General features: G+C 38.5%; 2 protein-coding genes across 2 annotated transcripts; both read right to left on the bottom strand.

The window, feature by feature from the left end:
* Positions 1–15,244: 15,244 nt before the first annotated feature.
* On the bottom strand, positions 15,245–85,990 carry ITGA1 (integrin subunit alpha 1; the record flags this gene model as incomplete). Its single annotated transcript, XM_082013459.1, has 30 exons — positions 85,870–85,990; positions 59,007–59,127; positions 56,050–56,162; positions 54,989–55,077; positions 54,788–54,902; positions 53,996–54,123; positions 47,879–48,027; positions 46,016–46,166; positions 44,254–44,419; positions 40,296–40,369; positions 38,308–38,452; positions 36,986–37,128; positions 35,573–35,716; positions 34,052–34,306; positions 33,488–33,618; positions 31,902–32,065; positions 31,580–31,716; positions 30,496–30,606; positions 29,857–29,942; positions 29,518–29,653; positions 28,472–28,552; positions 26,564–26,640; positions 25,775–25,864; positions 24,636–24,738; positions 23,133–23,246; positions 21,364–21,468; positions 20,120–20,224; positions 17,654–17,746; positions 16,040–16,156; positions 15,245–15,289 (listed from the first exon to the last, which is right to left on the bottom strand). The coding sequence occupies exons 1-30, from the start codon at positions 85,895–85,897 to the stop codon at positions 15,245–15,247; spliced, it is 3,516 nt and encodes a 1,171-aa protein (XP_081869585.1). The 5' UTR covers positions 85,898–85,990.
* PELO (pelota mRNA surveillance and ribosome rescue factor) lies at positions 78,370–80,411 on the bottom strand (the record flags this gene model as incomplete). The annotated part of the gene is made up of 2 exons (XM_082013243.1): positions 78,370–78,801; positions 79,686–80,411. The coding sequence occupies 2 exons, from the start codon at positions 80,409–80,411 to the stop codon at positions 78,370–78,372; spliced, it is 1,158 nt and encodes a 385-aa protein (XP_081869369.1).
* Positions 85,991–135,772: the final 49,782 nt, after the last annotated feature.

Genomic DNA, 135,772 nt, shown 5'->3' with positions numbered 1-135,772 from the left:
CCCCGGCTGGCGCTGCCCGGGGGCTGCGTGCCCGGCTCCGGAGCGAGCGGGTACCCTGAGACACTGCTGTGGAGGAGTGGGGGTGCCTCTTTCCGAGTTTTGGAGTCAGAAAAATATAGAATCGTGGTAAAACCTGGATTTATGTAACAGCGCAGAGTGGCTGTCTTCCTCGAGCATTACATTGCGCATTTAATGACATTGAGTCTCTACCTTCTTCCTTAAGTGAAGTTCCTGCAGAACAGGCCCCCAGCTATGCAGGAGTGCAACAGGATCCAGGAGCCTTGCCACACCACTGATCCAAAGTTGGCAATGACAGTGAGGATGTATCGCCTATGCAAATTACTGCCTGCGCTGGCTTAGCTGTCAGGCCGACATCCAGGGAGACAATCTGAATCAAAGCCTGTAAAAATAGGGAGGTGAAGATTTCAACTTACTAAGAAATCAGAAAGAAGTACAAAGTGCAGGGTACCTGTGTGCTGGGCAGCTTTCAGCCTGTCTAGCCTCGTCTGTTCCACTGCTGTATATTGTATTGGATCTGCGTGGCAAGGTTTTGGTATTGGGGGGGCCACAAGGGTGGCTTCTGTGAGAAGCTGCCAGAAGCTTCCCCTGTGTCCAGTAGAGCCAGTGCCAACAGGCTCCAAGATGGACCTGCCTCTGGCCAAGGCTGAGCCCATCAGCAATGGTGGTAATGTCTCTGTGGTAACTGGTTTAAGAAGGGACAAAAAAGGGCACAGCAATTGCAGCCAGTGAGAGGAGTGAGAACACGTGGGAGAAACAGCCCTGCAGACCCCCAGGCCAGTGCAGCAGGAGGGGCAGGAGGGGATCCAGGCACCGGAGCAGAGATTCCCCGGCAGCCCCTGGGGAAGCCCACGGGGAGGCCGGCTGTGCCCCTGCGGCCATGGAGCTCCACGGGGGAGCAGATCTCCACCCGCACCCGGGGAGGGACCCACGCTGGAGCAGGGGGATGCCCGAAGGAGGCTGTGACCCCGTGGGCAGCCCACGCTGGGGCCGGCTCCTGGCAGGGCCTGTGGCCCCATGGAGAGAGGAGCCCTGGCTGGAGCAGGTTTGCTGCAGGACTTGTGACCCCACGGGGGACCCAGGCTGGAGCAGCCTGTTCCTGAAGGACAGCACCCATGGGGGACCCAGGCTGGAGCAGTTCGTGAAGAACTGCAGCCCATGGGAAGGACTTACGCTGGAGAAGTCCATGGAGGACTGTCTGCCGTGGGAGGGACCCCAGGCTGGAGCAGGGCAGAGGGTGAGGAGTCCTGTCCCTGAGGGGGAAGGAGCGGCAGAGACAATGTGTGATGAACTGATCACAACCCCCATTCCCCATCCCCCTGTGCTGCTTAGGGGGAGGAGGGAGAGAAAATCAGGAGGGAAGTTGAGCCCAGGAAGAAGGGAGGGGTGGGGGAAGGTGTTTTAATGTTTGGGTTTATTCTCATTATCCCACTCAGATTTGATTCATAATAAATAAAATTAATCTTGCCGTAAGTCGAGTCTGTTTTGCCTTTGACAGTAGTTGGTGAATGATCTCTCCCTGTCCTTACCTCAACCCACAAGCTTCTCACTACGTTTTCTGTCCCCTGCCCAGTTGAAAAGGAGAAGCAGGGATGCTGCCTGGTTGTGGGGCAGGAGTGGGGCCAGGAAGGCCAAGGCGTGGCTGGAGCTGAACTTGGCAAGGGATGCAAAGAACAATAAGAAGGGCTTTTACACATATGTCAGCCAGGAAAGGAAGGTCAAAGAAAGTGTACCCTCCCAATGAGCAAGACAGGCAGGCTATTAACCATGGAGGAGAAGGCAGCTGAGGTACTCAAGGACTTCTTTGCCTCAGTCTTCACTGGCAGTCTCTCTTCCCACAGCTCTTGAGGGAATGGGCTGCAAGATGATGACTGGAGCAGCAAAGTTCCTCCCACTGTAAGAGAAGATCAAGTTCAGGGCCACCTGGGGAACCTGAATATACACAAGTCTATGGGACCTGGTGAGATGCATCCAAAGAGTCCTGAGGGAATTGGCTGATGTAGTTGCCAAGCCACTCTCTGTGATATTTGAAAAGTCATGGCAGTCACGTGAAGTCCCTGGTGACTAGAAAAAGGGAAACATTGCACCCATTTTTAAAAAGGGTAGCAAGGAGGACCCTGGGAACTACCGCTCTGTCAGCCTCCCCTCTGTGCCTGGGAAGATCATGGAGCAGATCCTCCTAGAAGCTATGCTAAGACATATGGAGGTCAAGGAGGCAATTCAAGACAGCCAGCATGGCTTCACCAAGGGCAAGTCCTGCCTGACCAATGTAGTGGCCCTCTATGACGGAGTGACTACATCAATGGCCAAGGGAAGAGCTATGGATGTTGTCTACGTGGATTTCTGTGGGGCTTATGACACACGCCCCCACAACATCCTTCTCTCTGCATTGGAAAGAGATGGATTTGATGGGTGGACTGTAGGGTGGATGAGAAATTGGTTGGATGGTTGCATACAGACCATAGTGGTCAATGGATCAATGTCCAGATGGAGATCAGTGACAAGTGGTGTCCCTCAGGGCTCTGTACTGGGACCAGTACTCTTTAATGTCTTCACCAATGACATAGACAGCGGGATTGAGTGCACCCTTAGCAAGTTTGCAGAGGACACCAAGCTGAGTTCACACACCTGAGGGACAGAATACCATCCAGAGGGACCTGGACAAGGTCAGGAAATGGGCCCATGTGAACCTCATGAGGTTCAACAAGGCCAAGGGCAGGGTCCTGCACCTGGATTGGGGAAACCCCCAGTACCAGTACAGGTTGGGAGATGAAGGGATTGAGAGCAGCCTTGGCCAGAAGGACTTGGGGGTACTGGTGGGTGAAAAGCTGGACGTGAGCCAGCAATGTGCTGAAGTTGAAGTTGTCCTTTCTGATTGCAGGGGAGTTGAACTGGATGACCTTTAAAGGTCCCTTCCAACCCAAACTATTCTATGATTCTATGATTCCAAAGACATCATCAGTTCTGAACTCTGAAGCCCTTGGTCAATCATTTACCAGAAATTACTCTCTCGTCTTTCACATCACTCCCTTGGGTTCCTCTTCATGGTGTCACAGAAGCTCTCCAAACAGACACTTCAAGGTGCAGCTACCTCAGTCAGAAACATCGGTTTCAGTACCAAATGCAATCCCATGACCAGTGTGCAAATTATGATCAGGAGACCACCTCTGGCTGCTTCTTATACACTGTGTTGAGTGTATAAGTATGTGTGCAGCTCTGGGATGAGGAGGAAAATCGTACTTCCACAAGGAAGAAGAATAACACTAATAACTGGATGCTGATGAAATGACAGTAACAACAACAACAAAAAAATCCACAACATTGAGAAAAATAGTTTCTTAATATAAATAAGAATAAATGGTTTCTTAATAAATCTAGAATCCCCCTCTGCCCCACCCTAAAGTAACCTCTGCTGACTAAGATGTCTCAGTTCCCTAAGAAACAATGTCTTTGATTTAGTTACATCATTCTAATTATAAATATACCCTGAGGATACGAAACTTTCTTCCTCATCCAGACACAATGTTGAAAAATAGTTTCTCACACACAAAGGCTGTCTCCCAGGGTGTTGCTTCTCACACCAACATTTGTCTGTATCTAGAGAGAATAGCACGGAGAATAAATACTGTGAGAATTATTGTATTCTTTAACATTATTCCCTTATATTGATACCTCTGCTTTAAATAGAGTATAAGGCAATTGATAACCACCCTCTTGTACAATCCTGAAGTGTATATTGCATATTACTAAAAACAAGTTTTTCTATATTGTGCAGTGTTTCAACTTTTTGACACTTTTCAGCTATTTATACATATTACACTCATTCGGAAAAATTATTTTCTATTATAGTTCACCTACACTGATTTAAAAAATCATTCAGAGAACAGTTTGGTTAGTGCTTTTTATCTTTGCAATTTAAAATGGGGCGTGATACCCAGCCCTTGCTCTTCATGTCTTTGTTGTTTAATGATGTGTTTTACAGCACCCCGTAGTGTCTGCTCCTCAGTGATCACAGGGACATTTGCCAAAAACACCATATCTGCCTGAGCTGGTTTGCAAAGTTTCAGTCTTGGTTCTATGTAAATATGGATTACTTGCACATTAGAAGAAACTGTTTTGTTGGCAAGGGCCAAACAAACTTTCTTCTTCATGGTAAGGATTGTGGGAAGCAAGCAGCTACATCAGTTCCGATAGAAAAAGGTCACTGTAATTTTTGCACTTTCAAGGAAAATTAAAAGTTGCAGAGGGAAGATACTGAGCAAATGTTTGATTAAAAAAAGATATTCTGGTGAACACATACTTAATAATCAATTTTATTGTAGGATTTTGCGACTAATGTATGTTATCCTAGCTTCTTAATGTGTTGACAAAATGTACAATTAATGCCAACCTTCTTGGAAAAACGTCTGGGTATTTCCATTTTTGTCATCTGTGAGGGGTGGCCACAGACTCAGAGTTTCTGTGGTATGCAAAACTGAGGAGGTTTTTGTTAACGTATTTCTGGGAGGGTCTCTTGCAAAGGTGATGTAATGTGCACACAGGAGGCCAAGGCTCCAGGTCACTCCTTTGATGTGATTTGTCTGAAGATGTTAGAGGGAAGGGCTACCAAGTATCAGTTATTATTTTTGGCAGACACATGATGTCTGTAACACAAATGTTATGTTAAGGGCTGCACTGAAGGGAAAAAAGAATAGGCTACTACAAAAATCAACTATAAAAAGGAAATGTTAAAATTAGCTGTGAGGATGTAGTTTAGACATTAGTAATAATTCAATCTTGATATTAAACTGGAAAAGGTAAAAAATATGCAAATGAGATTTTAGGAATTATTTAGGGAATGAGTAGAGAATAAAACAGCACTTCACTATGCTACTGTTCAAAACACACATTTTTAACACTTTGTGCAATTTTGGTTCCATCTCAAAAATGCTACAGTACAACTATAAAAAGTTGAGACAGTAAGGAAGGTGAGAAATGGCCTCAATACAAAGGCTAGTTAAGTAGATTAGGACTCTTTGCTCTGGAAAAGATATGCCTTTGAAAGGACGTAGTATATGTATACTAGAAGGGCCATGGATCAGGCTGATGGGGTCAGTTGTACTCTGTCTTTTACAATACATGAGGGAGACATGTCTACTGAAGATGCCACATAGCAAGATCATAGAATCATAGAATGGTCTGGGTTGGAACGGACCTTTAAAGGCCATCTAGTCCAACCACTCTGCAATCAGCAGGAACATCTTCAATTACATCAGGTTGCTCAGAACCCCATCCAACCTCACCTTGAATGTTTCCAGGGGTGGAGCATCTACCACCTCCCCGGGCAACCTGAGCCAGTGTTTCACTACCCTCAACATGAAAAATTTTTTCCTTACGTCTAGTTTAAATCTGCCCTCTTTTAGTTTAAAAACATTACCCCTTGTCCTGTTGCTACAGGCCCTGCTAAAAAGTCTGTCCTCACCTTTCTTAGAAACCTCCTTTAAGCACTGGAAAGCGGCAAGAAGGTCTCCCCGGAGCCTTCTCTTCTCCAGGCTGAACAACCTCAACTCTCTCAGCCTGTCCTCATAGGCGAGGTGTTTCATCCCTCTGATCATTTTGGTGGCCCTCCTCTGGACCTGTTCCAAGAGGTCCATGTCTTTCCTGTGCTGAGGGCTCCAGAGCTCGTTGCAGGACTCCAGGTGGGGTCTCACCAGAGCAGAGTAGAGGGACAGAGACCCCTCCCTCGACCTGCTGGCCATGTTGCTTTGGATGCAGCCCAGGATGTGGTTGTCCTTCTGGGCTGCGAGTGCACATTGCTGGCTCATGTCCAGCTTTTCATCCAACGGTACCCGCAAATCCTTCTGGGCAGGGCTGCTCTTGATCCCTTCTGTACTGATACTGCAGGTTGCCCCGACCCAGGTGCAGGACCCTGCACTTGGCCTTGTTGAACCTCATGACATTCACATGGGCCCATTCCTCAAGTTTCTCCAGGTCCCTCTGGGTGCCATCCCATCCCTCAGGTGTGTCAAACACACCACTCATCTTGGTGTCATCTGCAAACTTGCTGAGGGTGCACTCAATCACGCTGCCTATGTCATTGATGAAGATACTAAAGAATACTGGCCCCAGTATGGAGCCCTGAGGGACGCCACTCGTCACCAGTCTCTGTCTGGACATTGAGCCGTTGACCACTACCCTCTGTATGCAACCATCCAACCAATTCCTCATCCATCCAACAGTCCACCCGTCAAATCCATCTCTCTCCAATGTAGAGAGAAGGATGTTGTGAGGGACCATGTCAAAGGCCTTACGATTAGCACAAACAGAAGACGACGATTCTTCTAACATGGAGCATGCAGGTGCAGTTTGCAGTACTGTAGGATGTTTAAAGTTAACCTGGGCACCCAGCCAAGGCCAGGGATGAGAAATATGCCAGGGCTTGCTAAACACATTGAATCCTTCCCAGCCTATAAAGACCTTGAGCTGCAAAAAGGCTGGAGGCTGGAAGAGTGCTTCTGAGGAGCTGGTCACATGCATGCCTTGGTCTTACGCTTTTCCCATGGTATCTGCTTTGGCTGACATGAGACAGGACTTGGTACTGCATAGACCTTTGTCTGACATAATATTGGTTCTTTTATGTGCTTCTGCTATAAGACCAATTTATATTTTTCTATTCAATTGATTTAATTATAACAAATAATTAGGAAGACAGGTGTCTTAGCATGTGTAAGGATTGGTTATTTTTAGTATTTAGCTCATGCTATGATCTAATTCCAAGCCATATTGAGAATATCATGGCTTATTTGACTTTAATAGGTATATTTCTCTGTTCTTAATATTGTATTATTAACTAGACGGTCGCTTTCCCCTACTGGGAATCTGCATAGAGGACAGAAGATTAGTGACGTTTAAAAATATCCTGTAGTCTCTTCCCTTTGAAAGCTTCTGCATGCAAAGTATGAACAGCTAGTTCAGGCAGCAAGACTCCCTCCAGGTAGTTTTCAGAAATACTTATGCTGCTGACTTGAAGGGAAAAGGAGTCATATAGCTCAGGAGGACTGGTGTGTCAGACACCTGAAGTAGTACATAATACGCAGGGTAACATGTAAAGTGGTACGTCGAGCCCCCTCCCCAGGCTCATGCGCATACGCACCCCATGTGAGGCAAACTGAGACCCACGTTCAATGCCTGTTCCCGAGCTTAGTGTTCACAGGTGAAAAGTCACAAGGCACAGGAGTTAATGCATCACATCTGCCATAGGTGATGTATTCTTTCTCTCTCATTCTTTGGCTGTGCTTTTAAACCAAACTAGGTCTGGATTCATCTCCTCTTCTCTTGGGCATGCATTCCCAAGTCCACCTCTCGTGGTGGCACTAGCACTTGTACAAGGGTGTAAGGAGGCAGTCAGGGGGTTGGTGTGGTTGAAAACTAATATACACGCACAGACATCCACAAAGGAAATTGCAGATGGGTTACAAAAGCAGACAAAAACCAGATTGGTTTAAAATCCACGGAGTTGCCTCCTTTATATCCATGCCTCTCAAACCCTCTGAGAATCATCCAAATCCGCTTTAGGAAGCTGATTTTCTTACATGGTGATCAAGAGTAACCTACCTTGTTACACAAGCCACACCAGAGTAAAAATTTTGAACCAAGTAACCTGTTTTCCACAAAAACTGTTAAAATGAACAGAAAAGGGCCAGCAGAGATGACAAAGACTCAACATAGGCCACAGCAAAATGTTTGAAAGTCTGTCTGGGTTAGCATGCTCTTGATTTCTTAACCAGGTAATATGAACCTTTGAGGGACTAAATGGGATTGAATATTGAAGAAGCCAGGATTTTAGGGAGAAGACACAGCAGCCATCAGTAGTTTAATGCTCTTTTTCACTACAGGCAAAGACAAGTATGCCAATGTTCTGATCTGAAGCGCCATCCTGCAGGAATAATATTAATGTCCTTTAAAGTGAGGCTGTCCTCTGAAAAATAAAATTAAACTGATATTCAAGACAGGGTTCAAAAGTCATACCGTGCAGGTATTATATCCTCAGCAATTGCTGTATCACTCTCCAGTCCTGCTCTTGATGCACAGCACTGCTTCCTACTCTAGACAAACCAGCATACATTTACCTATTTCAGGCTGTTTTGACTGAACTATGTCCTATCTAGCACAGTCCTGCCTACCTGCATATTTTTACCAATTCTTTTTCCAGGTGAGCAAAGATTGTGCCTGTTGTGGGGAAATGATACTAATGGGAAAGAAGGTAGCCAGTAAAGAAGTGTTCCCATTCACCTGTGATCCCCAAAAATGGGGCCCTATATGGGAGGCTGTTAATGCAGCCTACATGATTTCTTGCTCACTTGAGCAGCTGGTGTGCTACTCCAGCAACTTCAGCCCATTTCCCAAAGCATTAACCTTGATAAAGCTCCAATAACCACTTCAACTCATTAAAATAGTAGGTATCTTGAGAATATTTCTCCAACAGGAGTTACAAGTACATGATGAGAAGATGAGAACCTCTATCTCCTTAGAAGATGCCTTTATTTACATTTTTGAACATTTCTATTTTGAATACATAGTAGTTGTTTTCTGGTTTGTAGAATTGACCTATCCACTTTTCTTTTTTATTTGACTGTCACAAAAAGTTCCTCAGTCATTTGGTAGGCATTATTTAGCAAACCTGACTCCTTTAAGAATTCCCACTGAAACACAGTGATTTTTTCAATTAATTAGGTGAGATGAATTAAGTCTTAATGCACTGCTTTGTTGTTGTTTTTTTTCCTTTTTTCTTTCTTACATTGTTTGCATCTTAAACGTGTTAAGCTAATAAAAATAATAATACTGAATATTAAAAAATACCTTTTGGTATATACATAACTGCTGAATTGGACCTATCCTCAGCTGTTTATTTGCTGCTTTATCTGCTATTAGCTACTAAACCTTGAGTTAAAGATGAAATATCAGACAGGTGAGTGGGGGATAAAATGTGGTTACAGGAACAAGTGTCATCTAGTTGACTGGACATAGAAAAGTGTTCCTTACCGGACTGCATAAATCTTACTCAACCTGTAAGAAAAATTCTCTTGGGTGGGTAAACAGGCTAGCCCTCAGTAACTGGAATGAAACCTGAAGGTGCTTTGCATGAAGGGACAAACTATGTTGCAGCGGTATCTTGTAAGACACATATTGCTCTCTAAATATATCTGCTAATGGCTGTTTGCTGAGAGCTATAGGCATCCTTCCAAATACTGGAAATTCGTGATATAAAGGAGGTCAGAGGCTGTGAATTAGTTATGGCAGATCCCTCAAATAAGCAACAAGTAATTCAGTATTTTTTAAGGTTCCTGAGAGTCTCAAAACCTACAACCCCAATGACACCAGAACTCTTTTTTCCTTGTTAACAGGGTAGTGGGAAGTTTCAGCTGAACTCTAGAGGTTTTGAGATGTAATAGCATCTGTTGTGGAATAGTGTAAAATGACTGAGGCCAGAGTAATAGGCTCTTGTCAGTGAGAGTTTATGAGCTGGAAAACAAGAAAGTGAGCTATGAATGGCTGTTAATTTGGGCCATGAGATGACAATACTCAGCAAGGTTTGTGTATACAATTGCCCAAAAGGAAACAAAATTAATTACTTTTCTCAGACTATGTCTACTGTCACAAAGTTGAAAAACTTCAAATGCTTTTTAGGGAAAACTGAGGAGATCCTTTGTTTTGCATTTTATCCTCTCAGATAAGATGAAAATGCCCTGTAATGGAAGTCGATAAGAAGAAACTTTCACTAGAGAGAGAACCCATTCCATTATCCCAGGAGGAAGAACAATAGCACCCTTGAGATAAATATACCTTAAGGACCATATGTAATCCTGAACCAGATATGTGAAGCTTTGCAGTAAATATTAACTTTCAGTACCAAATCAAGCTGAACTGTAACTGAGAGGTGGAATTTCACCATGGCCACCACTGAAAGTGAACAGAGTATGTTAAGGGGATGGACAAAGCATGCCAAGACAACTGGCCTGCTAGATCTAAATGTGCAGTCCACTCGGAATACTTCTGCTCCCTCTTCCCTTTCCGTGAAAATCCCCAGGAGGTGCAACATTCAGTGAGGCCTTGAGGAATGTCTGTCCTTTCTGAGAAGACTTACAACACTAAGAAAAAAAGGGCAGAAGGGTAAGTGCATGAGAGGGGAAAAGCGGTAAAGGAACACTATGCTCCACTGTACTAGAGTCAGAAGAAAAATCTGCCTGAGGGTCTTTTACTCACCCTTTTTTTGACTGAATGACTGAAGTCCAGTATCTCTGGGGTGTCAGCCCTCAGTCTTTGTAATTAAAACATGACTGTATTGAGGATAGCTCACTTTATCTTCCACTTCTTTAAACAGAATCCAGTTGTGCTGTCTAAACTGTGGTATCGGCCAGTTGTTACTAAAACTTCATCAGTGCTTTAGTCTGTATGACTCTTCATTCTTGCAGGACTCAAAACCACACTCGGTGCATGAACTGCTGTTGCCTTTGAACTGTGAAGCGTTAGGGCTGCTTCTGCTACACACAATGCATTATAATCCAGTTCTGCACAAATGATCCCTAATATTACGCTTACTTGCTGTGAGAAAGTGATTCTAGTTCTTTTTTAATTCCATTGAAAAGCCATTTAAAAACAAACAAACAAAATCAGAAGAGGCTTTTTTTCTGATTTTCATTGGAATACTGCCATGGAAAATGTCCAGCAAACTCCAATGATCAGGCATATACAGAGTGGGACATTTGTAAGCACTCCTCTATGACTAGACAGGATGTTGCTCTTAGAGAATTGTGATTCACTATCAAAGTAGTCTCAGATGAGATAACAGTTAAGTAATTACACGGTTTGTAATATTTATAAAAGTTAACTGTGATATCAAAGGTGTAATCTTTGTCTTCTAGGAAGTTTTGACACAAATGTTTACTAAGCTTTAAGGAAGATGATGTGAATCATTTACAACATGCAATTCAAGACTATTTGAGTCACAGGAGTAGGTTGTACAGAAAAATCACTGGATAGGAAGAATGGTTAGGTGAATTAATGTGTCTTCAACTTTTATGTATGTAATGTCATGAAAACAAGTCCGTGTCAGGAAGTTGTATGGTCCTCTGAGGAGCTTTCAAATGTGGCTGTAAGTACAGAATCCATACAATTAATGGCAATGTATTTCTGACAGCTTGACCACATTCGAGCTTTCCTTAATGTTATGCTGTGCAAGAATGCTTGTTTTCACAATAGCTTTCTATTGACAGGTAGATGGATTTGATTTTAGGTACTGAGATGACTTTATATTATTATATCAATGAAAAGCAAACAAACTACAAAGGAGGCTCAGTAGACTTTATTTTTTTCTTTAATGAATAAAACACATGGAATAATTTTACAGGAAAATGCTGTGCAGAATATAGTGCTTTTCTTAAAAAGAATGCAAATTCCCTCTTACTCCTGTTAAGTGGTATAATTAACAACAGTACATTTTGATTCTCTTGCTCTGCTTTTATTTTTGAATGGAATCATCATCTATACAATAATCAAAGAAATTAAAACAATTAGACTGTGGAATTCATTAGGTGAGTGTGACCCTAACTCCAGCCTCTCCGTGCCACATGAGATGAAAACCCTTGGCTCCAGTTGAAGGTGGATTCCCCTGACACATGCTCTGCACAGGAGGAACATCATGCTCACAATGACTCAGCACAGGACAGGTACTAAAGGGCTCAGGTGAGGGGTCAGGATAGGTGTGTTGTGTCTGTAGCACAGGCTCGTAATACAGACCTAGAGTAACACCAGACAAGCAAAGGAACATAAGAAGCAGCCCAGGGAGACTGCTCTAATGTAAATGCTGTCTTCTAAGTCTTCTAAAATTGCATATGGGATCAACAACCTCTAGAACAGCCTCAGATTGAAGCAGGAGCGATGGTTTAAAGCTCTTGCTCCTTTCCAGAGAAGTTCTGCGCTATAGAGATGTAGCTTGTCCATTCCCACTAGAATTAGCTACTTCAGTGCTGAAGTTAGGAACTAGGCTGGGCCAGACTCCCTCTGTTGCTTAAGCTCTGGTTATATATCCAAATTTTTTTTTTTAACAGACTTATTTGAATGAAAAAATGTTTAGCTTGTTAGTTATTAGAATCGTATTACAACTCTAATGTGTCTTTTTATAGGAACAGATTACATGCTGTTCTGATACTTTTTGTGCCTGCCAAATTTCGGTGAGATGTCCCTGATGTTTGCAATATTGCTTTCAGTAGGCTTTTCTGTTTTATATAGTGAAAAGCAGTAAAATACTGCTCTTGCAGTCCTGTATGGAAAGGCTCTTATGGATAAAAATAGTGATTTTACTAATTTAGCCTGTGTAAGAATAATGTGCTATAGTGCTATCCCCTTTACATACTTATGTCTTAAATAGATATTATAATAGAAAATCTGATAATAGGACAAATGTGAAAAGGGAGAAAGCATCATGACAAAGAGGAAAGCAGTGTGGTTATATGAAGCTTATTACTGGTTTTACAGTGCAAAGCGAGTCTAAACAGAATGGAACACTGATCTCAAACATACTTTGCATTGATAAAATATTTACGTATTTTTGCGTAGTCTTTATCTAGGGACATAGACTATTCTATTGACATATTTTTTCAGTTAGGCTGATGTTTTAAAAGAAGGCGTGAAATGTCATTAGAAAAGTAAAAAGCTCTGGTTAACAGCTTATCATAACTAAAAAGTAAAACACTTAAAATAAAAGTATGCTGCATAAAGATGATGTGTGGCTTGCACAACTTGTGAGTAATTTTATGAAGCCAGGAAAAATGACCTCATGGCTAACAAACTGGCTGAATAACAATAAATATAAGTATTTCCTCTGCTACCACGGACTTTCTATGTGTGCATAGGTGAGTCACAATTCCTTCATAATTCTGTTCCTTTACAAAACCATAATAGGATAACAGCACTTCTGTGCCTTTAGAGAGATACTATAAGGAAAAAATATTTACAGTTCTGAGACATTCAGATGCTACGGCGACAAGTGCCATTTAAACCTTTAAAACAAATTGGCAAAATCATGTGTTTTCTTAAAAAACCCCCGCATCTCACGTGGGACTGGAAACACCTCTGCAAATACTAATTTATCTTCGCTGTTCAACAAACGGAGTTTTGCCTTCCTTCGAGGACCATTTAACTCGCACGATGAATGAAGCGGGAGTCCTACCCACAACTCCTCTACGTCATTTTTTGGCATCCGCTGCAGTTTTCCCTCCGTGCCCAGAACCAGGGAAAGGCAGCTCGCTCCCCGCCGGCTCGGGTGCGCTTTCGGGCGTGCAGACGAGCACGGTAAGCAAGTCCGCCGGCTCGGTGGCTCTCCCAGGCTCGGCGAAGCACAGCCACCCACAGTGTTCCCAGGCAGGGCTTTGCCCTCTCCTCTGAGTCATGCTGCTACCTTCAGCAGGCTGTTGTGAAATAACCACCTTTCCCACAGACGCAAGGGGAAATCTCACACGCTTTCAAACTTAATCCTAACTGGCTGCATTCACACAAGCCTCAGCCTTTTCCAATAACTACTCTCTTTAATTTAGGAACTAAACAGAAGGGACTTAAGAGTGACGGCATCTTTCAAACAACAAAGCACCTTCTGGCACACTTCCAGAGCTGTACTTGCCAGCATGTTCAATGCAATCTACGGTCTCTTCTCAAAGAGAAAAAAGTCTTTATAAAATATATTCCTGCTTTTTAAGCTATTACTATAATGTCCATGCTAAATAAAACGTTTGGAAAACTGCAATGATTTTTTTTTCATTTCGGTGACATTTGTACCAAGAGGAGGAACAAATTTTCCTGGCTTCCTTGGCAGAACTTAGTACATCTCCTCAACATTTGCTGACCTATTGGCAATCAATACCGAGTTGCTTCACGCTGAGGCAACATCGCACTTTGCCAGCACGCCTCCATTTTCTTCTGTTAATTTTGTGTGGCTGCGAGTAACGTCAGAAGCTCTCAAGGACAAGGCACAGCCCAGGAGCCCTGGGGAGAGATCCTCATGGAAGGAAAACAAGTGCGTGAAGGAAAGGAGGAAACTGAATAGTCTAAATAGGTTTAAAGCAATCTTTTGCTATCTAGATTTCAGTGTATTCTCATATAAACTTTTAATCTTTGACACAAAATAAACATCATTTGTTAAGTGCTTATTTAGTATGCAATTTCTTTATAACTTCTTAAAACTCGTAAGTAACAAAGATGAGGTGTGACTTACAATACTAGAAGAAGCTTGCCAGTGCTGAGTTTCCTATCTGTGCTCTTTTGTTAATTATAATTTTTTACACTTTAAACTCATTGGATTAAATAGCTACACAATAATTTTACAGTGACAGTTTATGAAGCACCCTCCTGGCTACTCCAAGATATACAGCAAGAGTCAAACTTTCAGGGTACCTCTAAACATTTTCTGCATAAATATGGACATTTCAATTTGCAGATACAATTGTGCCCCTGCTTATTTGAGTACAGTGTGCAATCAGATGGGCTTGAATGTTTTGTGCATACATTTTTAGGCCTGCCAAAAATCTGTTTCAAGTTCAAACAGTTAAGTAATTTAATGGATCAATCCTTTGTGGTCTGATATAAAAAAATCTTTCTTGGAGTATCCTGGGCTCAGCTGGACACTATAAAATCAGCAGAAAGAGAAGTCCAAGGTATTGCAGGTGCTTCTATCTTCTGAATTGTCATTACATCAGTGACAATACAGTATCTGGTGCATTCTTGAAGTTTGCATGTTCTACTTCATGAACTGACAGTGTGCTCTCACAGAACTGACATAAGGAGGAAATGCTGAAAATGATGCTTTTTCCTTTTGAAAATTGTCAGGTGATTAAAAAACTGGGATTGCTACACACAAGCTGACTTGTTGCGTAATTTGGAATGAAAAATTATTCCATATACATAGGTATATAAAAATACGATTACACATTTTCCATATTAAAAAACATTAGAATCTTTGGACTCTCCAAAAATGAGTAATACTTGGAAGTATGTCCTTGAGTATCACAAAGTGTCATAAGGCTGTTTATTCTTCCTTTGCATGTGTGCTTGATTTGCTGCTTCTTGTTCTGCTTCTTGTTTTATTGATACACCAGAGTTTAGAAAATATTTTGACCACTGTAAGTATAGCTAAGTTTATAATTTTACAGTAACATTTTTGAGGCAGACCTGAGAAAAGATTTCTGCATTTTTTTCTTCATTTCTCCATTTTCTTCTTTAGTGGTCTCTTGAAAAATCCAGCCTACAGAAAAGAAAAAAAATTACTAAGAACTGATCAAAGAATACAAGCTGTATTGGTAGCATTCATGTGGTGGTTCTTACTACTATTTTAATACTTTCAGTACAGTAAAATATCATTTAATATTTTATCACTTAAGTACAACGTTGTTCTTCCTGCAATGGAAAAACTAAATGGACATGTCATGAAAGCAGACAAAAGGAGTACAGCTAATATATAGTGAGCGAGTGCTCAATCATTATTATGCTCACATAATGTCAAAGGCTAAAATGCTTAATAATATTTGATAATAATACTTTATTTTATACTTGTCAAATTTTTCAAGAGATTATGCATGTTGAAATTTTTAAACTGCAACCTTCTAACACAAGTACGAACTAAATATTTAGCTTGGCGAAGACTGCCCACTTGTGGCAATACTTACACTAGCATCCCTTGCACGAGAAGAAAACCTGGTTGTCAAAGGCCATACTCAAAGTTAATTAAAAAAACCCTTAATAAACCCGTAACAGTACTAAAATGTGTTTTTATTTTTCTTTTCAAAACATACTGGCAATACAGGCTTCACTTGGTTAGCGTTCCATATTACACATCAGAATAATTTAGTGTTACTAGTTATTTTGTAATTTCTGCAAGATTTCATGCTACTTATTAGATAATATTAGTGTCTATGAGGTTCTAGTTATCAGAAGGACAGAGCCGAGAATTTAAGCTTATTTATTTATTTTCTGAAGACAAGAACATGCAGCTTACCTTCCACAAAGCAAATATAAGCAATGCAAGAATCAAGAGTCCAGCGAAGATACTCAGGAGGATAACCCATAAGGGGACTGTACCCGGTGGGAGTTCTTTGGAAATCTTAATCATGGTCTGCAAAGTGTTCAGAATGTAAGCAATAAATAACTTGTCCTTCTAAAATACCAACACAGCAGCACGACTTTTATCAGTGTGCAGTGATTTTACAGGCTACCACTTCATTCATACAGCAGTTTGTAGGAGTGAATTGAGAAAATGATCTCCGACATGAAACCCTATACTTACATAATATCTTGCACTTTGTAAGCGCATTCATTTCATGAGAGCTGGCCCTGCTATAAGTCAGTAGTCATTGTTATAAAGGATATAGGACCAAAATCATGAGTAGTTGGAGTGTGTGTTAGGGAGTTTCTTTAGTATATCCATCACTCAATGCCTGCCTCCCTGAAAGGTAGCAGTGATTAACAAGCTTCTAAACAAATTAAATAAAATAAGTGTAAAAGGCTGTGCAGATACTAATTTGCTTTTAAATCAGGCATATCTTGTGTAAACTAAACTGAAATAAGGAATATTCACATTTAAATAAACATGACCATATAGGAGTTTGAATTATTTTAACTTAAGAATTCATTAAAGACACAACTTTATAGTTCAAAAAAGCATTGAAGAGCTGAACACTAAACATTCCACTTGAAATTACGTCTTTAAAAAAGTTCATTCTGAGATTCCTTGGTTGGTAAAGGCAGCTCTGGCTATCTGTAAACATCTCAGCTGTGTTTTCACTCCTGGAATTAATATTCATCTATCACTTGAAAGAAATTCCTGGATACAGTACCAGCTAATAGTTGACCTGTGATGTTTGTACTTCCAAAAATTATTTGCGCAAGATGGAATTTACACTGAATATTACTTTGCTCTAAATTTTGAGGGTATTAACAATAACAACATACAATAAGGCTTCTGCTTAAAAATGTACTTTATAGTAAATAAGCTCCAGAATGTACATGTTATCACAGAATGGATTAACCACTGTAAACATCTTAGAATAAAGAATATTAAAGGATAAATAACAAATCTAACAAAATTAAAGACATGTCTCTTTATACCTGACACGACTACGATAATTTTATATGCTTTCTTAGCTGAGAAAATGACAGAGAACTTCTGAAAAATAAAAGATCCTGTTTCAAATATATATCCTGGGTAATGAAGTGGAAAGAAACAATAAATAAAGAAATAATAAAGAAAATATAATGTGTGAAGTAAGATCACTTCTAAATGACCCAGGACAATTTGTAAAATACTATTGATTCCTTAAAAGGATTTTAATTATACTTTTAATTTACACAGATGCCCACAACATTTATACTGCAGCTGGCAGAAATACTTCAGAGAGTACTTGTTCTCATCCAGGTACATTGCTGGGTAATGGGATTTTGGTCTCATCATGTGACTAATTCTGACATTTCTACTGTAAAATGAAATCACTTTTATTTAGAGTAGGATAATACATTACAACATGTAACAATCACTAGTAATGAATGAGAAAGAATGATTCAGTAGCACAATAAATACTATGAAGAGTAAATTCATGAACTATCATGTTCTTACCTCCAGTTTTTGATGGTCATTTCTCAAAATCAGTGATGAGTTCTCACTCCTAAGTAATGCTTTCACAACAAGGGTTAAGCTGTGAATACTTGCCTGGAAGAAGAGAGAAATGGCTATGATTTACAATTAGGTATGTTGAAGTAGAAAGCTTTGTAGAAATGAGAAGGGTGAAAGAATCCTGAAGTTTTGGGAAATACTGAAAAATGTGAAAGTCAGTGAAGCTGCTCATGTGTGTCACCTTCAGTACACACATCACTGTTTGCAAGACAGCAATACAGCTTTGAAAGACTAAAGAGCAGATATTTCAAAGAAATACTAATTAACCCTGGAATACTACTGTGGCCACAGGGACAGATTCAGGCTTTCTAAAATTCTGCTGTATCTCCTGTCCTGTCCTGTTATTTCCAGGAACAACAAAGTCAGAAAACAGGGACTCAGTATCAGAAACTTATCAACTGAGCAAAATGGACCACAGCCTGGTCATTGTTGTAACCTTCAGACAATAGAGGTGTGCTCTGAGGTAGTCTCTCTCTCCTCTGCTTTTTTTGATCAAAAAATCCTTTCTGAACTCTAAAAATTAATCTAAAGATTAAAACTTATTTAAAAATTATATACTTATATGTATGCCTCCTTACATCTGCTGAATTAGAATTTGTGTATTCATAAGTAACTATTAAAAAAAGGATCATCAATACAAAATAAGTAAGGGGTGTCTTCTCACCATGCTTTGAAATCATAGAACAGTTTGGGTTGAAAGGGACTTTTAAAGGTCATCTAGTCCAACCCCCTTGCAATCAGCAGGGACGTCTTCAACTACATCAGATTGCTCAGAGCCCCGTCCAACCTGACCTTCAATGTTTCCAGGGATGGGGCATCTACCACCTCTATGGGCAACCTGCGACAGTGTTTCAACACCCTCAACCTGAAAAATTTCTTCCTTATGTCTAGTCTAAATCTACCTTCTTTTAGTTTAAAACCATTACCCCTTGTCCTGTTGCTACAGGCTCTGCTAAAAAGTCTGTCCCCATCTTTCCTATAGGCCCCTTTTAAGTACTGGAAGGCTCCAGCAAGGTGTCCCCGGAGCCTTCTTTTCTCCAGGCTGAACAACCCCAACTCTCTCAGCGTGTCCTCACAGCAGAGGTGTTCCATCCCTCTGATCATTTTGGTGGCCCTCCTCTGGACCTGCTCCAAGAGGTCCATGTATTTCCTGCGCTGAGGGCTCCAGAGCCGGACACAGGACTCCAGGTGGAGTCTCAGCAGGGCGGAGTAGAGGGGCAGAATCACCTCCCTTGACATGCTGGCCACGCTTCTTTAGATGCGGCCCAGGATGTGGTTGTCCTTCTGGGCTGCGAGCGCACATTGCTGCCTCAGGTCCAGATTTTCATACACCAGTACCCCCAAGTCCTTCTGGGCAGGGCTGCTCTCAATCACTTCATCCCCCAGCCTGTACTGATACTGCAGGTTGCCCCAATCCAGGTGCAGGACCCTGCCCTTGGCCTTGTTGAACCTCATCAGGTTCACATGGGCCCATTCCTCAAGCTTGTCCAGGTCCCTCTGGATGGCATTCTGTCCCTCAGGCATGTCAACCGCATCACTTAGCTTGTTGTCCTCCGCAAACTTGCTGAGGGTGCACTCGATCCCACTGTCTATGTCATTGATGAAGATATTAAAGAGTCCTGGTCCCAGTACGGAGCCCTGAGGGACACCACTTGTCACCGATCTCCATCTGAACATTGATCTGTTGATCACTACCCTCTGTATGTGACCATCCAACAGTTCCTCATCCACCCAACAGTCCACCCATCAAATCCATTTCTCTCCAATGTAGAGAGAACTATGTTGTGGGGCACTGTGTCAAAGGCCTTACAGAAGCCCAGACAGATGACATCCATAGCTCTTCCCTTGTCTACTGTGATCTTCCCAGGCACAAAGGTAAGGCTGACAGGTCAGTAGTTCCTAGGGCCCTCCTTTCTACCCTTTTTAAAAATGGGTGCAATGTTTCCATTTTTCCAGTCACTGGGGACTTCACCTGACTGCCATGACTTTTCAAATATCACAGAGAGGGGCTTGGCAAGTACATCAGCCAATTTCCTCAGGACTCTTTGGATGCGTCTTTTCCCATGCATCAGGTCCCATAGTCTTGTGTATGTTCAGGTTCCTCAGGTGGTCTTGAACTTGATCTTCTCTTACAGTGGGACGGACTTTGCTCCTGCAGTCCTCATCTTGCAGTCCCTCCTGCAAGTTCTGCAGGATTCCTCCTAAGTTCCAAGTACTTAATTTAAGGATAGTAAAATGCATGTAACTTAGTTCTAAAGAAATTTTCAAATAGCAAGAGAAATTATTTCAAATAATAGGGGACTGTTGAGAGTTAAGAAAATGCAATGTGTAATTTTAATAGGCATTAGAAACATTGGCTTAAGTTTCTAAAACACAAGAGTATTCTGAATACAAATGGGATTTACTTACTTTTATGATGGTAGGTTTCCATACTCTTAATGAAACATTCACTTGATATATGTCAGATGGGACCAGGGCACAATTAATAGATGCACAGCTGTATGTATCACAGTCCTGTTTAAAAGTCACCAGCATGAATTAATAGGAAGAGACTTTTCACATTACTAAAATAAAAACATGTAAACTACTATATATACAGATCATCAGACTTGCTATGACACCAATACTAAACTGATATTAATTACCAGGGCTTTTTGTGCAGAAATGACACTGCAGTATATAAAACAATTTGAGATATTAATGCTGTGGTAGAATAGACTCCAGTTTTGCAGGCTTGCTTAGCCTTGAGGAAGCTCCGTTACTGTAGGTACGCAGCAAAAGCATCAGCAGAATGCCTAAAGGAGACACAGCCTGTAACAGCAAATGCTTTTCTGCCAACACAGCTATGGCTTCTCTGCAGTGTTTCTTGATTCTTTCAAATCCTGGGATGCATGAATCTTTCAAGCAGGGCAGCATGTGTGTATGAAAGTTTAAGTATCTTTACACCCCAGTAGCACTTGCTAGCTAGGAGGGCAGCAGAATTATGTTCAACATTTTGGAATCATTTGCGTAGCCTAGACCTTTATTACCTCTGTGAAGGACTAAGATAAGCATGGCAAAATACTCTTCTCATGGCATAGTTTCATTTGCTCCAGAAATTCAACTTGTACCTCTATGCTGAGAAGGTTTTCTCCCCAACATGCCAACATAACTACAGCAGCAAAATTACATTGCAACTCTTCCATCTAAATGTGAGATGCTAACCCTTTCCAAATGGGGTCATCAATTACTTTTCTGCCAGTTGCATGGAAAATCTGTCAGATCAGAGTGCTAGTGTTTCAAAGTATTTTCAACTGGATGTCTAAAAAAGTTGCAAGGGAGATGACCAGCTTTTAAAATATTACTATTTATTAATTACAATGGGAATAGATTCTGAAGATTTACTCAGCTGCCAAATGTGCTACTGTTACTGACATATTTGCTAAATTAAAAAAAAAAATAACCAACCCCAAATTCAGTTCCATATACAGTTTTGTAGCCAAATAAAAATTATAGCTACTCTACATAAAGACAGTTTTTCAGGCTATTAAGACAAACTGAGTTTCCAAAGGATACAGTCTGAGAGAAGCTTTTATATATTTATTGCACAAGTACTCAGCTCAAAGATCTGGGTTAATAACTGGGATGAATATATATACTATATGTAGGCTTACCATAATTGTATCCTTTGTAGGTTCTTTTATTTTTGGCAACACAAATGGTTTCCCAGTGCTGATCTTTAAGGGATCTACAGGGTAACTAGTTTGGCAGATGGCATTCTGTTAGCAGAAATACAAAGATTATTCTTGTTGCCTGAATATCCAATCTATTACCAAAAAATGTTCTGGAAACAAGCCAACATTAATAATACTTAACAATATTAATAATACTTACTAATTGCTAAATGCAATAAAATGGCATATTGCAAAAGTGAAGAACAGGAAATTCAGATGGTGTAGGTATTGAAGTATCATTATTCAAACAATAAATGAGCTTTTTATGAGAGAATTTAACCGAAACTCTATCCAGCTACTTAAACATCTGTAGAAGCAAACACGGCTATCCTGCAAGATGACCACTACATGAACCAACAAGTGTTGGTTCATGCAAATAGCTTTTGCACGGGAATACACAGAGGTTCTGCCTTAGCAAGCAGACAGGCAGATTAAGTCCAGGATTCAGGAGCCTCCATTGCGCGCCCAGGGAGGGGAAGTGGGTGCTGGAGCAATGCTAGACCTCCACGGCTCCTTCAAAGGCAGCTGGGAAATCCTTTGGTGTCTTCAGTGTGGGGGAATTTGTTTTTTCAGTCGGGTCATTCACTTTCAGATTGCCAGAATGATTGCAAGTCCCCTGCAGTGCACTTCGGCACACTACTATTATCACGAGGGTGTAGGTGGCAATAGGTGAGTTATGCCCACAGTAAAAGCACAGACTTGTTCAGTTTCCACATAAACTTGGGTCAAATGTGGTGATTGCCGGGGAATGAAAGTAATGGGGGAAGGAGTTTAAAAACAGACACATTTTTTTTGTATTCTACACGTGAAATACTTTGGGTTTTTTGGATTTTTTTTTTGTTTGTTTTAAAGTGAACCCTGAACTTTCAGTTAGGCCATTTGGTTTATTTTTCAGTGGTGCAACATCTCAAAAAGAAGTGAAATATTTGGAGAGAGGTCTACACGTCTGTGTGTATCTGAGGGAAAGATTTAAAAAAAAAAAAAAAGAGGTTTAGGTCACCAATTAGTGATATTTGGAGTTTTCAGACATCCAGTTATTGATATAGCCCTAATTTTTAATATCTACAGATCTGGAATCATGGGACTTGCCGGAATTGTGATCTCCTCCAGCTGCTCTGGAGAATTAAAATGGAAAAACTCAAATGAGGGCTGCAGTGAAAAGCATTTGAAAGTTATGACCTACCATACCCTTCAAGATGTCTCAGTGCCGCAGAAAAGGAAGAAGCCAGAGGACTGCTAGTGCTGGAGAGCAGACGTGCAGGAAGGCTAATTTCAGTAACAGAAAGAAGAGGACTGAACAGGAGATTGAGCTCTAGATGTACACAGCAGGACTAGAGTATTTGCAATATGCACTGCTGACAATGGAGATAACCTGAGGCTCAGTAGGGAAAACTAAGAAAGAAACTCCTGTCACTCATGTCTCAGTCTGCACCTCTCATCACTTGGCAATATATCGAATTCACCTTGTTATAGTCCAGATATTGTTCAACACCATTTTAAATTTATTTGTTTCCTTTTAACAAAATTTAGGTCTCTGTCTCCTTATGCACATCTGTACATACTCTTAACATGCCAGCATCTTGTCTTTTAGACTAAAAGCAATATCTACCTCAAAGCAAGACATAATCCCAAATGTTTGCATTTTGTGGTTCCTTACAACAAAAAATTCAAATTTAAATTAATCATAAAAATACAAATTCCTAGCTTACTTGGGAATGTGACAATGCAGTAAGGTAAAGAAGAGTGTTCTTGGTTGCTGTTACATTGGGAAATAAAATCTGCAGTGTGAGGTTTGGCATTGGAAAGTGTTCACCTTTTTCAATCTATAAAAAAAAAGAAAAAAATGTTTTGATAAGTACTTTGCTTATTTTCTTGGTATTTGATTGTGATTTTTTTCTTTCCTGTGTTTTTCATTTCTTCACAGTCAGTTATGCAAAAGTGGTGCGATGAACCCTTACTTTTTCCCCCCCGAGAACAGCCCGTTGTGAATTAGGAGACACATTCTTCTGTGGTTTTTGGTAATACAGTGGTCTGTTGAAGGAAATCAAATGAACAGGACGAAGGGGGCCATTTTGACATAAATTCCTTCTTGTCAGATTGTTTACTGCATTCTGTTATCATCTGGGACTTCTACCTAAGGTCATTTCATTTCACTTTATAATAAATCCCCCAAAATGCTTTAACATGGGAAAGGAGCCACCGTACCAGCGGTGGCTCCTGCCGGTCCCTCCTCAGGTGTGCTAAGGCAACAGCCCTCCTGCTCACATGCTCCCTTCCCCTGTTCTCCCTCCCTGAGAAGATCACAGGACATATCTGTAAGCTGCTGCTCCTTCTGAAAGGGGCTGCTGTGGCCAAAGATGGAGAAAACGCCTAGGTGGAATTGCTGGCAGGGGAACTGGCGATCCCGTCTCTGAAGTGGATGAGCTTAATAAATACTCAAGAACCTGTTTGACTTTCATCTTCTGACTACTCATTTGGGATAAGCTGCTTGCAGAGATGAGTTTTGCTTACAAGATCATAAATGGTACTCTCTGCATTACATTCAGAAAGCAAAGGTTTTGAAAGGAGATGAATAATGTCTTAAATATCCACAAAAATCTTCAAGATTACTGGATTTGAACTTTTAGACTAAAAAAGTAGCTGAGTAAAAAAAAACTTTGCCATTGCTATTTAGTGAGAATAAGAATTTTCCTGTGGCCCATTTTTTACAGACAGAAGTTGATTCAGAGACTTTTATCCTTTGTATATGGGACCCTTGTTCAGCTTTGGATTTGATACTGGGAAACAAGGGTGCTCTCAAAATAGGTAAATTCAGTCCTACTGCAAGTTGAACTGGGCTTCAAGGAAGGAAGACATGGCATTTGCCTTTTTCAAAGCTGACTGGATTTTGCAAATATCTGTTCTAAACTGCAGGGAATGTAGGTGAAGTTCTCATTTACCGGGGCATGCTCTCCTTCCCCTGCTGAGGGTAGAGCCGTGAACCTCACCAGAACTACTCTGCAGGGATAGGCCACTCTGGGAACTTCTGACTCAACTTATTCTGAAGCAATCAAGCAAGAAAAAGGTATTAAAAATAAAATACCCATGTAGAAGGTTTAACATATTGCATAGCTGCTGTTTAAGTAAAAGGCTACCACATTAAGTGACTCAAACCAAATGAAAAAAAAAGATGAAGCCAGTACATATATCATATGGTTTTAATTTTTTCTTACCTTATAATGTAGAGTAACTTCATCCCCAATCTGTTCAGTTGTGTTAATAGCAGTAGGGACGGTATCATTTGCTGCAATTATAACATGGTGCTCTTTGAAAACACTGTGAATTAGAAAAAGAAACAAAAATCCCCAATAAGCACACAAACTTCATTAAAACACTAGCAGTTAATAATATAGGTCTTTTCATTACTTCATGAATCCTCCAGGACTAGTCTTGCAATTAACAGTGCAATGCCACTTCCACTGAAGTTTAAGTCTCCATTTTCTGAGTCGTACTCACTTTTTATTATGTACATTTTAGATGTTTTGTTCAGATAAAACTACAAAATAAGCAATTATTTTTCCCAAAAATAATATATCAGGGCCTGATTTTGCTGTTCTTCTTCTAGCTGTGCAGTCCCTTATTCTGTGTATCGCTGTGTGAAACACACAGGGTCTATAAAAGACAGAACCAAGTAAAAAGAGAAAAAAACCAGCAAGTTCTAGATTCAACCTTATTCCCTATGGGACAACAAAAGGCTGGATTTGAACAATGAAATGTATCCAGAAGGAATTTGACTTAATTATTTACACTTGCACACCACGCAATGTAGTCTACTGATAAAGTTTATGATGTTTGTCAGGGATGGAATTTAACTATTAGCTATTTCTGAAAATAAAGTGTACTCCAAGACCTGCATTAAAGTTATATCTGAATTGATAAACTTCCCCCGCCCACGAATCTAAAATTAAGGCTAATTTTTGAAGCTGGAAGTCAAACACCGCACCATGCAATATTATAGCGATACAAACTCATGAACACCAGGAAGCTGGAAGTGTTTGCTTTCTTATGTACCTGAAACACCTTTGAATGAATAGAGCAAAGTACAAGAATCAACAAAAGCTGCCGTTGTACTTGTAAACTGCAGATCAAATTTAAATAGATAAAATGGAAATAGAGCAAGATAGGGACAATAACGGCTCCATTATTTCAGGTAACTGCTTGTTTCAATGAAGCCTGTGCTTCCTGTTCATGAGCCCTGAAGCTGAAATCTGTAGATACCGAGTACAACTCAACAACCAAACAATACTATATTCTCTTTGAACACCTGCTATTTACTGTGCTAGCAAATAAAAGTACAGAGAAGCATCAATACCTTAGAAATATTAATCCTACTTCATATTTTACTGGAATTGTAACGTGTCCTCTGTTGTCACTCAAGGTCTCAGGTGGTTCTTCACTGTCACTGAAATAAAACAATATATGTCACTCAGATCAGATTGTGCAGATGCAATATGACCACTAGGTGGGAAGGGATCTCAAGAAACTAAAATGCCTACAGCTCTGGGTATGAAAACACACTACTCATTTCCAGTTAATTACTATCTCCCAAAAATAAATGCAAAAGGCTATTGCCAGTAATTAAAGGTTAAGTCCTGCACCAGTCCCAGCTCACAGATGCATCTTTGTTAAAATTACAGACTGACATTGGCCAAACGAAAATGGACCAAGCAGGGGCCACTACTCATACCACCCCTGGATTTTGCAAGGACAGTAAACACTGAGGGCAAGTGCGTTCCTTTATCACAGATAACTTCTGCAATGCTCTTACTCTTTGAAGGCCAGACCTTTTTGTTTATCATGAACTGTGATACATGCTAAAGTATGCAGTAATTTTGTAAGAGAATAAACCTTTTCCAAAGGTAAAACTACTGGAAATTATGACTCATTTGTGACTCTCAGGCTCTAGAGACAAACAGCTATTTATTTAGCTCACTCAGTCCACTACTGGACTGAGTACATCTGTAACGCTGCCAGCTCTACAGATTGTTTAACCACTTCTCAGTTCAGAAAAGTCATCCTTGTTTTACTACAAAACACAAAGCTGTTTCCTTTTCTAAAGAAAAAAAAATCAGAAGGTAAACAAGTAATGATTGCAACTAACCTTGTTGCATATACATGAACAGTAGCATTTTCCAGGAGATATGATGCATTGAATTGGAATGATATTTTGAAGGAAATCTGTTTGGAGAAATACATTACAAGTTTAAAAAAAAAAAAGAAATAAAAGCACACTAATAAAGTTTGATCTGATGAAACATTGAGCAAATTTTTGCTACTTCTATCTAAGGAATCCTTATTCACTTTTTAGCACTTTCCTATGAATGAATCCACTTTTTTGAATTTGTCCCAACCAAGAAGGAAATCTAATAGTTATCGCTTATTAAACAGAAGCCTCAAATTTTCAGAGCTGAGAAGCCTCAGTAAAACTTACTATATAGTATATTAGAAATACATAGCTAAGTCATTCTTAATAGAAACCACTGGTCTTGCCAGCAATTTAGCAAAACCATTTTTTTTTCTCTAATGACGAAGAAACAAAGCTTCAAAGCCTGGCAATTACAGTGGAGACGAGCTGTCTATAGAAAGCTGCTGGAATCTCACTTCATATATAGTAAACCACCTAGAATACTGAACAGAAATGTTGCAATGTAAATAAATGACTACTAGGTCTCACAAAAATTCCTCATTATATCTATGGTATTATATATAGGGCAAATCTGTCACAATTTGGCACTACACAAGTTTTGGGAACACCGTCCCAAACACATCCCTCTTCATATCCTGACACTTAAGGGTAATTTTATAAGCAGCAAAAGTTTTACTATTCGTTACTGTACAGGATTTTTCAGCCCAGACTTCTGTTTTTCCTTTAATGTGTACAAATCTTTATTACAAAGTGACCCAGAGAAAGTTGTCTTCATATTAAAAAAAAAGGAAAAAAAGCCAGGAAGATGCTTTAAAAAGGAACGTATTAGAGATGCTTATCAGTGAATTGCAGATTAATTGATTTCTGAATGCAAAGAAGAGAATGAAATGTCTAAATTTAGGCATCTATAGCTACAGACAAACTAGCAATCAATGCATGAAGGGAAAATGTGAAAAACCCAGTAAAGCTGGGAAGGGAGCACTGGCATTGGGTAGTATGCTTATCTGGCTGCAAGAAAGTAACAGCTGACTTAATTCCTACAAGGCCAAGACACAAGCTGTAGCGTGTATGTGGGAGACAGCATAAGAGGACATCTCTCCTCTGTTATGCATCTGCATCACACGCCTGATATGACGGGACAACAGACAAGAAACTGCCAGGAAAGACAGTTGGTCTTATTTGCATGCAATTTGATATTTCCCAATTCAGTATCAGAACTATTTAAGTCAGGCTTAGATGCATATTTTCCAAGGCTTAGTTTAGCTAAAGCTCCCTCTCTATTCCAGCAGGAGATACAGACTTATCACTGGAGCTGTTCAAGCTGGAGCTTAATTTTAAGTGGACTGCTTGCTGGAAAGGCCTCTCACTCCCCACTGAGCAGATCTGAAGTCTTGATGCTTGGCTTTGGCAGATCTAGGTTGGCATTTCCACGTACCAGCTTATCCTCTTCTCAACCAACTGACTAACTTTTATATACAAAATAGGTATATGACTTTAGTGAGTCCTAAGCTCCAATCTGTGTAAAGCCACAGTATCTAATTTCTTACCAGCATATCCTAACCAGTATCCTATACACCTAGAGACAGACCCTTCTGGCCAGGCATGCCACTTGCCTTCTGATAGAGTCAAGGATGGCAATATACACTGTTACCTCCTCACATACTACACTGACTGCCCCGGTACTGAAGATCTGATGTTTTCCTACCTGGCTCAGTGCAGTTCATATCAAAGACAGTTTGGGAAACACATGTGGACAGGTTTTGGGGTGAACACGAGAGAAAATAAATCCAGAGGTGATAGGGACTGCCCTGTCCTTAAAGCAACATGCAGCAAGGAGAACTGGCATGCAGGGGGACTTTTTACCTCTTCTGCAGGTTTTAGAAATGGATAACCCACTTTACAGGTGATGTTGTGATTAGATTCACAGCTATCTTTCTGTATATCCTAAAGGAAAAAGAAAATGAAATCATGACCTTGTGCAATCTCTTTTTAAATTGTGACTAAGCATCAAGGACCTGGTGAACCACTGCCACTTTTCATCATCAAAACATTGTAAGAGTCAAAATCTTCATTGAATTGGAACAAAAATAGGAAGCCACAACTTCTGCAAAACAATTTCCACCTATGGATATCTAAATCAGTTAGTAGCCATTATTCCCTTCCAGTGAAAGCCTTTGGAATATTAGCAGTTGCTTACAAACTGGACATCATGTAAATTGATCATGGGGTCTAGCAGATGAACATATCTACACATTTTTCACATGTAACTTTGTAAATGTGTTCCTAACTTGGCAATAAAAGTGACATTCATACTCCATAAATTATTGCCACAGGGTCAGCAAGGGTGCTATGGATCCCTGACTTCTCCTAATGTGCAGCATCAGGACCGTTGATAGAAAACGAACTTCTCCTTGCCACCTGAACTGAATTTGTAGCACAGCTGCTGAGGCAAGCAGAAACACAGCTACTTGTGAAATGTTGTCTGAGGTAGGGATGAGGCAGGCACTGACCTGTGCTGCCCTACCAAAACAGTGCTTTTTCTATACACGTGCAAAAGGAGAATTCTATAGAGTCTCAGGTGCTGTAATGATGATTAATGAGGCATTTCTGGCTTTACAGATGTACAGATGATTCATGGTGCTGACATGCATCTAAGATGCAGGCACTTACTGTCTAAGTGTCGTTGTGAAACTTGTGTCTGTGGCTAACAGAGGCTAGGGAAGGGTCCACTCAGGTCAAAATAAATACACTCTTTTAGAGGGATAAGCGAGGACAGCACTCCCAGGGAATCTCTTCCAATCAACAGAGATGATTCCAGAGCAGTGAAATTCAGGCTTAATAAAAAGGCTTATTCAGATTTCTCTGGCAATATAGGCTACGATAAATGTGATAATGTGAAAAATTCCTACCTCAATGCCAGCAAAAATAATATTTGGAGAATACTGAACCAAAACTCTGGTATTATAGGCACTGTCTTTTTTGTTCTTCACAGAAAGCTGGATGGTGAACTTATCATTGCGCGACTTTACAACGAATGGAGAAGAGCTGTAAGACAAAGAAAGAAAGTTGTACATCTTAACCTTTGAATCTGTTTTTAACATAAAGAGGAACTTCTTTTAGTGTCCAGGCTATATAGTTTCTGATTTGGAAATTATGCCACAGCATTATCTTATTAGACTACAGAATTTATAATTGACATAGAAATTTTGTACAGATATCAAGTCATACAATAAACCCAGTGTAGTTACCTGTCTCCAGCTATGCTTGCTTTTACATTCAGAACAAGATCTGAAATGCATTTATTTTTGGCTCCACAATCTTTTGTGAAAGGAATCTGCAACAATAGTATTTTTATTCTCAATTTTATTACATTTATTATTTAGATTAAATATTTGCATCTTAATTCATTATCTAATTTTACATAAGGTCTTCTGTTTGACAGTCAAAGAAGTCTTCTCTAATATTAATCTATATTAATCAGTTAAACGTGCCACTATCCTGTAAAATGCACAGGTGAAACTTTCTACTCATTCCCTTCTAAGTGATTCATCTAGATTAGAAAAAGAGGCAATCATAGAAGTATGAATGATGCTAAGCACCATCAAAGTATATGACTAACATTCCCCTGCTCTATCTACATAAAAAACTACAATAAAATTGCTTCTAGTCTCTTCTATCTTCAGTTAACTCTAGACAGCTTTAAAACCCCAGGCTGGTTCCCAAGCACACTGAATCAAGCTTTTCAATCCTGAAGACTCATTTAGAGCAAACATCTTCTGGACAGGCTCAGTGACCCTCCCTCTTCAGCCAGTTTATTCAGCTTTTGTGTGGGCTATTAATTTTACCTTAAATACTTTAGTTATTAACACAGAATCTTTCTGACTTACATATTCAGATATAGAATTTGGCAGGTTGCTATCCAGAACAGGTCCACTTTCTGGATCAGAAAAATTGAACTCCAGTAAAACCTTTACAGAGTCCTGAAAATCAGGCTTATCCTAGAATATAAAGAAAACAAAATTGATGCTACGGACATTCACTGTAATATCTAAGGACATTAAAAAAACCCAAACAATGCTGAGGTAAAATATTTTTCAGTCACACTGTTACCAGTCTCGCTAGAGAAGCATTTGAATGCTTGCAATTGATGATAAAGCATTTAATGTGCAAGCCAATCCTTATAAATATCTACTAATGTTTTTGTGTATCTCATCTTTTGTGTATCTCATCATAAAGATGTCACATAGTCTGAGCATATCCAACAGTTTCATTTAAGAATGTCTCAGAACAGTCAACTCAAACTTTCCTCTTTTAGTTGTGCTTAACGGATCAGTAAGATCGGTATCACCTTATGTGAAGTCAAACTGAGGCCTGCTGTTAGGAGATATATTGCATATTCAAGCAAATTCTGGGCATCACTTACCATTAGTTTTGAATTATGATGCAACTGTGAAGTCAGTAAGCATTTTAAATATGGGTAGCTTGTACTATACACCTCCATTCACTCTGCACATTAGTTTGAATCCGGGCAATTACATACTCACAGTTGCTAATTACATTTTTGTTTTGCAGTGAATAAGTATTCTCTAACCTGAACCTAATTTGCGAGTTTTTTTACTATATTTTAACAGGAGCAATTGCACCAATATGCAAACTAGACTTCCAGCTCATATACTCCCGCTGAGGGTTGAATGCACCTAAACTACTAACCACACTAGCTGCTCGGTTCCACTGTGTTATGCATTTTTTTAAGACAGATACAAACAGAGACAAAGTTAAATAGACTGCACATATAAGTAAATAGTTTATATCTATATACATATACAAATCTATAAATCCTAAGTCGTAAACAAATTTTATGTACACTTGTTAAGATTAATTATGGATGCAGATTTTGTTGTCCAACTAACAGAATACATTTGGGTTATTATAATGTCAACATGTGAAAAACACTTTAAATGATTTACTTGCCAACATGTAGAAGCTATGTTTAATACATTCCGACCCTTTGATAGTTATATTTTTTTGCATTTTCCTCTCATGGCTTTCTGTGAACAAGCTTCGAGATATTTGTCGTTGTGAGTCGAGAGTAATCCAATACTGCAGACCTGCAAAGGAAGTTGAGATCAATATTATGAACCAATTTGCCTCTAAACATTCTTTTTTCCCCCAGTATCTTAAACGCGCTTTGAATAATGGATTTAGAAGAAAAAGATTTGTGGAGAAATAAACAAATGCAAGCATAGCAGTTTCAGAGTGTAGAGATTCCATAGCTTAGTGCTGATCTACTTACTGGATTCAAATGTATCTTCCTTCGACTTTAGTCTTGTCTTAAAACAAATTGTGGCATTTATGCATATTGTTTTTCTTTTATTTATCTGACAATTCTGTTGTTGGATATTGATGCTTTTGGGTGCAAATTGCATGGAAACATTTACTTCAGCCACATCACGAGACCTTAAAAAAAACCACAAAGAAAATAGTATTCTTGAAAAGAATAGCAGCAACTTTTTTTAACTTAAGAATGAATTTACAAAATGTGCAACATTCAACATGAAAATAGACATATGCGATGGTCTAGACAAGTATTTAATTATACACTCTATACAAAGTACTAGTATACAACAAATTACTGAAATGGTCACAGGGTTTCTCTGCAATGCTGTACTGGTTTCAGAACAGATACGAGATGAAAGGAAATATTTCCAAAAGCACTTCAGCAACACTATAGAGCCAGTGCCATTTTAAAAGAGATTGAAGGCCCAGACCCATCCTTGAGGGTATCCACAGATGAACATATTATTATAAACCATCTGGAGCATAGTGTGCTGTCTTTTAGGCTGTGGGTAGATAAACAGGCTGAAATTCACTACTGAATTGTTTCACTTTAACTCCTCTTCACCTCTATCGCTGCAATGCATTCCTGGTTTTGTTTTTTTTGCTCTGGTTGAGTTCACTTTTGGCCTCAAGATGGAGTATGCCGGTGTACTAAACCAGCAGAAAATTTAGCTGGCAAAATACCTTTCTTCAGGTTTGTGATCTAAACAATGCAGTGAAGAGGCATCTCGTGTTCACACGGAGTACTTTTAGAAAGACAAACTACCAGATGAAAGCGAGGAGAAGCTGGCAGCTTGAGGATGGTAGCAAGACCTGACAAACTTGCTCACCTAGCAGGTGAGTTACGTGGATCACCAGGACAGGGAAAGGAAGGAGATGGCTTATCAATTGCCTTACCAGAGAGAGAAAGTTTTAGTTGTGCTTTAGAAATGAGAGATTATATGTTACCTTGTTTATTTCTCTTACTGGTATTTTTCTCTTCTCCCTTAAAAAAATATATTGCTCATTATGCCAGCTGAATCATGCTCTTTTGTAAAGAAAATGAATTCAATGTTAACCAGAAAGTTTAGTTACATTTTTCTGAGATTTTCTGTAGGGACTCAAACTAGAGTTTTCTCATTAGGAAGTCAAATGAGTTTTCTTAATGACCCCTTTATATTTGAACCTGTCCTTGATATTGCTAATAAGATAATATGCAATATAACATGAAAGAGAGAACACTTAGGGGTAGTGTTTGGTTTTTTTTTTTTTTTAACATAGTGCCACAAGTGGAATCAGTTTCTATTTTGAATGTAGTCTAGAAGGACAAGGTCTTCATACTAGGCTAACAAGGTTTATAAAACATTCCTATATTTATGTTATCTATGAAGCTTTATACTCATTCCTCCAGAGAGACACGAAAATATGAAGATTCACAGCCAGTGTCAAAGCATGAGATGAAACCAGTATCCTCACAACAGTCCAAGCAGTAACGCAAGTTATATCAGTACCCTAAGAAAAATGGTTATTTTGCGGCCCAACAGCTGCTGTGAGTATCCGTACCAGAAGAGGGCAGCCCCACCAAGGCCTCCAATGGTGACATCAATCAGCCCGTCATCGTTTAAATCCATTTCTCCATGCACAGATTGGCCAAAAAATTTCACTTTTTCACCATCTCCACCTGATGCAATACGCTGTGAAAAGCATTAAGAGTTTTATGCAGTGCATATTGAAGGATTTTATAAGAACATTTAAGATGCATTTGTTGGCAGTTAGATGGCTTTTAGATTCTTTGAATACATTAAATTTTCATTACAATACTCCTAAAATGGTTACTATGATGATGAACACACTATAAATTTTCAGAATTGCAAAATATCTGCCCTTCTGGCTGTACAGAATATTTGAGAAGGTTTCTAATAAAAACATGCATATATATTTTCTAACATTATTAGAGTCAAATTCAGTTAAAACACACTGAGTTCCAAAGTACAGAGCATTCTAAAAAAGAAGCTGTCATGACAGGTGAAGTCACAGCTTGATTCTATGTTGGGAAGACACAGGAAAACAGGATTTGTTCCACATACACTTACAGAGGCTGCCAATCTGTAAAGTTTTACTTCATACCTGCGAATATTTTTTACTGATTGTGTTGCCATGGCCATGATAAATATAAACAGCTCCCCGATGATCATCCTCTAAGGGAGAGCCTATTACAATGTCATTATACCCATCAAGGTTGAGATCCTTCACTGCAGCAATCGCAGTCCCAAAGCGTGCGCCGCAAGGCTCATTCTTAAGAACTTTGCAGGTGTCCTGTTTTAGCGGCGAACAGCATGTTTGCTTTACAGGTTCGAGACTCATCCAATATTCAAACTTTGTCTGTGAAAGAACAGACTTAGAGTTTGTGGATTTCCATCAACATTTTAGCAACGCAGGCTTTTAAGAGCTCCTGTCCAGAAGACAAACTGATGGATTCAATGAAACAATTACATCCTATTCCTAGTGATTGAGTGCACTGTAAAAACTGTGATTCTGTTACTATAATTCAAATGTTCTTTCTGAGCAGCGGGTGGGAAAGACATTCTCACTCCCTCTCTTTCTGCCACTAGATGCTTCTGCATATTTCTTGAAGTCAAGAGGTTCACAGGGAAGTGTAGTATCATAACAATATCTGGATGTTATTATAAGTAAACCAATTCATTCTTAAGGTAGTGTAAAGAGTCCTTCTAAAGGCATTCTCTTAATTTGAGAAGCAAGCCAAGTTTCTAATGAAACACAGATGGCAATGCTGTTATTCCAGAACAAAGGACAGAATATCTCTTACATAGACTAAATTTTGTCCTCAGTAGTCACATACTCCATGGCCTAACATATATATTCTTCTGGACAGTGTGCATCCTAGACCAAAAACACACATACAGTATGGTATGTAACCAATCTTTCCAAGAGATTGGCCCCATGAATTCCTTGTTAGAGATTAGCAGCAGTATGCAGTTGCTGCATCTCTTTTACCTGGAAATGGCTAAAAGGAAGCACAGGAAAAACAAATTTCAAATCCTCACACTACTGGAGGACATGGAATTCTTGTTTTCTCGCCAACCCTATTCATTAGCAATTTGTTGTTAGCAACATGAATGTAGAAACTCAAAGAGTTCTTTGTCAAATAGATCCAGTCTCGTCAGGTCCTTTTCTTGCAATAATATTTTAGGAGACTATCATTGCTAGGACATATTTTGACAACTCTTATAACAATACACATTGGTACTGGACTAAAAGAAGAAAAAAAGAAGAAAAAGTATGCACAGACATTGGAAGAAGAAACTTATTAAATTAAGAAGGTGAGGCGTAGCTGGTATATTCCTCAATCTAGTTGTGACATGTTTAAAAGCTGTTGGATATATGGGGTTTAGCTTTAGGTTGGTAAGCAAGTCACAAGGACTCCATTAGGAAAAAAGGTGATAAAACAAGAGTTTGAAAAGAAAGTTGTCCAAAATTAACCTGTATTATACTCTCAACTGTCAAAATCATGTTTCTCTGTTTTTCACAGGTCATCTTCCCAGCTCAAATTATCATATTTCTTAAAAATAAGGATATGAAGACAGTAAGGAACGTGTTCTGTTCCTGGTCAATAAAAATCATCCTTACCTTGTTCAGAGCATAAACATATACTTTGCCTTGCTCCTCCTTCTCAGTTCCCATATACATGGGAGCTCCAACAAGAAGAAGGTCTGTAAATGAGTCCCTATCAATGTCAATTGTGGTAATAACACCCCCAAAGTATGACCCAATCTGCAGGAAAAGATAAGGTATAAATCAGAGACAGAGTCAGCAAAATCATGGAACATTTCCTATTCAATTATGGTTGCTTACAACAATGCCAAATATTAACCATTAGGCAGAAATTTTTTCTGCTACCTAGCAGATCTTTTTGGTCTGTTTGCCTTTGGAGCTCTTTTTCTGTTTTAGGGTTTGTTGTCAGATTTTTTTTTATTTAAGAATGGTCCATTCAGCTTTCAAGCTAAGTCTGAAAGGTACAAATGGTGCCTTCTACTGCCTTCTACCTGCTAGGGGCAGTAGGACTTCTTAAGACAGCAGTAGAATACAACTGTCTTGGGGAAGCTAGTTTTCTCTTCAGTCCCAACAATAATACATAGAAGGAGCAAAATCAATGGTCTTAGGCCTGTCAGGGTAAAAAGGTAGGAATGGTGGACAAAAGCTCTGAGACAACACAGTGCAGGCAGTCTCCAAAACTTCCAAGTTGCCACTAAGTGCAGAGGAACAAGATCTACACAAAGAGCTAGATACATTCATAGACTGGGTACAAGGTGTGGTATTTATCTGATTACATTCAGTTCACAGCTAAGCTAGACACCCTGCATTGCCTTTACACTCAACATGAGAAACAGTCCCTTCTAGTGTAAGATGCATCTCATCTCACAGGAGATGCTTCCAGTAGGCCAGATCCCTCAAACCTTAAAAATACCTCCTTTCCTTCATTGACTCTAAAAGAATTGATTGATTAGCTGAGTTGCAGACATCTGCTATAAATGAAAATTAAATAACCTGAATTCTCCTGAAAGAAGCTTATACTGCAGCCTGCAGAGACCCAAGTAGGCAGGTCTTTCAACCATCATGTGCATAATATTGTAACACCATATTTAATGATGTGATTACATGTTGTTTTTTTCATGCAGGAACAGCTTTCAGTAAGCTGCCACTCAATATAACAAGCAGAGATTCAATATTTCGTGCTATCCCAGCTGATCCTCTTGCACAGAACCTTGCTTGTCACACCCGTTTCCTGCCAGTGACATATGCCTTCCACTCAGCAGACAGAGAAAATTGCAACTGCAGAGATGGCTACAACCACTTTGACACTGGTGAAGGTTTAACCTTCAAAGAGAAAATTTCCAAGGGTCTCTGAACAAGAGCATCTACCTAATCTTTCCTAAGATCTTGCTTCATTTGCTCTTCTGATGCAGAGATCTCATTTGAAATCATTATTTCTATTTCTCATGCCATATTCCTCTCATACGTTAATTATGAAAATATACTTACTTGTTCTCCATTTAACCTCTGAAGGACTTGTACCTCTCTTCCCTCCATTTTATAAATGATAACTTGTCCAGTGTGATTGTATCGTGGCTCTCCTGCTATGTACAGTATGCCTCCAGGTGTCAATGCTGAATTCACAGTATATCCTAGGAAGTGGAGAAGAAGTCAAGATGCAGTACGCATAGAATGCATCAGAAATGCTTGCTGTGATTCAGAGCCATTTTAAGGCTTATCCTACAACTAGATGTTTAGCCCTACTTATGCTAGAGAATAATAGCAGAATTAATTAAAAGGGAAGGATGTATATCAGAGTCATGAGCACCACTGTGTAATTAAACCTGTTCACAGGCTGGTGAGTCAAGTTCACTTTGCCATTCTCACACAGTGTAAGAATATGATGGTACTGATGAACAACTTGTGAATAGCTGGTTGAAAAGAACAGTTGTCACTGTCTCACTGTCAAACTGATGGAGTCTTCCAAATGTGATTCTGGGGGCATTCTGAACCTAGCTTTGTTGTATTAATGACAATTTAACCATTTGGGTAAAGGAAGACTTAAACAATTTGCAGATGAATCAAAACTGTGACATGGTTGCAAGTATTATGGAGGATAGGATCTAAATTTAAAAATACTTTACAAAATTTGAGATATAAAAAAAATAGCTAATGGCATTCTGCAAAGACAAACAGTGTGCTTAGGGGAAAAAATGGAATTATTCTAGTGTTGACTCTTCCATCAGTGAAAATGTGGCTTAAATGACATAAAATTGCAAACAGAACCATGAGGTGTAGAAATCAAGACCTAGAGGAGAGAGCAAGGCTGATGCTTTTTGGTAGAAAAGGCTGAGAGGAAAACAATAGCTTGCCAATATGCAAAACATTATTATAAAAATATAAATATAAAAAGATGGTGGTAAATTATTGTTCTTGTCCATTGGGTGACAGAAACCAGCTTAATTTTAAGTAAAGATTTAGACTGAATATTGTATAAAACTTTTTAACTATCAAGGCATAGAAAAACTTGTTAAGAATACTAGAAGAATCTGTGAAATCTTCTCTGAACAGATTAGACATCTCTGTTGGGGAAAGTCTAGCTATACTTAGGTCTGTAAGTGTTTGGACTATTTTTTTGACTGTAGAAGTAGTATTTCTTTTTTTTTGAAAGAACAAGAAAATCATACAGTAGACATGTCTATACTTTATAAATTTTGCTAGGCTCCTACAATATAAAATAATAATCTGTAAGATAATCTTTGTGAATGAGATTTGAAAGAGGTCTTGTAGCATTTATTGAAAAGTGTTATAAGAAGGGCTATTCCTCTTACCTAGATAGGCTGCAAGGGGTTCGTTTTTTTCTGAAAGCCTGTCACGAAAAGTGTCATTAGTTGGTGTTGAAATACCACTGTCCTTCACCATGAGCACTGTACCATTCCAGTCATATGCTCCAACAGCTCCAAGCATGATCCAATCCTTATGCAGAGAAAACCAAAAAGCCTGTTCTCTATGTGAACCATCTTTAGATGTTCATTCATAATGATGCTCACATTTGGGTGATGCTTCGTGTATACTTAGATATTTAGTTCTGCTTTTGCTATTATAATATGACCCCTACAATCATAGTGTATCTCCCACTTTTTGTTAAAAATGCACCCAACTTAAAAAAAACCTGCACCCAACTTAAAAAAAAAGGGGGGGGGGGCATTCAGAAAAAGCAGCAGAATGAACCACAGGTCCTACAACTTCAGCCCACCATAACAGGCCAAATAAAAAGACAAAAGGGATTTAGCAAAGCTAATCAGAGAACACAACACTTAAAAGCATTTCCCTGAAAAACTTTCAGAAGCTTGAACCTTTCTCTGCTGAATCTGTGAGTCTTGTATATTGTGCAAGAGCCTTTGGTCAACGAGAAATGGTTTGCTGATGTTTCTTATGTAAAGGCATGAACGTAGCCTTCTAGGTAAGACAGACACCAGAGACCCTGTGTCTGTCAATGCACCAAGGACTCAAGACCCACTTCTGAAGTGAAGTTGTTTGTGAACTTCAAGAATATGCTCCACCAAATAGGTAATCTTATAAATAATCCTCACACTCCCTATCAGGATGATACTTGTTTCTAAGGTATGACACATCACCTGAAATATCATGTTTAATGTAATGCAGAGAGTACTTCTGCAACGAAGTATTTATGATAAATCATACTGAAGGTCTTTTATTCTCTTTTTTACCAGTGATGTGCTGAGCTGTATACAAAACCATGTTGAAGGTTTTCCTATGTATGTCAGTTTGTCTTGGATTGCTCGGTGTTTGTTCAGTTCAGTTACTCTCCTGTTGTGCTCTTTTCCACTGTCGCTACTTTTTCGTACCTTTAAATCTTAACTCTTCCCAGTTCTTTTGATCTCACATTAAATTTTAATTCCATTTGTATACACTGAGCAGATCATCACAATGGATACTTTTTGATTTTTGAAGAATAAATAAAATACATGGGGAGTGATTTTCTGCTAATACAAACCCCAGGGATTTTTGTATCCCAGTTTAATAAATACTTACCCCTCCAGGACTGAGGTATTCAATGTGTAAACAGATCTAAGAATATGTTGTGTTACTAATAATGCAGATCATATCCATGACAGAAATACCCTTTTTATATATCTTCTGTCACAGTTTCACAAATACAATGCAATACCAACTTATACGTTAATATTTGGAGTGAAGAGTTTTATAGTTCATGGAATCATAGAATGGTTTGGGTTGGAAAAGACCTTTAAAGATCATTTAGTCCAACGCCCCTGCCACGGGCAGGGATACCTTGCACTAGAACAGATTGCTCAAAGTCCCGTCCAACCTGACTTTTGAATACTTCCAGGAATAAGGCATCCACTACTTCTCTGGGCAACCTGTTCCAGTGTCTCATCACCCTCATTGCAAAAAATTTCTTCCTTATATCCAATCTAAATCTACCCTCTTTCAGTTTAAAACCATGCTCCTTGTCCTGTCACTACAGGCCCTGGATAAAGCCCTTCTCTGTCTTTCTTAACATATTATGGACTATTCTCCTGATAGAAAGTGCTATGGGAGCATATACATTCAGAGTTCATGTGAAGAAGGTACTTAGCCTCTTAAGATTTCATTGTTTATAATCATTCTTTACATACAGTTTACAAAAAAAGCACCTGGATTACAGGAAACTCCAAAACTTCCAACAGCAAACAGGACTGTACAAAGAATTCTGAAATACTCATTCCAAATTCATGCCACCACCAACAAAAATCTACTTTGTAAAAGAACTTCTATTTTCAAACGGTTTGTTTACCTGTGAATAATGAGCACTGAAACCAGCTTGAGACATTTCCATTTCAAATGAGGCTGCCTGCTGGTCTGTTGTTGCTGTTAAACAGAAAAAATTAAGTTTCAAATATAAATTAGTTTCAACCTAAAAAAAAGAGTGTGAATCGTGTAATGAAAATGCTCATCTGATAGTAAAGGACAGCATAATTAGCTAGAATATGCAGTGAATATAGTTTGCCAAAGATTTTTACAATAAATACATAAATTAAGATCCGTGATAAATGCTACCATTAAGTAGGAGAGTTTCCATTTTAAGATCATGTCTCAGAACTTGTCCAAGAAATATTTCTGGGCTAAAACTGACCTCAGGCTGATGGTAAATATGTTTGGAATGTTTGATTAATATGGTTAAGCCATCTTCCACTTGAGCTAAACGAACAATAAAACACCAGCCATGTAACCCTGGCCTTGTATTCAAGCAACTAAAAATTCATAGGCAGCTGGTAGAACTTTAAATGAAAAACACTTGGTGTTTGTATGAACCTTTGTAAAAAACAACACAGGAAAATCTCGGCTGTCCAAGATTCATAAGCCTCAGGGAAGGGCTTGGGAACTATAATCCTGCCCAGAAAGTTACATGAAAATCTTCCCGTTTCTCTTAAGTGTCTTTGAATAAAAAAAGGTATCAGGTCATTTAATGCTAGTTTCAGTATCTTGTCAGGTAATCATATGCTAATTATTAAACTCTGATGGGCTGCTTTGCTCCTAGGTACATTTGAAATATCATCAGGGAAGAGAAAGGTCTGCCTCTTCCTCTACTTAAAAGCAATACTCAAGGACTATTTTGCCACATTAAGCACCACAAGGAAGGTAACTAGATTCTACATATTGATTCCTACTTGAGAGCAATATATGGTAACAGGCAGTACAGGGGAGCTATGAAATCTGCTCTGATGCTTGTCCAGGAAGATTTCACAATTTGCTACCAGCTGAGCGCTGAGGCAAACCTCCAGCTATATGAATGAAACAGCCATGGCTGTGTGAATTTCAGGCATCTGGACTATTAAATAATACTAAACTTTTGATACTCAGCAACTAAACCACAGAGGTTGCTCCCTGGGGCATGATGTCTTTGCTAATTGTTGGGATTTATAACCAGTCATAGGAAGTAGCTGTGATCTCAAATGCAAAACGTTTGACATGCGAACATAGTGGCCATCATGTTTCGCAAGATGTAGCTGCTTTGCTAAGTCTGAAAAAGTAATTTTTAAGCATAAAAGTCTTAAGCTGCACATTTCCTGATAAACAACATTTTCATGCAGTAAAAGATGCTTCTTAATGAGCTGAGAAAGACAGGACTCTCACAGTCTGAGGCAGAGGACAATGCCAGTACTGTTGGTGCGTGCAGCTCTGAATACTGCTTAGATAACAGCCCCCAGTCTAACTTTCCATTGAGTTTCAAACTGCCAAGCATCCTACAAAAGGTATTTTGTGAAAAAACATTTGTGCCTGCCTACGTGTTGGATAAGACATAAAATTGCTGTTAAAACCGGAAGTCCATGCCATGAGACACAGAGGCATATTAAAAGATTATGTGTAAAAATCCACTGGCTGTCAAGAATGGGTTTTTGTTGCATTTGATTTTTCAACTCTCTCTCAATTTTCCTTTGCATTTTTTAAAGGCCAAAACCAAGAAGAAAACAAGAAATCAACAGGAAAAAAATCAGTTGTACTACCATACCAGCAAGAGGGTGTTTACATTGGGAATTTAAACAGATTCAGAGATAGAATTTCAAGAACCAAGGTTCCTGTGACCTCCATGTTATGCACAGAAGTTAATTCAGCTACACTGTATGTGGTTAATTAATCTTTTCCACATTGCACACATCCAATAAGCTGGATTGTCACCAGAAAACTGGGTGGGAAAGAATAAATCTGCTTTTCTGCCCTGCCACAAAAATGCATCCATGGATGCCTAGCTGCAAATCTGGAACAGCTCTTGAAATGCTTTGGGACGGGACACGAAACGGTGCCTGAAGAATGAACAGAAACTGATTTAGTCAGCACCTTCTTACCAACCCACTGGAGCAACTCAACCTTGCTATGTTTTGACAAAAAGCTAAGATCCCATTTTCAGTTTCTATTCTGATTCCCTTGCAGACAGGTTACGTGATTTCTGGAATTTTCACAGGTGGAGGAGGTGCATTTCTTGTCTCGTATCACAGATGTCTTATACAGAAATCTTAGTGCATCTCTGAGTTCCTGCTGAAAGTCTAGAAGTCAAGAAGCCTTTGGGGGGAGATTAAATTACATAGCTTGTCTCTTACAGTGTGGATGAAAATAATTTCCCACAGTTTTTGTTTCAAACATATATTTTTCATAATCCAGCCAAGTCTATATAAAATGAACGTTGAAAATAAGGCAAATATATCAAGGCACATATATACTAACAGTTTATAATAGGTTTAGGTTAAATAAAAACCAGTAATATCCAAGAAATACATATTTGTTACTGCATCTTTTGCAGGAAGTTAAAACTGAATTCAAGGAGTACTGCAGAATTTGTTGATGCTTAAAGAGGTACAACATGCTTAAAGTACCAAAACACTGAAGGACATGATGATGAGGATTAGCAATCTCAAGAGCTAACTATCTTATAAACAGACAACATTTATAGAATTTCATGAAACAGTTGCATTACTGTTAACATAACTACATTTTTTTTGATATTTTATTAAGTTACAGAACTTGTTTAATGTTCAAATGCTTTGTAATTTTTTCTTATGATTAGAGGAATGAATTACTAAAATCAATGGAAGGGCTAGAGCTCATGATATAAAGCATTCCCCACCAGCTGGGAGTTCAAGTCAGCACAATTTACTCCACTATTTGGAGGCTGGGGTTTCATGTGACAGACAGGCACTATGTAACCTTCCTATTCAACGAACTTTGAAGTACCCAATGAGCTTAAGTAGGCAAAACTTTGGGCTTTAGAGAAATTAAATCCTCCTCAAATTAATTTGTTTCAAAAGTGAGGAAACAAAATCTTCCAGAAAGTAAAAAGATAAGAACAGATAAACTGGAAAAAAAAATTAGTAGTAATCCGCTGAAAATGGTAATATTTGATCAAGCTAAATGAAACACTAAAAAAACCCCCCACCCCTAAGTATGTCTGAGAAATATAGCTCCAATCTCAAAAACTTTAAAATACTCTCTCATATGTGTACTATTTCTTGATATTCAAGTCAACGTTCTTTTGTTCCAGCTGTAAACTACACTATTCTAGCTACTTGGAAAGTTGAGATGTTGGAAAAAGTCACTCCAAATAGATGGATGCTTTCTTTGTGTGACACAGATCCCTTCAGAGTTGTCCAGTATAATTTGTAACTAATAAAGTCAGTCTTCTGTTACCAGTAGTGTGTTTGAAACAAGAGATTTGGACAGCGTTGCCTAATTTGGATGGAGAATATAGGCAGACATCATGAAAGAATGACTTTTCTGTCCTAAAATCTAAGTAACACGAACATTTTCAAAGGAAAAAATGTATCTTGCCAACTCCATACACCAAATCCACGTTAACTTGTATAGCAAAGCAATACCCTGTAATTAATAACTAACCAAAAAGAGAACCTAAAGGTATAGGCAGACAAATACATGATCATGGGGTAATCAGGATATGGTCTGGCAATGGTTTTTTACTTCAGGGAAAGCAACTTCATGTTTACCCCAGCTAAAACAGTAATGGTTACTTACCTTTTTAGGCTCTTGTCTCCATAGGCTCTAACCCATCTGAATATATTTCACATCATTATCTATGTTTTTGATGTGTATTGTAAAATATTTTTATGATCAGCATGAAGAAAATACCCATATAATGTATTTTATGCAGCACAACACATTGCAAAGGAAGATGAAAGCAGCTGGTCTTCTATTTGCTTCAGTTGTAATTCCGGCATAAAGTAAAATTTTAAATAATGTCATACCTTCTAGGGCAAATATTCTCTCTCCAAGTGCTTCAACAATAGTTACAAGAGCTAATTCATCTGAGACATTGAAGAAATGCTTTTCAGTAGGCTTACTGGCAATTGATTTTATTTCCTCTACAAATTTCTCAGTACTTAAATTTCCTCTGCTGTAGCTGCCAAGAATCTAAGGAGAATTAAAAAAAAAAGCAGTCAAGCATATATTTTATAACCTGTTTTAAAAAATGTCTTTGAGACAGATTGTCAAAAAAATTTGGGAAATAGTATCTAACCTTAATTTATTCTGCTAAAACCTACCTCAAATTGACTTGAAACCATTTTTTTCCAATGAGAACAGGATTGTATGAGGGCTCAGTTGTTTTTCTGAAAACATCAACAGTAGCAAACAAAGCAACTGTATGGTGTAATGACTGCTATCCTCAACTGTCCTTTTTTTTCCTTTCTTCATAAAATTCTAATGATTTGTACTGTGATTCTATGATTTGTTGAAGTAGGCCTTAATTTAGAAAAAAACCCCAACACAACAACATCCAAACCAGAATACACAATTGCACTGGCTTCTACGTACCACCAATTCTCCTCATAACGTGATGTATGAGCAATTAATGAAAAGTTAATTAGGCATAGAATAATTGTTTTTTGTGTGCAGATTTGCTCTATAAATACATGTAACAACACTACTTGCATTCGGTGTTAACAACTCGATCACAGTACAAGATTTCAGATTTTGCTTGCAGTTTTAACACCACGCCTGTAAAAATTCAGGATGCCTCAGAACAAAACAACTCACTTTTCCAACTCCCAGACCAACAAGTATTTTTCTTAGAAAGAAGTGCTCTATACACTTAACTTGCTTTGAGAGGGAAATAAAAACCAAACTTCCATGTTCTACATTCCTGGACGCTGGAGCAATTTAAATTTGGTTCTACACAGGGATTTTATTGTTAAAAATTACTACAGCTTCAAGGACAACTTCTTCTTTAATGTTCTCTAGCTTTATGAAGGAAAACCACTGAAAACTTGTGTGCTGCTGGATTCAACTTCTGTTTATATCTTTCTTTAAATTAAAGATAACATCTTTTTTGAAGTTGTATGGTTCCATGCCACCTCATTGTATCAAAACAAAGAGGAATGGAGAAGCAACAATCCAACGTACCTTCAAAATTAATGACACAAAATGGATGATTTGAGTGTAGAATACATAATAAATACAATGGAAAGTGAACATCAAATTGATCATTAATGTTTCTGTATTTCTCAATATGGGTTAACCTACATCATGTTCATCCTCTCTTTCAGCTACTAAGTTTGCTCAACATGAAAATAACAACTTTAGAATACCAGCACACAGAACAGCCACAATAAACCTGTTTTTGTTGATGGTTTACATTTGCTTTTTTTTTTTTTCAAAGTAGGTAACATGTCTATAGAAATTGCTCAGAAGATTTGAACTAATCCACTCTGTTCAATATTGCCCTTAACAAAAAGGATTTAATTTCATACTGCCCCTCAAGCTCCTTCTCCTTTTTCTTTACATGCACACACACCTGTCACCATCAGGAAGACAGATAGATTGCTTTTTATGTGCTATAAAATCAGAAAGCAATTTAAAAAATTTTTTTTAGCTTTTTTCTTTTTTTGCTCTCTGAAATGATTATATTTCTGTAAAGATTCTGTGAAGTGAACTTTTTAAACAGGAATTACATTTGGAAGATGAAACATGCTTTTAAGATTCTGAATTTTCCCATTAAATTTCACTTACAGCAATAGCAAACCTCTGAATGTTTTCATCTTCACAATTATCAATCACTTCTTTTAATCTGTAGTTGTCATGTGATTCCCCATCAGTCACAATAACCATTACTTTTTGTACTCCTCTCCGTGCGCCATGAGCCTCAGTAAAAGCCTCTTTCCTAAAGGGAGCATAAAGTGTTTGGAGAAAGGCAATGTCAGCATTTAGCACATGCATCATATTTGCATAATCAACCATAAACTAAAAGACTTCACATTAACTAAGAAGCAGGAAAATTAATATTAACCATGAACAAATACAAACAACAACAACTGGAACTTACATGACAGTTCACAGCCAAACAGTTTCACAAGCATTCACTCATTTGAGAGCAACAGCAGAAAACACAATGCTGTATAATGAAGAATTCCTCCCCTCTCAAATACACTTCTGGTGCCTTAAAACAGCTTTTGACAGCTTAAAAAAAACCCAACCAACACCTCCCCCCATCCCAAAACCCACATATAAAAACTCCACCTATTTCCACCCTACAGCAGCACTTCACGTGGTCATTTACTCAGCTACCAGCACACCTACAGTAAAACAGCCTGTTGGGGATGTGGCGGAAGTAGGTTGCAGGTGAGTGGAGGCAGATGGGTGGGACTGGTTGAATTCTACTACAGCTGCAGATCGGAAAATAGGCACCGAGGTTTTGGGCAGCTGCTCACCCAGACTCTGGAGGGGACCAGAAAAGGCAAGGCTAGATTACGGCTCTGGAGGAGAAGGAAGGAAGCAGGGCTTCCTCTTTTTAGAATACTGCAGCACTCTAAGACTGGCCACATGAGTGAAAGCTAAGATCTACTGATGAGGGCCAAAAGTGGATGGACAGGAAGACTGCAAGAACAGAGGAAGCTTTTGCTGATAGTTTCTGTATATACAAGCTTGCAACAACTTGTGGTGCACAGGGTCTTCCTGAACCACATGTGCTTTCTGAGTATTTGGCAATTCTCAACTGGCTCTGCTTTCATGAACTTGTTCAGACTCCCTCAATCTTCTGCTTATATATTCACCAGTAATGTTTTCCTTAGATACAAGGATTAAATTGGATTTAAGACATCATATCAAAAAAACTTTGATCAGATAATCAAATAGTTCATCAGAAAGATGCTGCATATTTCACTAAATGGTTGTTTGGAAAGGATGAATGCAATCTTTTGTGGAATAAAGTCATGCTGTCATGCCAGAGAAGAAAGAAGAAAAGAAAAAAGATACCAGGACAACGTTGTACAGTTTGAAAGTGGCTGAAGGATTTTATATTTGCTGTCTGTCCTACAAAAGTCAGATTCCATTTTTCTCATAAAGGAAGCATTTCTAAATAATGCTTATTGCTACAACAGGTCTTTAATCTCCCAATGATCCAGAAGGTTCAAAAATTTGGATATAAAATTCCTAGGCTTTCTGACAAGTGTGGGCTTAAACCATGTAATAATCTTAAACCTCAGAATGAAGACAAATTTACATTATAAAGTTCTATCTTTTCCTCTTTCCTCTGAAAAACTTAATTTCCTTCACCCCTTCACACACAAAGGTCCTACCTGCTCTGTACGGACATAAAGATTGACAGCCTTCTGCTTAGGACTATAACCTTGTTCCATGTCTCTTCTTTTTCCCTATTTCCTCTGTTCAAGAGTCAGCCTGCCTTTTCAGGGTGCCATAAACAACTGCTCTAAATGCAGGACAGTCTGTTTATCCACCCTCCTACTAAATTTTTTTGCTTAGCTAAAATGAAATCAGACGTCAGCCACCTCATATTTTTAATTTATAAAATCAGAACTGTCACCATCTGTTTATTTTTGTTTCTACCATATGCAGGACAATATTTTGCGAACGTACCTCGCCGTATCTATTCCCAGGGCTGTCATAGTTTGTGTGCCACCCCGCTGGCGTATTCTTGTGGCTGCAGCCATCACATCTTCCGTTGTCGAGTACGTATTCAGGAAAAATTCATGGACTACAGTCTGTCCATACTGAACAATTCCAACCTGAAATGCACAGTTCTCGTTAAAAATCGACTACCCTTAAAGAAAGCATCTGTGTCTCCTGCATGAAGGTAAACGTCCATCTGCACCTGAAGTCTGTGTGTTCCCCTCAGTATGAAACACCTGTAAGTATTTGAGCAAGACTGGCTAGAAGACACTCAATCTCATTAAACTTTTTGAAGTTTCTAAATTGTTTATATTAAAAATGGGAACAAAGCCAAAAGCAGGTTCAACACCGTGCTTTTCCTGACTTGCAGTAATCTGCATTCCTCTAGGCCATGGCAGACCAATGCTCTAACCACCAGCCACAACTTCTCAAGATAGTTTTCCTTATAGCGTACGAGGCCATGGTTCACTCACAACACCCTTCATTTCATCCAAATATAATACATCTGATAGTTTATTTACCCTAAACCTAGCCTAAAAACAGCACTGCAATTACAAACTTGGGCCCTCAGTGTGAGAGGAAGACCCAAGCACCCTTATCTTGATGAAGGCAGCAGGGCAGTCCAGGACATGGCTGTTCTCCCAGCACGAGGCAAGCCAAAGATAGACACCTGACACGTGCCAGAGGGGACAAGATGAACAAAATGGTGGCTTCTGGAATGGGGGAGTATGATGGAAAGACTCTAGATGACCTCAGCAGGAGAAATCTTTGTGTGAAAGATTAACGCATGGGATTGGAACCCAACTGAACTGCCTGAGGGAACCTACTGCAAAAACAGGGCTGAAATGAAAAGATAGGCAATATTCTTAAATATCAATTATTTTCTCTCATTCATCTCTGTCAGTTTGAGTGTTCTGGCAGGTTCCTGACAGCTTTTACTGGGAAGATTCCACACAATCTTCCATTAGCATATTTCAATTTTATATTACACATGGCAATTTATAGGTGTTATTTAGGATAATGCAGTATTATGTGGCATATTTATGTCTCGCTCATCTATTATTAAAAGCACTATAGCATTTAGGTACTGAAGATCAGTAAGACCTCTGGGATGTTTATGCCATCATATTATTTTAGAACCGCCTTAGTATGCACTTTGCAATTGCTTTATAGGTGTTTTCTGAGGTACTTTCATAGCGTCTCAGATTCTGCACAAAGTTTGTTTGCTTGTAGTAGGAGGGTTAGAGATGGATAAATATTTGATACTAAACATCAGTATCACAATCATTATGAAAAGCTAGTTACATACAATTACAGGACTAAAATTACAATGGTATGTGGTAGCAAAATCTATCCCACTTAATTTCCATATCCTTTTGAAAATACAATCAAATCTGGAAGAATTGATGTAAGTTCCAAGTTATGACAAGCTGCTCCCTTTTAAGATATTTTAATTCCCTCTTGGAGGCATGACGCGCTCTACCTGCAGCCGAGCACCCAGAGGCTCCATGTTCTCGTGGGCAGCAGCCGATTAATCCTGCACAGTGTTTGCACAACGGGCTGGGGCACAGGCTGTATCAGTGCTCACAGCAGTCGTGTGGCACTGGCTAAACCCCAAGCTGAAGATAAACTTTTTAACCTGTTTCCTCCAAGGCAACTGTTTTGTGGCATCCAAAGTGACATACAGCATCATCTGAACAGGATGCTGCTAGAAGCTTAAAAACGCTGCCGTTAACTTGTGGTAAACAAGAGGTTTTCATCAAGTTTGGTCTTTTGGAGCAGGAGGAGTGTCTCAAGTATTCCAGCACCATGCACAAGTGCAGCCAGAGACTATTGTACACCAGGGAGCCTGCTGCTGTGGATTCACGGGCTCCTTATCTGCAGCTGTGAGGATTTTATTGGTACGGAGGATTAAATCGGCTATTGACTGCTGCCAGGGTGAAAAGTATCTGCCAGTGTCTAGAAATCCATGGTGTTGTCATTTTTCTGAACAAAATTACAGGCTGACATTGAGTTGTATCATTTCCTATTTGAAAGGAAACGTTGTCCCTGATCATAGCAAGTAAACATTTTGAGCATTTCCTTCTCAGGAAGTGAATGGGAAGAACATCTGAGTCTGGAAAACTGCACTGTGTTGCATAGCTTGTAAATCAGGAAGGAAGGGGGGCATGTGGTTATCTTATGGGATACAATTGTTCTGTGGGACCCTTCCTTAGCACTAGTTTTGAAAACACTGATAATCATGTTCTACATATTTCATGGCATCAAAGATGAGCCATTCCACAAAAAATGGTAAGGAAAAACCTCACAGAACTGACAAAATACTACTAGGCTGCCCGTTCCATTCTCCCACAGGATCACACTCTGTAAAATTAGAATTATATTCTATTAGATAGCAATAAAGGTTTGAGCTTTTGTAGCCTTTTATTCTATGGAAAACTATAAATGACACATCTACATGATGCAAATGTGCCTTTATGGGACAATAAACCTGTTCAAACTGCGTAACTTCAGCAAGCCCCTAAGAGTGATGCTTACAAGTGTTGTATGTTTTGATTTGCTTGTTTAATTTAAATCTGGAAAATGCAATATTACTACACGGAAGGATGTAATTCTGCTCTACTCCAGAAAACTTAATATTTTTCCCAGCATTACCGACCATAATCTATTGAACATCTTTGTAATTCCTGAGTTTATGTTCCCTTCCCTAGCATTCCATGGCTTTTATAATACACAAGGGAATAATTCTTTAATTGTCCCAAGTTCCTCTGAAAAAGTGTTGCATGAAAGAACATGCAACTGAAGGACTGTTCTACTTTGGGACAAAACATTTCTGAGGCAATTATTTATTGTTGTTCTATGAGTGAATACAGCCCCTTATTTGGAAAGTACGTTCTGGCTTTCCTGATAAACTATTAAGCTAATCTGTCTGGTAAAAAACAACAACAACAAAACCAAAATGAAAGGAACAACATTTAGTACGAGTAGATGATATGCTACAATTTTCACCACTGGGATGTGGAGGAAAATCAGAAACATTTTTCTTTGTACTTAAATCATATTTAACGTAAACGAAAAGCAGAGATGCCTTGGGAAGCACCAATGGGTAATACATTTTATCATATGGGGAACTTGCTAAAGATACTTGAATCAAAGCAAAAGTGAATTAATTCTGCTCCCAAGGATTCAGACAGGAATTACATGTAAACTATTGCAGAGGTCCTTCTTCATCATGAATCTTTTTAATACCTCTTTAATACACTTCCATTCTTCTGGAGATAAAACTCATCATAAGATATAACATGGCATGACTTATTAGTCCACTGATACAGTCCCTTTGGAGATATAAAAGGTACAGGCCAAACACCTATAACTGCCTATGTAGTATATTAATGGAGAAATAAAACCTGTCTGAAAACTGCTGAAGGCCATTCCAACATAGCTTTAAAGCTGGAATTGAACATATCAAAGTATTCTGCTTTCTCTCTTGATATTCTTCTACCACAGAAGGTTGCTCATATGTAAAGGATTAAAAAACCTCATTAAATATCCTCATATTAAAAAGACAATTATCTCTACAGAAGTTTAAAGAAAGAGGGAAAAAAACCTATCTTGCCTTGCAATTACATTAAAATATTGTAAGAAAAATATTTTGTTCCTACTTGTACCATTTTTTCTCATTTAATTCCTTCTTCCTTTTCCACTTTTCTATCATCACTTTCCCTTTACTTTTTTATCCTTAAGGTCACCATGCAGCTTACCATCAGTATGGTGTTATGGATTTTCTAGAGAACAGGAAAAGGAAGGGAAGGAAATACTTCTGAAAAAAATATACTGTAAACTTTGGCTTTTTGCATCTGATACTTCTGGCTTTCACTTTCAAATTTGCCAAAAATGGGACACTCAGGAATTTCTCTTCTGACTTGCCACAAATCTAATGACCATTGTTCATGGAGGGGCTAAGTGGAGGGAAAAAAAAAGGTCTTGCAAGCCTCTAATCAAAACATGGTTTTGAACAAGTCACACCCAAGCTGTTAAGGACTTACTCTGTAATCACCTCATTCCTTTCCGTGTAAAAGGAAAACAATCTGAAGGCAATGAAAGTCCACCAATTTCTACGTGCTCAAAAATACCCAGAAGATTGGCATGGAGAAATCAATTCAAACAGACAGAAAGTAAACAATTGTTCCTTTATTTCTATTTTGTGCTCCCAGAGCAGCAATAAGTAAGCCTGCTCTGTCATTTGTCCCCATACCTCATTCAATAGTCATTTAAACACAGTTTCTGAGAAAGGAGACAGTGTGGGTGGAGGAGATGGTATAAACTTGTTACTACCTTTGGCTGTGCCAGGGTTCCAAAGCAGGGGGCTTGGAGGAGAGGAGAGGAGAGGAATGGGATATGTTCTAGGGACGGGGGGGAAGGTAAGAGGAATGGAGAAAACTCCACCTAGCTTTTGCCTTCCATTTCCAGTTTTGTGGCCTCTCTCCCCCTTATCCCATTCTTATCACCCTCTCAAATGTTTCTGCTCTTTAGAAACCAGATGCCAAAATGACGTTCTCAAGTGAGTAAGTGTACGTGTGAGAAGAGGGGTAGCTGTGCCAAATCATGGGTAGAACAGATTCTGTAGGTGGAGATGGCGGGCTGCTGGAGTGCAGGCCAGCAAGGGACGTTTTGTGAGTGAGCTGAGCCACAAAGATGAGGCAGGATTCCAAAACTAAACATAACATAACAGAGGTGTGGCAACACAAAAATTTAAGAGTTGCAGGGTGAGGAAGAGGGGTGAGGGTGCAGTAGAGTTGATTGCCCTGTGTACTATTCCCATGAAGCCCTTTGGGCAGAAGGCAGTGATGATTTCCACGCAGCCATTACCCCATATTGGCAAGTTCAGGTTTAAGTATTTTCCCAAGATGGCACATGTTTGAGTAATCACCAGCTTAAGAGACCAAGAAGAATTTTTCTTTTCTTTTCTGTTAAATTTGACAAAGTGTTTTTCCTTCTTCCTCACAATATCTGGAAGAACAGTGTGTTTAAAATAACAGGACATGATTGTAAAGTTGAGAGTTTATAAGTAATAATTTTATCAGACAGTGTTCTGCACAGCCAGCAGGGGAGTTGGTTCGTAGCTCACAAAGCGCACTTAACTTGGAAAATGACAGGGGTACTCTCTGCAGACAGAGGTATCCTTTACACCTTCTCACACTCTCCTTTGTGAAAGCAGCAGCTGAATGGAAGGAGCTAAGCTGAAGTGGCAAAATCACAAAGTATTGGCCTGCAGCATACCAAATATCATACAAGACCCCAGAAAATCCTTGATTTTATGAGGGGGGAAAAAGAGAGAAGGGAGAGGAAGACCTGTTGCTGTTAGTAAAGCCCTCTGTGTTAAAATGTATCCTGGTACCCCGGTTTCCCCCTTCCCTGAGTTCTGCTGGAATTGCTATTTACATACTCTGTTCAGCAGACTGTGAAGATCCTCAGCTGGGGTAATTGGTTGTAGCTCCATTAATTCTGGTGGAACTGTGCTGATTTATAGCAGCTGGGAATTTGGCCCTCCCCACTTATTATACAAATGCAGCTTCTGCCATTAATAACATGCGGCTTAACAGCCACTCTTTAATTATGATTTCAAATGTTTAAAAGCTGTATGCTCAATGCTCCACAGTACAAAACACTGAATGCTGCTCCAAAAAGCTCATAATCAAAGGCTGTCTGAACCACGCATGTGTGCCTCGGAGAAGCAGAAATGACCTTTGTGCTATGAAGTACAAAAGAAGACAAGAAGTGGTTGTGGAGAGAAAGGAAGTGGGAAAGGACAATGTTCAAACAGCCTCACTTAATGCACTTAACTTTTGTCTCTAGGTTAGAAAGTTGGTTTCTACAGACTGCCTGAGTGGTGAGGGGAGGGAGAGCCTCCCTGACATCACTACTTGGCCGCAAACACTGACTTAGTCATGGTTTTAGCTATTTTCTTTCAGTACCCCACTGCTGTAAGTTCTTGTAATTGAAGAGCTTCATACATGACCCTCTCACCCCATTTCCTGTAAATCTTTTTTTGTTTTCCTTGCAAATTAAGCAATCATAAAATACCTGTGTTTGCTGAGGACCTATATCCATGTTTTTCAGGAGGCTGTTCAGGAATGCTGTGACACTCTCCCATGGATAAATGCTGTTGGACCCATCAAGGACTATGACAATGTCCAACTGGGTTTTACACTCTGCAACACAAATTGACAGATAAGAATTGATACTAACAAGGATCAAATATATCTCACAGCCCCAGCTACTTCTGTGATTAGTAACAAATGCATATCCTTCTGCAGTGGGGCTGAACTGACATGTTTGATGCCAACTGTCATTCATCAATTTCTGCATCGTATTTTACATCATTTGTGTTCCCTTTATCAGCAAGGAACTTTCTTGTAAGCAGAAATTTAAGAATGGGATCAGAAGATGACGTAACTGGGGTATTTACTAGTGACCTCTACGTTCTTCAATGTCATTCTGTTCCTCTTTGATTTTTCCAAAGGACCAGGTCTTTAAGATTTTTATTTATATTACTAAATTGGGTTTGTGTTATGTCTTAACACGCCGTCATTATTTAAAAAGTCTTTTGGCCATAAGTAAAAAACATATGCAATTATTTTTAGCAATGGTGTTTGGATGTTACATAGCACTCTAATGATTGTTTATACTGAGATAAATTCCAAAAGTAGCAAGAATTTAGGTTATATACAGACAATGAAAACATTTACTTAACTTGGTAATGCTGGTAGCTAAGTTAAGCAGTTCATACTTTTTGGTATGTCTATGTGTATACATTTGTTTTGTTTGGCACTTAGCATTTTCGGACGCACAAGAGAATTTCTGTGGCATGCATACCTTGCACAGACGGAGCAATTGCCTCGACGGTTTCAAAACTGGAGCTGACATTAGAGCAAACTCCTGTTGTGTAATGCAAACGCCCACATTTATAAGCATAAAGTGGTCCACATGCCTTTAAAAGATGAAAAAGGGTGAAATGTTATAGTACCTGAGGAAAAAGCAGACTTCTTTTAAAATTGGCAAAAAGTCCTTTCTTACCAGAAAGCCTCCTTTTGGGTTAGTCACTAAGGTTGTTCCAAGAGTCATGTTTTCTTTTACTTCCACAACATTAGGAACTGAAGTAGCAGCTAGAAATAGATTAAAATGTTAAGTATTTGGGAACATGAAAACAAAATGTTAAAGTATATATCCCCTAGCACAGAGCTTCACTTCCAGCTTCTAAAATAAAACCCAGACTGATACTGGTTTCATCAAATATTTTAGCACCCTTCCTCCTCCTTCATCAGTTGCAACAATCAAGAAAAATCTCTGAGACTGGCTTTTATCCCAGAAAATTTGTCTGGGTTGCTGCCTCAAATAGTTTTCTTGAACCGCAGAAAAGAAAAAAAGTAAAAATAACAGCATAATAAAAGCAAGAGATTACTGTTCACACAGTTTTGCTAATTAGAAAACAAACATTCATTTTTTACCCTGTCCTGCTATAAATGACTTAACAGCTTGTATATTTGTTATGTTACATTACTGACATTTCGGTTTTCAAGGGGAAAGAGGAGGTAGAAAATACCATGACAGGTATATTCAGTGAAATTCGTATTAACAGAGAGTCTCTTCCTGTCTACATTGTGTATCTCTTTACATGAGCAAGAAAATTATTAATATTTACCTGTATCATATTAAGATGCATCAGCCTGGTTCTGGCTAGTTACGCTCTCATCAAAAGCTTACTGATGGCATTAAGAGAGCTCTTGTTGGCTTCAGACAGCTTTGGAAAGGTTAATCCATGAATCTATGCTCCACGGCCTTTCTGGCTCCATGGCCAGGACTGCCAACCACAGTCAAGTAATGTCAGTCATAATAAAGTTTTGATAACAGCCAAATGCCCAGTCTAAATTATGAGCATGTTTTCAGGGGACAATGAGAATCTTTAAAATAAAGTTATCTTTGATGTTACAAACACAACTTCCTTTGCACTTAGCTCTGGAGTCCTAACTAAATGTTCTCTATAGAAACAACTTTAATGCATATTTACTAGCTAAAAATCTCCTAAGATCTGACCTCTATTATTCCTCCACATGACACAGCTTTGTTTTCTTTCGTACCTGGTAAGTTCAGTTTTATGCAGGGTGACTCGTTGTCCCTTCCTACAGGGCATTTGTATACATCTCCTGTTCTTTTCTCAGGTTGGCCAACTAATGGTGAACCAATAAGTACCCTGCAAATTAAAAAAGTTATGTGAAATTTCTTCTTTCTTGAAAGGCACAAAAGTCAGCAAGTAAAACTTACATGAAGAGCACAGCTGTAGCAAGGTCCCATACAAAGAGGATACGATGGAGAGCAAGAAAAGTATCTATTAAGTTAGTTCAGATACTAGCAAAAGTAGCCATTCTGCCTCCTCTTTAGTAAGAACACAGAAAGGAAATGTGTCTATATACCACATTACACAATAGAATAACATTAATAAAAGTACAATGGAAAATAAAAGCAATATTAATGGGTGGGTGACAAGTATTAAAAGTAATACAGAAGTAAATACATGTTTTATTTAATATCTCCTTGATCTTTAATATATTTTAAAAGAAAATGTATTTTCAATGCTGAGACCAAATGCCAAAGGAGAGACTCACAAGGACCCAGAAGAATTCAGTCTTAAGTAATGAGAGCCAGCAGTGTAAAATACATAATTTAACTTTAATATATAAAAATAACATATTAAAAGTGTTATTAAAAGCAATTTCAAATTTTTAAAATGTTAAGGATTTTTATCCTGTGCATTTTTTTTCAAAATTTGGTGTGGTCAAAAATCACCGTTCTCATATAGTACTTTGTAAGCACCACAAATTAGCACCTGCTCCTAAATCCAGTCTTCAGCAGCAAATGCTGTGTAGAGATGGACACTGTTTTTGTTCCCAAATCTTCATTAGCTACGTTAGATGGCCCAGCATTACCCAGCAGATATCAACTGGCTCCATTAAATGTGTAAGGAAGAACTTGCATTAAATTAGAATTCACAGCACATACTGGAAACAGAAATACTGCTAGATGATTGTGAAGACTTATTGAGAGAACAATATCAAACTTCAACCATAAATTAATAAGTCCAGGTAGAAGATATTTGGATAGAATGATACAATAGGCAAAATATAGCCTACGGATTTGGAAAAGACAGAAAGGAGAATTTAAACACAGTACACAACCCAGCTTCTAAAAAAACCATGCTGGAGCTGCTTATTGTGATCCATAAAGATTTTTTCATTAGGAATTAATTAATTGTAAAGGAAAAAAAAAAAAATCTCCAAGTATATACTGGATCTGACTGCTCTTTCAAGCCATATGCTGTAATGGATGTATTTTTTACACCAAAACTTAGAAACAGGCACCACAGCCTACCACGCACACTTGACTTCCATTTAACTGCAGGGAAGCTGAGTGTGCCTGACATCCGTGGGAGGTGATCGATGCTCAGCAAGATCATGGCCCTGTGCTGTTCTTTTCTCAGAAAGAGCAAGCCCCAAGCAAGGCTATTTTGGTTTTTTGCACCAGGATTTTTTTTAGGGGATCCCAGTTTTATTAAGAAACAACTGCACTCTGGCTTACAGAACATCTGTTGCTGAAAATCTCTATCTGCGGTATCTAGATAGCGTTACATCAGTTGACAAAGCATCACAAGGCTGCTTTGTATATTTATTTTTAATTGTTGACCTATAGATTTCCTGCTCTGGATGTTGCTATGCTGAAAGCAACTTGAAAGCTTGACAATTTAACAGCAGAGTTTTAATTCCAGAGATGTTCAGATGTAGGCACACTAGTTTAGATTTCTGTCTTCCTTCAGGTTGTATTTCCAGCTTGTATTTTTTTGCTCTTGAAAGGTTCAGGACAGTTTACAACAGTATACCTTACTTTGCAAAATCCCAGCTCCTAGAATGGATACCATTTCCTGAAGATCTAAATTAGCTCAAAGAAGGTCATTATTATTCTCCCATGACCCTCATGCAGATGTATATTTAAACATCCTACAACCTGGGCAATCAAAAGCTAGCATTTTCAAATGCAGGCTCAACAATTTCATTTCCGTGAACATCCCTTACAGCTAACGGTGAACACTGTGTTGCCATGGTGGACAGACTCTTGGAGTCAGACAGCCCCGGCACTCGTGGGTGGGATTGCTCGGGCAGCGCAGAACAGTCTGACCTGGCTGTTACGCAGCCGCGCCTCTTGTCCCAGGTGGCCCGTGGGAGTCCCTGAATTTACTAAGAATGTCAAATTACTGGCAAAGCTCGGGGAAAACCAAAGCAATCTGAAAAGAATGATGGAGATCTCGGGATTCCCAAACCTTTACCATTCAATTGCTATTTCAGTCCTCCAGCCCAGTGGTTAGGCTATGAAGTTTGTTCTTACAAGGGAAAAGCATAAGCAGGTGTTTATCAGAAGACCAAGAAGCAATGATACCAGTAAGCACGCCAAAATGCAACTTCTAATTCAGGAGAATGAGAAGGAAAGGACAGGTTAAGAAAAAGGCTCCATGTCCCAAATGCGACTATATCACCAACTGCAAGACATAATTATCCCTCCGAAAGAGAAGGTGGAATACTGTATTAGTAAGTATTTTGACAGTGAAATCTTCCCACCAGTTAAAAAACTCAGTTCAGACAACCTCTGACAGAGAACTTTAGGAAAAAATACATGATACAGATTAATTAGGTAAAACAGGAGTAATTTCACTGCCAATACATTAACACAAGGAAATTATTTTATTCCGTAAATGGAAAAAGGAGGACTCGGACATAACACAAAACTTTCTCCGCTCCATCAACGAGGGAATTTAGCCATTTTGTGAACTCAGTTTATGTCTTTGAGGAAATAAATGTAGCTATAAATTTCGATCTTTCAGTCTCCCAATCTTTCCAGGTTTTCTTAGGTCTGTGCATTAGTTTAAGAAATATGACTGACAGAATCTGACCCTTATGTATGGGGCATACTTACAAATAATAATATAGATCCTAGTCACTGAATACGTGATAATTTTGTGTTTCTATTGAAGAAAAGAAAACCAGCTTACCATTTCCCTTCCTCATTTTCATACTGTTGGACTGTATACCCGAACATGTCTTCCAGAGGCCCACTGAAGGTCATTGCATTTTTCACATCAACATTGGAAGAGCCAACGAGGTGAAATAGAGCTTTAAAAAAAAGTAATATGTAGCAATACACATAAAACCCGAGACTTTTAAGAAATCAAGGTTCATTTATGACTTAACCGACAGTACAAGACAGGGGTTGAAAGTGTCATTTTGGGCATATTTATCACAGCTAGTAGGAGATTTAAAATGTACTTCCTTACATATCAATACGCAGCTAAATTCAGAGATGTTAGCAACTGGACTTCTGTGTCCAAAACCTATTTTGCAAAGTCTATCACTTATTTGTAAATCACAATTCAAATAACATTAAATAAAATATTGTTACCTTTAATAGCAAGTAAAAGAACTTTTTAGTTATTTTTACTCCTTTAGCTCTATGCATTTCTAATGTAAGAATTTTACACAAGGTACCAGTTCTCAAGTTTTTATAAATTTGAGAATTAACTAATTTTCAACTGTTTACAGAAGACAAACATAGGAAAAGAATGAGGAAAAGCTTTCAGATGTATTTAATTTCAACATATATTAGGGAAAAAAAGGATATAGTTTTCTCTTAATTCTGTTCTAGGGTACCTGTAAACCTTTTATCTTTGGAAAAGAACAGAATAAATTTTTAATGCAACCAGATGCAGTTATCTTGAAAGTACCTTTATGTGCCTATTTGCAGAAATCCAACATTTACCCGCTTAGGAAAAAGTTGCTCTATAACTGTGGTATTGGACTATGATGAGAACAGTCATGACAGCATATGCTTCTTCAGACTGATTTCCCACACCCTAAAGCTCAGCGATCATCATCAGGGAAAATACTGTAAACATATGACTGTATAGCAAGCTTCAGAAAAATGAGGTATATAGGGTGAAAACTTCAGCTTGAAGTGACATCCGTAACCCACCTTGAGGCTCATTAAGAAGCAAAATTTACTATTTATATATAAAAATAAGGCTATTTATCTTTTCTTTATTTTTTTATTTCTTAGAGTGATCTCTTCCATCTTTGTCCTGTTGAAGTCAGTTTCAAAAGCAACCACTGGCTCTGCTGCTGCAGAGCACCAAAATCAGTTGAATTTGTAGAACATCAAAACTACTTAAAAACACAATTATACACCACTTTCATTTCATTTCAAAGAAGCATTTAATGATCATTTGCTGACATTTAAGTTACATAAAAATATCCATATCCATAATACTTGCTGCATGTCAAAGCATATAATAAAATCCAGTTAACTAAAATACATCTGTGTTATCACCACTGAGACGATGATATTCTCACAGCTTGTTACTATAATTAAGCTCCCAAGTGGTCAATGCTAATCTGTCTTTCTCAGCATCTTATTTCCTGCTTAATGCAGTAAAATTATCACAAAGGACTATTTATTACTTAGTAGGTATTTTCAGTTTCACTGGACAGCAAAAAAGGAACAGTTTCATTAGTGTTATTTTAGCTTTTCTTCCTCCAGTCACAGTCAGGAAATATAAAGTAGTGAACAAATTAACACAGCATTTACTTTTGTTCTTCAGAAAAGATTCATTGCAAACAATAAAAAAATCATGGCTGACAGCCTGACAGGAAATAATTTGCCAGAAAAGTAATCCATGCATCTTTTGTCTTCCTTAAACATTTATATTTAAAGAAATTCTGCTATGCCTGTTCACATGCAATAGGTGTTTTTCTCCCCTATTCTCGATCATCAAAGCATAATTAGAATCAACATAATTGATTTTTTTAAAATACAGTCAAGTTATCACTGGTTCAAATCCTCTTTTGTTAAATTTCAGAGTAAAAATAATTGCTATTATTATTTTTGACACAATGTGTGGGATTCAGACCATGTCATTTAGACTCCCAACCTACCTCCTAGACAATGAAAAGGTTCTAAAGAGATCACCTGCTAAAGTAAGTGTCTAAATTTATTATTTAGTTGTAAAAGAAAGGGAGATGCAAAAATCTGTGTCTATGCAGGTGAATTTTCCTCTTAAAGATCTCTGGAAGCCTATTTATTTTAGCCCTTGAATAAGATGGACAGAATACTCTTCCAGAGGTCTTCAGAGGCATGTTTTTTCACCTTATATTGATATTTAAAACATATTATGATATGAAATATTAAAAGTCATGGATTCCAGCTCATGTCTTCCAATTTACTTTCTCCTAAAGCTACCAAAGTGCACTTGGTGCTCTGCACACTCCATCATGTTACCCTCTATCATCATTCCTTCATTTGCTGACAGACAACAAATTTTTTCACAACAATGCAGTATTGACAACTACAGTGATTTTTACTGTGCAGTCACTATACTAAATGGTCTTGAAGTTTCCTGAATCTGTTATGTGGTATACTCAAATCTCCTAATTTTAAAGAGCAGACTTAATCTTCATAGTTGTAACAGAAAGTTTGCAAATGTGAAATACTAAAACAAGCAAACTAGAAGGCAAAAAAAGCCAGCTCTTTGCTACTAACCCCCTAAATCCTTGTGCTTCTGAGTATTAGAAGCAGCAAAAATAGTAAGTGTTCTTCTAAAAAATAAAGCTAGAGGAATCAAAAAAAGCTAGATAGGCCAGACTGAACAGAAAAAAAAAGGAAGTACTCCACACAGCAGGAAACAGACCTGCAGACCTTGTGGACAAAGAATGTTTTGGATGCTAAATGTTATATATTCAATGGGTAACTGAATAAGTTAAGGGAAGACAAAATCACTGCAGGTTACAAACCATAGGGAACGTACATCTGGTTCAGGAAATCGCCTCAGCTGGAAATATTTGGCAATTGGAAGAGTAATATTTTATATGCTTGCTCAGTTATTTGTCTCTAGCTAGCGGCTTACATGTACTCCTGCAGACATGATACTGGATAAAACATGGTCTTGATTTGATCCAGTATGGCTATCCTTTTGCTCTTTCATCTTCCCATTCTATCTTAGCCAGAAATCAGATGCTTTGAAGTTTGACTTCATACACAAATTCTGTGGCATATTTTAATATGCAAATGTATTACATGACCTTCTGTGGCTTCCGTGTGCTATGAAACATCGTAAGTATAATGTTTTTGAACAACAGTAAGGGTCATGATAAGCAGTGTAAGATTAACTTATAAATAATTAAGAAATTTAAAGGTATCTTATTGTATTTTACACAAAGTCTGTAAAAGGAAATCTTACTAGATCAAATCTGCAGATGGTAAATGAACAAGTGGAGTTGACAGTGATCCATATTACACTGTTAACTAACAATAATCTACTGACTTATGGAAACTGGTTTTCACATTTTATTTAATTTTTCAGTAGAAAGAACGTTGTACATGTGAGCTGACAATCCAGAACATTTAAAAAAAAAAAATGATTGTACTGTGAAAATGGTAACTTTATTTTAATAACAATATCTATCCTGCACTCTTCCAAACTTCCAGTTTCTAAGACATGCACATTCTCATCTGTTTCTAGAAAAATTCTGTATATGAATTAAAAAGACTATTGGCAGAAGCAGTGGAAAAAGAAGAGCTACATGGAAGTTGGAGAGGATTCTTTTGAGAGTTTGTGGGGATTAAGGAGAAAAAACCTTTTTTTTTTTTGTAAGGTACATAGTATTTGACTACATACTTAATCACAATTAGTGTAGGTAAATTAAATTAAGATTTTTAATTCTTTCAGGTTGTGTTAACAGAATGACTAAAAATGCAGATCAGAAATGCAGAATATGAATATTTATCAAAGGATAAAACTGAAGTTACACCTTCTAACTTCATGTTTCTACATGAAACGAGGCGCTATAGAAAACCCGGGACAACATCCCTCTCACTACTGATTTGAGCTGAGGAGAACACTCATTGATGCATACCACATTCTTTGCTGAGCACAGTTTGTACCTATATGTGAAAGGTTAGCATTCAGTCACCAAGACAACCACCCAAATATTATTTCTACTGCAAAGGTAGAGTAGTAGCTCATACTTGTCAGGTAGCCACTAATAATTTTTTTTTTTTTTTTTTATTTAATGAGATCTTTTAACCAAATGTTCATGCTGTCTGCCTCTAAACCATGCAAAACTAGATTTCCCTGGCGCTTGTCCACGTGCATATCGCCTGGCCACTCTAACATGTGCAAGCAGAGAACTGCAGGATAAGCACCCTTATCTTCCTAGAACAGATGGATATAAACATAACCCGAACTGTAGAACAAAGCCTAACACCTGGCTCTTTACTGATGAAAAAAATATCACCACAAATCACCCACAATAAATGACATCATGAAGACTGATTTACATAGGAGAAGAGAGCAAACTCAGTTATTTACACTGTTAAAATTCACATTTTATCTGCAGCAAATAACAATTGTATCCTCTATAAACAGCGGTTATTCTGAGAAATGCAAATCTTCCTGCAAAAATGGAAAAGGACAAATTTGCACTTTGCATCGAACAGGGCTTTCACGTTGGCTGCACACTACTTCTTGCCACCAACATGTGGTCAAAGTGTTATTTTTGTTCCATTTCACACTTACTGCTATAGCATGTCAGGTGTTCTTATCAATTCCTCTGCATCTTGCAAGAAGGCATTGAAACAAAGCAGGTCTAAGTGTTATCCAGGAGGACAACAAACCAAGTAGAAATGTCTTGCAAAAGTATGCACAACTAGAAATTACTGGGAAGCTCAAAAAAAGTTATTAGCAGAAAAAAAACAACCAAACAAACCAGACTGCTTACATCCTGGAAAATAAAAAAGGATAGAGAAATTTAAGCTGAAGATTAAAATGAGATTAAAATGTTTTATGGAGTTCTCATATACCTGGACCTCCTGCAAAAATAAAAAATATGCTTCAGTGTCTTGTACAGCACATATTATGACCAATTATCTTGTAAGGATATTTTAAAGACCTGCAAACAACACAGGAGTGCAATACAGCAACACAAAGCAGTGCAGCTGATCAAAATGTACTGAAAGCTAAGTGATATGTCCTAGTTTATAAGGCTGCCCTAGTTTATAAGGCAATAACCGATTGCCTTTAAAAGTATTTTATGCTGATTTTGCAAAAGACTGCCTGTGTCTGTTATGATCTTAGAAAACGTACGCAGCAAATAGCATAAAAGGAAACAATTGGGATGCTGGTGACAGTTACTGAGTGAGGGGAGCAGGACTGGGAGCATTGGCTTGGCCTCCCTCAAACACTTGTTTCCAAAACGATGGCAAATAGTATCATCCTCTGCAATTAGAAAACTCTTTCACTTGAGGAAATTGATACCACTGCGTGTTGCCATGTGCAAGCCTGTGCTGCTGCTCTCAGCTAGCTGGAATCAAGCCTGTAGCAGAGAACAAACTTGTGTCCTTCAGTAAGTGCAGCACTGAGCCTCAGCAAATAAAACCTCCTGAAAGCTCGATCTTTTAGCTGCATTAACACAACACTCTGGATTTGGGTTCAGAGCTGGACTGCATCTAGCTGGTAGCAATGGAAGATTAAACACATATCTCCTTGCAAAGACATACCTATAAAAATGCTATTTATGAAATCATGGCTCAAACACATGAAAGTGGATTCTTTGCTGGACCAGCAAATGAGAGAATCTTCACATTTATTTTTTGCTTCATTTGTGATAATGCCACTGCAGGATTATACAGTCTTGTCTTATGAAAAAGAGAGTTAGTCACAGACATCCCAAGTGGAAGAAAATATGACGGCATGGTACAATTGCTGCCTGTGCGCTCGGGGGCCACAGTGCTCTGGCCTTACTGTGGAAGGCCAAGAAGGCTGTTGTGGGAGTTCCTGCTGCACTCAGTTCTGGCTGTCGAAGTATCAGCCTATTTCAAAAACAGCTGTATATTAAAAAAAAGTTTCAACTTCTGAAATTTTTTCAAGACTGCTTAAATCAAGACTTTTATTTTTCGGGGCTACAAAAGAACCTTTGTATAATTTTGCCTCTAGCATTTTTTCTCTAATCTTTAACCTTTGAAGAACAAAAGACTGACTTTCTGGAATGAGACCAAACCATTAAAAAAAAGAGACTTCTTATTAAAAAGGAGATAAATATCCCCAAAAGACAATGAAATATATATTTGAAAGTGGTTTTCAAAACCAATTAAATGCTTTGTACAACCCGTTAAATAAAGCTTTCTTTGCTGGTTTTATATCGAGAAATTTGTACTGGAAAATAGCTTTCTAATGCGGTGTCAAGCCTGAAAATATACTGAATCAATGCTTTGTATTGTAGTCCCAAATGAGTAACACAATGCAACACGCAAAAACTTGGAAATACAGTAAGAGAGACCAAGAATATGTACCCCACTCGGCTGACAGCCATCACAATAAAACTATTTTGTTCAAAGTTTGGAAAGTAGTCCTCTCATCAGCACAATTCTTAGCACTTTGCAGTTTCTCACAGAAGTGAGAAAAAGCCTTAGAAATATGCAGTCACACACACAGAAAACTTTGTGAGGTCAGCTACTAGACTTATACAGATACACAGAGTCTTAGCAAATCTAGCAGCTCGATGGAAGTGAAACAACTAGAAAATGTTTCAGCTTGTTTCCAGTGATGTCCAGACCATCCTTCAAACGTAGTTCTTCCATCAACACTGAACTCCATTCAAGTGCCTACAATCTTGGTGTTCCCTCTAGGCCCACCTTCCTTTGCTATCAAAGACCATTTCCTCCTGAACGGCGCACTATAACTTTTTGCTTCTTAACGTCTAGCTTTATCTATAAGCCTCCAGGACACATTACCTCTTGACCTTGTTTTTTGAGATAGAAGATATAGTCATCTACAATTAACTCGTATTTCACACAAAAAGCATAATTAAAATTAACGTGTATGTTATTTTCTGAAATAAACCCCAGAAGCTTAGAAAGGAGCAAGAGAATAATTTCATGCAAAAAGTGAACAAACAGGGACTCTTTAACCTAAACAAAAATGTGTTCTTTACAATACTTTCCAAAACTGCTCATGGGCCTGTAGGTTTTCCTCTGCACAAAATTCCTCTAGGTTGATAGGAAGAGTCAAGTATGATGTTTCAGATGGATTTCTACAAGCTTTCTACTTGCTTAATTATGCTGAATCCCAGTGTTGCACGCTGATGTCCTGTTGCTGTAAGCTTTCTACTGTGTAGCCTTGTCAAGGCCAGCACAGTAAGTCAAGCACAGCTATTGCTGTGGGAAACACACATTAAAATACTCAACAAGCCCCAAAGTCACTTCTTCCATCGTGATTTTTCATTTGACTTCACATTGTTAACTGGACTGCTTTTCCCACACTAACAGGCACGCTTCTTTACATATTACCCATTAATTTTATTGCTCTTAAGCTAAATCAAAGGCCAAGCACATGCAGCAAGAATCTTGCAGTTTCTTTTAAACAAGTATGATGCCAATTGAGTATCCAAAGCTTTATTATTCTTATCAAGTGAAATAATTCCTAAATATTTCTAAGCATTCTTTTTCAGATTTCATAAGAAATTAAATTCTATAACACTTGCTTAATGTGGAAGGACGAAGCAAACCCAAGGGTTTTTTTCATTCTTTAGCAAGCAGCTTCCATACCTCTTCTAGCTAATGTAATCACATAAATCACTTCACTTCAAGTAATAGTTCCTTCAACATTATGCCTATGATTCGATGCAAAGATGTAGTTGGATTGTGCACCAGGTAGCACAACTGGTTAAGGAGGTAAACCCATCACTACTTTAACCATTTGGTTAAAGAAATGGTATGACTATCCTCACATAGCACCACTCCATTACAGTTAATAATCGGTTAACTTCAAAGATAACACATCTTTGAATCGGAGATGTATTTTACAATATCAGAGTTGAAGCTCATGATAAAAACATGTGAAATCTTGTAGAAATACATCAGAAATTTTGAGGCAGAGATGTTAGTGTGATATGTATTCAACGGTAAGTGTCATGCCTACTCTTCATACAAAGGAGGTTTATTTTGAGACAATGTAGACTGGTGACTTTTGTCATTATGCAACATGGCCTATACCTTTCATGATCTCGGTATACTAATATAGGATTAAGGAAAAAGAAAGAAGTGAATACTCATCACACTGGCCAATCCTGCGAGTTAGAGTAAGTTACTACTGTCAGTGTTCAAACATGTATTGCAAATGCCATTGTCTACATATTTTTAATTTTCTTTTGAATCCATGCTAGCAAGCTATCCTTGAGAAATAAAATAAAAATGCTCTGTCAAAAAAAAGAGAAAACTGCCAAACACTGCAGACAAGTTAATGTACTTCTGAGGGTGGATATATTGCCACTATGCTGTTACTAACACATAAAAAAGTCTATTTTAAGAAAACATGAACCATAGCACCAAAAAAACCAAAACAAAAAAATCAGTGTATCTGATCAGTCTAGACTTTATCAGTGTGCCCTATCAAACTGCAAATCACTCATCTGTAAAATGCTCCACGAGGACAGAAATTCCTTATGAACATTCTGGGAAATGTGATAATCTGAGAACTGATGCAAAAAATTATGCCTAGCTGAAAACTCATGTTACTATCTCCCTACCACAATGAAGGACAATTTTTTCTTTTTTTTTTTTTTTTTTTTTTGCCTTCCTGACCTGGTATCATTATTTGTTAATTTTTCCCCCAATTGTTTTCAGGGATTGTCGGCTAATTTTTCTCAAAGGTCAGCAGTCTTAAGGCTAATATCAGAGTGGAATTGCTTTGGTGGCAATAAAGGCTTTCTGAGAAGCAGCAGCTTTTTCCATTTCTTTACTTCACAATGGCTACAAATGCGTCTTTCATCACCATATGCTGAGCATAATCATTGGCTCACTCTCAACAGAATCACTCAAGGCTTCAGGAAGAGAAGAAATCCTCCAAAAGGAAGTGTAAATATCCTGATGTGACCCTCTCACACTCAGATAGCCAGAGCACCACAGAACTTAAATCCAAGCCAGTTTGTATATAGTAGAGCAAAAACATACGCAATTAACATGCATGCTAAAAGCCTATACCTCATATTTCATGTCTATAAAACCCATCAATTCAACTGTGATCCAATAAACTGTAGTAAGTGCACTGAAAGGGAAAAGATGGAAGCTTACAAATATCTGTATTTTCCTTTGGTCCCATACAACTCTGCTATGCAGTGATTTGGGGGAAAAAAAAACCCAAAAGCAAGCAGAGAGCTTGACCAAGCAAAAATGCCACAGCCAAGCAGGGATGGACACCTCAGAATTAAATCTCAGATATGATATTAAAAGGGAAAAAAAAAAAAAATCAACTTGCAAACTATAGTCAAGTTGTATAGCGAACACCTTTCTTATTATTTTTGATAATACAACATCTATGATAATTTCCATTGGAACACAACAGAACATTAATATTCTTTATCTGAGCCACCTTCTAGTAGAGTAAGAGGGAATCACTATTTTGCTCCAGCTTCTTATGTCATGGATATATAAAAAAGCATTTAATGTTTCCCTGTTCATCATATGTACTCCCATACTTCAATAGGGACTTGAAAAATCTTAAAACTGCTCCTTAGCACAAAGACTTACATTATTTTTCAGACAAACCTGTTACATAAAAGCTAACAGGTTCCAGCAAAATGTAAATTAAAAGGATTTTTACAAAACTGAAATCCACCTAAACAACACAGGGAGATGCTACAATAGTCTAAGATAGAAAACACTTTTACAAACATAAGTATCCTAGTAAAATTTAAACCATTTTTTTTTGTATTTAAATAATCATACTTGCAGTTTTCTGAGACCAGAACTGAAGAGTAAGGGATGAAACCTACTGTTAGTAGAGGGGAATTTTGAAAGGTTTAAAAATGCTTGACGTTGAGCTTAGACTGAAAAAAAAAGAACCATAATCCAAAACACTTCCTCTTTACTATTACATATGTTAATTCTTTGCAGTGAATCAACTTCATTATCAATAATATTGCTCAAGATGTTTTTTAAACTTTTTCTCTTAACAGTAACCAGAAAAATGACTGCAGCGAGAATACAGTTGATAAGAGATTGCTACAGGCAGTAATGGAAAATAAGTCACATATTTGTTGAAATGCTGGAATTCCACCATGAATGGTCCCCAGATGCTAGTGCTCTCACACCACGAGGTCAAATGGAATTGCTTCTTCATCATGAACCGCACAGCAGCAAAATGCCCATGAGGAACTCCAGGTCTGTCCTGCAGGACCATGGGGTAGCATGTACTGCCTACTTGCACAGATCAGCCCTGACCTACTACTCCCTAGCAAAACCTTGAGCCTGCTCAAGCATGCACCCGCATCAGTAATCATGGTATCGGCTCTCTACGAAGATACACAGAGCTTTTCTGGTTTGAAACTTGTGACTGCTCACTGCTAAAAGAGAAGATAATCCTCAGGCAGTCTGTTTCCTTACTCTACCTATGAATTGTCAATTGTCATAAGAAGTATTTTCTTGCACTGGACAGATTAAAGAATATGGCTCTGTGATAACATACATTTTAAATTTTTAACTGAGAAATCCAAGCCAACAAGACTGTGGGATGCAAATGACCACAGTGGTCATTAAATCCAATCTTCCATGAACATAAACAACCATAAAATAGCTGCCTAGTCTAGAAAAGGCTACAAAAAACACCACCAAATAGACATCACACAAGACAGTGCACCCTAAGAAAAACTGAAGATCAGCAATCTTCATTTGTGAAAAAAAACAAACCACAACAACAACTGGTATTGCACTAGGCAATTCATAGGCTGCTGCTATGCTTATTTGTTTACTTTAGTTAAACAGCTTTACTCATCTTACGGTCTAAGACAATTGCAAGGACTTTCACACACTCACCATTTTATACCTTAGTACCTGATCTCCAATCTACCTGTCAGGTGAACATAATTTACAGCCAACAGAGAAAACCAAACTTTCTGTAAATGGATTCATGTACTAGAAAGTCAAGAAATGGCACACAGAGTTCACCTCGGATCATCAGAAAAAACAACAAAGCCAAAATGTTAAATTCACACTGGTATCGCTCAGCTGAAATGAGAATGAAAGATACCACTCTGGTGTATGTTAGTGTATGTTGAACCCTGAAATAATCATGTGTGACATATTTCAAGTGGAATATGATCAAGATCAGTACCTCTACCATTGTTGTTTCACAGTGCAGTTTGGGAAATAAAGAAATTTTTAAAATTGCAGAAACAGTTTATAGGGATTTAATAATCTTCTTTTATGTAGTATATTTTTATATTCAAGATACTCCTTTTTTCAATTAAAAAGTTAATAAATTCTCCAAAAGCCTGTATATCACCATGAATTATCAATATTGAACAGCAATGTGCTGAAAAATTTAGCATAATAATATGAATCATCAACCATATCTACTAATTTTTAAAGACTAAGACACTCAAGTACCAGTAAGAACATAAGCACCTCTTCTGCTGTACTGTTGATGCAGGGACTTTACTGGTAATCCAGTTAAAAGCACTACAGAATCAATCCCAAGTCTTTTTACTGCAAATGTTCTTTTTTACTGGTCAATAAACAATTCAGGGAAATTTGGAACTAGCCGCAAAGAGATTTTAAGGAAGGTTTGTTTCCCCCCCAAAAATTAAAGCTGGACTCAAGAGGTAGAAAAACATCCTGTTTTTTAGATGCAGCTGAAGATAGAGCTTTCTACATGAATTACTGGCACTAATAACTTACGTTTCCCACCCACAGCACATGAAGTACACCCGTGATTTTAAGATATCTCACCACCCCAGTCCTGTTCAGAAAGTATTCCGGTGTTACCAGGAGTTCCATAAAGAACCTGTTACTTTTTCTTTCAAATAGCTGCATCAACTTCACAAAAGTACCATGGAGGAAATTTTATTTTCTTGTGCAGGTACCACTTGTCCAGGCTAAACTGAAGTTTGCAAAGCTAAGGTCAGTTTTGGTGTTACTCAAGAGTGATTCAGTCTTCTAAAGTCAACGGGAGCAGCAAATGTTAAAAAAAGACCTCATAAAAAAAGCACGAAAGAACCTCATGCCACCACCTTTATGTTCCCAATACTCGTTGTGCTAATATGTGCTACCTTATCATAGATTTAACATCAGCCCTATGCGAGCAACACCTCAGCTATAGTTTCAGCAGCAGAGAGTGGCAACGGGTCACTTCAGCTTTTCCTTCCAGCCCAGCAATGAGGCAGCACAAAAGTGCTGATGCTGCTCTGTTTTTATTCTCCTTTGGTCCACAGGTCTTTGGATACCGCAACTTTGGATACTGCGGTTGCCTTTGTCTGAAACAGACTTTCCTAAACTGTGTTGATATATACAGAGGACCAACTCACAGCAGGTCGCTTCAGAATCATTAGAGGAAACATGCTTTCTAAAGGAAACACATTTAATGATCAATGACTTGAGTCTGATGCCTGTTTACAAATAAAATGCTCAAAAAAATACTTTTTAATAGATACTTAAAGCTCCTGGAGGACACCAAATTGGCAGAGATCGAAAGGAAAATACTCATAAAACCCATATCAGGTACCTAGTCTAAGCATTTTTGCATCATCAGCTCAGACAGCTAATCCCTGTCTGACGTGAGGCCAGTACTGTGGTGCAATCTGGTGCATCTGTTGAGATGCGGTGCGAACATATGTGCTAAGGATTGGATTGATATAAATGGAGCAACACAATGCTCTGCTAAAACACCACAGCATAAAATAACAGCAAGCACTCTGCTTCTGTTCAGAGCATAGGGTACAGGACTGCTGAACTGATTCCTATCTAATGCTGGCAACTACATCATAGTTTTCAGGGTAAGCAAATCCATATAAAAGCGACCTTTTGCTCTGATTTTTCTGACTGGAAGGCTGTTCCAACTTCTCATTTTTCCAGTAGTAGGAACTTTCTGCTCTCCAACACACATTTATTTCTTGCCAATTCTTATGTCAAAATAAAAGTGCTTAAGCTAGGGAACAAAGTAGTTTTAAAAGTGTTCTAGAAGTAAAAGTGAAAACTTCAATTTCAAAATACTGCTTAAAGCCCTAAACATTTTTCAGTGACAATTTCAATACTCTCCCCTAAAAAAAAAAAAAAAAGACTAATATAAATTTATATAACCTATTTAGGCTAGAAAGGCAGTCTTAAAAATTAGGAAAAGTTAGACTCACAGTTGTCAGCATTAATTGTCAATATTAATTTTGTTCTTTCTGAAGATAATAGGACTTCTGTCTCATAACAAAAATACACAGGACCATGCAAGTAGACTTGGAGAAAACATATGCAGACAGCTTACCATTGCTTAAGCAATCATAAATAAATATTTGCCAAGATCACAGCGCTTGACTATGTATTGATAAGAGTTTTAATAACTAATTTCTGAGGCTTTCAAGAGAAGTCTAAAACTTGCCATTTGACTGACTTGACTTACTAGTCTGGTTATCCTAAAAAAACAATGCTTTTGTTGAAACAACCTGAAACACTGTTAAAAAAACCCCAACAAACCTCCTAACCTTTTTTTTTTTTTCTGGCTTTCACTTACTGGTTCTTCTCACTAAGCACCCCCTCAAAAACTCTGGAAGGTTTATTTCAATCAGGTTCTGTTGTTGGTTGTTGTTTTTTTTCAGCGCCTGACTAGAAATTTTTCCTTTGCTTATGACACCGATTGCCAACGCAACACACTGAGGTGTTTGTTTCACAAAGCACCACATACTACTTTTGAAAAGGCGGCAGCTTTCAGACAGGTATGAAAGGAAAACAAAGGTCTTTCACAAGCCTCAGACACAGCAATGACTCCGTATGTGACACTTGTGCAGCAGGCTTCTCAGAAATTAGTTACTCCACAGTGACAGGATTAGCAAGGTCTCAGTATCTCAATTTCAAGTCTCAGCCTCAGGTTCAAGGCTCCTCTCCGTCGGACACAAGCTTAAATCACATCAGCTGGCACCTTAGCCTCAACTGAGGATGAGTTGTTAGAACCGGGTACAGATATTTCAAACACCCACTGTGGCTCTCTTTGGGGAAGAAGTTGCATGCCCAGGACAGCATCTCATGTTTTCCATTGAACCACAGCTTTTCATCTTTCCTTACAGCTCTGGAACTTGGAAAAGCTCCCTCATAAGGCAGCTGCTCCTTTTCTGCCTCTCACCACTGCTGTCCCAGCAGGTCCTAGGTACAGCCTTGCAGCGAGGGCAGCCGCTGCCCCAGGAGGCATGGCTGTACCGGCAGACAGCTGATGTTCTCCCAGCACCGTATCTGAAGAAAGCCCATTTCAGCTTCTCTTAGCCACCCTATTGCTGAACAGCAATTTCCACTCAAGAGAGGAATAAATTATACGGGATAAAACAGTTCTCTTTACCAAAGGGAGTGGAAGTGGTCTTATGGCAACTATTTGGGTAAGATAAGCAAATGCAATTAATTAATTTCTCTCACACCTAAACTAAAATACCTACAGCAGTATTAAATACTTGAAATCACCAGGCTGAACACTGCAGGTCAAAGAAGAGGCAATTCTCTTCAGCAGAACCTGCTGCAGCTTTCAGAGTTTCAGAAACCATTGAAGGAAACATTCATGATCATTCAACAACCGTCAGACATCCTAAATGTAGCACTTACTACCAAGCTCCTCCTACCGTAAACAAATCTTGAGGACTGAAGATAACCATCAAGCCTGCATCCGGAGTCATTCCTTCAGCTACCAAAGCAACTACAAGCTAAAGGTCATTAGCTTTTTTTTTTTTTAAAACATGAAAATACCACATTCTTTGAGGATACTGCATCTTTATACACACACACATATGTATCTTCACATACATTTTGTGCTTCATTTCTTTGTTCTGAATCCTTTCAGTAAAAAGTCAGCTAAAAACATTTGTTCTAAGTAAGGTAAATGTCTAACAGTTTGTGTTAAGGCTGCATAGGAAACTACCTGCCTGTCTTCAAAAGTCCAAAATCTTTTTGAAACATGTATCCTCACTTGGGTTTTTTTCCTGAATCAACCAACTACAGTTGGCGTACTTTACGTAGGAATAGTCCCAGCTTTCAATCATTTTCCTGTCACACTCAGATCAGAAATCTGAAAAGCGTCTTCCACATCCCAAGATATATCTAAGTCAGTTGTGGGTTAGCTATCTCGGCCAAAATATAAAAATATTTATTTGCTTATACAATGTGGAATTGTACTTACCAAAGACACTGACAGAAAAGGGAGCATCTTTAGCCTAGTGTTAACAACAAAACAGAAAAGGGTCTTAAGCTTTCTATCTTGTGTCCCATATGACTCCTTAAACCCTAGAGTCTTTCTTCGCTATTCTAGGCTTGGCTTTGGTTAGAAATTCCATTTCGGACCAGAGAAAAAGCTTCCCATCGAGTCTGGTATGTACATTCCTAAAAAGGAGGACTTGTTTCAACTAATTAAGATTTTCTAATGGAACAGCTATTTTGTCAGAGGATTCGTGATCAGCTCTAATTTGACTTCTAAGAAGTTATTACAGCAGCATGACAGCAATTACATTGGCTGTGAACACAGCATTTCCCAAAAAAAGGGCAATAAATTAGAGATCGATACAGCAAAATCTGACAAGAACTGGCAGGGCTTGAAAGCTGCTGCTTCGTGTTGCATTTCCCAGAAGACACTGACTTGGAAGCAAGTGCTGCTCTGATATCAGCCACCCCCTCTGTTTCTTGTACAGCCCTCAAGTGGGACAAGAGGAAGAATTATTTTCAGACAACAGAATAAACAAGTATGATTTCAGAGACCTTTTCCCTCACACTCTGTTTTAGGCTAAGATACCTTAGCAGACAATTTTTTCACAGCAAAGCTATTTCTAAAACAGTGAAGTTCAGAAGTTTACTGAGAATATGCACTAGTTGGACTGGAGACACTTATATCCTTTATATTCCGTACCATGCAAGCAGTTACCCTCAAATCAAAGTCAATGCCCTAGTTGAATAAAGCATAAAAAAAATGTGACAGGACTAAACATTATGCATATTAAGCAATTCTTCGGGCAACTGTCACACAAGAAGCTCCACAGCCTGTTTACTCTTTCCACTGCTGAAAAAGCCCAGGCTTGACCTATGTCAGAGACTGAATTAAGAATTATAACAATAATCCCAAGACCTGAATGGTTAAAGTTTTGCATCAAACTTTATTTGGTAAACAACAACAAAAATTTGATATAATAATTACTGGATTTAAATGCCAAAGGTGACAAAACTAACAAACTGGGGCCTGTTCCAAACTATGAGTTTGCAAGAGAGGCTTTGTGACCTAAATAAATGAATTTATTTGAATCTTCAAAGCTGAGAGCACAGGAGGGTTCAGGAACAAGCTGATTTCAAGATATTTTTTAACGCTTTCTTCCTACCAAATGTAATAAATGTTACGAAGTCCTACAATGTGTAGTCGTTTATTTTGAAAACTGAAAAATTGGAAGATAAACCATGTTACTAATTCACAGAATTATGTCAGAACATAATCAGAAACTACACTAAGACACTGTTCAAAAGTACAAAATACTTTATGGTGCAAGAGAACAATTTTCCTATTATGGACAGTTTTTAGTTGATGTATGTTCAGTTCCAAAGAAAAGACACAAAAAATATTTTCCCATGCCTCTAGCACTTACTGAGTTGATCTCCAAATAACATACATCTTCTGCGTAAGTGTTATCTACACACAGACATTAAGGTCTATGTTAAGCATGCATCTTTGTCAATATGGACTCTTCAACTATTCAAAATTCCTTTAAATGTAAAAGATCCTAGCAACCCTGGAACTTTGCCAAGTTAAGCATCTGCAACTGTCAAACACAGCCTACTTTCAATCCCAACCCCTTAAGCCATTTCCTGAAACAGGATGCATTTGTCTACATAGTGATTGTATATTTACTTTACTACAAAAATGCTTAAAAAAAAAATCCCACCCTTCCATACTTTGGGCAACTAGATCTGTATTTCTTTCAGAAACTTAATGCCATGATAGCAATAGCTAAAAAAAGAAAAATACTAATAAATTGTAAAGTCAGTGCAGAATTCTAAGTGTAAATAACTCAAAGAATCACTGTGAACATACTTTCTTACCAGATGTTTGCTGTTATATCTCAGTAAAAACAAATAAGAACCAAAATGGCTGCTTCTTTTCCTTGGTGATACATCATCACAAGCACAAAATATAGACTTGCAGAATTAGCGTTGTAATCTTACAGTACACAGCAAAAACTCTTCATAATTTCTCATTTAAAATGGAATAACTGGAATCAGTTTGGTCTAATAAAATAGCAAACCATTCCACAACCAAGGACCAGTTTGATTTGTCTCTCAGTTTGCTGAGAATTAAACTAAAAATTTCCTGGTGTATTACAATTTTGAATGTAAGTATCATTTATGTACATTTGCAACAAATCAGCATTACTTATAAGAAGGGAACTAATAACATACCAGTTAATCTTAAATTAACTTTGCTTAGACATCATGAGCCTGCTTAAATCTGTAATTTGCTGCATGTAAGTAACATTTATTGAAGGTCAGATTCTTGTATCTGCTTTGTATGTTCTTTACATTTAACTCCATATATAGCAGTGATCAGGATGGTTTCTAGCTGGCAAAATGTATAATCAGCTTAGTCATATTTTTAAGAGAAAAAGAAAGAAATTTTAATTTAACCAGTCCCAACTGCTGAAGGAAGCCCACCTGAGCATTTTATCATTTTTGGCACTCAACACTATTCAAGACAAAAAGGTAAAGTCCAAATAACATAGCTTATCTGTGCAAGGTGACTCTGAACAACTGTTTTAATGAGCTTGTCTTCAGTGAGTGAAGAATCAAAGTGTTAATGAAGTACAGCTCTAATGTAAGTTCTATTCATACACTCCTTAGACTGTGTGGATTATGGGAAAAGGGAGCATGGCTTTTAACCCAAAGGTACTTCTCTATCAAGGAGTTTAGACTGATGTTTCAGCTAGCAATAGAGAACACCAAATTCACAGAGCTGGCACACATCAACATAGGGAGTACCACTAAAAATGCCTTTTCTAAAAGCATTCTATACCCAGACTAAAAGTTTTGGTGTTTTTAATCTTCCACTGTTATGTCCCCTTCTGTATTTCAGAAGTCTTCCATGGTTTGCTTAAACGAAATTTATTTTTGGCAACTCTCTCCTGTTCCCCTCCTGCCCATTTGAGAAAGCAACGCTTATTCACACTCATTGTAATTATTATTGATGTATTACATCAAACACTGGTTTAAATTGAACAATCTCCTTGCAGATATGTCAGAAACTGAAAGCAGTTTCTGCTTCCTCAGCCTAAGATTTACTTTCCAGTGAAGAAATAAAAATTATAGTGCTTCTCAATACTTTGAGCAGATCACATAACTGGAAAAGCAATTTTGATTTTTATGGTTGTCATTAACTTAAGTTGAAGTTCAATTTACAAGTTTGTAATCCTTACTTCTATATCACAGTTTACATATTTTTTAAGAGGTACACACACAGACAAATACCAGATTATGAACTTAAACTACTTGTTATCAGAAGATACCTCATGGAAACTATGGTCCTGATTTTGTAAGTCTTTTCATATACCTTCTCAGAACTGGGTGCTAAATAATGCCAATTCATCAGAACACAGTCAATGACAAGATAGGGCATACCTTGTTAGCTTTCACGACATAACCCTCAGATAACAGCATTCAGATAACCAAAATGGGTGCACTGAGCTTCACAATTTATCTTGCATCTAACTATCATATTAGGGAGGAAATGGTTAGTTTAAAGGGTCTGGTTTCTGAAAGATTGCTTTAAGTGTTTCACAGAAATATTAAGGTGGTTTGACTCATAATACCAAAAAAACCACCTAACAGATGATGTTGATCCTACTCATTTGCCACATCTGAGGAGGAATGGTGAGTTCCTAAGAAGATCAAGCAGTTTTGATAGGTCTTGCATGAAGAAGTTTACATTTGTTTTGCAGCATGGTCTGAAATAGACAGTCTGGCATAGTTTTGTCCCTCTTAGTTTATCATCTTTTTCATACACATTCCAAAATGCTAAGCTGCCACTCTGCCTTAACATGGAGAATGTACAACTTTGGGGAGTCAAATTAGTTTCTTGTATTGCTGGAGGTCCAGCATGTAACTTGCTAACACAGTCAGCTCCAATGAACAGTATACCAATAATCAGTACCGTAAAACAGATATCCCCTAGTGTGCTGAGCAGAACTATATACTGCAAGAAATACTATCAAAAACTTAAATTACATGTCATGGCAATCTGCACACAGCATTTAGGAATGGATGGCCTTTAATGTCATTTCAACATGACTTGGAAGAGAAACTGTGTAATGAAGTCACTGTTATCAATCCTCTTCAGAGCTAGATTCATCTTCCTGGTCAGAGAGCTCAGCAACAGGAAAGCGCAGGATGGCTGCCACTCCTGTCAGCTGGCCAAGCTGCTCTCCAGACACATGAAGGCTGGAGAAAATGCGTACTATGCCCATGTTCTCCCGTACGCTATCTACCAATTTAACATATCGAGCACGTGTAGCCACATCCTGGTGGCGGAAAAGCTCATCACTGATCAGCAAGGTATCAATGGCCATGGCTTCGTTGGCCTTCTCCACATGTTTTAGACCATAAAAAGCCCGGTCAGGCTCATGTTGCAGCATTTTATAGAAGTCATCTAAGGCTTTGACCTCACCAGCTGCCTTAGTGTCAGAGAGACGGCTAGTTACAGCTGGGTCGCAGAGGGCTTCCTTCAATGCATATTTATGTCCCGAAGAAGAGTGGACCTAGAGTAAAAAAAGTCAAAGGTTTGTTGTGTGTTTTGTTGGGTTTTTTTTAAATAAAAAGGACCATTTTCTTGATTGGCCAATCACAAACATTTTCCACTAAACATATTTATCTTGATAATTATTCAAGGAAGTTATCTCTTTCTTGAAACCTACATAATTCTTTTCTTAAAGGATCTCTCCTGCAACCCCAAGCCTAGACCAAATCCTTTAAACTGTATTTTAAGAAGTACAGGAAAGCTGGCCTGCCCACCTCTCACCCCCTGCCTTTTGCAAGCATTAGATTACAGGCCCAGTCCAGTTAAAAAATGATACAAGTATCCTTATGAAAAAGAAAACTTATTTTAGGCTCTGAGTTTGCCTATTTCAGTGAAAGGCAAAACACCCCACCTACTCAATCAATGACATGACTAAGGAACTGGAAAAAATGCTATGGTCTGCATAATCTTTACCTATGTAGTACAAAACTAACACAACAATTAACTAACTTCTATCACATCCAGGTACTTTTTTTTCTTATTTAAAAAGCTTTAGAATGTTGTTATTAAACATGCATGCTATTCAGTATGACAAATTAACACTACAGTTAAACTATTTTCCAACTTGTACTTCACTCTTAATTGAAGATTAGATTGTCCTTATAGGGAGTTTTAAATATTTAATACTTTCTCTACTCCACATTAAGGTATCCTAGGAAAGAACCATCCCTGTATCCTGCAAAACTACCTTATAGTTTAGGAAGCTTAAAAATAATTTCCTTATGATGCTGAGATAGAAACTTATTAGAGAACATAAGTGAATTGTTTCCCATCACACCTGTAATTATCTTCTGTTAAGCTCTTAAACCTCTTTTAACCCACCCTGGAGACTGTTTAGCTCCTTACCTGTAGGAACTTGGACCTGTTCTCTAGAAGAAGTTTATTGTCGGTCTTGACTGCCTGCTGGAACATGTAGTCACAAAACTGCTCCCGTACAAAGCCTGGGCTAGCCACCAGCACACACTTCACCACCTCAAAGTTGATATGCCGCTGGATGGCTTGCACCACCTGTTCGTAAAACCTTTCCAGGGCCCGGTCATGCTGACTACAGTTTCCTTTCCTCTTGCGGGGGATGTTCACCTCCACCTTGGCACGGGTAAGCGTCATGCTTGGAGTGACCAGGCAGACATGAGCCAACCCTTCCTGCATGACCACGGCTGCCACATCGGCACTCCAGGCCGGGTCGCAGGCCTGCTCGATGCGCTCCAGCACCACGCTGTCCCACTGCTTCTTCGCCAGCGTGAACTGCCGGTTGGGCTCCAGCTCGATGGTGTGGTAGGCCCCCATCTTGACATACTCATTCTCTTGGATGTTAGTGCCCTTGACCCGCAGCTGGCAGGCCTGCGAGTCAAAGTCGATGGCCTCCACGCAGAGGGTGAGGGTGGTGCGGATGCGGTTGCTGCCCACGCTGCCCGTGGCTGACTCGGTCTGCACCTTCCGGATGGTGGAGGCCCGCAGGCTGTCACCCACCTGCAGCAGGTTATAGGTGTGCCACATGTCTTCGGGCTCCTCGGGGATCAGCGTCACCTGCCCCGCATTATCCTTCTCCAGGTCCTTCCTCACCAGCTTCATCCTGGCGGCTCCTCGCGCCGCCGCGCCACTCCGGCTTCCCTTGGGCCGCGGCGGCAGCGGACAGCTGGCCTGACGGCAGGCGGCGGGACCTGCGCGCTCTCGGCCGGCGGACAGACGGACGGCCTACCCCAGGCTGCGATGAAAGGCCTTTTCCGAACACCGGCCTGCCCCGGGCCCGCGGCGAAGCCTGGGCTGAACCTGCACGCGGGGCGAGGCGGCTCTTCTGAGCATACACAACCGGCTCCTCGCCTGCTCGGCGCGCATGCGTAGCGCCGAGCCACCCCAAGGCGCATGCGCACAGTCCGTGCTAAAAGGCGCCGGCTGGACGTGCACCTCACCTCTTCGCCCAACACGCATGCGCACGGTGGCTTCCGTCCCCACCGCCCCTGACTCAAGGTCCGGCGCCTGCGCGCGGGCGCCAGGCAAGACCTGGCGCATGCGCAGGCGAGCTACGCGGAGGCGGTGCGCGGCCTGGGGTGCGGTGCGCCAAACCTGCCGCCTCCGCAAGCCAGGGCCACGCAGTGTCGGAGATCTCCGGCGGGAAACGTTCTGTGGCGGAACAAGCGGGAGCCGCGATACCCCTGTGTGGTGTGAGGCAGGAGAGGACTGTAAATTGGTGCGTTCCCCGCTACAGCATCTCCGTGAGTGAGGCGGGAGGGGTTGGGGCTGCGGCCCGCGCAGGTGTCTCCCCTCTCTTTACAGCGGTGGTTCAACCTTGTAAAGGCTTCTCACACAGTCCCTCACGTTTGAGAAGAGGAAAATAAACTCCCAAAACTAAGGAGCTGTGTAAGCCTATGCTTACAGATCGAGAAAGATATGGCTAAGTAGCGGTTTTCCGGGGTGTGGTAAGTGAATGTCCTGGTACCTCAGAGTCAGGGGAGGCAAACTATGTAACAGCTGCTGGTGCCTCAGAGACAGGCTGCCAGCTCCGAGTGAAATGAAAACCAGACCCAAGCAGCATCGGAGCCTGAACTGTTACTTTGACATCGCTCTTCAACTGAACTTCAGCTTAAAAGTTTTTGGTTAAACTTGGAAAATTACACTTCAGCCTGTATTGAAACTTGACCTGCTTCCTGAGTCTACCGGTTACTCAGTCAGAATGAGACAGTTCTGAGAAGCTTCAGAGGCAGATTAAGTACATTTCAAATTAAGTTTGATGTTGACAAATGCAAAGTCTATGCCTTGCAAAACCCTTTTAATTAACACACAGATTAGTTCAATGATATTTGCACAGAAAAGGGACCTGAACAATAACTAGACAGCTCAGTCTGCAGCCTAGGCAAATTTAAGAAGCCAGAAATACTAAAAAAGATAATGTCGCTATGCAAGTACTGCAGCTTATTTTGAAATGGTGTACAGCACTGAAAACTCCATTTCAGAACAAATGTTGCAAATTTAGAAAGAAAATAAGAAGAATAGAATTTATTCAAAAGAACAAAAAAAAAGAGAAAGTAGACAAATTAATGTGCCATGATAACTGTATCAGGGCAATTGGAACAGATTCAGTAAGTTTGGAATGTCTACACAGTCAGTCTGATAACCAAAAAGCAAGAGGACATCCTCTTAGAGGTGAGAAAGTCGCAAATTAAGAATTGTTGAAAGGAAGTTTCTGGTTTCTTTTAGTTATTTCTTTTTTTTTTTTTCTTTTAAATAAAAAATAACAACCAAAAAACCAAACCACTGTGGTTTATGGAATTTGCTGACTTGGAAAGGCCTTGGAGTCAAGCATTTAATGAGATACAAGGCTACTGTGAACAAGAATCGTCCTGTATCTCCCTTAATGGTGTATATACAAATTTCTCCCAAGTATCTAGCACTAGCTAGTGCTAGATAGTCAGCAGACAGGACACTGAACTTGGATCTGGCCCAGTAATGTGCATTGCTTGTTTCTAAGCTTGATACTGATGTAAAAACAACTTTATCAGATATTACATAATGGGATTTATTTATGAGACCTCAGCTCTCTTCCTGTGAGTACACATGCTTAACTCTGTTAGCATGAATAGTTTTACAGAAGGAAGCTGGACCACCCAAGGGAATATAACATAAGCACACATATAAACCGTTTGTTTAATTTGGGCTTGTACATACTCATATTTTTGTATTAATGTTTTGTGGCTTAGGCAGAGAGTATACATTCAGCTTTTCTTTAGGTGTTCCTTTCACTTACCCATGTAAATGCTACATCGTGAATTTATGATGCATTTTTTTTTCTTTACAGTCTTTGTAATTCTAAAATTACAGGGGTTGACCTCATGCTATTCTTTCAAGAAAAATTAGCTGTAGTGCATATTTACCTTTCACGTTAATTTTTTTTTATTTTTTATTCTTTTGTTGCTGTGTATTTACAAACTTCTCTCTGCTTGTTGGTTCCTGTCTAATTTTTTTTTTTTTACAAGCAGCCTCACATCTCTAGAGATGTCATGTATTTTAGATAGAGGTTGCATGTTGGAATCCAGTACCATCCAGTAGAAAATAAACATTCACTTCATGCAAGCAGGTGACATTAAAAAAAAAAACCACCCCCAAAAAACCCAACCCAAAACAAAGAACAACCACCTTGAAACAAAGTTGCCACTCGACATACTAAGTTGACTGTTGTGAAGTCCTTTCTCAAACAAACAAACAAAAAAATCTAGAGATTTTATACAGTTATAAGATCAAATACTTGATCCACAAGTATTTAGTGGCAACTGTAAACTTCAGTGATGTATCCACAATTAGCAAGACCGTTGTCAACTTGTAAAGGAAAACACTTAGTAGTGATGATGCTTTGCCTACTCTGGTAAAAAGCAACTACTAGGTATTGTTATTTGTTTGAATATATCAAAGAACGAGCAGTAGAAGAAAAATATTTCCAAAAATTTAAGAACCATATAACTGAGTTTGTTAGTTCATACTAATTTTCTAAAGTCAGGGAAAGAGATTAATTTGAACCCAGCAGAACCAAAACAAGTGGATACTTCTAACTCTACATACAGTTTTTAACATAAAAGTTCAAAATTACATGGTCGGTCTCAGTCTTGGTAGAAAGATTAAGACTACATGTAGAACCTGACAGTTCTTGCCATTTTTCACTTTAAAAAAATGATTTTTTAGATTCTAAATTGCAGCAATTTGGCATCCATTTTCAGACCTCCTTAAGCACATTACAAGACAAGATAAAAACTGTGATAGCATATATTCATAGAGATTTTGGAGCCATGCTGTTTTTGTAAGATTACAATTTTGAAGACATTTGAGACACACTGCCCTACATCTTCAAGACTTGATCAGCTGCTTTATGAAGATAGGTTGTGTACAGATTTTAGACAAGGAGAGGTCATGGTCATAGGAAACCCTCTCTCCCCCATGTCATTACCATTCAGCAGATAGATCCCTAGTCAAACCACTTACACTGAGGCGAGGTGAAGTAAACCTCAACTATCCCTCACAGGTGTTTATCCAACTTTATCACAAATTTCAGTGAAGGAGATTATGCAGGCGTGGGGTTTTTTTGGTAGCCTGTTCTAGCAATTTCTTACCTGAAGAGTAAGAAAGTTCTTCTGAATATTCCCTAAGTTTTTTGCACAGCAAGTTATATTGATTTTCTTTTGTCCTTTGTTGGACATGGAGAACCAACTATTCAGCAATCTCTTTTTAAACCAACATATGCAATACAGAAATTCAGGATTGAGTCTCACAAAACAAAGAAAACATTGACATTTGGAAGAATAGTCTCATTAATAATACTTCAGTAAAAATATACATTTGAAATGCTCAACAATTTGCCCTCTTCTCTCCTAGAAAAAACAAGCCTTCTTCATTCAGTCTTTCTTCATAGATCATTTTCCTCCGCCCTTACCAGGATTGTCACTTCTCTGTGCACTTCTGCGTGTTTGTCTGCATCTGTCAGATTTGCTGTACTCAAGATTCTCAGAGGCCTCACCAATACCAAGTTGAATTTAAAAAAAAATCTGTATAAATACACAAACATGCACCTCTGTGCACCTTCTTTATTCTAGATTGTTTTGGGCTGCTAGTGCATGCCTGATTATTTGCCCCCCCCCCTTTTTTTTCTTTTTAAGAAAGAGGAACATATAATTAATTTACATTTATTTTTTATTCTACTGTAATTCTAAAACTCCTTGTCCTTATTTTTATGACCTTTTGACTTGTTTATGTAGAACTACTTCTCTTTTTATCTGAGAGAATTTGAATCCCATCCCTGGTATCTGTAATACCTCCTCTTATTTTCAAGTGTATTCTCTTTCACACCAAATTTAAAAAAAAAACAAAACACCAAACACAAAAACCCAGCAACAAAAAGTAGTAAGCCCCTGATGGATCTGGATGAGACCTACAATAAACCTTTTTGTGATTACTGGTGAATTATCTGTCAGCAGGACCAGTGGGAACTTTGCAATTCTGAAGGGAAGTTGTGGCACACTAAATTGTTGCCACTTTACAAAGCCTCATTCTGGGAAGGAACACAAAAGCATATTTTGAAGAATATAGTCGTGTAAGAAAAGACAGCTACGAACACAGGCTAATATGGAACAGCAAAGTACTACATTAAGATTTTCACATTTTGTTGTATCTGTTCTTTCTTGCGCAATAAGCAGGGAGTGAAGAGGGAAAAAACCTAGTCTTGCCTTTTCCCCACTTGCTGCCGCCTGCATTTTGACGATTCTTATGAAATTGATTGCTTCCTCTGCACAGCCTCAGGTTCACTGCGTGCTAGCTGTCAGCCCAAGAGCTGCTGGGGAGCTCAGTGGCCAAGTTTGCAAGCACATGAATCCCAGCATTGCCTCAGCCTCCTTCCCGCTTCTTGGATTCCCCCGATTTCAGATCCAAAATGTTACTCAGATTGACTAGCTAGGGGAATTGTAACTTGCTCTATTTGTTTTACTAAAAAAGCAAGTCCCTAACAACAAAATGAAACCCTAAAAGGAAATATTACATATTCCATCTCCGAATGGACTCATCTGTCTGAAGTTAGTAGGGTGCAGTTAACTGCTTCCTCACTTCCCCTTTTCCCACTCAGAACATCTGAAAGCCAAGCGGAGGGAAACAGAAAAGCTACCCTGATCTAAAAAAAAACAAAACACAAAACCAACCAAACCCCCCCACCCCGCGCTGCCACGTGCGCCTCTTTTCCCAAGCCAGGTTCAATTACAGTATTTCTCCTCACCCATACATCCTCATCTAGCAGCCTCCTCCCAACCCCTCCCGGGTTCCGAGGTTGGCTTTGGGATTAAAGTTCCCAGAGAGAAGCCAGCCGAGAGAGCCCCTCACGGGCTCCAGCCGGCGGGCAGCCGCGGGCAGGGCGTCCCCGGGGCAGCGCTCGGGGAGGGGGGACGCGGCCCCTCGGGCGCCAGCCCCCGGCAGCTTCACCCACCCCCCTACCCCGCAGGGAGCAGAACCGCTTTCGGGAACCTGGGTCGTCCAAGCAAGACGGAAAGGGGGCTTTCCTCACCTGTCAGCATCCAGCAGGAGGCAGCCATGCCTGGGCTCCTGCGAGGCCGGGGGCCCGGGCCGAGGGCAGGCGCGGCGGGAGCGGTGCTGCCGCCGGCGCGCCCGGCTGCGCTGCGCTGCGAGTGGAGCTCAGCGCGCTGCGCCGCCCGCCCGCCTTGCAGCCCCGTCAGGCATTTCCTGTTTGTTATTCGGTCTTTACGTTGTTTCTTCGCATCAAGGAGAACTTAGCTTCCTCCCCCCGCACACAACTTTCCTCCCTCCCACCCCCCCAAAGACCTCCGAGCTTTGGCAACTCCCCGTAGAGCTAGCCCAGCGCTAAGATGTACAAATAAAGCCAAATCGCCCCCGCCCAAGCCTCCGGCTGCAGCCCTCGGAGGGCACAGCAGACCTTAAAGGGACATCTGCCTGCTCATAATTAATTAAGAAGTGTCTTCCCGCCAGGCAGCCCCCCTCCCAGTAGGGCAGGAGAGAGCTGGGCGTGCTCCACGGCCACCTCTCTAACTCTTCTCAGCAGGAGAAACACATCGTTGAGTAGGGGGTGTGTTTGGCTGGTCAAGTTTAATTTCTCTGACATCACTCCTTAAAAACGCACTTCAGGTCTCTTGCCCGCAGGAGGACGGCAGCCACCCCCTCCCCATTCTCAGCGGCTCTGGGGATGCAGTCACTCTTCAGGCAGTGGACGATTTTCTCCAGTCTTTGCGTCTCCTTGTGCTTTGCTGCGTGGAGGAAACGCCAAACTGCCTTCGCCCTCATCTACCGAACGTTTGCATGGCACCCCTTCCCCCACTTTCCCTTCCCCCTGAATGACTTCATTAATAAATCACTGAATAAATTGCAAAGGTAATAATAAGCCAGATTCAGGCCTGTGGGTAGGGATTTTTCAGGGTTCATTAAACTCTCAGTAAAAAGAGCAGCTGGCAGGACGTTTTCTGTTCACTGGAGTGGTGCTCAGGTGGAGCTACATCCCTCCACCAGTGTATGAGTTTCTGCACTGGACCCAGTGAAAAAATAATTTTATTATTCATAAGACAAGAGAACCCATGGCCCCTCAAAAAAGAAAAAGGAATGAAAGTACCCTATAAGGATTTGGAGACCTTGGTGCTACTAGAAAAATCCCCCATTTTTTTCTTTGATTGGAGCAAAGAAGTTGGTGAATAAGTGGACGTTTGTGGAATTTTTGTAAGTTCTGCTGAGGCTAATAAACCACAGCTGTTAATCATTGCTATTATTACAGTGATGATTAAATACATTTTCCAGCTTCTGTCTCTAATTTTATGAGAACATTTTGGGTACACCTTTACTTGTAGATCTCTGGCAATTTTAGAAAATAGTGCACAATTTCAAAGCTGGGTTTAAGAGCAAAGGTCCTCATTCAGTAAAAATTTATGCGTATGCTTGCCTTTACACATTATAAAATATATTTAATTACCACGGTGGGACTACTCAAAGTTGATGAAACTAAGCACATGTGCAACTTTTTCTGAGTGAGGTTCTGAGCTCTCTTGGTACCAGTTTAAAAGACTAGACACATTTTTCCAGTTAAAGATTTTATGCATAAAATTAAAGGAAACTAAATGGAGACTGAGATTTTGGAAAAAGCTGTAATTTCATTTTTGCAGGTGAGTTGTATTACTACAGTTGTTTTTACGCCAGTTTCAAAGGTGGCAATAAATTTCTGTGGTGTTTTATTTTTTTCCTAAAACAAATCTTTGTATTCCCTTTCTGTTGCTCTACTTCAACTAAATGCACATGAGGGAATTGAGCTTGCCTTCAAGTCATAATTAAGGATTTATTTCTGTGGTACAATTAACTACACCAGAGGAAGAAACAATTAAGGGAAATTAAGGACTTTCACATGGATTAAAATAATCAGTTCAAACCTGTTTGAAGTATATGTGGTATTTGGTACATATGTGGGGAATGTACATTATGTTGAAGGATAAGACTTCTTAAGAATAAAAAGAAACATTCCTGATGTAGGTCTATTCCTAATTTCTTCCAAATTATTCTTGATATTATTATTTACTAATTTCTTTTTGTGGTAGTATACTATGCATCTTGCATCAGGCAATGTCTAAAGGAAGACACTAGAAAAGATGAGCTTCTGGACTGAGCCTGCATTTCTTATTAATTTGCAGACATTCATAAAAGTAAAATACATTACAGACTTACAGACCATTATTTATTTTGGAATGACAAACTCATTCAGAAAAAAGCAAACTCCTATTGCTCATAGAATAGCTGCTGCATCTTTTCGCAGTCTTTGTTGCTTTGGGTACATTCATTCAGGCAACTGTTTGTAACATATTGCTAAATGCTCTTCCTGGAATTTAAAGTTTTATGCATTAGTAGTAAGGAACATATGTATATTAAGCAGGACTCCCTAGATGAGGTGTGCTCAGGCCCAGAAGTAGTTAAGATATTAGGCAATTTCAATATCTGCATAACAAATGTTAGTACTTTCAGTGGGTTATAATAGTACAGAAAATCATTACCTATAACGATGGGTAAAACAAGAAGGTCAAATTAGTTTAAAGAATATAATGTTTTTTCATATTCTTTTATGCCTGTCTAATGTGTTACAGAATGCTGAGGAAGGATTTTTTCCTAGTGCTATAAATTAAACATGATTTGTCATTTTGAACTCTGCCTCCCAATTCCGTTTCAGCAAAGTATTTTAGAATATGTATTATAGAATAAGCACACTAGTAGTTCCATGAAATCTGTTAGAAGTATTGTTGATTAAAGATTACTTTAAAGACTTTGAAAGATTAGATTTTGAAAAGACAACAAAAATTAAAAACACCAAGAAGACCCAATTCCTCTCCCTTGAGTTGGGTGTTATTCCTGCAAAAAACAGTGGAAATGCATTCTGTCCCAAAGGTGACGGGTGAAGGAACAGGAACCAAAGTTTTTCAAATTGTTTCAAAGGCAGCCAGTCTTCTAAATAATGTGACTATAATGTACATAGAACTCATTTTCCATGGAAATTGTTCTTCCACTCTGATAGAGGATATGAACAATTTTAATTTCTTTTGATTTGTGGGTAAGAAAGATCTCTACCCTATAGCACAAGAAAGCAATGAGTAATGCAAGACTTTGACTTCAATTAGCCAGAAGCATGCTTAACTTAATTCCATTAAAGGAATAGTATGACAACATCGGTTATTGTAAGAGAGGTAACATGTTTCTGCAATGTTCACTGTTATTACACTGCATTATGCACTGCATGGAAAATACTACAGAGCTTGTTCCTATAGCTTCTAAGTGAAGATTTATCATTGGAATCTCTTATTATCATCTTTGATGGTTTACATTGTATTGTAGGTTAGTGATAATTTACATTTACATTTTTTTCTTACACTTGCTTATTCACAGTCTCCAAGATGCCTTTCACTTTGATTACTCTGTTGTTGATTTTCATAGTTTCCATTTTTTCCTATCTGATTCTAGGACCATGCTACATTCACTTGGCAGAACTTGTGGGGCTGTAGTCTTATTTTTATTATGTCTGAGATATTCAAGGGCTCCTTCTTCAAGTACCAGAATTAAGACCTTGCAGGATTTGGTATGGTTCCAGCAATACTCTATGCATAAATCTTTTCATGTTTTACAGCTCAGCTTTTAGCTGATACTTGATATTCTTGGAGAATGCCCACTGTTCTGCTCCATCTGTATTAACCAGTGGTACAAATGTGCCAAAAATCCTTTTTACTGTACAATGGGATCTTCATAAAAATTTTGTTTTGCAGTTTGTGTTAGTTTAATTAATGTTGGTAGGAAATGTTATGGAATATGCCCTTTGTGTTCTGTGTTAAATTTGTTCCCTACAATATATTTTATGTCTCCTTCACTGGTATTTTTTGGATCGTAGACCAACTATCATAGAGTATTTGTGAACCAAATTAATATACAGTCTGTATTCTTACCAAAATAAAATTGTCTGATTTTCCTCCATAGCAGATTTACAGTATCTCACATCCTCAGTCATGCTGCTTTTCTTTCCACGTTTTCTCCAGATGCATTTTTTCAATATTTGTCCTAAATATGTAGAGATCAAAACTAGCTGTATCACAAAAATACAGGAAGACCAGGGAGAGATTAGTTTATATGGCATCATTTACTGTTATAAATCTTCACCAGTCTCTTCACCTTACGATTTTTATACTCATGTAGAAGGATTTTTATATTAGAATAGAATTTAAGATTCTTGCAGATTATACCTCTACTCTTTTCATAATTTCTTATACTGTTTCTATTTCCTTGGAGTCAGCTTCTTACAATTTAAATCCCTATTCACAGCTTTCTCCTGTAACATGATTTTAATTTTCTGCTTACTTATTTACTTATATATTTACTGGGTCAACAATATATCTTTGAGCTCTGTAGTGTATTACCAGACTTGAATATGAGTATATATTTCTTCAAAGTACACACTACAAATAAGGCTAGAAAAACACAAACTAGTTTATCTATTCAACTTGAATGAGGTACTGATCTCTCTGGCCTGAGTATTTCAGTGTTTTTTGTGCTGAAGCACTTTTTCTGCAGCACTGAAGTCATTGGAGCTATGGCATTGAGTCTGAGGGGAATGCAACCGGTAACTTCATGTGCATGGAGATGAAAGAAATAAATTAATATTTTATTGTATAAAATAAAGGGGCTGAACTAAAAATTGCAATATGTGTATAAGGTTTTTGACTAAAAGTACATATAACATCCCAGCTAATGTTGGGCCATAAGTGCATTAGCTCCGTTGCATTGTACAAATGAGATTATTTAAAATGAGGCCAGAATTTAGGGGCAGAGGACTACTTGATTCTTATTATTACCTTGGCTTTTCTGCACTCCACCCACACTTCTTTTTATTACAGCTTCTTAACAATTAAGTGTCTTTTTTTAAAATGTGCTGCTCATGGTTTGTTGCATAACCGATATTATTTATTGTTCAGATAGTTTTCAATCATGAAATTGTATAAAAGTATAACTTAGTGTGCTGTGAAGGGAGACTAATAGATGACAATAATTTCTCAAGATTATTACATAGTATGTAGAGTTTTACATTGTATTGCATTGCACTGCATTCATTGCCTTCACAGCTGATCTGCATAATATAATTATTTATTACTGTCTGGCTACAGAAAAAAGGTAGCTGTGACTGCAGTAACCATGGTGAAAACTCTCAGCTTATTCTACTTTTTTTCTTTCTGTTTACATTGATAAAACATTAACTCTCTGCTTTTTCCTTGATGCATGGATACTTTCCTCTTCCATTTATATTATTTTGTTCAGTTAGTGCAAAAGCAATGTTTAAATATAGATCACTGCCCAGGCTTTGCTTTAATCTTCATGATCAGCAAAAATATCTTGCTTTTTGCAGGTACACAAGCATGGTCATTATGACAATGTATGTTTGATGGCATACATTAAAAAAAAACAAACACCAAAAACCAGCACACGCACAGGAGAAATATCCCTGTAGTGCAGAAACTTCAGCTTTTGCTTTTTAACTGCGTGATTTTAAGACAAATTATGAGTTTGCAACAATGCTTCTATAAGGAGCAACACATTGCTACTTTTTTAGCTGGTAAACTCCAACTGGGTTTCCAGCTTCTATAGATCGCTGTAACTCTTTGTTTCAGGGGTGCTACGTGGATTTTTACCTACTGAGACTTGTAAACTAAATCCCACTGCTCCACCTGCTTGTCCATGTGAATAATTTGGTTCTGTGGTCTGGAACACTTTGATGGTTTTATTTTAGTGGTTAGGTCACTCAGGTAAGACGACAGTCCTGGGCTTCATATAGAAGCCCCTGTTGGGTTTTATTATCCTATATGGGGCTTTCCAGAAGTAAGGTGGTTATCAAACACACGGGTAGGTCTGAACTCCAACCTCTTTTGAAGCCTTGTTATTTCAGAGCAAGACACAGACAGATAGGCATCTCTGGCCTCCTCCAGCCTGGAGTCTGGACCTTCTGAATGTGAGTTATGTGGAAACAGAGGACAGCTAACAGAGAATGTAATATACATAGTTTTGTTAGCAGATTAGTAAAGCACTCAGCTTCAAAATCAGAGTTATAAGTTGGTGTTTTCCCATTGAAATACTTTTTAAAAACATCTCCAATATCCCTGAGTCATGTCAAAACCAGCAGGCTTTTGCCTAAATGGCTGTAGTGTTCTGTTGAAACTAACACTGTGTACTGGAGAGCTAAGGTTTCTTCCAGCCAACAACGGGTGGCAGAACAGTAACTCTGGAAGCCACTGCAGTGAGCCTTTTTTACCTTTTACCTTTACTCATGCAAGCTGAGTTACATAGCTCTTCATGTCATGAGATGTGCTCTCCTCAAGTAACCATTATGTTAGCATTACATTGGTCTGTCACGTGGCTGAGTACACAGGTATATGCCTTGTTGGATGAGTACAATGCAGGCATTCCATGACAATGTGCTTTTGCATATAATGCCCTTTATGATAGGTGTGCGTGTGATCACATGTTGAAGGAGGTACTGCCAGGCCCTCATGAAAGAAGGTGACAAAAGACAACGCTACCAGGACAAACCATTTAGTATGCTGTCTATTCCATCACCATATCCAAACAGCCCTCAGGTAGCCAGGAGGAGGGCCCTAAATGTGACTGAGTTGTTCTGGTGGTCTGGATCCACTCAGTCATTTTAGGTTAGTTCCCCAAGCATCATATAGAGTGCATATGGTCCTAGGAGAAGGAACCAGAGATCAGGACTCTCATTACCGCAACAACAACTTAGCCATCTTGTCAAAGGACTCAAAAGTTGGGACGTTTTCCGTGGTGTGGAAGATGCTGTGAATCTGTCCAGACTGGGAAGGGAAGTGAATCCAATGCATGGTGTAAACATTAAGCTATTACAGAAAAGACAGACACAGTCACTTCTTCCACTCATGTCTTAAAAGAATTGGTGGCAACTGCATTTTGTGAGGAGACCAATCCTATCAATTTGTGCTAAGAATACTCTCAGTATGTCTAGAGGATCTGGATCTTTAGGAAAATTGAGAGGAAGAATGTCTGGTCTGGAGGTCTGATCCAGACACCAAACTGCTTTGGAAGCACAGTTGTAGCCATGCAAAACCAAAATGCTAAATGTCTGGAGAACCTTACAGACTCAAACAGGTTAGCGCCCAAACAGAGTAGTTCTCTCCAAATTCAGAGAAGAGGGGAAAGAAGAATTTTTAGATCACAGTTTTGGATTTAAGTACCCCATTTAATTCAGGAATGGATTTACTAGTATCAGTGGATCTAGATCATGGGGCAAGCATAGCTTTGGGTTTAAGAAGAGAGGAATTTCTTGTAGTATTTAATCAAATGGAGGCAATACTTGCTGATACAAAAACTAAGAAACTGTGTTCCATTTCTGTAAAATGATCCTTGGATATAACAAATATAACTTTAGCACTTCCTAGAAATTGTTTAAAGTATATAGTCATAATGAAAGAGGAAGTTCTGCTCCGAGAATAGGAATTTGTGATCAGTACCCTTTTCTTAGTCTGAAAAATCATCTTCTGTGAAACACAGCAAAGTTGGTCATGCTGTATTATTCTCCTTTTTTGCTTATCAGCAACAGAGCTAGCAATTAATAGAAGCCATACTGTACATATGCCATTGTTACGCCATTTATGTGATGTCTAAATGTTTTTTGTTTGTTGTAAAAGTATAATCTGAATAAAGATAGATGCAGATTTTCCTCCAGTTCTCAGGAAGTTGTAACAGGTTTTAGAGACCAGAACTAACTCAAAACTCAAGGGGGAAGGAGAAAGTTATCTTTTAGGTGGAAATTTTCAGAACTGGTGGTTATCACTGTCATAAACCAGGAATCCCATGGACAGATGTGCCGTGTTCTACTGTGGGGTAGTGTTGACTCAGATGACACAGCATTAATAGAGGCAGCTTCAGAGTGACCTGGGTTTTGTATACAGGTATAAGTAAAAAAAGTTGTTATTTTGTACACATTTGTAAAGTCTAAGGCAGCAATTTTTCTTCATCCTGAAGATATTCTCCAGTGTAACAAGCATGAACAAATCAACATGTTTCTCTAGACTAAGTAATGTGCTTTCTCTTTAAAGAAATTGTGTCACATTCATCAAAGATGGTTTATTAGCAGAGTCCAAACATCGAGTGACCACAATGGGGTTGTTAAAATAACCAAAGTATCTGCCAGAGGCAGAGTTAATTTTATTAATAATAATGTGCTTATTGGTGAGTCAGTGGATATGAGTGTTATGCCTGGATTAATTTATGTTTACTATCTGTGGAAATCTTGTTTCTCCAATAGGGCTGGGCTCAGAGCCAAGACCTTGGTTCAGGTCAGCACCCTTTGCAGAGGCTTTAAAGCTAGCTCAGCAATCCAGATAACTCCCTGTGGAGCAATTCAGGAGAACATTCCCCCTAAATTCTGCAGCCAAAGTAGCCTTTTTAACCTTGTCCAGAACTCATAGGTTGCAGCTTCTTGACTAACTCAGTCTGGCACCACTACCAAATATTTGTGCACCTAACATGCATTTATCTGCCTGGGATCTTCAACTCTTATAGAAGCCTTCAAGGCTTTAGTGTAAGGTCTTGTGTCACCAGGGCATCATTTAGTTTTGACTGCTAGAAGAACAGCATTTGTTTGCTTTTATGAGTGCTCTTTGAGCGCTCTTATTAAAAGTTACATGAATGGTTATATCCTTGACCATGTTTGTTCTCATTCCCATTTCCTCTCCTGTTTAGAGTCTCATGGCCTTTTCTGAAAGTATTTTACTCAGACAGCGCAGAATACATTTTTCACAGATGTAAAAAATTTATTTTTTGAGGAATCTATTGCCTCAATTCTCAGTTAAGTCATTATGACTGCTATAAAGCTGATTGTAAAAGCTAGAAGAAAAATATTTTTTATAGGTCTTGGGAGATTTTGAAGTATTCTGCAGATGAGATATTTTTTCCAGGAATGGTCCAAGGTTGGTATCTCACCATCTTGTCCACCTGGTATTTGCATCCTACTTTGTAAGCTGATTTGGGGCCAGCCATCACAAAGCTCCAAAATCTGTAATTTGTAGATTCATAGTACCTTATTAGATGCGGTTCCAAGGCTCCTGGATTATTGGTCTGACAAGGAGCCAAAAACATTAATCCCAGCTTCCAGGTTTATAATTTCTTGAATGACATTGATCCCAGTGTATACAGATCTAAGTAGACTGCTAGATACCACTTAAGAAAGTGAGGCCTGTGGCAGTATGGAGATATGGGCTGGTGTGCTGGTTTTTGCTGGGATAGAGTTAATTTTCTTCACAGTAGCTAGTATAAGGCTGTGTTTTGGATTTGTGCTGAAAACAATGTTGATAATATAGATATGTTTTCATTACTGCTGAGCGGTGCTTACACACAGTCAAGGTCTTTTCTGCTTCTCACTCCACCCCACCAGTGAGGGCGTGCAAGAAGCTCGGAGGGGACACAGCTGGGACAGCTGACCCCAACTGACCAAAGGGATGTTCCATAGCGTACATCATCATGCTCAGCATATAAAGCTGGGGGGAAGAAGAAGGAATGGAGAGGATGTTCGAAGAGATGGTGTTTGTCTTCCCAAGTAACCGTTACATGTGACGGAGCCCTGCTTCCTGGGAGATGGCTGAACACCTGCCTGCCCATGGGATGTGGTGAATGAATTCCTTGTTTTGCTTTGCTTGTGTGTGTGGCTTTTGCTTTAGCTGTTAAAGACTGCTAAAGCTGTCTTTATCTTAACCTGTGAGTTTTCTCACTTTCACCCTTCTGATTCGATCCTCCGTTCAACCAGCGGGGAGTAAACGAGTGGCTGTGTGGTGCGCAGCTGCTAGCTGGAGTTAAACCACGACAGCTGTTCCACCTGAAGTGTTTCACCTGCTTCGTGGAGAGGGATAAGAACTGGATGATGAATTTGAACAAAAAAAATTACACAGGGTAAAAATCGCCTTTTCACATTACACTGTCTATACTGTAGCCATTCCTATAACTCATGTAGAAACACTTGGAATTACTTTATAGCTAGTTTCATAGTTACATTTAAACTAGTTATATTGGTGTGTTTGAGCTGTGTATCCAGCCAGTACTTTGACCAACATGGAGACCCTCCTAAGTAGCAAGATAAAGAAAGCGGTGCAGAAAGAGGGGATTTTGGACCACAGTGACCACCACACTGCTGTGCCTTGTAGTCACAATACTTAATTTAAGATAAGACAGCCATCTTAGCTGCAGCTATTGCAACCAGACTCATAGTAGTGCTTTAGATGCTGAATCAGTGTTGTGTGTTTCACGTGGGAAATAGCAAAGCTGTGGAGAAGAGCGCCTTGAAAAGTTACAGGGTTTCCACTTGTCAAAACAAAGTCACTCAAACTAAAAGAGAAAGAAACTTTGGGATGAAATATTTTACTGTTATTAGTCATATGTACAATGCCAAAGGAATTTATGCAGCTAGGTACATAGTAGCGGTAGCTACATAGCAGCCACTGAGTTTTCCAGTTAATGAAACCCAGTTTGCTATTTGAAATTTTGCACATGGTAGCAGTATGTGTTTTTTTGTGAACCAATAAAGTGATGAATTAATGTCAAGAACGTCCTGAAATTGGTGATTTTTTTTATTAGTTACTGAGTTTTCCAAAATCTGTCTGCATACAGAGCTTGATTGGCAGGTTGGTAAGGGATTGTTTTGTGAATCAGCTTGATAGTAAATCCATGAGTTTAGTGGAATTAAAATTAGAGTAAATAGTACAATTATGTAAGATATATAATGATACAAGCATTGTAATCATAATATTATATAATAAAACTGGCTTCCTATAATTTAATTTAACCCTTCTTGATACATAATATTAGATTAATTGTTTACATTTTTTTTTAGCACTGCTTGGACTTCAGACACTATTTTAGTGGGGGAAAAAAGCTTTTAAACTCAGATAAATGCTGAGTTTTGTACTTTCTTTAAGCATTCCTCATCCAGTATGTAACATAATTTTAAAATAATCCAAGCTATTCAATCAGTTTGATTTGATATTTCACATATCATGTTGTCTGCAGTGCTGAGGTGCTGTTATTTTATGTCACAAAAGTAATTTACTGCATGTGTTTCAAGACATATTTTGTCGTCTTTCTCCAAGTCTCTAGGCCTGCAAAATATGTAAGAAAACCTGTCACGGTGGAGGAATTGTATTTCCAGTGGAATGGCCAAAAATTTATTTCAGAGTGAACTGACTTTAAGGCCAAGGGAATTTTTATGGTTGTTTAGTCTGACTCTCCTGTGAGGACAGGCTGAGAGAGTTGGGGTTGTTCAGCCTGGAGAAGAGAAGGCTCTGGAGAGATCTTACTGCAGACTTCCAGTCCTTAAAGGGGGCTTAGAAGAAAGATGGGGAAAGACTTTTTAGCAGGGTCTGTAGCTATAGGACAAGGGGCAATGGTTTTAAACTGAAAGAGGGTAGATTCAGACTAGATATAAGCAAGAAATTTTTCCCAATGAGGGTGGTGAAACACTGGCACAGGTTGCCCAGAGAGGTGGTAGATGCCCCATCCCTGGAACCATTCCAGGTCAGGCTGGATGGGGTGCTGAGCAACCTGGTCTGGTGGAAGGTGTCCCTGCCCATAGCAAGGGTGTTGGAACTAGATGACCTTTAAGGTCGCTTCCAACCCAAACCAGTCTATGATTCTATGATGACCTACTGTACAGCACAGTGTTCTGGTTTAATATTCTCTTTGGGTCAGATAAAAGTGTGAAATACATTTACATAATATTAGACAAAATACAATTCCACTAGTTTAATTGACAAATTTTAATTCTTTTATCTTATATCTATCCCACCCCTTAATTGTTGCCTTTTCCAACAGAGATGAAAATTTTCGCATGGGGCTTCAACTCAAGCCAGTAGGGTTGAAGGAGAAGTTAGAGAACCAAAAAAGGAACAGAATTAGAACTGATATCCTTTTATATCCATTTGTTAAAATCCTTGCTCTGAACATTGCCAATAACATTTGTCTAAGCAAGCAGTGGACAGGCTTGACTTAGGTCCATTTTTCAACTTTTTAATGGACTTCAGAAGGCAAGCATCAGCCAGTTTATGACAGCAAATATGTGCTTAGAAGTGTAACAAGGCATGGTATGTTCTTGTTGAAATGCAGCTTTCTACATGAAAATATTACAACCAGTCTATAAGCTAGCTCAACATATTTCATGCTATTAACAACTGAATTGAGTCATGACTGTGTTTCGACTGGTTATAGGAGGTAATAATGGAAAATCAGAATTTACAGATATAATGAATGGACACTATATTTTGGACTAGAATTGTAAGTTGATTTGATTGCAGTAGGTCTTGGAGATTTCAAAAGGAAAAGTGAGAGGGGATTAAAGAATAAGTTTTGGAATATCTTCAAAATGTAAGGAATACTGTGAAGAAAAGGACAAAGCAGTATAACCTTACATAGCAGGAGGTAAAGAGTTAAGCTATAAATAGTAAAATCATTAGTTCTGTGTTTATTATGAACTCAACCTAGTTTCCTGTTAACAAACTGATTCCTATCCACTCCCCAGTGTAAAAAAACCCAACAATGCCACAACTGTAAACATTAACTTAACCTGTGTTAATGTTTATCAGAGTTCCACATGTAAAAGAATCCTATTCAGGCAGCTAAGGAAACAGAATAGCAGGCATGCATGTAAGACAGTGAATAATTCTGACATTTACATAGCCATTGCATCCGACAGAAAGGATCCTTCTTCATCCCTGAGAACTAGAATTCCATTTATTTTTTGTTTTACCAGTTTGTTTGAATGACAAAGTTTACTTAGGAGTGACAGTTAAAATGATGTTGCAGGGGGAAAATTGTGACCATTTTACCTGAAGAAAGGAAATACAAGTACAAAGAATGTTTATGTAGATGCTACTTGTAGTTCACAATGAACTTACTGGTACTGGCTGTCTTTACCTGCAGCTGAACTAAGTCCTGTGAGTAAAATTTACCTGAGTAGGTGGAGATATCTTTACCTGAACTACTCATTTTAGGCTTTTCTTGTAATCAGTGAAGACAAACAGGTTTTCCCAGTGTGTGAAAGACGTAAGAGGTCTAAAAAAGATTAGATAACTCATGACCTGAAACACCCTTTTTTCTCTTTGTTGCCTGTGAGGCACTCTGGTGGTTAGCTGAGATGTAGAAGTCTGAACTGTACACATATAAACTAACCAGTTGAGTCCATCCTGTGAATGAAATCCTTAATTTAGAAAAATCCATGACAAATCTTTTGATGGCTTCATCGAGGACAGAAATTCAACATGTGTTCTGAAACAGATGCACACACTATAGGGAAGGTTGCTCCAATTACAAGACTGGATTTCTATTTCTAAATTTCCACCTACATAATTGGTGTAACCGCCAAATGTTCATTAGTAGGGAGAAAATCCTTCAATTACATTGTGGCCCACATAATAAATACATGGAGATTTCCTTTTTCAAAGAATTGTGAAAAGGGAGAGAAACCACTTTTGACATGATTTATTTGAAGAATGCCAGTGAGTGTTTTCAGGGAGGTAAATCAGGGTTAAAATGTACTTGATGTGTATCTATAGTAGTTTCTAATCTTTTCTGCATATGTTGATGACAAAGGAGGATTTGTCACCATGGTTAGGAAGGGAGAAAAAAATCCACTTGCTTTGAGGTAGGCTACAAAAAATACTGTTTTTACATATCTTTGTGATGGCTGATAGTATCAATGTTCATTGTTTGGAGTACATGGGTATTGGTCAAATGTTGTTTTGCAGTGAGCTCTCTTGTCACAGAAAGAGAAAAAGGAAAAAAAGGAGTGAATGATGAAGAGGAATAAAAGGTGTCATGATATGAAAAAGGCATTGGAAAACCACCAGATCGATTTTCCTTTCAACTTCTCTTAGATGTTTATTTGGTCTATATTGCTAGACTGGAATACATGGCATACACAGATTTCACAGTCATGGTGCCCAGTGTTTTGTTGTACCCCTTAAAGGAGACTTTTTCCATTTTAATTTTTTTGTCATTGCAAGGGCCCTGATAAATGCAAGAGAATAATTTTGAGTAACTGTGGTGACCTTATTTGGTCAAGAAAATGGTGTGTTCAAAAGATGACAAGCATATTTCTTTTTCAGCTTTTAATTTGCTGATTTTAACTACACCTCTAGAGTTGAAGATTGTGCAATTGTGCTGTCAGTCTATCAGTTCGATTGCATATGTGCCATTTTCCCCAGTAATCTTTGAACCTAGCAGTCAGTTTCAGCTGATTACATTTGAAGGAGGAGCACGGGACTGAGTATGGTCTCACAAGTCTGGGGAAGTGTGGGCATTAGCCAGACGATTAGGGGTAAATTAGAGCCTCATCTTTTCCACCAGTTCACCTGTAGGATGGTGTTAGAACCTTGGTTAAGCAGTGTATGCTATAGCAGATAGCTAATTATCATGTTTAAAAGTTCAGTGTAGCAACAGCACTGTTGTCTCCTGCATGGGGAAGGGTGTTTGATAGCAGATGTAGGAAAAGTTGAGATTGTCACAATAGGGGAAGAGATTTACAAGACACAGTCACAGAATAATAGTCATTTTTCCTTCATTTTGTTATTCAGAGAACATTTTTTTATTACAAATAATTAATCTATTTAATAGATAACATATTTATCTATTAAATTATTTATTCAATTAAATTTTCTATTAGAATTAAACAATAATAACATATAAAACTATCTATTTAATTAATAATTTGTTTTTAAAAATTAATTAAAAAACAATAAACCTTTTTGGTCTTAAATCAACTTTCCGTTAGATATTGAAAGTGAAATAATTTTGTTCTTTTTACAAGAAACCCAATTAAAACACTGAAAATTCTGGTAAATTTACTGGAATTCTGTGGCAACATCTGGGAACTGACTTGGCCCAGCTATCTGTTCAAAGTTACCAAATAGTTTGGTAGACTAATGAAAAAAAATTGTTCTGACTTTCCAGCCACTGTTGTGGAAAACAAGAATATATTGTAAAATTTTGAAGAGATATTGACCTCCTGTTCTTTTTATATGTAATATTGAAGTAAAATCAGATACTGTTACATAATTTGAGTTTGAAGTACTTTTACTATTGAAGTACAACATCTATAATTAGAGGTATAATGGTAATATATATTTTTTGTTATAAGTCAAATAAATACTTATATATAGTGTGAAGAGTTGTATCATATTTCTAAACCAATATTTGAGTACTATTTGCTTATCAAAATAAGCTGATGAATTAGTTTTATAAAGTTAATTTTTGGGTCCATCTTAACAGCTTTTTTCTCCAGCAGCTTGCACATAAACAGACATATTTCCTCCATTGTCTTTATGCAGTGGGACCGTGAGTTATTTTATGACACAAGCCATCCAGATCTGCAGAAAAGCCAACACAATAGCAAGAAAGCGAGTTGTTATTTATATTTTTTATCACCAGCTTTATTGGGTCACTTATGCTCTATTTCCTGTTGCAGAGGTCACTATAAAAGCAGATGCTATAATAATTATAGATCATATTTTCCCACCTATGAAAGGCAATGCAAATATTCATAACAGCTTAAGTTCTGTGTAGAATAAATATTTGAGGGAAAACCATATACTATGTTTTACTGTAGGAAGCAAAAACATTGGGAGATGTGTGTTCCCAAAAGAACAGTGTTCAATAAGAAGTGGGATGGATTTAAAATCTTTATAACAAAGCAAATTCCTTGTAAACATAGTTTTCAGGAAATTTCGTGTGCAAGCTATCCACGCCTTTTCCTGACAATGCATTGTATCATTATCTGTGAAACCACCATTCTTTGTCCCAGGTCTAGCACTTACAAGGATTTTAGTTATCGTAGACAAATGGAGGGTCAAGGTTTAGTCTTTTTTGTTTAAGTAAAAATCGCTGAAGAGATTTACATGGAAGTTTGGTGGATTTAAAAGAATGTGTAGAGGTCAGTACAGAGAGTGCCTTGAAGTTTGGTGGCATTTATTTTCTCAAACAGACTACTGAAGAATCGTATTTGCATCTTATGCTCCTCATATACTGGATAGTTCAATCTTTTTGTACTGCTTGGAATGTAAGAACTGGTTTCCTGAATTAAGTTTGTACAATATCTCCCATAAGAGATAAAAATAAGTTTAATGAAGTTTCCCTGGCTTTGTTTTTTACTGAGTCAGACAACATTTTTTTATCTTATTTCCCCAAAATGACAGTTTAGCTGTTAGAAGCCCTCATGCATTGAACAGTTAAGTAATTCTTTACCTTTTAAGAACCAATTATCTCTAAAATGTGCACTATTTGATTGTTATAAAGTCTTATATAGGTTAATTTTTACCTGACATGATAAAATTATTTGACAAAAACCAGAATTCTCATATGCAACCAAATGAAATAAAAGTATGATCCTTTGAAGGCTGGAAAAGGGACATAAAATCTGAAAGCCAAGCACAAATAAATTAGAGTCAGGCTTGGATGAATTCTAGTGTCAACACAGTGCATGTCAGATACAGGGTTTTGATCTTCATTTCTGTTACATTTCTAGACAGCCCTGACCCTGAAAATCAGTAGTAGAGAGGATTCCTTAGTAAGTCATGCCACGATGTTTTGTGGTAAGATACATCTTCTGCATTTAAAATGTGTCTGTCTAATCTAAGCCATTTGTCAAGGCTCATTTTACAGTCAATGAAATGAAGTACCCCCTAGCCATATCTACTCTACGTTTCCCAGAACAGCTACGGTAGCTCTCCTGTACCTTCTTTGCTCCATCGACTCTAGAGGGAGCCTACCTGCCATTTTATGCTGAGAATGTAACATATAAATGATTAAAGGTAGGGGAATTGAAGTCTACCTTTTTGTTAACTTTCTATGTCTATATATAATGCATCAGTACTACCATTGTGATTATTAGGAATATATCCATTAGTATCAACTAGATTGTGATTTGATATGTATGGGCATTTTTGTTTATTGCTTGTTTCCTCCTCTGGTTCTCTGGCTTTGGAGTACCTTTTATTTCCTCTTCAAATCCTTTTTTCAGGATCAAAATTTGATTAATGCTTTCTTGGAAAATGTTCATAAGTTTGGGTGTGTTTCTTTTTGTTCAGGTTAATTAAATTGGAAGTGAAAGTAGCTAAACAATGCATGACCTTGAATAAACTAACATGATTTTAACACAATGTGAGTGAACCTCCCATCCAAAATAAACAATGTGGCAAGTTCTTGAAATGATACAAAACATGCCGTTAACCATTAAAAAAAAGCACTGTGTGAATAACTCTGTATTTAGCGTTCAGGATAAAAACATTTCATACCTTTTCCCAGGTCCTTCAAAATTCAGGGATGCAAAAAGACATTTCGTTGTTTGTCTTCCAGGAGGAGAGCTGCAGTGGTTTATAAAACAAAAACAGAGCTCTTTTTTACTGTCAGATTTCTAGCTGGGCAAATAGACTGAAGATAAGACAAGATAAAAAGGTTTTCTGCTGAGGTTTTGCCTGCAACTATAATTTAATCCATGGGTGGTTAGAAGCTGGATAGCCCTGGAATGATGTACTGTAGGAGAACTTGAGAGGTTTTCAAGCAGCTAAGCAGGAGATCTGAACTGGAATTAAAGGAATTTCCTCTTTTAACATCAAGAATTTCTGTTTCAGTTCTTGGATAGATCTAAAAAGATTTTTCTGACACTGATATCGTAAAATACTACATTCCTTAATCCTCAGGTTTGTTCAGCCTCAAACTGACTCAGGAGTTCTGTGTATATTTTCCCATAAATGGGATTGTGTCTAATTTTTGACATCTGAGAACATGGTGAAAGCTAGTTTTTTAGGCTTCCTCGATAGTTAAAGAAGAGGAAGAGTTTCTCCAGGAACTGGTTCTTCCCATCTTAAAACAGATGTTATGACAACCTGTGCTTGGACAAGGTCTCTCTTGGAAGCATACGCAGCAGCAACCTAAATAGTGTATTGGACTAGCCATGTGATGTATAGATGGGTGCACTTAGTAAGATTAGTTACACCCCAAAGCTCTAGCCCTTATTATAACTTGACAGCATGAATCTTCTTACTTTCAGGAAATCAGTGTCTTTCACATGTAAGTATTGTCCCCAGACTAACACAGTCCCTTAGAGGAGTTCTACTCAGAGATAAAGGAATTTTATCAGAGACAGCCATGTCCTTTGTCTTCCTTGAAAACTGCTGACAGCTCTGCTACAATATTATTTTTACATTGGTAAATCCTTTCTTACTGTGAATAGTTCCACAGAGAACTATATACTAGGAACCTCCTTTTAATGTGTTCATCATGTCATTTTCTGACTGAACAGTGATTCATGACCAACTCATGTATCATTACAGTCTCTGACAGATCTTCAGAAATCAGTGTGCATATTCAGAAAAAACGCACTTTTTAGACATGAAATACCTATCTGTAAGGGTTCTCACCAAACAGAGCAGAAAACTATTGTCCCTGAATACCAGTTTCAGAGAAACCTCTATCTCCATCTTACATGAGTAGGGATTCAGGACTGGCATTGTAGACAACATTTCTTTCAGGAAATCATGATTTGCTGCCACTCTGGCAACCAAGTGTGGGCTGTGCCCATGTTCAGAAGTTGTGTCAGTTTTTGTTGCAGTATTACTGCAAAGAAAGATGTGCTTTAAGTTTTATTTCAATAGCTTCCACTGGCTGTCACAGTTTCAGATGGAATTGCTTGCAAAAGTGGAGGAAAAAGCATCTGGATCTGTTACAGCTTGGCTGATGATTACCTGATTCTGGGGCTTGATAGGAAATTCCAGTAGTTTTATGGACCACTGCAATCCAAAATTGCAGGGACTTTTGTTGTTGTTGTTGTTTTGACTGGGTTTTTTTTGTTGTTGTTTTTTACTAACACTCCCCACATTCAAATCCCCCAAAAGCCACCCAAAAACCTTCAAGAATTGCTTTTGTTATTTCTGCCAATATCACTACAGGTCTGAACATTAAGCAATGGGACCACCAGGCTTCAGTCTTCCTGCTAAGTCACATACTTAGTATGCTAATAAGCAGTGATTTTGTTTCAGCCCTAAATAGACTTTTATTCTAGAGAATTGTAATAATAATTCAATAATCTTTTTCTACATAGTTGAAAATACTGAGATTCTTCAAAAATAATAATTTGAAATAGCATATGAACTTCAAAAGCAACAACAACATTTTAGCTGACTGCTGACTGCAGCATGGGAATTCTTTCTGCTGAGTCAAGTAATGACCTCTAGTTTCCTTGTAACAAGAAGGTTCATAATAGATCAAGGTAATTTTTGCAATGCTAGTGTGGGAAAGACTGTTTGGCCTTCAAGCCTGCAATCACAATATACTTCCTTGTCATTTCTGTTGTGTAATTAACAAATATTTCATTTGTTCTCAGAGCATTTATACTTGGAAGAATTACTTCTGGCTTATGCAAGTAGTCACAGAATCATTAAGGTTGGAAAAGGCCTTTAAGATCATCAGGTCCAACTGTCAACACAACTCCACCATGCCCACTAAACCATGTTCTAAAGTGCCATGTCCACATGTTTTCTGAACACTTCCAGTGATGGTGACTCCACCACCTCCCTGGGCAGCCTGTTCCAATGTTTGACCACTCTTTCAGTAAAGAAATTTTTCCTGATATCCAATCTAAACCTCCTCTGGCATAACGTGAGGTCATTTCTTCTCGTCCTATCAATAGTTCCTTGGGAGAAGAGACCAACACCCACCTCGCCACAACTCCCTTTCAGGTGATTGTAGAGAGCGATGAGGTCTCCTCTCAGCCCCCTCTTCTCCAGACTGAACAACCCCAGTTCCCTCAGCTGCTCCTCATAAGACTTGTGCTCCAGACCCCTCACCAGCTTCGTTGCCCTTCTCTGGACATGCTCCAGCACCTCAGTGTCCTTCTTGAAGTGAGGGGCCCAAAACTGAACGCAGGAGTTGAGATGCGGCCTCACCAGTGCCAAGTACAGGGGCACGATCACTTCCCTACTTCTGCTGGCTACACTATTTCAGACACAGGCCAGGATGCTGTTGGCCTTCTTGGCCACCTGGGCACACTGCTGGCTCATGTTCAGCCGGCTGTCAACCAGCACCCCCACGTCCTTTTCCACCAGGCATCTCTCCAGCCACTCCTCCCCAAGCCTGTAGCGTTGCATGGGGTTGTTGTGACCCAAGTGCAGGACCTGGCACTTGGCCTTGTTAATCCTCATACAGTTGACCTCAACCCATCAATCCAGCCTGTCCAGATCCCTCTGCAGAGCCCTCCTACCCTCCAGCAGATCAACACTCCCACCCAACTTGGTGTCATCTGCAAACTTCCTGAGAGCGCACTTGATCCCCTCATCTGGATCATTGATAAAGATATTGAACAAGACCGGCCCCAGAACCGAGCCCCGGGGAACACCGCTTGTGACCGGCCGCCAGCTGGATTTAACTCTGTTCACCACAACTCTCTGAGCTCGGCCGTCCAGCCAAATGTCCTCTCAGGTCAATTGAATTTATTCATTTAAACAAATATTGTTTTAATAATCAAAGACTGCAGGACTGAACTCCAAATATAAAATGTTTTTCTTAGTTTGGATCTATGCAAGATATAAATCTATGATTAATTTAAGATTATTGAAGCAATGTAACATTTTAAAATTTTTGGATTTTAAAAAATATTTTCTCACAGTTCCATATTGATTTGTGCATTTGCTACAAAGACTTTCATATATTGTTGATTTCATCCAAAAGAAACAAAACCATTTACAATGTGACTTGATTCCTATTAACTTTATCCCACAAAATTATAGCCACATTTAAGGTAGTGGGCAACAATATAAAAAAATGGGATGAATCTTAACTCATTTCTTCAGGTGGCTATAAAGACTACTATGAAGTTCTCTTGTACTGAGTGAAATTTAAATTTACATGTTACTTTGGTATTAGAACAAAGATTAATTTCATTGTCTGTAAATTACATCTGGGATTTTGAATGATGAAGGAGCAAGGCTGTAGCCAAATACTCTAATATTAGGGTGTCACACTTTTGTAGATTGGCTTAGATTCATGTCCTGTTTCATGGTGTGAGTATATATGAAACCTGGACTTCTCCTTGCCCCACGACAGTCTCTTTGATATGTTACCCAAAAGCACCACTTCTGTTTGGACTGCTTTTATCCCATATCTTCACTAGGACATGAATGTGGAAGGGCCTTCCATTTCTTTGATTCTGGCTGTTCTCTACCTCAATCCCACTAACAAACAGATGGAACAGCTGTATTCAACAATGCTGACAAAAAAAAAGTTGCTGCTCCATTGGAGCTGAATTCTGAGCTCCATGACATTGCAGAATAGTAAGTTGCATTTCCATATCTGCATGGAAAGTAATTTTTAGGAACACAAGTCATTTTGTGGCCTAACTGAAATAGTGTGTTTTGAAGTTACTAGATACCTGAATAATTTCAGGCCCTGTGTTGAGAAGAAAGACACAGGCAATAATGAACACATAGAGTCAAAAGACACCCCTTCTACCATAAGGAGCAGCTGCATCTGGGAGAGAGACATTGCATTGGAGTGTACCAGAACTTCTGTGAGGAAGAATGTGGGATGATCTCTGAAACCAGTTTTCATGTGCTGGGAAACCTGAGGAAAACTAGAATGAGAAGTATCTGTAGTAGAAGAGTCAAAAAGAGTGAAGTCTAGGGAAGAGGCAGGAGGAGAGCTTCTGGGAACCACGAACCTTACAGAAGACATCCAGAATCTATGCAGTAACCTGACTGCCACAACAGACACTTCCATGGACATGTTATTTCCTCTCCATTTCTTCTTTTAGCCACTGCTTTTTGCAGCTTTATGATAGATTTTTCGTATGAAGATTTTTTGATGGGAATGTACTTCTAGTCTGTGTCCCTTGGAAGGTGATCTTTGCCAGTCATTGCTTGCATTATGCTTCCTGGAGCTCCCTAGTAACCTCAGCTATGATATCCAGGTCACACAATAGCAAGTTGAAGGGAGCAAGTGGAACCACAGATGTTCTTGCCTGACCCAAAGAAGAATTTTGCTATGAGTAAAGCACCATCAGCCACAGGCAGCCTGAATTAAGAACTATCCAAATAGCAGAGTTTACTTCTTAATTGTGATGCTCACTGTCAACTTTTTGACCCCAAATGAGCTTGCAATGAAGTGGGATGAATATGGATTGCCAGATTCTGAGCGATAAAATCACCTTTTTAATACCCATTGGCAGGTTGATTTCATGCCTTTCCAAGTAAGGAGAGTGCTTAGGTGCAATCTTCAAATGTCACATCTCCTCTCCCTCAGTTTTTATTGCTCTTGCGGTCTTCCCACTTCCATAGTCTTTGCTCTTTCTGATTGCTTTGCTCAGCTTTTCTCTTAGGATTAGAGTTGGTAGCTGTGGGCAACAATACAGAGTACTAAGGATATATAGAACTTCAAGGATTGTCAGACTAGTACCTTCTTTCCAGAGTCCTTAAGTACAGCCACTTCCAAAACATGATTTCTGATCCCACCAGTCTAGAACCTGAAGGAGCCAAGGAATACCAGAGTGCGTTTGGAGAATCCTACGTCAGACACAGACAGACCTGGAGTAGCTTGTGGACATGGAGTAAGAGTAGGCCTTCCACCATGAAAGACTGCTCCAAGTCCACCGAGACGATGCCTTCTGCAGCTACAAGACCTAGGCTAGGATATAGTACTCCTGATGCAGGTATACTGAGAAGCTAGAGAGAGTGAGGGATGAGGTAATGGAAGTGGATATTTCTTTCGAAATGTGTTCAATTTTGAACCACCAGCTCTGCTTCTTGCTGTAGGCACTGTCAACAAGAAGCAATCTGAGTACCAGGAGAGATGGTGACTCCTCCAAGAGATGGGACTGGTTGATTTTGCTAGCTATGCAATTCTGACCAAATTTGTATTGACATGGGATCTAGTAATGGACAGAACTGATACAATTTTCTGAGTGTTGCCTAAGCCAAGTTCACCACAAGCTTACTGAAGGATATGTACCACAAAACCACATGAAACTCTCACCTGTATTTAAAAATTGGTTTCTGGAAGAAGAACAGAGAAAGTAAGCTTGCTGGAGTTCTCTGTATGTGACAACCTTGTAATGCAGGATGCTGGTTCCTCTTTGTTTATTCTGAGAGTAATATACTTGCTAGGGATTTTTGTGAGTGGTTTGCTTGACTGGTAACACTATTTGCTGGTTTAACATTAAATTTTATTTCTGTCAGCACTGGCAGAAATAACACAGCAGCAGTTGGAATTATGGAAGCTGTAATTAAAATTGTTTCTGAAATTAACTGCAAGGGCAGGCAGCACCGTCTTAGTGAAAAATACATGTATTAAATCAAGAAATACGTAATGTACCATTTATATTTGCTTCCCAAGGCTGTGCAGTAACTTGAAACAAAGTAGTAACCCCTGTCTTCCCAGCCCCCTTCTCATAGCATTGTAAAACTTTTCAGACCTGGATACAAAGCTCTAGATATTTCTAATAAAAAAACATAGAGACATTTTAACAAAAAGAAATCATAAATCTAGACTATAGCTCCCAAGGAAACATATCAGGAGCTAAAGGACAGCCTGGCTGTTTCTAGTTTAGCTAGCTCTAACAGAAAATGAAAATGTAAAGCTATTCTACTTCTGTCCTTTGCTGAGTATCTGTCAAGAAAACACCACTCTGAATAGAGAAGAGAGTGTTTTGTCTCCCGTGAGGAACTGTGCAGGTGCCAAGCCTGAGGACAGCCGTTGTGCCAGCAGTGGGGGAAACGCAGGTCCGTTCCTTTGGGTGGAGTCTGTGTTGCAGAATTTTCACCGTACTTGAGGGTAAGGGTGTTAGAAAGGCTGTTTGTGCTCTCTTTCTGTCTCTCCTTCAGCTCAGAGATGAATAGTGGTTCCATCCTTTGTCCTTTAGCCTAAAGTAGCCTGTTACATTTCAAGAACTCTGCAAGGGTTCGTGTTTGATGTTATGACATGGACATATTAAGAAGCGCCTCAATGTTTAAATCTACTATGAACTGACAAGGCTGTTATATGTGCCTACAAAAAACAATCATTAAGCCTTATAATTGCCTAATCTAGAGGATGCCTTGGGACAATAGATGGCTAAAGATACTGTGAACTAGGCCAGCCATGTTTCTCTGCAAACACAGTTTTTCAGAATGGAAAAAACCCAAGTCAGGCAAAAAGGGCTGATGTAAGGCTTTCTGAACCAGAGACTAGTTGGGTCAGCAATGACTCTCTGATCCACAGTACATGCCTGGGTCAGGAAAGGGAAGAGGTGGGGATGTTATATGATGTAAAAGTCCAAAAGTTCCTGTTTGACAGATGGAGAGCTGAGGAATAAGAGGGGGGAGGGGAAGAGACGGAGAGAGAGAAAGGGAGAAGATGGACCCAGAATTCTGGAGAGATGCCATGTGCATTTTGACATCCTGCCCATCTCCTATCATTCAACTCTTTTGTTATGTTTTTTTTTTTTTTTTTCCCAATTTATTTTTAGCATGGTGTGGAAAGAAGGCAGAGAAATGGGTTACTGTGAGATTTTAAAAATGTAAATTAAATGTAAATTCTGTATAAATATACCTTTGTTTTAGAATCCAAACCGAAGTTTGCTCTATACTGACCTCATGGCTCTGCTTATTACACTGTAAATGCAAAATGCTGGCATGTTGGGCTGTGTGACGAAGAGCATGTTTTACTTGAGTGGGGAGGCAAGATCTGACTGAGGACTGTGGAGTCCCTGTTCAGTGAAGGAACATGTGCCAGGCTGCTAGGAGAAACAGTAATGCTTCCTTCTAGGCCCAGGGAAGCTTCAGAGCCCAGAGGCCCTGTAAACCAGAAAAAAGAAAAATAAAAAAAAGCCAGTATGTGGACTGTGCAGCAGGAGAAATGTAACAAGTGCTTTAATCTATGAGAAGGGTAAGAAATTTTAACCTGAGCAGGACCATTGATGCTAGTAAGAGTAATGACAGATCACATAAGCTGGAGTGGCAAGATTTAGTACTGAATGCTGGGCTTTTCATTTTTATTGAAGTATTTATTTTTAACTATTTTAAAATGTATATATACTACCTGACTATAATAATCATAGAATCGTTCAACAGTTTGGGTTGGAAGGAACCTTTAAAGGTCATCTAGTCCAATGCCCCAGCAATGAGCAGGGACATTTTCAACTAGATCAGGTTGCTCAGAGCCCCGTCCAACCTGACCTGGAATGGTTCCAGGAACACGGCATTTACCACCTCTCTGGGCAACCTGTGCCAGTGTCTCAACACCCTCATTGTGAAAAACTTATTCCTTATATTTAGTATAAATATGCCCTTTTTTAGTTTAAAAACATTACCCCTTGTCCTATCGCTACAGGCCCTGCTAAAAAGTCTGTCCCCGTCTTTCTTACAAGCCCCCTTTAAGTACTGGAAGGCTGCAATAAGATCTCCCTGGAGCCTTCTCTCCTCCAGGCTGAACAACCCCAACTCCCTCAGCCTGTCCTCACAGGAGAGGTGTTCCATCCCTCGGATCATTTTTGTGGCCTCCTCTGGTCCCTCTCAACAGGTCCATGTCTTTCCTATGCACAATATATAAAGTCATTTAGAATGTAGATGCCAATGAAGGAGAGAGTTAAGGGACAAAAATCCATTAAATAAATTGAGGAAAATGACTCTATTATCATTACTGTTAGAATGACAATAGTGTCTATAGCAAGTCAAATATTTTTGACAGTTTTAGGTAGTCTCAGGCCAGATTCTTAGACAACTTTAATAATCAGTGACATTAATGGGGGCTATATTGATTGATGGCTTCTGTGGGTTTGTCTGCCTCCCGTTTTTGATATGACAATCTTCAGGTAAACCAACACAGTAGCCAATCTTCTTTTTCTTTCGGTATTTCTTCTTTACTCTCTGTTGTCAGTAGGATCCCCAGAAAAATAAAACAATATAGTAGGCCTGATACCAAGTTTGCTGACATCTGAGGAATCTGTCCCTTCCCTCTGCCCCCTGCCCCAGCCTGGCTTTTGGATCAAGCCTGTAACTTAGAGAGGAATATGATATAACTGTGAGTACCTGCTGAGTTGTATTAACTCTTGTTTTGGTTGCTAGCAGTAGAGTTGGATTTTATAAACAAAGATATTTTTCATTACTTAATTGTCTTCATTTTCACATACAGCTTCAATTTCCTTTAGCCTCAGTTATGCAGTCTAGGATTTTCTATGCTCACTTACTAGATAACATTCAATTCCAGTATGAACAACAAATTTGTCAGGAAAACAATCAGGAAACATCTTAAACACCAACATAAGTTTTAGTGCATTATTACTCATCATAATGTATTACCTAATTTACACCTTTTGTCAATCTCAGGGACAGACTGAGGCACAGGTGGGTAATGGTGAACACTGAATGATGCCTGTAGTATTCTCTGAAACCCCTAACAAAGCCCACTTTGTTCTCTGAAACTCCATTTCTGCTCTTCCCCACCATCCTTATAGCGAGGCATTCCGAAATCCTACTGTCTCCTGTCAGTGTCTTGAGCACCCAGAGGCTCCCCCAAGCTTTCCCAGCCCTTTACCCTGGCCTCCACTGAACTATTCCAACCTGCTAAAACTCTCACTGACATTTCCCAGGCTCCCTCCTACCTCCAGAACTTCCTGGACCCCTCCCAGCTACTTGTACAAAAATACTGCACTGCTGAGCAGGAGGCTGGCTCTGTTCATGGAGACCATTACCAAGGTTTAAACAGCAATATACTGGAAAGTAAAGCTTGGATTCAATAACAGTTCAAAGACTGCAGGAAATGCTACATGTTTTAGAAGTTCTTCCTGAATTCCATTAACTAGAAAGCATAAGACAAGGGAATTATGTCAGGAGTTACAACAGCTATTGCCATACTCCAGATCTAAAAAACAGAATTTGTTTTAGTTCAATGGAACATATATTGCTCTGCATCAGTAAAGACTCCTTACTTAAGGGTTCATAGCCAGCAGTCAATACCTAGCTATTCTTCAAAATACCTTGCTTAAGAAGCAGTCCCTTTTGGGTCAGATCTCCATTCCCTGACATGACTGCATAAAGTAACAGCAGACTTTCTTTAATGTAGAAGTTGAGAAGTCTTCCTGATGTAGAAGAATAGTGGTTATCAGAAAGCCCTTGAGGCTTGTTCTATATGTTGTCTGCTCCACTACATGCTGAGGCAAGCTAAACATAAGACTGGGGTATAAGATCTTACATTCACTCGGCTTACTGTGGTACTAATACAGATATGGGAACAGTAATGGACTTTTCATGGGACACAACCATTTGCAACCTCGAGAGAATGGGAAAAGAGGAAGAAATATAAGGATGATCAGAAGCTATTCATCAGCTGGACAGTAAAATGTTTTAAGCACATTTCCACTAAATATTTCATTAGTATAGAAATATTTTTGGACATACAAAATCTCTGTCTTCAAGTTATATACCAGCAATAAAAGCATCCATTTTTGACTTATAGGATCGAGTCATTGGATGAAGCCATTCAAAGATTAAACTACTAAACCAAATTGATAGATAAAAAGAGGAATAGTAAAGGCTTCATTTAAACTAGCATGGGAACGGGATAAAAGAATAGAAAGTGAGATAATGAAGCACAGGAAGAATAGGTGTTTTAAAACTACACAGTTGTGTGAAACATTGTAAAAATTAAGCAGAGATAGAATATTGAGTAAAATATTTTAAGATATATGAAAACACTCCAGCAACATCTCCATATTTCTGCTATATATTTCCCTAACCTAAAAAGTAAAGCAAATGAACTACAGAAAAAATAGATCTTGCTTGGATATTAATCATAAATGAGATTATATACTGACAGTGGATAAAGCAAACCTTGCCATTAATAAAAGATGAAAGAATGAAAAAAAACAAAAGAGGCAACATAGTACAGTGTTCCTCTGTGTTAAATAGCTGCTAAAAGCGGAGAGTTTGCTACCTTTCTGTGATAAGTGAAATTAGACTTTCATATATTCCTTCGCCCGTAATACTTTGCTAATTGAGCGGTAGGGCAAAATCATGCTACCACAGCTTGAAAAGGTACTTTGTGTCATTGAGACTTAGGCTATCGATTTGACTTCCCATTTGCCTTGTTTATCATGTTTAATGGGCTGGCCTCCATATGGTCAAATGGTGCATCCCTTATAACATTGAACCAAAAAATTTAGACAGCATGTGCAGATGTCAAGAGATGAAGTTGATGAAATGTATTTCCTCAATAACAAAATGCTTAGAAGCAAGAATACTCTTAAGATAACACTGACCTCAAATCCTAGCCTACGTAATTTCCCAAACTTCTTCTCATGCTATTCCTACATTGTCATTTTCAACTATGATGAACCTATAATAGAGGTACACGCATCACAAGTACTTTGACATGAACTTCAAAATGTAAAATTTATTGTCTGAGCTGCTGGTGTTATTTTAAATAATTTATTGAGGTGGTTTATTATAACATGAAAAGGTTAGAATTTCAGCTAACGTTTATTCGTGGTCTACTAACCACTCCAAACCAAATGTGATCAGCTTTGCCATATATGATCAGCTTTGCACACCAGCCAGAATAAGCAAGCAAGGATATTTTGTGTCCTCCATAACCTTTTGAAATGCATTATATATAATATTATTCAAGTGTATACACTTGGTGGACTAGGTGGACACAGTTATTCAGTATTATCTGGGCTTTGAAGAGGTCAACAGATTAATGAAAAAGGTGAATTTTTCACCATGATGATCCGAAGATCCATATGTGCTTACATTTTAGAAATGGCAAGGAAAGGAAGGGCAGAGAGAAGTAGCGCTACAAGGTAGGCAATGTGTACTATGGAAGTTTAGGATTATACTAATAATTTGTAATGAGTTCTGAGTGAATTTCTTCGTGAAGAGGAATGTAAGAGAAGTATGAGCTAACAAATGAACATCATCCTATTGGGCATTTCCATTCAAGGGGGAGAAAAAGAATCAATAGGCTGTTCAAGTTACTTGAATTAATGTTTTGCTTATAACCCTTTAAACATATTTGTTTTATGTTCTCTGTCCATGTAAATTTGTCCTGCTTCAGAAACAGACTCAGCTATGATCCTAATTCAGAGAAACTGAGTCATTTTGTCTGTCTTTAATATTATTGAATAACACTGTTCCCTAGAATCTTGACTGATATTATGGCAACAGTGAGATTCTCAGAAGTCTGTGTTGGCAGGAAAAAGCATACAATCTAAACACCATTTTTTTTCTGCATGTAAAAAAGCCAATTAATTGCACTGTGCTAACAGGCATCACAATGCGAAGTCAAGGAAATATGTCTAGAGGTTTTTTTGGATAATGTGCACTTGGTTTAGGCAGCAGCCTGTCCTCACTCTCATGTTCTTGGTACCTGTTCTGAACCTTATTAAAATAACTAGAAATTCATGGGTTTTTTTGACATTTTCTTCACTGCAGGGACATCAAAATATGTCTTCATGAGAAATGAATTGAAGTGTAATGTAAAGGTCGAGACCTATATTGTAAATAGCCAGGCCCAGCTAGTTCTTTTCATGTCAGTTCCTCTACAAACCATAGCAGAAAAGAGTGCTCAGAAGTATGCTTATTCTGAACTGGTTTTCTTCTACACTTTATGTCAGAGAAACTGGCTGCACTTCCAATAGTTTGTGCTTCCTCTTCTTTACCTGTTGCAAGAAACTTTCTGAGTTGTAGATTTAAAAACAAAACTAAACAAAACAGTGGAATGGCATTTCAATGGCATTGCATTACCCTGGAATGACAGTGGTCAAACTGAGGTCTACCCTAAAGCCTCAGTTGTGTGTATATCAGCACGTGTGTATGTCAGCCTTGCTAACTCAACTTTCTGTCCTTATTTTTAAACAACATTAGTGCTCCACTTGCAACCACATCATGTGCCTTGTATGCAGGAAAGTTATGAATTCATAGATATGAATTCAAGTTTCATTTCCTGGGAATGCAAAGAAAATACAGGTACAAAGCTACCCAGAAGAATAGTATGATGGGTTCTCCTTTTGCTTTTAAATGCCTTTATATGAAAGTATCCTCACTGGTATAAGGGGAACGTCAGTGGCTGTGAGGGGACAGTTTTGGTTTTTTGTAGAAAATATAGTATTTCCCTTTCCTGCATTCCATACCTGCTGTTGTACGCTGAGCTGCTGTTGCAAGCCATGGACAACAGCAAGTTTTTCAGATGGGAAAGTGCAGGAACCAACTTGGTATAGGATTTTCAGGTACTGTTGTGTAATGGTTGGTATGATTTTATTTGGTTTAGATTTGTCTTTTGTTCACAGAAATAACATACTCAGAAGTCATGCTAATCATTGCGTGAAAATGTGAACCCAGGAGATGACAGATGATACAATTACTTATTGGTCTTTCAACTTTACATGATTGTCTAGTTGCTTGCAACTTTGAACAGGGAATAGTATAAAGAACACACTGAATAGAATTACTCTGGGCAACTAAATGGGCTTCATACTGATGCACAGTGTGTATCTGAAAGACTTAATATAGTGGAACTATTACTAAGGACCCTGCCGTAGTCCGTATTCATACCGGTGTCAATTTCAACAGGGATTTTTTCGGATGAAGGTTTTAAAATCTAACAAAAAAGTCTCTTGCTGATCCAATGCCAGTGCTAGAGCATTGCTATTACTGTATCATTTCTTTTTTGAAGTATTTTTTACTTTCTCTAAAAATACCTGAGTATTTCTTAGATTCTGGCTGATCTGTCGTATTCTACACTGGAATCCTATTCTGCAAGAAGAATTACAATAATGCATTTATTTTTGAAATGTTAGAAGGGGCCCTGATTTGTCATGTCATACATCATTATGTTTGTTTTTATACAGATACCCAGGAACTATTACAATTTTTATTCTCAGTCTTTCAATAAACTAGGAAAATGGATGTGGGAACTATCATACTAAATCAGACCAGTGCTCCACTGAATCCATGTTACTGTTCAATCTGTAACCAAAACCAGCTGGTTCAGAGTAGGATACATAAAACCTACAGAGGATTGGTGGTTAAGTCTGTCTACATCGTCTTGACTATTTAGGTCTGATCGCATCTTAAAACTCATTGTTAACATTAGTAGTCTCTGCTTTACATCTGGCAGCTGTATTTCAAATACTCACTCTCTATAAAGCACTGGTTTATTACCTCAGCTTTTCCAAAATAGGAGACATTAAAAATAAAGTGAGAATTGAAGTCGTGAAGAAATCAAGATAGTATTAAATTTTTAATGTTTTGCCTAGACTTAGGAAATCATTAGTTACCAAGTACAGGTGCTTTCAGGAACAGTAAAATATTCTAGACTGTGTTGTCAGACCAGCAAACAGTAAAATGCTGTGCTGAGTTTCTGATTAGACATGTTTTTTCCCTGATTATGGTTAAGTGCCATCTAGGTAAAATGCTTTAGGTGACTTGTGCAGAATTAGATACGTAAGTGGTTTTGTTAAGGTTTTAGTAAGTTGATAGGGGCCACAAAACTCCCAAGAACGTGCACAAGATTTTGGGTGGAATTTCTAGAGTTAGTTAGTGCTTATACAAATGGTAACTGAACAGCTCTAACATCCTTGTACATGGTATATCTTGTTATATATATATCACTGCAGTACAAAATAGCCTGTCTGGCAGAACTGCAGTTGACATTTCTGGTCACCCTGAACTGCCAATTCAGCTCTTGCTAGACCAGAAGGTAATTCAAATATCTCCATGGAATTAAGTTGAAAATCAAATGAAGATTGTTTGTTTCTTCAGATACAAGGGTCCGTGTAATATCTCTGCAGACAAACATACAGACAATACAGATGCTTATTTTGCCATCTACCGGTTCTCTTTTTACTTATGAAGAATAAAAAACGGGTTTTTTTTGTATATTTTTTATGTAATAATTTTCAAAAGTTTTAAGAAAACAGTTGTCTGTTTCTCTATAACTTCTATTATATTTATAATCTGGGCTATAAGTTTCTGCAACATTTTATTTTTAGTTGCTTCATTGCTGGTAATTATAATGGTGTCCCGCTAGTCAATTAAATATTAATTTCACTCTTTCTTATGTATACATTGCCAATACTTCCTAGGTATAGGACAAAGGGCAATGGTTTTAAAGTAAAAGAAAGTAGATTTAGACTAGATCTCAGGAAGACATTTTTCACAATGGGAGTGGTGAAACACTGGCACTGGTTGCCCAGAGAGGTGATCGATGTCCCATCCGTGGAAACATCCCTGGTCAGGTTGGCTGGGACTCTGAGCAACCTGGTCTGGTTGGAAAAGTCCCTGCTGATTGCAGGGGCTTGGACTACATGACCTTAAAAAGTCCTTTCCAACACAAACTATTCTAAGATTCTATGATTCTGTGATATCTTTATAAGGTTATGAGTTTGGAAAGATTGCCATGCCCTTTTTTAACAGAAAAGAGATCCACAATTCCGTAACTTCAAATAATGTAGTAGGAAACCTGCTTTCTGCTCTTGCTGAAATGATAATTTATGCAGTGTTCTGACCGTATCAATAGGGGCATAAAAACAGAAAGAAGTGGAGAGGGAGGGAAAGAGAGAAACCAAAGTCTATTCCGAATATCAAACACTAATTGCAAGCGAAGACAAGCCCCTGAATTTCTGCCACAAAGGGAGAATAGTATTGCCAGGAGCACTGAGATGGCCATTTGGCATTTCAGCTGTTGTCCCAGCAGCATATAATCTCAGAGTGTATTTAAGTTCACCAGCAACTGCAAGTCTATGAAAAATGTAGTATTCTGACATCCATCAAGCTGAGGGAATGACAGGTAAAAAATATGTGTGAATATAAATTGTGTTCTTCCTGAAGGTGTTTTTTGTATAAAAAGTGATTGAGCTTGCATTTGAGTAAGGTTTATTTCATTCTTCTTCTCTGCAATCCATGAAGTCACTTGGTAACTATAACACAGTGTAGTTGTTTTATGACACTATTAACCTTCATAACGACTACCTGTGTACTATGCAGAGAGAAATTTTCCACTGCTGCAGTACAAGAGTCTCTGTGCCTTTGAAAAGTGCATGTCATTTCCCTCAACATGTCAAACAGTTTTAGGGATGGTTGTGAGGTATTTGGAAACTACAGCTGTCTGTCTTTCTGGATCCTTTGGAAGCTATCTGTGCTAAAGCAATAACCTCTGTTCCCTTCATGCGATGACATTCCCAGAAGAAAGGTCTTTTATGCAATGGCTTCCATGTCATAGCAAATAAAAGTCATTGAGTGACCTATGTGGCAAAACCTAAATAAAGGGAATGAAATACCAGCTTTGGTGGTGATATAGGATAGAAACCCTATATCATGGGCAAGTAGCAGTTAAGCCCTTTCTTACCTCTATCAGTGTTGGCTTCTGGCTGAAAGCTTATCTTCAAGAGGTAAGATATTAAGGTCCCTGGCCAACACAGCATTGATACATAGACTTAATGTTCAGTATACTGGTAATTCTACTGCGTCAACAATAGGCTTCATGTCATACAAGAATTTTCCGGTTAAAAGTCTCCAGTAGGCAGTGCCATACAGTCAGAATGTTGAAGAATTGAATGAAAAACATAGTTTTAATCCACTAAATCACCAACATCTTTTCCACTATAGACTGAAATGTGAATTTTCTTTCTCTTCTGGAAATACATTCCTTGAAATGTATTTTCTTCAGCTCCATCGCAGCAGTGGCAAAGGGACAAGTTTGAAGGTCAGACCTTAAGAAGATCTTTTATTTCAATACCTGCAAAAGTATTGAACAAAACAAATCTGTGCTGCAAGTCAGTCTCCAGTTTGGAGCATTGTGCACACAGCTAAACAGGGTTATTAGCAGCAGCCTAAAGTCATTAAAGTATTTATTCTCTCAGACTGAATATACCTTGCTTACTTGGATATAAAAGCTTGAATCTTTCTGCATGGCATTGTGTTGGAATTTGGAGGTGTAGTTTCCACAGCAAAATCTTAATTCCTTATTAATTTTCTTGGAAGTTGTGTATAAATAGTGACACAAAAATGAAAATTCTGCACCTGGATTTTTCACCCAATTGAAAAAGCACAAAAACTCTCCACCCTTCCTGCAAACCTGGTTCAGCATTACACACATTTACCTGAGTTTACAAGTAAATGTACAGCTAAAACAGTGTCTCCATACTAAACTATTGCTGCAAGCATTATGAGAGTATCTGCATCAAGGCATGCCAAAATGATGAGTCAGGACCATCTACTGTAGTATTTTTCTTGAATAGCAAGAGGATAACGAAAGTGCCCAGCCTCCATTATATACTCTTCAAGATTTGTCTGATGAGAAGAGCACTTGAAGGCTCAACAAATTTTAGGATTAAGTACAATGTGAATGTAAAAAGACACATCTTGTGTTTTGAGGTGCATAGAAAGTAAATCTTGAGAGCAGCCACAGCTACCACAGACTCAGTCTGAGGCCATGCTCTGGGCTTACTGGGGTGGGAGCTGTGTTAATTCAGTGTAACAGCTAGAAAGCCTCTACAAACAAGGCTGCAATAAAAAACATAAAAGGAATTCAAAGCTACTTCTCTGATAAAGAAATTAAGAAAGAAAGATGGCATTAAATGCAGAGCAAGAGGCCACATACAATCCCATAGTTGAATATTCCTGAGGGGAAAAAGAGAAAGGAAAGCAGGCCCACATGAAGAGGTGCCCTTAGATTAGTCTTGAAGTAAAAATCTGTGGTGACCACTGATCCGAGATCATTTATTCCCCATCTCTAGCTGTTAAGTTTACAGATCTCAGCTGGGCCCATTTGGTATTTATCCTTTCTCTAGGGAGAGAAGGGAAAAAACAGTGTACAGACTTCCCAGTCTTTGAAAGCCCAAAATAATAGCTGTTACACTTCACATTGGCTGACCTTTGTAAGTGAGGACATGCCTCCAACTGGCTCAGCTGTTTTCTCAGTAGAAATGTCAGTGTGCTGCACATACTCCACGTTACCAAAGGAAACTTTAGGCACATCTTAGTAATCGGAACTCCAATGAAAACAGCTTTCATTTTCATGAGAAGATTCCTTCCAAACTGCACCTGGAAATTAAGGATTCTTATGAGTTCACTGTGTTTAGATTGTGTGACACTGCTAAACTTAACAAATGGTATTACTTCATAAACTAAACATATGTTTTATTGTAGTAATGCGTCAAAAGATGATGCTTTAAGATAGTTATTCAGATAACTCTGCAGGCACTATAAAATGACTACTTCAAAATATGAAAGCACAAGAAAAGCTGTTCTTCACAGCCTGTGCTATAGACTTTATGATGAAGATTTTAGCTTCATCTGCTCTAGCCATTTTCTCTGAACTTCAGAACTGTGATGATGAATGTGGCTTAAAAACTAAGATTGATTTTTGTTGTGATATTATGACTGCCTAACTCTTTTCTCCTTGATAGTGCATCAGCCACTACATTAACGGCTGGGATCAAGTTTAATAAGACTGTGTCATAAAAAAAAGAGGGAAAAGAGCATGATAAAAATGAAATCAGCTTCAAAAGAAAAGTACTTATTACTCCAAAATTCTCCATTGCCTTGGCCATAAAAAAATCTCAAGGGAAAAGGAGAGCAAATGAAAGAAATGTTCTTTCTTGTTCTGTGTGAGATACCAAAGTCCTTACTATTTAGGAAGCAACTTTACAAGAAAATAAAGTTCTGAGACTATGTGAAGCACCTAACCTGTGGATGGAGAGTAGTGGAAAAGACATTCCCAGTATTGGCTTAGTGGTAGGTTATATTTTAGGTCCCAATCCACAGGAATTTAAGAGAGGCTTGGAAGTTCCATCTACATTTGCATATGGTCTCGTTGAACGCTAGATAAAAGTGCTGGGAGCAGAATGAATGAAGTGGAGCCTCTTGAGCTTGTGGGTGTGGGGTATCAGTCTTTTACAGTTACTGATCAGAAGAATAAGTTCTAGTTTGCAGCTGCCATATGGCCACCTCATATACATTTCCACGTCCTCACAGCAGCTGGTGTGAGGTTCAAAATTACTTTTGTTCAAGACTTCCTCTATTGCAGTTGAGATTTTAGAGGCCAGAATTAGAGGGTCCTGAATTCTTTCAGCTCCAACCAAACACAGAAAAAGTTGAAAGCATGCAGTTTGGACCTTTTGAAGATACCAGTTGAACATATTGTGGGAAAACTCTTTGTGCTTACATGATCATGCTGCTCCATGTATTATGCATCTTGGAAACATAAGACTCATGTTGTGCAGGAAATACTGTAACAGGCCAGAAAACTAAACAAACAACGGTCATTCACCACTCTCAGTTATTTCGTCAACTTTCTGCTGTTGTTACAGATGGTTTGACTAAAAACAGAGAGAAGTGAGTCTAAGCACCCCTCCTACAGGAAAACCTACAGTGCAGCATAATGGGGAAGGAAATCTCTGCAAACTCTATTAGAGGGTTCTTCTCAGTCAGTCCAAATGGACAGGGGAGGAGGCAAGGTTTGCTTTCCTGTAAAGGGACACAGCAAATTTCTGTGGATATCAGCTACAGTCTGATGTCAGAGTGATCACAGGCAATCAACTGCAGAGCAAACTGTTCAGCCGTGGAGGTATCTAACAAACTTACACAAAAGATAATCACTGGGGAGAAGCCTCAGGAGTAATCACACACAATCCCATTATGAAAGAAGTCCCTTGTAAGCTTTAAAGGTTAAATGACACCAAGGCCTTCCCAAAATAAAAACAAAATGGATCATCAGGGAAATTGTTTCTGATTGCTAGAATATCAGAACAGTGTTGCCACTTCAAGCACTCGAAAGGACATTTGTCTGAGAAACCATACCATGCAATTCATCAGACAATGACCTGCATACACAACAAGCTGCTGTCTAGCTGCTAATACTGGGGTCATGAGGGAGGGAAAAAAAAATTGCTATGAAAAAAACCACCATAGGATTGCAGGCAGAAAATTCAGCAAATGAACTAAACTGTTGTGGAACTACAACTCACAAAAGATAATTTCTTTTTTTGGATTACAGACTAGGAGAGGTCCAAAACTTGTTAGAATTTCAGCATTCCCATCATGAGTGAATCAAAAGAGCTACACTGAAAAGATTTATGGCCAACTTGACATCACAGACGTGAAGTTTAGGAGTTGTTTGAATTATTTTGAGGGAAATAGCTAAACCGAAATCATGGACTTTGTAGTGGATTAAAAGATAGCTGGAATCTGTGCAGGTAGTCTTTAAGGAATGGGAAAGGAAGTGAAGACACAAGGGGGTAGTATATACAATGAATGAACACAGGAAGGAATAGTTGTCTAAACTAGTTGTCTAGTTGACAGAAAGAACATTTTGTTAAGTAACAAAACAGGCAGATCTAGGAAGAAAGAACAAAAGAGGAATTTTGAGAGAAGAATAATCAGAAAGTAGAGACAGATATTGGGCAGTTAGGAGAATCAATATTTGAAAATGTTGAAGATGCCTATCTTTCAAAATAAAACATGGGAAATGAGATTAAATAGATTGGACATGGAATTGAACATAGCATTCAATTAAAAAGCAGCATAACGGAAGTAATAAAAATAGACTGTTGGGGTTTTTTTAAGCAAAAGAGTCAAAGGAATTTGCAAAGAAAAAAGGGGAAAAACCAAAGATTTAAACCATTATTATTGTACCTTGGTTTTAAAAACAAAAGCAGCAAACTTATCATGTTTTACGGCATTGAAAACCATGTTCAGCAGAATTTAAAAGATACAAAGATGGTAAACTATCAGCGAGAGCTGAAGCACACTAAACAAGTATGAATTGTGTTTCACAGAGGATTATTTTTCAAGTTAGAAAACTATCTGATTCGGTGGCACATGTATGTTAAGGTGCAGTTACTCAAACAGGCTTCTTTGGAAAAATTTATTCGAGATTTGATTGAACATTTCTGTGTGGTATCTTAACTTAGTATATAGGAGGGTATTAACAACAGAGTTTATATTCTGCATCAGGCCCATTATTCATGTAACCCAGATGTCTCTGACTGGCCACCAAAGACATTTATTTCAGGAATATTAGAACTAAAGCAAGCACGGAGTAATACTTTTATATATGGATACAGCATTCATTTATTCACTAACATAATCATGCTTCTCCTTTACTCTCCATTTCTTTCCTAACTTTGTTTTTATTTTATTTCTTTGTATTTTCATTTTTATTTTATTTTGTGCCTTATCCAATCATTGAATAGACATTTTTCAGAGAATGTAAGTTGGTGGTTCTCTTTTCTGACAAGTAAGAGCTAACTCAAAGGCTAGCTGTTTTTTCCTGGATACGCTTAGGAAGAATTGGGCAACAAACAGTCCCACAGGAATGCGTATTATTTCTCCTGGTAGCTTTGTGAAGATTCTTGTTGAATACTCCAAGCTGTTTTTTTTTTGAGTAAACCTTGTTAAAAGTGAGTTTGTGACAAAGGGCTGACAAAAAGTAGGAATGAGTCCAGCAGGCTTGTTGCATGGAAGGTGCACTCTATGTGGCACAATGCTGACAGTATGACAAGAAGTATATAGTGTTTGTGAAGTGTCCCTTTAGTGTGTGTCTACCATGTAGTGCCTATTCTTGCTTTCTTGATGAAACAGATGGGGAGGACATGTTTCAAAGAGTTTTGCTCCCTTGCTCTGAATTTTGCAGCAGAAAGGGTCAACTGAACTTTTAACATGGGCAATCATAGACATGAAAATGTGTTTAGAAATAGAAAGTAGGGATGTAAGCCCAGAGTAATCTGTGCATTTGCACAAGGACAAATTCTGCTCTCAGCTATAGCTGAGACACAACCTTGTTGATCCAATTAACATTACCCAAGGGCCAAATTGGCCTTAGGCTGAGTTGGTCCCTTCTTTTTTGAGTAACCTGATTATTTGGAGAGGCAGCTGTAGGGCAGTCTTAAAGCAGAGGTTAATAATCTAATTGTGTTACATTCTGGGCTAATAAAACTGTAACATCTGAGTGTGATGAATTATTGAAGAAGACAGAAGATCTTGGGTGAAGTAATAAGGAAGAGATGATAAAGACAAACTTACTACAATTAGTAAATATCACTGAGGGGATGTGGTAGCTTATGATTAGTTTGCTGCAAGGGAAATTGGAACAGCTACAGTCAGTAACAAAGTAAAGTAATGAAGTGAAAAAGAAGCATGCTGGATGAAGCAAGGAATACAGAAGATGGTAAGATTGAACATAAACAATTATAATGCAATCAGAAATGAATGATATTTAGGAAATAACTGCCCAACTAAAACAAAACTCTCCTCATTACATAAGGAATAAAGACAAGTTAAAAGAGATAGCAGAGCCTAGGATGTGATTTACTGACAGAAAGAAATATACACAGCTTGACTTATAAAAAGACTTATTTAAGTGAGGACTCCCAAAAGAATAAAGGGACAGACAGTAAAAACAATCATTTCCCAAGGGGAGAAGAAGAAATACTGAAGAAAAATAAGAACTTGCCAACAGAGATGATCAGGAAATTAAAATGTCTGAAGCCTGTGAAAATGTCAGGACAGACAGATCCATTCCAGATCTCCCAAGGAAGTGGCAGCAAAGATAGGGAAGGTTTTAGCAGATACAGAACAGGCAAAGCCATTCTGAAGGAGACAGGGAATGAAGCACTGGCTTTACTTAATATTTTAGAAGATATACAGGGAAGATTAAGATGACAACTGACCTCTGAAATTAAAACAACAGATTGTACATCTGGAAGGCAGAACTGACCAAGATAAATATCACAATGGGTGTTTGTGAGTCTGATGGTTGTAACAGCAAATTGTTGGTGATGTTGACAAATACTCAGTTTATGCCTCAGTTTCTCTATCTGCAAGGTTGGGCTATTGATGTTTATTACAATGAATTCTAACTGTAGTTAATAAATTATTTATGACTTCTTTTTTTTTTTTTACTTAGGAAGGAAGGAAATCTCCCATTGAGGAGAACTAGTTTGTCATGATTTCACATACTGTGGAGAATCCAGCCTAATTTTATGTAGGTTAGGGCTTTATTCCACAGGGCTTTCTGGTTCACTTACAGTATTTTTGACAGAACTTCAGTAGCTGCAATGGACATCTTTCTCATATGGAATCAGGAGGATTCAAATACTCTGGATTTTAGCTCTGTGTAGTGTTATGGTCCTATCCAATCCAATTGTTTTCTAGTGAATTTAACCCACAGCAGAAATTCCTCACTTTCTCAGTAATAAATGGTGGTTTCTTTGTGCTATAGCATTCAGCCAAACAAGGAGATGTGAAACACTGACTTCTCTTTCTAAAATTCAGTCAGGTCAAACAGTAAAGCTCTAATAGATTTGGTTTCCTCTGTCTTGATTTCTATTCTTAAGATCACAGAAGATTAAAACAAGGTCACTGATTGAAAATTGCTTTGGTTGTATTAAGGATCAATAGTGTCACAGAGAACACTTAGAATTCATATTGGAGTTGCAGGTTTCCAGGGAGACATAATTTTTGTTAACAAATTGAGCATTTGCTTTCATTTATGAAAGTAATAGGTGCATTGTGAAAATGTGTAACACTGTTGCAGTGGTTTCACATTAATTATTTTTGCAGGAACAGGTTTCAAAGTTGCACAGCAATAAAAGAATGTAGTAAACTAACTCAAATGCTTCCACAAGACAACAGACAGTGCTGTAATTAAGCCTGAATAATTCAGAATACAGTAATATTTTGTAGTGCAAAAGATACTAAAAAGTGAAATGGGAATTCTGGGGAGAACTCAAGTGTTTGTTTCGTTAGCTTTAGTGTGTTTGGAATAGGCCAAGACAAAAATCTTATTGTGAAAGTATCTACATACTAATGAAAAAATAGCAGAAGCAACCAATAGAAATAAAAAAGCTTTTGAATGACAGTAATTCTGTTTCAGAAATTAGGTCTTTTAAAGACTGTTGAGAATTGTCTGCTTCTGTCTGTGTGGAGAATTTGGTCAGATTTCAGTTTCAGAGATATTCATGTCATCATGAAGTCTGTATTTAGGCACAGATTCCCAAGCTGATGATTTGCTTGAGAGAAAAATGTATCTATCTCCAACTGAAGTGATTTGAAAGGTTCCCATCGGCTCCAAACAGGAGTTGGACCAGGCTATGTGTAAGAAGGTAGCCCCTAGTCTTTCTAGCAGACTAACGCATCTTTGCTGCTTTTAAAATTGTTTCCTAGCACTGCCAAATCAACTAGTTTCAGTTGCTAAACATGGTATCAAACCAGGAGTTTTCTAAGGTACATGTGCTAGAATAAGGCAACCTTGTTTAAATAGCCAACAGTAATTGGGCAAATATAGTAAAATGGAGACAAAACTGTGCAAAGTGAAATAGGATCAACACAAAATCAAATTAGTCTTAAATCCTGTCTTGCTGTAGTTCAAAGTAGCATGTTGGCAGACGTTAATGAAAGTTCAGTTCTCTCAGTATAGGTGGGGAATTTCAATACGGTCAAACAGGGAGGAACATTTCACTCTTGCGGTGTGACAAACCATTTCCTTCTTGTGCCACCCCCCTCAGTTCTTTTATATGACACTATTCTTTCCCCACTTATGCTGTTAGTATTGTTTTCTGGAATAGAAAATATTTTCTGGATTTGTTAGCCTTCAAAACAGTGGAGAATATTTCTAGACATTAGGAAAATTATATGTTAAACAGGTTTTGTAGCTGAAATGGCCTCAGTACATTTATTTGTTGTGCAAATGTGTAAAAATCTTGATGCAAATTGCAACAGAAAGTTATGGGGAAGCAAAGCAGATGGCTGTAGATCCTTGGCTGGTACACTTTGGGTCAGTGTCCTACTGTTTGCAGGATGCAACCTCTGCAGTGGCTGTCAAGCTCTGTAATTTTGGGTTGGGAGATTTTCCCACTTCACCATATTAATTAATATCTCTCAAGCTTCTTTTCCATACAGTGCTGTTCCTAGGAATGATTGAGGTGGAGGAGTAAGATAATCATTCATAGAATTGCTATGCTTTTGCAGCATTAGTTCGCAGACAGTATTTTCACTTACATTTCTGTTGAAATAGGTGAAGAAGAGTCAGAAGGTTTCTTGGAAAAGGGGATGTGTCATTTCTTCATTACAGACTTAGCAAATTGGTATATATTCATAGATTAACAAGCAGACAATTTTAGGGGCAGCTACAATGCTCATATATTTACATTGGCATAAGGTTTAGGTATCTTGTTTTCTACCTCTGAAAGATGAGAGCAATCAGTCCTTAACAGCTGACACACGTAATAAGATACTGTGCTGCAGCTATGTTATGTATTATTAATTCAGTTTTGACTGTAGACAATGCTGTAGGATACAGGGGGTATGATGGAAGTAGGGAGAGAAAGTCAAGTGAAAACGGGAATCAGTTTCAAAACATGTAAAAGAGGTAGTTCTTCAAGAAATAGGTAGCTGATTACTGCAACTCACTGCCAAAGGGTGCTGTGGATAGTAAAAATCTACATAAACTCAAGAGGAAAATGGAAAATTTAATGGAATAGAAAACCATTGAAGATTACTAAATGTATAGAACCCACCTCTAGCTCATGAAGAGCTGAAAATACTTGAAGGCTGGAAGGTTTTAGGGAGAGGCAAGGTATATCATTGCCTGTTCTTACTCATAGCTAGGCATCTGCCTGTGATGCCAACCGGAGACTGGGCTCTGGGCTTGACAGGTTTTTGCTGTCATCCAGGTTGGCTTTCTAATGTTCCTGTGTTTTAGGAATCAAAGTTTAATATTTGCTGAATACAGTAAATAATTTTCATTTGCCATAATTTATATATAAAATATTATTATATAAAATATTCCTTACCTGAAAAAGCTATATATACCACAAATATGCATAGTCCTTCATTTACTTTTGATTTAATATTCCATGAAAGAATAGTGATCTCATTGTATCACTGTCTGTATCCCTATGAACCATAATTTAATTAGCAGGAAAGCTTAATATGACTGTGCATAGAAGAAAGATTTTTGTATGGGAATTTGAATGCTTTGCTTTGTAGTGGTTTCATTTGCCCAGGGTGGGTAATAAGAGTTCTCTGAATACCAGGTGTCTTCACTGGGTCATTTAAAATAGAAACATTAGAGAATTTTTGTGACATGACATACGCTTTTTCTAAAAGAAAAAATTTCTCCAGCCTAAAATGAAATACATATGGACAAACCCCAAGTGCCTTACAGTGAAAATCAGTGCAGGCAGAAGGGTCCACCCACATAGATTAAATTGTGGGATTGGATTCCCCCCCAGCTCTATGTATAGCACACTGAAGGTTTTCCAAACGTGAAACATGTGGTCAGTGATACATCATTTTTGATGTCTTTCTGATAGCATCCCATAAACCCTTTAGCAATTTTTCTGCCTTGATATGATAAACAGTGCCATGCGTTATGGGGTGAAAACTCTTTGATTTATGAACATTTCAAAGGAGCAATGTGTACTTGTTATTTGGTATATGCAAGAACACATTCTATAAAAGCTTGTGTGTCTTTTGCTTTGGTTTGTTTTGCTGAAACATTACAAAATGGAGTTTTAATATTTAAAAATTATAAGAAAGGGATGCAGGATTTGATTCTTTTCTGAAGCCTGGTCCAAACTCCTTGAAATCAATGGGAACCTTGATTTGATTTTGCTTGGTCTTGGATCAGACTATTATTCATTAGAAAATAAAGATAGATTCTTTTACAATCAGGCCATCACAGCACAAAACTTTATATTTAACTCTGTACTTTAGTATTAAAGTCGATCTCTTTTACAACATATTTTATTTTAGTGCTTATTCTGCATTCTGCATGTTTAAATGAATTCCTTTAATTCTCTTTTCAGTTATTCATCTCCAATCTCTGCTATGGTTCTGCTGCTTCATGACCCTAACTCCTCTATTTGTGATTTATTCTCTTAAAAATAGTCATTCTATTTTGTCCTTGTAGCACCCTGCTTATGTGTAGAAACATTTGTAGAAGACTGAAGTTATTTCATTATAGTATTTATGCTTGAGAAATTATGTGGCGGTAAAGTAAGTGGTGAGTGGAAGGAGGTCGTGTCTTTACTCTTTCCTTCTTTAACGCAGGATGCAGTGGGTGTGATTAACAGAAAATTTTATTTCAGCATCTGCATTTAATCAGAAGTTATTTCCCCATTTCCTAGACTGCTTAGTGTAACACTTTGCCACTTCATCTCTCTTCCCTGCCAACCAGGCAATAAAAGAAGGATTTCTAACTTTCTCCCTTTTTTTTTTTTGTTAACTTTGACAAAAATTAAATATCTGATTTTCTGTGAAGAAGTGATAAGTAAAGTAAATTACTAGACAAATTTTTTCAACTCTTTCTGAAGTTTTTGTACAGCACAGTGCAGGAGTGAGTCAGCAGCACAGAACAGGATGAAAATGTTTAAATAATTGCCTACATTTAATTTTACATTCAAGTATTAATTTCAGCTTACTAAATTAGAGGTGCAAAAGAGCAGTTTTTTCCTGGTTTCTGGCACATCAATGACATTTACCATGTCCCAGGATTCATGAGCTTGCATTAAGGAATCCTCAGCCTTGAATATTCTCCACCCCACCCCCAACAAAAGTGCTTAGTCTGCTCTTCCATGTAAGCAGTGTATCAAAAGAAATTAGTATAACTATGGGGAATTACATGAAGAAACAATAATTTAACTACAACAATTTCATTGTTGAAACAAATTTTTGCCTTTTTTTTTAAGAAAAGAAGACTCTCTTTTACTGTATGAGGCTACAAAAACATTGGCATTCGTATTCAAATGCAGGTAATTTTTTATAAGGTAGAAATGGAATTTTCTTCTTTTTTTTGGTCTGTTTTTGTAATCAGACACCAGACATGAATTTGGTTATATTGAAAACAAAGACGGATAAAATACCTTTTAAAATGATCTCTTGCATGAAAATCTGCCAGCAGGTTTAATTAGTATCAGGTAATTAATGAATTTAAAATTAATTCCCTATTACTTTTCTTTGAGCTAATCTCACATGAGATTTGTAACTACATTCTATTGTCCTTCTGCTTCCCATATCTTTGCTTGTCATCATGCCCAAATACTATGCAAAGATTTTGGTGCTATATATAATAAATATAAAGTACCATAACCACAAGGATCAGATTGGATGGGCCCATCTGGCTATGCCCAGAAGTTGCAGATAAGAAATAATCAGTAAAAAAATCTCAGCAATTCTTACTTCCTGTAGGTGAGGGTTTTGTGTGACCCTGTGCAGATTGATACCAGATTGAAGCTAATTGCCTGCTCACTTCCAGATGATGGGAACTAGGGAAGATTCCAAGAAATTAGTAAAATATGGAAAAAATGTTTAACAAGTTTACAAGTTAAAAGTTCAGGATCCTGTATCCAACATTATGATTTTAACAGATCTGTTGCAGACCTAGCCTCTGTCCATGAAAGTGAAGGATTTTGAAGTGTTCTGTATGGGGCCTAAAATCCATCTCTGAATACTTACAGAAGGTGATTCTTGTCATCTAAGATCTGAATTGCCTCAGAGCTTAGACCCTTGAGGAAGCCTACCCTTGAAGTGCAATAGTAACATACTAAAACAGAGAAAAAATGTCAACTTAGAAGTGTTTTTCACTCTGTAGTATATTGCATAAGCAAAGACAGCAAGGCAGTTAGTATTCCTTAGAAGTCTAGAACAAAAGTGATTGATAATGATATTCAACTCCAAAATCTTTGTTTCCCTCTTAAGAGTTTAAAGAGGGAAAAAGAACTGTAGTTCATGGGTTGTGAAATATAAATTTTAAGTCTTTGTCTTTAATGAGATTGTGTTACACATTACCCAGATTTTCCCATTGCTGAACCTCCAGGCACAGCTGAATGTTACCATTTATGTCATTAAGGAATGTCTGGGGACTGTTTTTTAAGGGTGAGAGGAGAGAGCTATGTGTTGTGGTTTCTTTTTTTTAAGACATGCTTTTCTTATCTGTTCGAACATCCATTACGTCATGTAAGTGGCCCAAATTAAAGTTATTCTGCTACCTTGTGGCTGTAACTTGAAATACCATATACTTAATGGTTTAGTTTATAAAATTCTTCAGTATACTGATACTCATTGCACCTAACATTTGTTAAATTGCATCCAGAATACTGTATTCAGTTTTAACTCTCTTGTACCAGAGGCTGAATGTCAGAGATCGTAAATTCTTTTTTCCTCATCCTTTTTCTGGCTCACCGTTGAGGAATAGAAACAGAACACAGAAGAGAAATTTGCACTTCTGCTGTTTTTGTGCCTGAACATATTTCAAACTTTGATGAGAGCAGTCCAGGGAAGATGGAGAATGTCACACCTAATCCTGGAGAACTAAAAAATGTGCTTTAATTTTTAGATGACACAGAAACTCTATGTCTTCAGGATCAGAATTTTCTCAGTGTTGTGTACATCCCACCTTAGATACCCACTTTTTGCTCTTCTTGAATATCTTACTTTTGAATTTTTTTTTACTTTTCCTTTTCTTGAAATGAAAAAGGTGTTTAGTTCAGAGGAATCATCTACGTGTCATACTTCTTTGTTGGTGGTGGGCGACATACAGTGTAAGTATTTGTCCAGTCTATGTGAATAATTGACCCATAACTCTCTTTGAGATACTTCTAGAAAGGCCTTCCTGTGGACCTTAGACATGAGAAAGAAAGGATTTTGGAAAGCTGAACTATTCCTTTATTGTCTTCTCTCTTTTCCTGAGGGTTTTGGAGTGTGACGTCCATCATGTGCCCAGACATACATTTGTCTAGTAGTACAAAGAGACTGTATAACCCATTTTAACTGAAACTTTTCTTATCCTGACTTAATTATAATAGAATAAATGGCTTATCATAAGAATTACTATGCTGAGACTTTGAATCTCTGGGCGTTTCTAATTACCTAATTTTGAACAAATTATGCAAATATTTAAATTCCTAAGTATTCAGAATTCCCAATTTGTGATGTCTGATTGTAGATATGCTGACATTAAAGCATCACTGACAATACTTAAATAGCATAGAAATAGTGACATAGGCTTTAGCCTCAGTCTAACCATAAAAATAACAGTAAGATAATTCAAATATCCAAGATCTCATTCTGTTGCACGTATTTTGAGGAATACTTCATATAGCTCAATTTGCTAGTTCATCTTCAGGTGACCTCAAAATACCTACTCTCATTGAAACCAGCTTTAGATCTATCCCGGTATTTGCAAGTATTCTTAGCAGGAACAGTTTGAATAACTCAACTGGTTTTTAAAATAGTGTAAAACAGGGACAGAATCTTAATAACATTGACTTTCAAGTCATATTCTAGAGCAATAATTTATTCATGCTAATATTGACAATAATAAATTACTGCAATGAATCACTGTTGTTTATTATATGCCAAATATGCAGAGAAGCTCTTCCTTCATAATCTCCAAATAGTGTTACACTGAATCAGATTTGCTGGATGAACTGTCTTAATTTTGTATTTTTTATAGAAACAAATTAACTAAACTTCTCAACAGTGTTTTCCTACACACGTTTTTATTATATTTACAGATATCAAGGGTCATGCTGGATAAAGAGAGAGCTTTAGAAGATCTATGTTTAACGTAAGAGAAGAAAAAAGCTTTCATTTTTGAGTTATCAATTCAAAATACCTTCAGAAGCTCAAAATACTCGTTTCAGTACTATTTTGTACTTTAAATATTGAACAAATTTTTGCTTTTGAAACTGAAGGGCAAAGTCCCCCTATTGACAAAAGCACATCAAATACAGAAGTAAGTACAGATCAATGTCAGATAGTGAGAAATTAAGGAAATATTATGCAGCAGAAGTTGTTTCAGGAAGTGGCTCTGTCTGGGGAAGCTGCTGATAGAAAAGGAAAAACTCTTCCATTCATGTTACAACTAAGGCATTTAGGTATGGAATGACAATATCATATAAAACAGAAGCTAAATAATTGCAGATTTACATGGGCAGACACTGAACGTCATGTTTGTACAAGAATATAAATTTTTAAACTTTTTCTTATATTTTTATACTTATGGAGATGTTCAGCTGGCATACAAACTGTTGTTTCATCTTACTGTAGTAGACAAAAACACAGTACAGGCTTTACCTTGCTATGGAATCTCATTCATGATTTCCCTCGCTGCTTACTTTCAGTGGCAAGATACTTCTGCAGTATATAAAACAAATATTCTTAGAGGCAAGGGGCATGCTCTTTTTGCCATCGATCAAACTGCATACCAAGTTTTTCTTAGTACCTACAATATGTCAGCAAAGGAAGTTATTTATTAATAGTAATGTTTAAAGTGGCTAAAACTCCACAATTAAAAAAAAAGAATTATTTTTCATATAGGGAATCTCTAAAGCTCTAAATTTATTCAGAATGGCAGGGTACCAGAAATACTCAGACTGGAATGATACCACAGCAAATCCACGAATCTGAAACTCTTCTTTTTCAAAACTTTCAAAATAAATGTCTTCCTTAAAACATGGCTGGTGCACAGCTTGGATTAAAAACTGCTTAATATGTATGGATGGCCGAGCTCAGAGAGTTGTGGTGAATGGCATTAAATCTGGCTGGCGGCCGGTCACAAGCAGTGTTCCTCAGGGCTTGGTTCTGGGTCCAGTCTTGTTCAACATCTTTGTCGATGATCTGGATGAGGGGATTGAGTGCTCCCTCAGTAAGTTTGCAGCTGACACCAAGTTGGGTGGAGTGTTGATCTACTGGAGGGTAGGAGGGCTCTGCAGAGGGATCTGGACAGGCTGGATCGATGGGTCGAGGTCAACTGTATGAGGATTAACAAGGCCAAGTGCCAGGTCCTGCCCTTGGGGCACAACAACCCCATGCAACGCTACAGGCTTGGGGAGGAGTGGCTGGAGAGATGCCTGGTGGAAAAAGACCTGGGGGTGCTGCTTGACAGCCGGCTGAACATGAGCCAGCAGTGTGCCCAGGTGGCCAAGAAGGCCAACAGCATCCTGGCCTGTGTCTGAAATAGTGTAGCCAGCAGAAGTAGGGAAGTGATCGTGCCCCTGTACCCAGCACTGGTGAGGCCACAGCTCAACTCCTGTGTTCAGTTTTGGACCCCTCACTACAAGAAGGAGGTGCCGGAGCGTGTCCAGAGAAGGGCAACGAAGCTGGTGAGGGGTCTGGAGCACAAGTCTTATGAGGAGCAGCTGAGGGAACTGGGGTTGTTCAGTGTGGAGAAGAGGGGGCTGAGGGGAGACCTTATCGCTCTCTACAACTACCTGAAAGCGGGTTGTGGCGAGGTGGGTGTTGGTCTCTTCTCCCAAGTAACTAGTAATAGGACGAGAGGAAATGGCCTCAAGTTGCACCAGGGGAGGTTTAGATTGGATATTAGGAAAAATTTCTTTACTGAGAGGGTGGTCAAACATTGGAACAGGCTGCCCAGGGAGGTGGTGGAGTCACCATCACTGGAAATGTTCAAAAAATGCGTGGACATGGCACTTTAGGACATGGTTTAGTGGGCGTGGTGGTGTTGGGTTAACGGTTGGACTTGATGATCTTAAAGGTCTTTTCTGACCTTAATGATACTGTGATTCTGTGATTCTGTATATTAATCCCATTTAGGTTGATGAGGTATGTTAGCACAGAAGCTTATGTGCCTTGTTAATTTTTGACATAGCATTATAACTTTTCTCTCTTTAGTCTACAGCAAGAGTTCCTTAAAGGGGAGACAGATTTTTTTTTTTTATGGATGGCATTGGATGATAATAGAACAAAGCTTAAGAGTGTGAACTAGATATGAAAGTTATGTATTCCAAAAGAGAAAACCAAAGGGTCTTCCTTTGGATGCAAATCTCAAATCATAGATTAAAATTTTGCTACCAAAAAAGAGAAACATAGAAAATACTCGCA

Source organism: Phaethon aethereus (genome assembly GCF_964289735.1).
Source record: "Phaethon aethereus genome assembly, chromosome: Z".
Classification (NCBI taxonomy): Eukaryota; Metazoa; Chordata; class Aves; order Phaethontiformes; family Phaethontidae; genus Phaethon; species Phaethon aethereus.
This window is presented reverse-complemented; position numbering and strand designations above follow the sequence as displayed.